This window comes from the organism of the source record quoted next, unplaced genomic scaffold (assembly GCF_019419815.1).
Source record: "Pyrus x bretschneideri cultivar Hongxiangsu unplaced genomic scaffold, Pyrus_bretschneideri_v1 Contig9, whole genome shotgun sequence".
NCBI classification, from domain to species: domain Eukaryota; kingdom Viridiplantae; phylum Streptophyta; class Magnoliopsida; order Rosales; family Rosaceae; genus Pyrus; species Pyrus x bretschneideri.
In genome coordinates this window covers 5,756,149-5,896,846 of record NW_025999831.1, presented here as the reverse complement: position 1 = coordinate 5,896,846, position 140,698 = coordinate 5,756,149, and the positions used below count along the sequence as shown (strand labels likewise).

Below are 140,698 nucleotides of genomic sequence, written 5' to 3'. Positions count from 1 at the left end.
TGAGATTCGCGCAATTAGTTTATAAGAACTCTCAAATAGAATTATCTTTTGTATCATAACATATCACAGCTTTATTTAATTAATTTAGGATATCGTGTTCATAAGTTTATTCAAGTTGGGTAGAATATTATGATCTTCATTTTACAATTATTAGAATAAAAATTAGATAAAGTTAATTTAGATGAATTATGCAGGACTGTTTACTATTAGTACTATGAGGTCATCTTCAACGGAAAAATGCTAATGTGAGATGAAAAAAAAATCATATTTACATCTTATTTTATATTTACGGATAATATTTTGTAAATTTATAATAATATTAGAGGCTACATGCTCTGCCCTATGTATGTCATTTTTCTCTTTCATGATGTTGTCTTCATTTTTCGTAGGCCGGCTAATGGCACTTTTGCAAACTTGCAAAATGTATAGGAACAAAATTGTTTTCCTGGATGATCTTCCTTCAAGGTACAAAGAACCAAATGTTACTCTCTTTGATAAAATGCTTTGATGCTATTGCTTTTATTGATTTATTAAAACTCTCTTTTGATCCGTAGGTAAGATGCCTCTAAACCCAGAACATTGTAAAATGTACCTGAACAATTTAAGAAAAAGGAAATTAAGTTAGTGAATTAGTTAATGATGAGCTAGTATAATTTTACGGCTTAATTTTCATGTATTCCATAATTCTCAATATAAGTACATACAATCCTTGTTACATAAGGAAACAATAAAGAACACAAATATATCCTTCCTAAAACATGACTCTAATATTTACACAATATTTACATTCATTTTCCTTAAATATTGACTCACGCCAATACTTCCCATCAAGTTGGTGCATAGATATCACATATGCCCAACTTGATAAGTGAGTCATTGAAGCTCCTACTACACACAGCATGAGTAAGAATATATGCAAGTTGTTCTTCCGAGCTCATGAACGGTATTGACACCACCTTCTTCTCAAGCTTCTCTTTAATAAAATGTCGATCAACATCAACATGCTTAGTCATATCATGTTGTACTGGATTCTCTGTTATTTCTCTCGCCGACTTATTGTCACAATACAATTTCATCGCCTCTTTTTGCTTAAAGCCGAGACCCCAAAGCAACTTTCGTAGCCAAAGGATCTCACACACTACATGCGCCATGCCTCTGAATTCGATTTCTGTGGAAGACCGTGACACCACTTTTTGTTTCTTACTTCGCCAAGTTACCAAATTACCTCCAACAAATGTAAAATACCCGGACGTAGAATGCCTATTAGTCACATCTCCTGCCCAATTTGCATCAGTAAATCCCTCAATTCTCATATGGCCATGATGTTCATACAAAATTCCTTTCCCCAGAGCAGACTTCAAATATGCCAAAATTCGCATAAATGCAATCATGTGATCCACACTTGGTGAGTGCATAAACTGACTCACCACACTCACTGCATTGGCAATATCCAGATGAGTGTGGGACAAATAAATTAGTCTCCCTACCAGTCTCTGATATCTACCTTTGTCAACAGGTTTTTGATATGGATAAATCCCCAAATAATGTTTCTCAAGAATAGGAGTGTCCATGGGTTTACATCCAAGCATACCTGTCTCCTTCAATAAGTCAGAACATATTTACATTGAGACAAGAAAATACCTTTAGACGAACGAGCCACTTCTACTCCAAGGAAATATTTTAAATCTCCCAAATTTTTCATCTCAAATTTAGTGGCAAGACTCTCTTTCAGTTTTACCATCTTTTCCGAATCATCATATGTTATTATCATGTCATCCACATAGATAATTAAAGCTATCACTTTGCCACTTCTCTGTTTTACAAACAACGTGTGGTCGAAGTGACTCTGGTAATATCCATTTCTTCTCATGACTTGAGTAAATCTACCAAACCATGCACGAGGCGATTGCTTAAGCCCATAAAGCAACTTTCGCAACCTACACACTCCGGTTTTCCCCCTGGCATTATATCCCAGAGGAAAATCCGTATATAGTTCTTCTTCCAAATGCTCATGAAGGAAAGCATTTTTTACATCAAACTGTTTCAATGACCAATTCAAATTTGCAGCTAATGAGATAAGAACACGTACCATATTTATCTTGGCCACTGGGGAAAACGTTTCTTGGTAATCAACACCATACGTTTGAGTATAACCTTTTGCTATTAACCTTGCTTTATACCTGTCTATTGATTTGTCCGTCTTATCTTTAACTGTAAAGACTCATCTACACCCAACTAGTTTTTTTCCTTTCGGTAGTTCCATCACTTCCCATGTATCATTCTTATGTGGTGCCATCATCTCTTCATCCATTGCAGTAGCCCATTCAGGATCCTTCAAGGCTTCTTTAACTCAGGTTGGTACTTGAATTGTTTCCACATTATTCACCCATGCTTGGCATTTAGGTGCAAGGTTCTTGCATGACACATAATTTGCTATTGGATACTTTACTTTTCCTTTGGGAGAAAACCTGTCAGGAGGAACATCACGATTTTACCTTAGTGACAACTTATATGTACTTGCAACATTATTTGAATTAGTTACATGAGTATCTGTAATACTTACCTCATAGATCAGAGAAGACACATTGGATGACACTATTGAGCTAGAGAGAAAAGACGATGTGGGTTCGACATGTAGCACTTCTTCCCCTAATGTACTTGGTTCGACAGGTAGCACTTCCTCCCTTGATGTACTTGGTTCGGTAGCAACTAGCTACTAAACTATTGTAGCTTCCTCGGCAAAACCTTGTTGATGGCCAACACCTGTCACAGCAGGTAGCAGCTGAAGGCCCGTGTCACTCTCTACGATTTCTTGCCAAGAGATTGGTGTCCCATTTTCATCTTTGTCATTAACACATGCTCCCCCTGACCTACATATCATATCCTTTGGTACTTCTAACCACCCAAGATCACTTTGATAACCACTAGTGTTCTCCCTCTAGTGATCTGAGGGCACTTCCACCTAAGGAAGTCTCTCCAGGCCACGGGATTGCCTGACAACCAGCCTAAGCTGGTCTTCAGGCCAGCCTAAAATTAACAGACTTTAGGATCAGGCTATATGACATCATGCTGACGTTAGGGATAGAAGGAGCCACGGAGGGAAAAGGCAAATGGCCTGAAAGTAATGGCTTGAGTTTGTTAGAAAAACTGAAGAAAAAAAAAAAGTTGCACCGACAACATATTTGCATCAACACAAAGGTTTCCAACACAATTTTTATGTTAGAAACCATAAGAATAGGATTGAGAACTTACCAAGGTTAAATGCAAGAGATTTCACCGAGATTGGACCTTGAACTCGTTGGAGTTGTCCGTTTTCCTTTGTCGGAATCACATGCAGGGAATAAGCCCTCGAATTAACCACAAAAATTGCAACACAATAGGATTTAAAGCTCAAGAACACAATACAGTGATAGAAACATCACCTAGGTTAGAGATTGAGAGCTCAAGCTCTCGACTTCAATGGTAGGGCCTCGCACCATACACTGATGCCACATGTAAAGCCATGGTTGGGTTCCTTAAGCTCCAAGGATTACAAAAATAATATTTTGGGTTTGATTTGTTGAAGGTTTTGAAGAGGAAGGAGAAGAAGAGCTCACGGGGAGTGAGCTGGAAAAGAGAGAGAGAGGGAGAGAAAAGAGAGAGAGAACCAGTTAGGGATGTAGAGGGAGAGTACAGAGGGTTCTGGTAGAATCGTGGAGATTCCTGACTTATCTTTTTTTTTATTTATAAATTTTTTTTTTATTTTATAATAAAAAATAATAATATTTTAATAAAATTGACTAGGCTATTTTTTGTTAGGGGTGGAGATGCATGTGGCCTATTACTGTTCATTAGGGTCTATCACTGTTCACTGAGTGGATAAATGCACTGGGTGTTGGCACATTTGTGTTAGGGGTGGAAGTGCTCTGAAGATAAAGGGATCGAAGAATGAAAATATTCCGATTCAGAAAAAGTAACATCCATAGTCACATAGATACATATGTCGAGTTTTAGGGTGATAACACTTATATCCTTTCTTTCGGGGGCAAACCCAACAACAATGCACCGAAGGGCACATGGGTCCAACTTGCTACGATGACTCTTGTGAATATGAACATATGCTACATATCTAAACACACGAGGAGTAAAAGTATTGGTGGATACTGCAGGAACATGTTCCGTTAATGCTTGAAGAGGTGTACAGAATTCTACAACCCGAGATATAATCACATACACGGCATAGGTAACAACTTAAGGCCAAACCATTTTGGCACGAACACACCAATAGACAAGGCATGAGCAATTTCCAAGATATGACGATTTTTTCTCTCAGCAACCCTATTTTGTTACGGAGTATGGGGACAAGTAGTTTCATGGAGAATTACTTGATCCCGAAGAAAACCAGACAATTCAAAACTCATATATTCACCTATATTATCAAAGCAGAGAACTTTAATAACGAAGGAATATTATGGTGTAACCATCTGATAGAAAGATCGAAACACCATGCTAACATCACTTTTATTTTTCATAACATATATCCAAGTCATACAGGTGCAATCATCAACAAAGGTAACAAACCATTTACCTTCGAAAATAGTACTAACAGGAGAGGGACCCTAAACATCAAAGTGCATAAGATCAAACGGAAACAATCTTTTATTCATACCAGGAGGAAACGAAACGCAATGATCTTCGCGAGAATACATACTTCACAACATAAGTCTGATTCTTTTATTTCATGAAATAAACTAGGCAACATACACCTTAAATAACAAAACGAGGCATGTCTTAATCGACGATGCAATATTGGTACGAGATGCTCGAATTGCATTAGCTCTGCCAGGAACAACGTCATTCGCATAATACAACCCATATCTCAATTATCTCCTTGGTCTGAATATCCTGGAGTAAACAAAAGAATGGATACATAAGTACAACACAATCTAATTGCTCAGTAACTTGGGGAATAGATAACAAATTATGAGACAACGATGAAACAAGCAAAGCAATTATGAAGAGAGATGACCGGTGTAAGGTCTACAGTACCGACCCTAATAACCGGTATAGTGGTGCCATTCGCCGTTGCTATACATTTCTGAGGAGTAGTTGTCACACAAGTAAACAAATTTTTATCAAATGTCATATGATCTGTTGCACCAGAGTCCAAAATCCAACCTATGTTGGCCATTATAATCACACACGCAATAATAATACATGGTAATTATAGTACCAAACAAATTACAGAACCACACGTTGCAAGAAACACAGAGAGCAACACTTGAAAACCAAATGACACCCTATTCTTTTTATGTAGCAATTTAGGAAGCAACAAGAAAAACACACTTGCAATTGTGCACGACAATTGCATACCACATGGCATTCCACGCTGATTGCACATCACAAAACAACAAACATAATTGCTGCAATACAGACACACAGCAAGTGCAGGAAAAAACACACCAACATTGGTATAACAAGAGCATGAAATACAACCCTTGCAGATTTTTCCTTTTTTTCCCCTTTCTTTTCCTTAAAAGTAGCAGAATATGTTAGGGTTAGGATACACCAGGTTCTGATGCCAAGTAGAATTATCAAAGAAACGGACCATACGACCTACTTTCAATAACACCGATATTATCCCTAACCTAATAATTACCACTTGCACAATCCGTCAGGTATAAGGTTTTATCACAAAAGGCATCGGTGTTAGTTAAAGTGGGGCTAAGATATTTAAACTCTTATTTTCTCATTGATACGGTCGATGTATGACATTTCAAAACATCCACACATCGACAACCACGTGGAGTTAAGGGGACTCACCTTACACGCAGGGACAAGGGACCTACCATCATCGTACAGGGCCAAGGGGACCCACCCACCATATGGCTGAATAGTACGGGCCCGCTCTCTGACTCAGTACCAAGTAGAATTTTACGGCTTAATTTTCATGTATTCCATAATTCTCAATATAAGTATATACAATTCTTGTTAAATAAGGAAGCAATAAAGGACACAAATATATACTTCCTAAAACATAACTCTAATATTTACACAATATTTACATTCCTTTTCTTTAAATATTGACTCATGCCAAGAGAACTAAACTTTAAAATCAAATGTGTACTAGACTGAACAATTTAGGTGTAATGTGTGAACTTTTAGGGTTTTGATTCCCCTTTATTTACTTTCTCTTTATGATTACAAGTAGTCTGTTGTGTGCAGTAAAAATTTTCAATAGGTTAGTAATTCATGGTTTCAATTTTCATTCTCTTTCAATTTTTGTTCTCTTCCCCTTTTATACTATCTTTTTTAAGTGTTCGGAGTTGTTTACCTTCACTTGATTTTTTTGGGGGTTTAGCAAAGAAGACCAACATCAAGTAACCCAGTCAACCACACAAATTGGTTGGAGATTGAAATTTACATTGGGTGGGCTTAGCAAAGAGGACCAACATCAGGTAACCTAGTAAACCACACAAATTGGTTGGAGATCAAAAATTTTCATTGGGTTAATTTTTTCCTTTAGAATCAATTAATTTTCTGTTGCAACACAACCTTCATTTTGACTTCCCTCATACACACTTTAAAATTCTCTCACTCTAATCCCTTGAGTGGTATACAATTTGTCACATCCTGGCCCGAGGTCCACCACATCCTTGGCCCGCTCCACCACCGTAGCACCATATTGTCCGCTTTGGGCCCCGACCACGCCCTCACGGTTTTGTTTCTGGGAACTTACACAAGAACATCCCAGTGGGTCACCCATCATGGGAGTGCTCTCGCACGCTACTCGCTTAACTTCGGAGTTCCGATGAACTCCGAAACCAGTGAGCTCCCAAAAGGCCTCGTGCTAGGTAGGGATGGGAATATACATATAAGGATCACTCTCCTGGGCGATGTGGATCTTTAGAACAATTCTCAACGATTATTCTGTCGATAACCTTCTTGATTACTCCAACAACGAAGTCAAGTTCCTTAACCTTTGATCATTAGCTTTACACCAAATTCTTCGAGCGTTGACTTCGTTTACATTAAATACTTTTCTTGGCAAACTCCTCGGTAGCAGACAATATTCTCATTAATTTTCCAATGGGAGTTACGATTCTTGTTGTTGTTGTAGTTGGATTTGGATGATGAAGATCCAGTCTTGTTTGGATAAACAGACTTCTTGAACTTATTGTAAGATCCCACATCAGCCAGGGGAGTGATCCTTATATGTATATTCCCATCCCTACTAACACGAGGCTTTTTGAGAGCTCACTGGCTTCAGGTTCCATGGGAACTCTAGAGTTAAGCGAGTAGCATGTGAGAGCACTCCCATGATGGTTGACCCACTGGGAAGTTCTCGTGTAAGTTTTCAGAAACAAAACCGTGAGGGCGTGGTCGAGGCCCAAAGCAGACAATATGGTGCTACGGTGGTGGAGTAGGCCCAGGATGTAGTGGACCCTGGGCCGGGATGTAGTGGACTCTGGGCCGGGATGTGACAATTTGGTATCATAGCCTAACCTTGGCCGTGGTGTGTCGACAAGGACGTCGGGCCCCTAAGGGGGGTGGATTGTAAGATCCCACATCGCCTAAGGGAGTGATCCTTATATATATATATATATATATATATATATATATATATATATATATATATTTATATTCTCATCCCTACCTAGTACGAGACCTTTTGGGAGCTCACTGGCTTCGGGTTCCATGGGAACTCCAAAGTTAAGCGAGTAGAGCGCGAGAGCACTCCCATGATGGGTGACCCACTGGGAAGTTCTCATTTGAGTTCCCATAAACAAAACCATGAGGACGTGGTTGGGGCCCAAAGCGGACAATATCATGCTACGGTGGTAGAGTGAGTCCTGGATATGGTGGACCCCGGGCGGGGATGTGACACAATTCATTGTTTTGCTCCCTTCAATGAAGGTCTTCTTCAATAGCCCCTTTATATAGATATAATAAAGCTCTTCTTCAATATTATTAATCCTAATTGGAATCTAGTTATGAATCCTACTCCAATTAAAAAATTAACTCCAATTGGGAAAACAATTTAATCCTCTATGACTATAATTCCTTATAGACTTAGGAGTTAGGACAACTTATCATAGGCTAGAAAAACCTAACAATCTCCCCATCTAGACCATGAGGAATGTATACCAAAAAAAAAAATAGGATTGCTCCTCTTGACCAAACTCCCATTGATCGAACTTCTCTTGACCAACCTCCCCCTGATAAGAACTACCATCGTCATTGGCAAAGGCAATTATAGACTTCTTTGCCAGAAAACATTGTTTATCTTCATTGTTCCAATCAGCATTAGACATACTTGTTGGCTTGCTTTTAACACCTTTTATAAAGCATGTCCTCCACTTGATTTCCACGTAACCCAATTTAAGCGGGTTGCACCCTTCATTCTAAACAGATATCAGCCAAAACTGGCTTTGATACCAGTTGTTGAGTTAAGAATGGGAAAAATAGAACAAACTCCGAAAAGCGAAAACAAATAACCAAGATAAATAACACCAAGAATTTATGTAGTTCAGCAATATGTGTCTACGTCTATGGGACAGCAACAACAATCTTTCACTATATCAATAACGAGTACAACCAATAATCTTGCCAAATCTCTAGAACTAGGAATTGACGAAAAACCTGAAAGAACAAGAACAAGAAATACATTATCTCTTTTATTTTGTCTCGCACACACTTTACAATATTCTCTCACTCTAATCCTTTAAGTGGTATACAATTTATTGTTTTGCTCCCTTCAATTCAAAACTAGCACAATAGCCCTTTTATATAGACATAATAAGGGTCTTTTTCAATAAGGATTATTAATCCTAATTGAAATCTAGTTATGAATCCTACTCTAATTGGGAAAACAACTCCAATTGGGAAAACAATTTAATCCTCTATGATTATAATTCCTTATAGACTTAGGATAAATTATCATGAGCTGGAAAAACTTAATAGATGAATGGCTTTCTGTTGACCCTAAAAATTACAAAGCTTACGTGGCGCACAGGCCGAGTAACTATTAAGCTAACTACGTCCTTCGGTTGAATGGAGGGCGTGCCAACTCGTTGGCTGAGCTCGGCCGATGAGTAAAAGTTGTTGATGTTGCGTTGAGCATGATGCTGACTTCTTAATATTGTGATTACGGCCGGGGAAGGAACAAATATCGGCCTCGAGCCTGAAGACAAGGCTGCTAGTTCTGCGAAGTTCATGAATCGTCGGCACCGGATTCGATCACAGTGATTATATTCGTAAGAGTATAAGCACGTCGAATTGACACCAAACTATATGGACACAAGTACTCAAAGGAGATGTATGTCTTGATGGTAAATGTGGTTCGGCTGTCAGAATGCCGAACTCTGAAACTCACTTATGAGTATCCAATCATAAAATCACTCGGCGTTCAATGCGCCGAATGTCGTAACTCGTAACACCTTACTTCGCCGAGAAGGATAATAAGATGACCTCTACCAATAAGGATTTGGAAACCCTTCTCGACCGAGACTTGGATAGGTAACCAGTTGGCCTCGATGCAATGTTGTTTATCCAAACTGAAGATGCTCCTCAGTCAACTGATTCTACGGCAACAGTGTTGTTTATCCAAATTGAAGATGTTCGTTGGTTGCCTTCACAGTGCTGTTTATCCAAACTAAAGATGCGTCGGCGGAAAAAGAAAATAAAAAAATCTCAAAGTATTTGAGAGGTTTACGCAGGGCAGTTATGTATTGAATTGGAGGGGCCTTGAATGATGCACTCTGCTCTCTATTTATAGCAACAAATCCTCCTTAAGATCAAGTTGAAACTGTATTCACATTAGGACTTCTTATTTTGTTCCAACTTTATCTCGACCAATCCTACTTCTATTAGGACTTTGAACTCACCCCTCTTTTGAGGCCGTATTCATTGCCGGTCGAGAATCCGTATTGCACTAGGCTTCCTCATCGTATTGGGACTTCTTCGACCTATCTGCTTATCCAAACTACTCATTCTTGTAATAGGACTCAACCATCTTTACTGAACGGCCCGGGACCACCAGGCAACCCATAGTATATTTGGAAAAGCTTTGGGCCGAACCTACGCTTGGCCCAAAAGTAATATTTTGGGTCCAAACACTTTCTCATCATGGTGAACAATTAGCTGCCAACTCACCTAACAAACATTATAAGAAATTACAGTTTGGCTGACAAAATTTTGTTCAACGGAAACTGAAAATTTTATTGGCAAAATTAGGCAAATCGAGCAAAACTATTTAATTAAAAAATAAAAATAATACAATTAAAATAAAAAACAAAACATTACCCGACAAATTCGTTCATTGAGCAAAACTATTTAATTAAAAAATAAAAATAATACAATAAAAATAAAAAACAAAACATTACCCGACAAATTCGTTCATTGAGCAAAACTATTAAATTAAAAATGAATTCTTTTACAGTTAAATTAAAAAACTATTTTTTACCAAAAAATAAAATAAAAAAACTATTAAATAAAAAAAACTAAATTTATACAATTAAATTAAAAAAACTAAACATTAGGCAACGAAATTGTTTGTTAGGGTAGAGCAAGGGTAGAACAACCCTTGCCGCAGCTTTCTAGGGATCCTAAACCATCCAATTCAGGTAAGTTAGGTCCAAATTTGGTTCATTCTAACCCTATTCCACCAAATGTGCCTTTTCCTAGTAGGTTTATGTAATCTAGGCATGAAGAGAATGAAAAAGCCATTCTAGAGACATTTAGGAAAGTGCAAGTCAATATCCTGCTTCTTGATGCAATAAAGCAAATTCCGAAGTATGCTAAGTTTTTGAAGAAGCTTCATACAACAAAGAAACGAATTTGGGAGAAAGAGTTGGTACATGTAAGTGAAAATGTCTCTGCAATGTTGCAAAGGAATCTGCCACCTAAATGCAAAGATCCTGGTAGTTTCACTATCCCCTATGTTATTGGTAATACAAGGTTTGAGCATGCCATGTTAGACCTAGATGCATCCATTAATGTTATGCCTTACTCTATTTATGCATCTACGAACTTAGGAGAGCTGAAAAATGATGGAGTTATTATTCAATTAGCCGATCGGTCTAATGCATATCCGAAAGGAGTTTTGGAAGATGTTTTGGTACAGGTTAATCATTTAATCTTTCTGGCTGATTTCTATGTGCTTGAAATGGAGGATTTAACCCATTCTCCTCCTTTGCTGATCCTACTTGGAAGACCATTAATGAAAACAGCTCAAACCAAGATTGATGTGGCCAATGGAGCATTAACAATGGAGTTTGGTGGTGATATGATTAAAATCAATGTTTTTGAATTTGTTAAGAATCCTAATGATGTTCGTTTTTGTTTTGCCATAGATTTGATTAAAAATTTAGGGCAGGAGCGTTCAACAACACCTATCAAGAATGATGTATTTTGAACCATCATCGAAGAGGGAATTAGAGTGGAGCATAAGGAACATGCCATTACCCTCAAAACACCCAATCTGGCCGAAAGCATCCTTAATGAAGTTGTTGACAGTGCTGCCACTTTTGAGGCTTCGTCTCAGTGTATTGGTGAGCCACTTATTCCAATTCCAATTCCCATAGGTTGTTACATTATTTGGTGCAAGTACCTAATCGAATCCAAGGTGGTGAAAGAGTTTACATTGACTTTAGGACACTCAACGCCACAATCAGAAATGATCATTATCCCTTTTCCATTCATAGAGCCTTACTATGAGTATTTTGAGGAGCATGTTGTGAAGGATGTACCCCTCCATGCCGTGGGCACTAATAGAGCTTAAAATGAGGTATCGTCCGGTTGGAAGACATAAAAGCAAGTGCTTCTTAGGAGGCAACCTATGCATTTAAATAAAGAAGACCTAGGAATCTCCAGCATTCCTAAACAGATTTGCGTTCCTTAACCCTACTCTTTATTGTTTTTTACTTTGCCATAATTGTCATGTTTGTTAGTTGTGTGGTTTGATAGCTTGTGTGTGAGTCTATGTTTGAAATATTGAGGGCAATGTTTGGTTTAAGTGTGGGGGCGTTAAACAAAGTGTGTTTTTCATGAATTTCGTTAGATTTTATCACCTATCACTTCTAAAGTTGTTACTCACTATTTTTAAGTGTTTTTATTCTGTTTTGAAGTGTTTTAATGTGTCTTATAACAGAAAATCCGAAAATTTTGAAAAAAAATCAAAAAAGTTTTGAAAAAACCCAAAAAAGAGTCGTTTTTTTATGTTTGTTTGTGTCTTAGGGTACCTTCCAACACAATGATAAGGATTTGGTTTTTAATTGCATGACTGTTAAAGAAAGTTACAAACATGGATGAAAGTTTGATATGCTCTTTGGTTTATGCTTAGTTGTAGTTGTCGTTTACAAATTCACATATAATCACAAAAGGAAAAAATCAGTTTTGTAACATGCTTGAAGGAAGGAACTCAAACTAACACTACAACCTTGAGAAACTTGAGCCTAAACTTTGTTTGGAGAGTTATTAATCTGTGATATTCTTGTTTTCTAAAGTCGTTGCATGATCTCATTATTTCTTTGCTTGGTTGCTACTTAGAATGTGTTTTCATCATTATAGTTCCAAATACTAGTGTTTTCATCATTATAGTTCCAAATACTAGAACTCATTGATAGGAGCATATTTAGCCGACTTAGCTAGCTTATTCTTGTGCATTTGTACTATTATTTCTTAGTTAATGTCGTATTACAACTCATTTTCGTGTGTTTGTAGGTCCAAAGGGTTAAAGTACCAAGAAAGTGCATTTTGGAGCAGTTTTGGGCACTATTGGATAGCTTGTATATGGGCTAACATGGATGGACGAGTTTGAAGTTCAAGAGGCTAGAAATATGATAAGAAGATGAAGAAATTAAACTCAAGACAAAGTGGATAAGGAATCAGCTCAAAAGAGGAAACATTATCCAAAACCATATCTAACCTTATCCAACCTTATCCTATCTTATCCTAACCTAATCTTGTTCCACCTTAATCCTAGCTGCAAGTGGACCTAAAAATCTAATTCTAGAAGCCTTATCTGACCCTAAAAGGGTGCCACACCCTTCCCCCTTTTATTTCTTCTAGAAAACCCGAAATCAGCCACAAAACACTTAGTTTCTAAAAGGCCCAATTTTGGACGAATTTCCTAAACCTTTTTCCTTTTGGATTCTGAGTTGTTAGGCCTTAATCCTTGTAGATTTGGGTATACAAATCCTTTTATGAAACTAATTGGGCCAAACCCTCTCCTAAGTGGATTTAACTTGCTTGTGCTGAACCCTAGGGCCCTAATCCATAAAATCTGCTAAGTTGTAAACCTAATCTAATTAACCCTAGTACTATATATACATATTTTCAGCCACAAATTCGTACCACCCCTTATGCTATACAAAAAACACCTTGCCACAACACCCTAGCCTCCATTCTCATCCCCCATCCACTCCATACACATCTGCCGCACCCTTCCCACCATAATCAACCATCCTCCATCCCTCTAAACAAGGAAACACCATCCAAAACCCCCAATTCCACCACACACACTTTGTGCCGCAGCAAGAAGGAGGAAGAGAGCCAAGCCGTGCATCAAATCCAACTTGGAATTGCTGAACATTTAGGTGTAATCTTTCTTATGATTTCAATGTTCAATTTCAATACTCTTTGTTTTGCAAGCATGAGGAACTAATCCCCTTTTGGCTAGGGGGAATTTCGAAACCATGGTTATATTTGCATGATGATTTGATTACTTTTAGTTGTGATTTCATGAATGATGAATTCAATTTACTTATCTGTTTTAATTAAAACTTGTTTATGTATATGAATTGAGGGTGCACACTTAATTTACATGCATAAATATGATGCTAGGTTATAAGGAAACTTCACCTAATCGTTGGGAACTTATATTCATGAGTAGTGAAGATTGTTGGTCACAATTATGTTAAGTAAATTCTTGGCATAAGTATCATGCACTTTCATAGTTACAAATGCCTCGTCAACACCTATGATTTCCATAGAACCTAATGATCTTTGATTGTCTTTCTATTATGCTCTTCCATATAGAGAACTTTTAAGGAATAATTTGATTGCAATGCGCTAAATCCATTCAATTCAATGACCTAAGGGAAATCTGAGAGTTAATTTAAGCGTACCTAATTAACTTGGGGTGTTGAGGTTCATAATTCATTGAATAAGCAACTGAAGATTGTGTTGTATGCAAGTATGCCATGTGTGGAGAAAAACCTCCTAGCCATCTCACCATCCACCTAATTCTATCAATTTCGCCTAAATCTGCCTAGTTTACATATTTGTTTTGTTTGTTTGATTTTCGTCCAAAACCAAATCCCCAATTGTTTAGAGTGTCTAATTGGTCCAAATATGTTTTAGATTGTGTTTTTAAGAGTTTTGAGTCAAGTTGGAACCAATTTTCGTCCAAGTTTGTGTTTAGGCTCAAAACTGTCCAGTTTGTGTTTTTAGGCAGTTTTGAGTGTTTTTAGGCTATTTTGAGTCTTGTGAACTTGTTTTGAGTTTATTTTTAAGTGAGGTTAAGTGTTTTAAAGGTTAGTTTTATTTATTTGAGTCAGTTTAAAGTGTTTAGCAATCTCTCCTAATCCCCGGTGTAAGAACGATCCCTACTTATTCATATGCTACAATTGTCAAAAGAGGGTTAATTTGTGTGTTAAGTTAATTTTCGCATCAAATTTTGGCGCCATTGCCGGGGATTAGTAAAATTGCTAATCCCTCTGTTTGTTTATTTTTCTTTTGATATTTGATTTAGTTTTATTTTTTTGATTTCAGGTACTTGAGAAGCAAGACATGGCAATTGCTAATCTTCAAGCTCAAATAGCGATTCTTACTTGTCAGTTATCACAGTATGCCGAAGGGTCCACAAGGCAAAGTGTCCCTACATTTGGTGCTTCTTATAGGCAAGAATATCAAGCAAATAAATGTTCACAAAGAGATTGGAGTGATCATTCAAACTCTATGTGGTGGGAATCTCAACAAGTTGAACACAAATGATATTGACAGCCATATGAGGAGTTCTATTCAACGCCTATGCAGTCACCACAACCTCATATACAATATGCCCAACCAAACTCAAGTTCGTCAATAGATTATAATCAAATTTTTAATGAATTAATCTCTTTGGTGCAGGGCTCACAAAATCAAGTCAATGAGGCTCAACAAAGAGAATATTGGCGGCCGTATGAGGGATTCTACCAAAGGCAGTATGCACCCACACCACCCCAAGCATAACCTAGACAACCCAAATCAGGTTCATCCATAGATAATGATCAAAATTTTCAATTACTAACTTCTATGGCGCAGGAAATGCAAAATGGGGACAAAAAGGTTGATGAATTAGAAAAGCAAGTAGGGCAGATTGCGGAGTTCATGGGCCAATTCAGAGAGCAAGGCAAGTTGCCTAGCTCGACCATCGTCAATCCAAAAGGAGGTTTTGAAACTGCTAAGGCTATCACCTTGAGAAGTGGCAAGGAAGTTGGAACTATCCCTAAACCAACCAAATCAAGTCAAAAAGAGGACGAAAAGCTGCTGCTCAAAGAGGAGAAATTGGACAAAGCCACGGCAAGGGTGGAACAAACTTTGCCGTAGGCCCCTAGTGCACAAAAACCATCCCAAACCACCAAGGTAAGTCCAAATTCGAATTTGTCTAGTTCTATTCCACTAAATGTGCCTTTTCCTAGCAGGTTTATGCAATCTAAGACAGAGGAGGATGAAAAAGACATCCTGGAGACGTTTAGGAAGGCATGTTAATATCCCGCTCCTGATGCAATAAAGCAAATTCCGAAGTACGCTAAGTTTTTGAAGAAGATTTGTACAACAAGGAAACGGATTTGGGAGAAAGAGGTGGTACATGTAAGTGAGAATGTCTCTGCAATGTTAGAAAGAAAGCTGCCACCTAAATGCAAAGATCCAGGTAGTTTCACTATCCCTTGTGTAATTGGTAATACAAGGTTTGAACATGCTATGCTAGATTTAGGTGCATCAATTAATGTCATGCCATATTCTGTTTATGCATCTATGAATCTAGGAGAGCTTAAAAATGATGGTGTTATTATTCAATTAGCTGATCGATCTAATGTATACCCAAGAGGAGTTTTGGAAGATGTTTTGGTGCAGGTAGACCACTTGATTTTTCCTGTAGATTTCTATGTGCTTGACATGGAGGATTCAACCCACTCTCCACCATCGCCACTCTTACTTGGACGACCTTTCATGAAAACAGCCCATACCAAGATTGACGTGGCCAAGGGAGCCTTAACTATGGAATTTGGTGGTGATATGATTAACTTTAAAGTTTCTGAATCCATTGAGAATCCTAATGATGTTCGTTCTTGTTTTGCCATTGGTATAATTAAAAATATAGGGCAGGAACGTTCATCACCAATCAAGAAGGATGCATCTAGAACCATCATCGAGGAAGGAATTGGAATGGAGTACAAGGAGCACGCCACTACCTTCAAAACACCCAATTTGGTCGTGCCTAGTGATAAAATTGGCAAGATAGTGCCTGCCCTAGGGGCATTGCCACAACATCCTAGTAAGTCTCCAATCCCAATTCCAATTCCCATTTCAACTAATAGGTTGTTACCTTCTTTGGTGTAGGTACCCAGTCGATTTCAAGGTGGTGGGAGCATTTACATGGACTTTAGGAACCAAAACACCACAATCAGGGAGGATCACTACCCCTTCCATTCATAGAGCCATACGATGAGTATTTCGAGGAGCATGTTGTGGCTGATGTACCCCTCCATGCCGTGGGTACTAGTGTAGCTTAGCATGGCATATTCGTCTGGCTGGAAGACGTTAAAGCAAGCGCTTCTTGGGAGGCAACCCATGCATTCGACGAGGAGAAGATGGAACTTCCACTCCAAACCCAGATTTGCGTTTCTAAACCCTTCTCTTTGCTGTTTTATTTTATCATGCTTAGTTGTTTGTTATTTGTTTGCTTTTTGTGTGAGTCTTTATGTGAAACATTGAGGACAATGTTTGATTTAAATGTTAGGGGGGTAAACAAGTGTTTTTATGCAAAATTCGTGGGATTCTATCACCTATCACTGCTAATGTTGTTTCTCGCTGTTTTCAAGTGTTTTTAGTGCATTTTGAGCTGTTTTGGTGTGTTTTGAAGTAAAAATCCGAAAATTTGAAAAATTTGAAAAAAGTGTTTTGAAAAAGCCAAAAAAAGAGTTGTTTTTGTGTGTTTGTTTGTGTCTTAGGGTACCTTCCAACACAATGATGAGGATTTGGTTTTTAATGCATGATTGTTAAAGAGAGTTACAAACAATGATGGAAGTTTGATTTGCTCCTTGGTTTATGCTTGGTTGTAGTTATCGTTTACGAATTCGCATGTAATCACAAAGGATAAAATCAGTTTTTGTAACATGCTTGAAGGAAAGAACTCAAACAACGCTACATCCCTAAGAGACTTGAGCCTAAACGTTTATTTGGAGAGTTATTAATCTGTGCATTCTTGTTTTCTAAAAGTTGTTGCATGATCTCATTATTCTTTGCTTGGTTGCTACTTAGAATGCGTTTCATCACTATAGTTCCAAATACTAGAACTCATACTGTTTTATTCAAAGCATGAAATTGATTAACATAATAAATAACAAGATGAAGTTGTGTAGTAGTCACCACCATAGCCAAATAGCCGAATCAACCCTTGTCATTTGTATTGTAAGTTTAAACCCCTTTGAGCCTTATTTAGCCTAATTTCTTTGTTAACCACATCACCCTACCTAGCCTAGAATAGGACTTTCCATACCCTTGTTCTTGAAGTAGAGTGGAGCATAACTTAGAAGGAATTCCTTTTGACTGACATTTGTGCAGAAAACAAGTGTGGAGGAAGGGATTTTGTGAGTGTGTGAGTGCCAAAGTCTTAAATAGGGCACGGGAAAAAGAAAGAAAAAAAGAACGAAAGAAAAAGAAAAAAAAAATCGTGAAAAAGAAGAAAAGAAAGAAAAGGAGTGAAAATAAGTGAGAATGAACTCACAAGTGTTGATTGTTGAAGAAAAGGTCCAAAAAGTTTGAATATGGCCCTAAGTTTTGTGTGATTCCCCTTGGGTGTTCAAAGTTGACTTATGCATTCTAAAGGGAATTCTAAGTGCCTAATTCAATACTTTGCTCACTATTGCTTTAAGAACGTTTGTTTATCCTTTACCTTTCATTGTTATCCAATACCTTAGCCCCATTACAACCCTTAGACTTCTATCTTGATTGTTATGTGTTTCAATATGTGGAGTTTAAAATTGGTTTGAGCATAAGGTATCCCTGGTTCTCGCGTCTAAGTAGTAGCATTCCATTCATGAGATCATATACATGTCATTGTCATAATTCTAGAAAATGTTTTCCTTGTTATAACATATGTGAGTGTTCGTCTACATGTTTACATCAATCTCCTCACATATACCTAGTGTAGGGAGTGTAGTCAGAAAATCTGAGTGAAAACAGAGAGTATATCCGGTGAGGAATTGAGGGAATTCTCTAAGGCATGTTACTACATTCAAAATGTTGTTTTAATTGATGAAATGTGAGCTAGTAAATGGTGACTATGATTAAGTATGCTCGAGGGTAAGGATTGCTTAAATCTATGTGAGTGGTGATCTTTGACATGTTATGGTTCATTGGAAATCCCTGAAGCAAACGTTGGAAGGTTTAGATTGTTTCTTTTGTTTCTTTTGTTTGTTCGTTTTGCTCAAGGACTAGCAAAAGATAAGTGTGGGGGAATTTGATAGGAGCATATTTAGGCGACTTAGCTAGCTTATTCTTGTGCATTTGTACTATTATTTCTTAGTTAATGTCGTATTACAACTCATTTTCATGTGTTTGTAGGTCCAAAGGGTTAAAGTACCAAGAAAGTGCATTTTGGAGCAGTTTTGGGCACTATTGGATAACTTGTATATGGGCTAACATGGATGGATGAGTTTGGAGTTCAAGAGGCTAGAAATATGATAAGAAGATGAAGAAATTAAACTCAAGACAAAGTGGATAAGGAATCAGCTCAAAAGAGGAAACATTATCCAAAACCTTATATAACCTTATCTAACCTTATCCAACCTTATCCTATCTTATCCTAACCTAATCTTGTTCCACCTTAATCCTAGCTGCAAGTGGACCTAAAAACCTAATTTCTAGAAGCTTGATCTGACCCTAAAAGGGTGCCACACCCATCCCCCTTTTATTTATTCTAGAAAACCCAAAATCAGCCACAAAACACTTAGTTTCTAGAAGGCCCAATTTTGGACGAATTTCCTAAAACTTTTTCCTTTTGGATTTTGATTTGTTAGGCCTTAATCCTTGTGGATTTGGGTATACAAATCATTTTATGAAACTAATTGGGGCAAACCCTCTCCTAAGTGGATTTAACTTGCTTGTGTTGAACCCTAGGGCCCTAATCCATAAAATTTGCTAAGTTGTAACCCTAATCTAATTAACCCTAGTACTATATATACATATTTTCAGCCACAGATTCGTACCACCCCTTATGCTATACAAAAAAACACCTTACCACAACACCCTAGCCTCCATTCTCATCCCCCATCCACTCCATACACCTCCATACACATCTGCCGCACCCTTCCCACCATAATCAACCATCCTCCATCCCTCTAAACAAGGAAACACCATCCAAAACCCCCAATTCCACCACACTCACTTTGTGCCGCAGCAGAGAGGAGGAAGAGAGCCAAGCCGTGCATCAAATCCAACTTGGAATTGTTGAACGTTTAGGTGTAATCTTTCTTATGATTTCAATGTTCAATTTCAATACTCTTCGTTTTGCAAGCATGAGGAACTAATCCCTTTTTTGGCTAGGGGAATTTCGAAACTATGGTTATATTTGCATGATGATTTGATTACTTTCAGTTGTGATTTCATGAATGATGAATTCAATTTACTTATCTGTTTTAATTAAAACTTGTTTATGTATATGAATTGAGAGTGCACACTTAATTTGCATGCATAAATATGATGCTAGGGTATAAGGAAACTTCACCTAATCATTGGGAACTTATATTCATGAGTAGTGAAGATTGTTGGTCACAATTATGTTAAGTAAATTCTTGGCATAAGTATCATGCGCTTTCATAGTTACAAATGCCTCGTCAACACCTATGATTTCCATAGAACCTAATGATCTTTGATTGTCTTTCTATTATGTGCTTCCATATAGAGAACTTTTAAGGAATAATTTGATTGCAATGCGCTAAATCCATTCAATTCAATGACCTAAGGGAAATCTGAGAGTTAATTTAAGCGTACCTAATTAACTTGGGGTTTTGAGGTTCATAATTCATTGAATAAGCAACAGAAGATTGTGTTGTATGCAAGTATGCCATGTGTGGAGAAAAACCTCATAGCCATCTCACCATCCACCTAATTCTATCAATTTCGCCTAAATCTGCCTAGTTTACATATTTGTTTTGTTTGTTTGATTTTCGTCCAAAACCAAATCCCCAATTGTTCTAGAGTGTCTAATTGGTCCAAATATGTTTTAGATTGTGTTTTTAAGAGTTTTGAGTCAAGTTGGAACCAATTTTCGTCTAAGTTTGTGTTTAGGCTCAAAACTGTCCAATTTGTGTTTTTAGGCAGTTTTGAGTGTTTTTAGGCTATTTTGAGTCTTGTGAACTTGTTTTGAGTTTTTTTTTGAGTGAGTTAAGTGTTTTAAAGGTTAGTTTTATTTATTTGAGTCAGTTTAAAGTGTTTAGCAATCCTTCCTAATCCCCGGTGTAAGAACAATCCCTACTTATTCATATGCTACAATTGTCAAAAGAGGGTTAATTTGTGTGTTAAGTTAATTTTCGCATCACTCATGCCCGTCTCATTCAAAGCATAAAATTGATTGCATAACATATAATAAGATGAAGTTGTTTAGTTAAACTTGAGCCAAAAGCCTTGTGCCTTTGCATATGTATTGTAGGTTTAACCTTTTGAGCCTTATTTAGCCTATTTTCTTTGTTAACCACATTATCCTTACCTAGCTTAGAATAGGACTATCCATACTCTTGTTTTGAAAGAATAATGGAGCATAACTTTGAGGGGATTCCTTTTGATTTACATTTTGCAGAAAAACAAGTGTGGGGGAAGGTTTTTCTTTGGAAACTCAAAAAATAAAAATAAATAAAAATAAAAATAAAGGAAAGGAAAAGAGTTGAGAAATAAGTGAGAATGAACTCACAAGTGTTGGTTGTTGAAGAAAGAGTCCAAAAGTTTGAATCTGGCCCTAAGTGTTGTGTGAATCTCCCATGGGTGTTTAAAGTTGATTTCTGCATTCCAAAGTGAATTCTAAGTGTTTATTTCATTATTTTGCTTCGTATTGCTTTAAGAACCTTTGTTTATCCGTAACCTTTCTTTGTTAGCCAATACCTTAGCCCCGTTACAACCCTTAGACTTCTATCTTGATTGTTATGTGTTTCAATATGTGGAGTTTGAAATTGGTATGAGCATATGGTATCTCTAGTTCTTGCTTCTAAGGAGATCATATACATGTTATATTAATAATTCCAAAAAAAATGCTTTCTTTGTTATAACATATGTGAGTGTTAGTCTACATGTTTACATCAATCTTCTCACATATACCTAGTGTAGGGAGTGTAGTCAGAAAATCTTTGTGAAAATAGAGAGTATATCTGGTGAGGAATTGAGGGAATTCTCTAAGGCATGTTACTTCTTTCAAAATGTTGTTTTAATTGCTTAAATGCGAGCTAGTGAGTGGTGACTGCAATTAAGTGTTTACTCAAGAGTAAGGATAGTTAAAATCTATGAGAGTGGTGATTTTTAATATGTCATGTTGCATTGAAAATCCCTGAGGCGAATGTTGGAAGGTCTAGATTGTGTTTTGTTTGTTTTGTTTTGCTCAAGGACTTGCAAAAGCTAAGTGTGGAGGAATTTGATAGGAGCATATTTATGCGACTTTGTTAGCTTATTTCCTTGCATTTACTTAGTTAGTTTCTATTTATTATAGTGATTTAAGCTATTTTCGTATGTTTGTAGGTTCAATTGGTTAAAGTGGCAAGAAAAGGTAATTTAGAGCATTTTAGAGCAGTTTTGGGCTTGGAATGGATAACACATGCATGGAGCAAGGTGGATGGACGAAATTGAAGTTCAAGAATGGCTAAGAATATGCTAAAGGCATGGAAGAATTAATTTAAGACAAAGAAGATATGGATCTCAGCAAAGAAAGAAGGAAACAAGAGCCAAACTACCTTATTTTGACTTAATCAATCCTAATCCTTCACTACCTAAGTTCCAGCTGCAAGGAGGATCCCTAATTATATTAGAACACTTAAATATATGTTTCTAGAAGGCCTAATCGTAATTCCTAAAGGGAGCGGCACCTTTCCTTCTAGAACACCTTTTCCTTTGCCGCAAAACCCTTTCCCTTTCCCTCTAGGTCCTGCCGCATATTTCCTTCCCTTTTCCTCTTGGATTCTGACATTTATTTACCCTTTTTCCTTGAGGATTTGGAGAGCAAATCTTTCCCAAAATTAATTAATTAATGCCTTACCTTTTCTCCCTTTAATTATATGTTTTTACTGCACAAAGGAGACCGAACCATTCATCCATTCAGCCATCCTTCACCACAATTCACACCACTCATCGGTAATAACCAAATTTCATACACAAACACCTTGTGCCGCAGCCTTACAAGGAGAAAGGAGAGGAGACTCTTGGAGCCGTGCCTACCATTCAAGTTTGGATTGTTGGAGCGTTTCTAGGTGTATTCAATCTTTTGTTTTCAATGTTGAATTTAAGTTATCTTTGTTTGATTGCGAACATGAGGAACTAATTTCGTTTTGCTAGAGGAGAATTCAAAGCCATGAACATATATGTGATTTGAATTTATTTCATCCAATTATTGTTTCGTAAAACATGAATGTGATTTGCTTAACTGCTTAATTGATAACTTATTCTTGTATGTTGATTGAGGGTGCACACTTAGTTTGCATGCATGAATTTGATGCTAAAATATAAGGGATTTTCACCTAATCATTATGAACTTATTTTTGCAAGTAGTGGATGTCGCTAGTCATGATCGTGTTAAGTAAAATTCCAGGCAAGAGTATCATGCTTTTCATAGTTACGAATGTCATGTCAATGCTTACGATTTCCATAGAACTTAATGATCTTTGATATGTATCTCTATCATGTTGTTCATATAGGGAACTTGATATGAATAATTTGATTGCGTCACTGAGTCCAATTCAATGAAATGAGGGAAATCTGATTGTTAATTTGTGATGTTCACGGTTAACTTGGGGCATTGTCATTCATGGTTTATTGGAATAATTGGAAATCGATTTGTATGCATATGTGTCATGTGTGGAGAAGAACCCTCTAGCTAGCCTATCACCCATTAAAACACCCAATTTCGTTCAAAGTTATTTAGAGTCTTTAAATCTGTTTGTTTAAGTTTTAAATTCGTCAAAACCAATCCCCCCCCCCCTTTAATATTTCGTGTTTACTTAGTTAGAACCTGTTTAAATTTGTTTCCTTTAGTGCTTTGAGTCAAAGTAAAGTCAGAATTTGTCCAAAATCAACCTTAGTTTCTGTTTTGAGTCAATTTGCTTGTTTTGTGCTGTTTTGAGTCATTCTAGTTTGTTTTGAGTCATTAGAGTCTAGTTTTCTGTTTTTGAGTCTAGTTTAGTGTAATTGAGAGTATTTGAGTAGATTAGCATTCCCTTCTAATCCCCGGCCTAGAATGATCCTACTTATCCATACTACAATTGTTAAAAAGAGAGTTTAATTTGTGTGCTATTTTATATCACATCACAAAGTATTAGATTCGTCGGGCAAAGTTACTACATTCCCATCAAATTTTTTCGCCAAATTTGAACTGCACGTTATTTCTATGCAATCTTTGCCTGACGAACTAACTTAGTCTGCGTAGCGAAAAGGTTTGTTAGGCAAAGCTACTACATTCCAACCAATTTTTTTGCCAAAATTTGAACTGCGTGGCATTTCCATGCAAGCTTTGTCCAACGAACCAAATTAGTTTGCCCGACGGATTAGTTTGTCAGGCAAACTGGTTCTGATATTTTGTAAGTACCGAGTCCCTTTCTTCTTCCTCCTTGCGCTGCAACTCTCCTCTCTCTCCCTCTGTAATTTAGATAAATCTTATGTTCTACCACAAAATCTCTTCTTCTTTTTCTTTTGCTCATGTGACATGGTTTGGTGCATCGTAGATTTTTCGAAGTGTATATAACTAAGTCAGAAAACTAAACAGCAAAAGAAGATGAGTTAAAATAAACCCAAAACAAGCCAAAAAAGGCGAGCAAAGGGCTCACACGTGATGCATCAAATGTAAGCACTTCTACTGTGTTGCAGTCGAAGTTTGCAGTTTGATGGCGAGTAAAGGGGCTCGTGATGCACCAAATGAAATATACGTGGTAATGACATTTCCGTCCCGTCCTGCTCGCGGAGCCGTAAGAATAGGGGTTGTAATAACCGAATAAGAGCAGGATAGTAATAGTAGTCCGAAAATCTGGGCACGTTTTTATTTTCATATTATTTATCGTCTCCAAACAAAAAAAACAAGAATTTAAAATCTGAACTCATGTCCAAAAGGATTAGGATTATCAAGAGACGGTATCTTGATCAGAAAGAAAATAGAAAAATCTTATTTTAAAAGTTCCAAACAAAATATCGAAAACCGCGAAACCATAAAACCTCCGAATTGTTCGATAACCGGTACCGAATATATACGGATTATTTGATACGGGGTCAGGATCTCCTCACCGTATATTCAGTAGTACCGAACCGACCATAAATATATATTTTTCTAAACTTTATTGTATAACACATGTATAAATCTAATTAATAATAGCCGTCCGATTTCTCACATAATATGTATAAATCCTGTTCGCCCAGAATTTCAAAAAACAGTGTTCAACAAGAACTATGAATATGTTTAAAATTTTCCTGGTAATACGAACCCTATAATGATATTAATTTCTCAAATGGATTTCCTAGACCCAAGGAGATTAGGAGTTGTCCCTCCTCCAATAAATATTCTATATATAAGATCAGCGGCCTCTCTTCCAAAAAATTAATATAATAAGAATAATAACAACAATCGAACACTAAAAGCGACTTGTGAATTATGGCTAGTACTAGTACTAACCCTACTTACAGTCACAGTGCTCCTCCTGCTGCAGCAGCCTTAGATGGCCAAGAGGGAGGACAACAATATCACGGTCATCAACATGAACATCATCATGGTCGACATGATAAGGAGGACCCGAAGCAGATGATGAGGAATGAGCGTCTTGTGTTGGGGATTCCACCAGGATGGAGGTTTTGTCCTACTGATCAAGAGTTGATTTCTTTTTATTTGACCAGGAAACTCATGAATAACATTTACCACCCCCAACCCGTCAACTGCAGAATCACTGACCTTCATATCTATGACTTCAACCCCAAGAAACTTGCAGGTTTATCTCTCTCTCTCTCTCTCTCTCTCTCTCTCTCTCTCTCTCTCTCTCACACACACACGCACGCACGCACACGCACACGGCACGGGTGCACCACCACCATGACGTGTCGTGTCAATGGTACAACGACATGTATGTGTCTCACTGCATGACAATGTATCGTCAGCAAGGCACAATGGTAGTATATACCATGTCATGCAAGTCTCATGTGAGAAGCAAATTCTAAGGTTAATGTAAAATTAATTGATATAAATCATTTAGCTGGGTTTTTACGAGATTCATTAGGGTATAAATGTTGTTGAGATTAATAAACCCTAAACCTTAATATATTCTTTTAAGTGTGCAAAATTTTCATGCAGACGAAAATATACTTCTGGTTTTGAGATTTTTTTTTTTTTTTCTTTTTTCATTATTTAGTTTTTAGAATTACTAGTAATTCATAATTTCTCCATCTGTGTATCTCCAATTTTGTTTTAATGGTAATTACAGTGTATATAGTTTATACTAACTCATGCACTTCTTGTTTTGTTGTTGCCACGCAGAAAAGTATCAATTACCAGAAGACCCTGAAATGTACTTCTTTACCCCAAGGGACAGAAAGTACCCAAATGGTTGTCGTCCCAGCCGTACAGCTGCTGATGGGTTTTGGAAAGCAACTGGTGGGAATAAAAATATCAGAGAAAGGGGCAAAACTATTGGGTACAAGAACACATTGGTCTTTTTTTTAGGAACACAAAAGAAGGGAACAAAGACGGATTGGATTATGCAAGAATACACGATTAGAAAATACCAGCCATCAGATAGCCCAGCTCCAGGTGATCGTGACACCAAGGTATGTACCCCCATATTTTCATTTCCTCTCATATAATCCTTGGGGTGTTATCCCAATGGTCGTTTGTGTTTTATCAACTCATAAGTCTGGTCTTTTAAATTCATCGATTTAGTCCTTCATCTATTGGCTTGGTTATCAATTTCATCATTGCCGTTAGATTCCCCTAAAAATGTGTGAACTTAAAAGAAAAGGAAAAAATTTCATCCACTCTTAATTGAGAAAACAATTTCATGCTTTTTCATTTCAGTTCAGTTCAAATGGATGTTTATTATCATGGTGAATTTATTAGTAGGAGGAAACAAAACCCACAGGAGCCAATTTCATGTCATTTTTAACTGAATCTAACAATGACAAAATTGATGACTAAGTCAATAGATGAATGACTAAATTAATGCGTTTGAACTTTGAAACATGAATGACCAAATTGATGGGTTGGTAAAATATAAAAACAGTTTTTTATTAAAAAAAAAGAAAGTATAATCCTTCATATTCTAAGTAGAAATTGACTTCAGTTAAATGTACCATCGTTGGGGTAAGAAATTTTGATCCGCCACACAAACATCTACATGTTAAGTTGATGAAAATTGAGTTTTTTTTATTCATATTTCTTAATCAACATATTAGATTCGAAGCTATTAGATAAGTATCATTCCTCAAATTTTATTTTTCGCGACTAATCACCTTTACTGTGAGACCTGTGAGATTATTGAACTTGTGTGTTTCTAACATGGTTTTTTTTTTTTTTTTTTTTTTAATTGTGTGCTTGCAGTTGGATAAGTGGGTTCTATGCAAGATATATGAGCACAAGAAAAGCAAGAAGAACAGAAAAAATGGAAGGGTTTCTGACGATGATGAAGACGAGATAAATTCATCAGCAGCTCTGGTATTGCAAGGTCAAGAAAGTCAAGACCATCCATTGCTTCATAAACCGCTATCGCCACCTAGGAATAACATGAACCATGATGGGCCTTCGACTTCTTATCAAGCGGGACAATACAACATGATCAATAATAATCACAGTGCTTATGCATTGAACAACGGATTAATGTCACCATTGGAGTCAATTTATGGCCATGGAGCTCATCAAGATCAGGTGAGACATTTAGCTCCAATGTTACACTTGCCTGGTCAACAAGTAATGCAGCCAATTCCGTTGGTTCATAGCACGAATGTCAACAATCAAGATGGTCATGCATTCAATGGAATCGCAACGTACTACAATCAGTCCACTCAATATGGTTTTGGAGATCAATCTGTGCCAATGTACAACAATGCGTCACAACTCAACAATAACGGCTATCCATCTAGCATAATTTCAGTTGATACAATGGATCAGTACTGGCTCAATGAGCCGCTTACAGACTTTGATTTCTCATTCGATGCTATCAATGAGCCACTTACAGACTTTGATTTCTCATTCGATGCTATCGGTGAAGGAGTTCCTTTTGGCATGCCAGATGTACTGCCACTCAGCTGGATGCCTCACATTAACCCTGTGTCGCAGAGCACAAAAGCTGATGAGAAAAGTAGTACCACTCCAACTGATAATCATTAGATTGCCTGCTTTTCTCTAATTAATTGTTGTTGTTGTTACGATTTTGTTTATATTCTCAAGATCATGTGGTACTGGTGGATAGATTTGCTCGGAATTATTTTTCTTTAATACTTTCTTTGATAAGAAATTCTTAATTATTTGATACTTTAATTTGAAGTGTCTTTAATTATAATTTGAGTTGATTCTCGAACATCCCCATGCAGATCTGCGAAAGTAAATTTAGCATGGTTGAGTTTGGAACTACCATTAATCTGCATTTCAAATTTTAACACAAGTTACATTTCTCTCTTTCTTAGAATACTACCTTTAATCTGTTGCTTCATAATATTACTCCCTCCAATCACTAATTGAAAATTAGGCAATTGCTAAAGGAAAAAAGATGAATTGTTACAGCAAAAATTGAACAAACACGAAGTACAAACCCCGTTAACTGAGTAAAATAGAATCCCGCCAAGAAATATGGAACCAAGATAAACCAGTTCCCGGCCTCCAATCCCATTAATTTTACAAAACATCCATTGCTCTCTCTTCATCTACATGTTCTCACCAGCCAAATACAAAGCTGATAACTAATTATTTTCTCACCTTCAATTGTACTTTTGTTTTTGCGGGTGCTAGAATGCTAGTTGCTTTCTTTTTCTCGTCAATAATTACCATAGAAGCATTTTGTATATTGAAACATCACCATTATCGTACATTTCCAAAAGGTGACATTGTTTTGAACTAATTTTTCCACCATTGTTTATCTTGTACAACACCATTCTCCACTTCATTCGTCAGCTACCGTTATTTTCTGCCAGCCATTCTGTTATTACCAATGGTACAATGCATATAATAAGACCTTCTCTAACTTTGGGGATCACGTTTGCTTCATGACATGGCGAAAAAAATTATATTCGAAACTTTCACGCGGTTGAGTATTTCCTTTGAAAAAAAAATGAACAGTGGACAGGTGAAGGCAAATTCACAATCAGTGCAACCAATAAACCAGTTCACTTCCTCAACAAGAGAATGGCTGAACTAGGCTTTGAATTGGTTTCTAAACTGATAAATCAGCTAGGCTCTATTGTTTACAATGAGATTTCCTTGGCATGGGGCGTCAAATCGGACCTACAAAAGCTTGAGCACACCATGTTCACCATCAAAGATGTGCTCTTGGATGCTGAAGAGAAACAAGCACATAACAAGAAGATATGCAATTGGGTAAGACAATTTAAAGATGTGTTTCTTGATGCTGAGGATTTGTTGGATGAGTTCGACTGCGAAGCTTTGAGACGTAAAGTCATGGAAACGTCTCACGGAACAAGCAGAAAGGTACGCCATTTCTTTTGATGTTCTAATCCAATTGCATTTCACTTTAGAGTAGGTCTTGAAATTCAGGAGATATGAGAGAGGTTAAATGAGCTTAAAGCTAATAAGGCTTTCTTTGATCTTTGCACTGATCATCATCGTCATCATCAAGGTGATCATACAAGGGATAATATGACCCACCCCGGCCCTTTGTTACTGCTTCAAAGATTATCGGTAGAGAGTCTAAGAAAAAAAGCAATTGCAGATCTTCTTGTGCAATCAGGTGATGATCGAAGTGGGAGTAGGAATGTCTCTGTTATCCCTATAGTGGGAATTGGAGGTTTAAGGAAGACTGCACTTGCGAAGTTGTTGTACAATGATGAAAGGGTCGTAAGCCATTTCCAATTAAGGATGTGGGTGTATGTTTCTGTAAACTTTGATGCCATTCGCATGACAAAAGAAATTCTTAGTTCTTCCTATTGTATAGAGGTCAGCGATAACTTGTCACTGGATCAATTACAAAGAAAACTACGAGATGCTTTAAAGGATAAGAGATTTTTGGAATGATGATCGAATAAAATGGATTGAGTTTAGAGACTTGTTGATAGAAGGGGCTAAATCAGTAAGTAAGATCTTAGTGACGACAAGAAATATCTCAATTGCTTCAATTATGGGCACAGTTCCAATGCACATTAATTTAAGAGGTCTCTCTAATGAGGATTGCATGTCCTTGTTTGTGAAATGTGCATTTGAAGAAGGACAAGAGGAACAACATCCGAACCTCTTCGAAATTGGAAAAGATATCGTCAAGAAATGTGGAGGGGTTCCATTAGCAGTGAGAACTTTAGCGAGTCAACTATACTAAAAAACTGATGAGCAACAATGGAAATTGGTAAGAGATTCTGAGATATGAGAACTAGAGCGAGAGGGTGGTGGGCACATTTTGCCTGCTTTGAGGTTGAGTTATACGCAATTGCCCTCTCATTTGAAACAATGCCTTGCGTACTGTTCAGTCCTTCAGAAGAAATACGTTCAATTTGATAGCAGGGGGTTGATTAATTATTGGATGGCTCATGGAATCCTTTAATCTCATGATCATGGAAGTATGGAGTTGGAAGATGTAGGTGAGCTATATTTTCGAGAGTTATGGATGAGATCTTTCTTTGAAAATGTGAAATGTTACTTTGATATTTCCTGTAAGTTTGATATGCATGATCTTATCCATAACCTTGTACAATCTGATGCACAAGAAGAATGCTCTACAGTAGACTCTGCAGGCACCAAAGCCATTTCTGAAAATGTTAGACACTTATCATTTTCGGAATTTGGCCAGAATGTCTCAACAACCTTGCGGAAGTTTAACACAAGTGCGGACCATATCAGGAGACAAAATAGTTATTGAAGCATCCTTGCTTCACTCCTGCTTTTTGAGATTCAAATATTTGAGGGTGCTTAAGTTATACAAAATAGCGTTAGAAGTGTTGCCAAGGTCCATTGGCAGGTTGAAGCATTTGAGGTATCTGGGATTAACTTGTAATGAAGCAATAAACAAACTCCCCAATGAAATTTGCAAACTACAAAGCTTGCAAACTCTGTTTCTTGGCCAATGCAAGAATCTCGAAGAGTTGCCTAGAGAAATAAACAACTTGATCAGCCTCAGATCACTTGTATTAACCACAAAGCAAACAAGTTTTCAGGAGAACGGATTGGGATGCTTGAAATCACTTCGGTATCTTTTTATTGTTGAGTGTAGTAATCTAACTTCGTTGCCGCGGGAGATGAGTTATCTTGTTGCATTACGCACTCTGGTAATCAATAATTGTAAGCAACTTGATTTGGCGAATGGAAACTATCAAGTAATTCCACTGAGGCTCCAAAAACTGTTTATTGTACTTGTACCAGGAATGGTGGCATTGCCTGAATGGTTTCGAGGAGCTGCTAACACCCTTCAAGTCTTGTGTATTTGGTATTGTGAGAACTTGGATGCATTACCTTGGTAGTTGACAAGTTTCACATCGCTTAAAAAATTTGTGCTCAAAAGTTGTCCGAAATTGTTATCCCTGCCAGAGGAATGCATCATCTTACTGCCTTGAGAGAAGTTCAGATTGCAGATTGTCCTTGCCTAGAGAGGAGATGCCAGCGTGACATTGGTGAAGATTGGGAAAAGATTTCTCATGTTCCACATGTTTCTTTTTCTTTTTCATTTTTCTTCTTTGGTCCAAATCTGGTGGACATGTGTGTATGACTTCAATTCTCAAATGGGAGAAATGCTCGGATGATTTCATCCTCTCTGGTTGGTGACTTTTCTATCAGTGTTGTCTGATCTTATATTTTCCTTGTTTTCCTAGTTTGGACTGTATCATGCTTTGTTTTTGTCACATTATATCATGCTTCAGTTTCGCCTATTTAGTTTGTTGGCATGTGTGGTGATAACACAATATTTATACATTTATACTGCCCATATTTCCTAAGTTTTATGCTATGTTTTCTTGTGAAATTGGTTGTTTGATGTGTTTAGTGCATATTTTGTAGATAATGGACCGTAGCGAAGACCTTGGAGTTTTTTGGTGATTTCAAGACTAAAAAGGATCAAAACTGAGAAGAATTGAAGTCAAGAAGTATTCCAACAATCATCAAATGTTAAATTGTTCAATCCACAATTTAATGGATGCTGTGTGAAAATTTTAACTGGAGCTGGAAGATGCTGTGCAGAATTGTCATTTTCGTTGGGACGTCAAAACTTCATCAGGACGAATTGGGTGTTGTGTCACATATGCATGGAAAGCTCTAGATGTCTTGTTTCAGCAGAATTTTACAAATCATGATTCGGATACTTCTAGAAGAAGTTATACCTGTGTTAGTGCGAGAAGGTCAGTTTGGATCAGGAAACCGAAGTCTGATAACGTTGGGATTCCTGTTTGGGCTGGGCTTCAATAATCGCGGCAAAGCAAAGCCTAAACTAAACCTACCTATATATTCCTTAGATGTTTATTTAAAGGCAAGAGAGCAGCAACGTAGAAGGAGAGACGCACTTCATCAGATTGCACAGAGGATTGACCTAAGGAGGAAGTCTGGCGCCAAGGGGTTCTCTAAGGGTTTTTCAATATCTTTCTTAGACTTTGTACTTATGACTTTCATAATTATGATTTCCTGTAATTTGATGGCTATGAGTAACTAAATTATTTACTAGGGATCCGATGTAGCCTTCATGATAATTCTATGTCTCAGTTGACTTTACTCTTTTATCAATTCAAGGGTTTCCAGTTTCATTCATTATGCTTAAGTCATTCTTTATGTTCATGTTATTGATTAGCTACCTTTAATATGAATTTTGAGATGTATGAGACAAGGTTATAGTAGACGCCATACACTTAGCCTTGAGATAGCTCTCTTGGATGAATGAATTGTTGTTGATGCAGACGACATGCCAAAACACTTTTTAGTTTTCTTTGTTCTTCTTGTACTTAATGGATTTTTTATTATTAACTTAGACTAGATGCCATGGTTAAGTTGATGATTATGAATACTTGGTTACACCCGGACGCTTAACTGATAATCATAATAAAGAGAGAACCCTAGATCCTGAATTGAATTGTTCTTATTAAGTTATCTAATGACGTAGAATTGGATTGATATGGTGAAGTCGGATACCCAATGTTTCAACCATTGTTTTCAAAAATTATTTACTTAAATTCTCTTTAATTTACTGCACTTAAGATTACTTGATCAACTTCTCTTTGGTTAATTATTTGAATTTCATAGTTTAGTTGTTTTCCTTATTTTAATTCTAGTGGGCACTACAAAATTGGATTTAGTTAGGTGACTTTACAAATCCCTGTGGGTACGACACTCCTATTTGCTTGCTATACTATCATATCGATTCGTGCACTTGCGGAAAATATAATTTGTTCATCATGTGGCTTCAATGCTACTAATTAATTCTGTAGGTGTTTTAACCATTTAATTTAGTTTTCACAACTGTTTAAATCTTCTATTTTTAATCTCAAATATTTATTTTCGTAACATTCACAACTGCAACATAGTATTTAAGAAATTTCTCTTTACTAATTCTTCTAACAACTAAAAAAAATAATATTAACTATATTATTATTAGTTCATGTCACACATCTACAGCATACAAATACTTTCCTCGACAACTCTCATGCTGTGTTGTAATTTGTGCTGGCATTCCTCGTGCCAAATCCTGCCTTCTTCCCATACATTTCGTAGAATTCTTCAACTTTCTCAATGGAGTCGAACTCCATGTTAATCTTTGGGACATACCTGTTATCCACCACCGGAATCACAAGAAGGGGTTGGTTGTGTGTTGTTATCCACCTCACCATTATTATCCTCCTCACCGCCACGCCACCATTTTGGTCTGTCTGTTGATCGTTGTTATCCACCCCTACGTCTTCGCCGGTGTGTCGAACGGTGTTATTCAGTTCTACGTTTTCATATGCGTCGTCCATATTTAACTAAATTCACATTAGTTAGAATCATATTGATAGTTAAACTATTGAGTTCCGTGTCTACATGAAATAGTTAATCGAAGTGTCACAAAACCCTTAGATAGGCTTCCCATAAGAAACTCGCTCATGAATTATATAAGAGCCTGACTGTAACTTTCACAAAACCCTTAGAAAACGTAAAAACGAAGCTTCAAATAAAATTGCATTTCTAAGATAATAAGAATGCATATGGTAGTTTAACCGAGAACGACTTTCGAAACTGAAATTTGCGAAATAGGTTTGCAAAAGGTTAGTTTACGATGCCTTTTAATTTGGACAAAATTTTTATAATGTAATCACAACCGTATAACATATTTTGACAACGTAATAAAATGTTCACAACGAGAACGGTAACTTTGTTACCCTAATGGCAATATCCGGACGATGTGTTATTAACTATAATCAAAGGTAGAGCCATAAATTTATATAAGGGTGAGATAATTTTCTTTCTCGTAATATGAAGTGAAATTTAAGTGTCTGAATAGGCTAAATTTCTAGTAGGCAAAATAAAAGTTCACAATGAAAATTAATAGTGGTTTGCAGTTTAGGCCGAAAACATTTTTCTTTAAACAACCTATATACATGAAACGTACAATGAGATTCATCTGATTATAAACAGGTGAAATTCTTGGGTCGAAAACACATTTGTGCATGGATTGGAAATTAGCTAGGTTACAAAGAACATGAGTGACAAGAGAGAGACTGAAAAACACATGAATGCAAGACAGGCGGGGGGGGAGAGAGAGAGAGAGAGAGAGAGGAGAGAGAGAGAGAGGGAAAAGTACATTTGTGCCCAAAAGAGGTGAGACAATCCATGATACAAGGGTCATGATGCATGTCTGGTAAAGAGAGATCCCAATCTCAAAGTCTCGATCAATAGAGATTCTACAGTGAAATACCATTTGCTTTTTCAGTCTTTTTTTTCTCTTTCTAAAGGTCATACTCATACGGATGACAATCACACTAAAGTGGTTTGCCCACGCCATCACTCATGCACATGCCATTGGAAGAAGGTGGGGAAGTGGAGTCATTTCCTTTGAAAGTGAAAAAAAAGGTGATTAGGGCAAGGTGGGATGGCCGGCCTCTATCTTACTCTTCATTTCTTTGCCTCTATTTTAGTTGTTTCCCAACATCCATAGTACCACAAATAGGGTTTTTTTAAGCAACTACGATTTCGTTTTGATTGTGCTTCGATTTAAGGACCCCTTCAAATAAAAGACACTGAGTATTGCTAAAGAATACAAAAAATAATATGAAATTTATGTGAGAGTTTTAGTTCTAATATCACCAAGTTTTTTTTTGTAATAAACTTAACCCCTAGCAATAGATGGTTAAGTTAAGACAATATTGGTGATATTGGTAGTGAATCACGCTGGGTCCAAAAGGTTTATCAAATATATGTAGAGACTAGTTGGTCAAGACATTATACTCGATATATTATATATTTTGCTCTTTGTACTTTGTTGACCTTTGCCCTGGAATACTATTTTTAGTTTACCAAAAAAAAAAAAAAAACTTTATTAATAAAGAGGTTTATTACTTTAATCATTAGTTTCAAAAGAGTCCCTTCATATAAGGAGCATTTTTGCTTTAGTGTAATATTAAGTACCATTTACTTACCAAAACAAAAGGCAATGGTAATATAAATGCAATTTGGAATGTAATCCAAGTTTCATGCCCAAAGGCATTTCCATGAGGTGGTGGGTGCGCTACTCATGATGTTATCATTATCACTCTTTTGATTTTGGATGAGCTATACCCAATTACTACATCCATAGGTGCTATCGATATCTTAGCCTAATGCTAATCTTTCTATTTTGAAAAATGATAAACATACATTTTTTTTTAGTCTCTCACACGCTTTTACTTAATTATGTCTGTTATTTCAGTTGATTTATTCATTACGGAATTCCTTAATGAAAAAAACGTCACCTATCATATGGTCTCACCTATGGGATACCAAAATGTGGTATACTTTGGAATCTAGATAGGGTTAACAACATAATATGAAATTTTAATTTGAGTAATATTCTGATTTAACATAAATAACATGGAAGAAGATTTTATTTTGAGTATACATGACATAGCAGATTACTTTAACCAACTCAAGATGCTTAGGTCTGCAAATAGGTATGTAATTAATTTGAGTAAGACAGTACATGTCATTTACTTACTTAGTCCAAACTTTTAGTTTCTGAATAGTTAGATTTTTGACCAATCATCAAAAGATTAAACACTTTGTTGAAATACCTATAGTGTTTGAACTTTATGCTGATCTTCTTTTGTAAATAAATAAATAAATAAGCACGTACCCAAATATTTAGTAGGGTAGTGTTATGCAACAAAGTTCAGTGAAAGCGAGAACCTTTTTTTTTTTTTCTCTTACAAGCAAGAAGATAATTATATTAAGTTATTCTAAATTAAGAAGAGAGAGATTCAAACTTAAATATAACTAAACCAATATTTGTATTCAAAGCAAGAAACCAACCACGGTATGCTTGTATTTTAAATCTTAGTATGTAGTCCTTTAATACCTGCAGAATTCTTATTTGATTTAAGGACGAGTTATTTCTCTTCCTTATTGGTTGTGGTTTGTCATCGTTTATGCACACAACATAAGAGAAACAAATAAAGAAGAAAAACAATACATAAAGCACAATTTTATATCCTGTTGATGAGTGGTGTAATGATACTTGAAACTATTTACCCGATTAGTATACACCAAATTCCCACCAGAGCAGGTGTTCATGCCGCTTTAAAGAGTGAAGGTGTTTAGTCTTAATACAGACTACAGTATAGTACATAAAATGCTTTAAAATTATGATAAAAACTATTATTGACACCGATAAAGTGATTATATCTCATTTTATAAAAGAAAGTTGTAGATTTTGATTCTTAATTTAAAGATCGAAATGATATTGTAAAATTTTTCTTCATAATGTTGAAAAACATTTCAAGCTCGATGAACCCTTCTACCAATGATCAAAGAATTAAAGGGCTCACAAAATATATAATTAACATGTTATTAGCTTGTAGAAAACGGAATCAACTAAAAAACAATGTAAACTTTATGCCAAAAATTCAACGTAATTAGCGCCCCCGTCTCATAAGTGTTCATCATGAGATGGGATGATTGTTGCTTTATTTTTTTTCCCTAATTTTCTGGTAGTAGTTGTAATTAAATGAATAAAAAACCAAAAGAAAGTACTTAATGTTAGAAGAAATGTTTTCCAATGCGACTTTTCTGACCTTTCCATCTAGCTTATCGCCTTCATATGATATAATATGTAGTTGTTGTGTTCAGACAATAGTCCTAAAGACATGCTACGTACGTCCCTACTTGTCACCATGAGTGAGTCCCCTAGCAATTAGTGGGGCGGTCCCATTCACCATAAGACATTATTCACGTTGGCCACCTACTTGTTTTTGTCTTTGCAGAACGATTGAATTTGGACAAGAGGAGGATGCAACTTATTGTCCAAGAGGTTGAATAAAAGTTACAAATTCAATAATTCTTAGATCGCACAAATTTTTAAGGCTGAGAAAAAGTGATGCTGCAGATATGATTTCATTATCGTAACGGGAAAACACATTTAGCCTCTTCCATACTCTTTTTTAATCTTGTCTGATGTTTCTGTTCGATTGACGACATTATTCAAGTTGGCCCCGTCGTAGTTTTTGTTTTGTGCAGAACGATGGAATTTGGACAAGAAGGATGCAACTTATTGTCAGAGAGTTCGAAAGAAAGTGTTATAAATTCAATAATTCGATGAGAAAAAGGGATGTTGCAGATATAACTTCACAATTGTAACCAATCTTTAGCATTATAAAGCCATTCACTGAGGACTTCACTGTATTGAATTAAAATATAATCTTATATATTACATTTTAGGTTGTGGGATGGTTAGAATTGAATTTGAGAACTCTTTCAACAAGTATTGTTGTATCAGCAGGTTTTACCCAATTTCATTATCGATTCCTATTGATGTCACAAGTTTCATCATAACGTATTTTATCTTAAATGACCTTATAACATATTGGACATGATGTTAAAATGAGAGAGATGACATGGTATCACTTTTCAAAAACCCGATGTTTGCACTCACTTTTAATTTACTCCTGGCAGAAATTTATAATTTGCTTACACTCAAAGTAGACTCTATGTATGTTCTCCAAAAAAAAGAAAAAAGAAACAAAGGCACTCTATATAAAATTATAACACCCCACTTTATATAATTTATTTTGTGTGTGACCTTTATGTATTTATATATATACACACACACACACTAAAAGAATGCCATTTACAAATAGAGTAAATTGTAGTAATGGTCTCTCAATTTTAATCAAATTGGAGTAATGATCCTTCAACTAAAAATTCATTACCATTGGTCGCTCAACTCATCAAAATGTGTAGTTATGGTCATTTTCGTCAACTTCGTCAAAATTTTGTCAAAACGAGTTATGTTGGAAGGACTATTGCTACAATTGGGTTAAAGTTGAGGGACCATTGCTTCAATTGTGTTAAAGTTGATAAACCATTTCTCCAGTTGAATTAAAGTTGATGGACTAATAGTAATGAATTTTTAGTTGATGAACCATAGTTGTACGTTGTAATGAGTTGAGGGACCAATGGTAATGGATTTTTAGTTGAAGGATCATTGTTCCAATTGAGTTAAAGTAAGAAACCACTACTAAAATTTACTCTTAAAAATACTGTCATAGACTACCTAGTGTGTTAAACGCATACTCGTTTGATCCCACAAATATTGAAAACAGTCTAAATATACTAAGAAAAACGTGTACTTTTTACACCAATAAACTTTTGATATTTTGAGTACTCATTCTTATATTTATCCGACTTAACGATGCATTATGCATGTGTTATTATTGTTTGATTTTGTTGTGGATCCCATTAGATGTAAACAATTAGGCAAAAAGAGTCTACTAATCATGTTCGGCGGGTTTGGATCCTCTCATAAGCAAGAGAGACGGATCCTCCTGACCCAAACATACGAGTCATTGAATTTTGATCTAATAATTACAAATAAGGAACCTTTTTAAAAGTTATAATAATTGTAGTTGTTGGATCAAAATCTAATGTCCCGTGTATTTGGATCAGGAGGCGCCGTCTCTTTGATCAGGAGAGGATCCAAATCCATGTTCGGCGAGTTCCCTCAAAACTTTTTGCTAGCCACTTTGGCTCAAACTATAAATAAAAAATAAAAAAACACGACTAACCATCTTTCATTTGATAGCCAAATGAATCGAATCCTAATCAATAAAATTTCCAGCGACATTTCCCTCCATTGCTTTAGAACTTTTGATGCAAAAGGAAATATAACATAATTAGGACCCATATTATGTTAAATTAGATAATGTGAGTGAGGAATGATGATACTAATAAAAAAGAAGAACTTACATGAAACGTGTTTATTATTACTTTGACATTCTAATTCAATAATATAAGGTCATTTGTAAATTTTTTTTCACATAGCGATGCATTATTAAATTGAATGTCTCATGATAATAAATTCATTTCATACAATTGCTTTCCTAAAACAAGCATAATTAGAAACAATTAAAAGGTCAAACCGTGCTTTCCAAAGTGGGGTTTGGAAATGATAACAGATGAGATTTAAAATAACCGAGCATTTACAGGGTAATTACGAATTAGGATAAATTATGTTTTGCACTATTAAGTTTGAATGTAATAGCAATTTTATATATTATTTTTAAAACGTTGAAATTTCATACCTAAATTTGTGTTTTAGTTTGAATTTCTTACATTTGTTAGTTAGTTCATAAATTTGATTGTTGAATGATGATGTGGAAGCTACATGTGTCAATATTTTATTAATAGAAAACTTCATTTTAATCCTTAAAAAAGATGAGTTTTAGACTATAACCTTGTTTAATATTAAAATCCAATTTTAGTCCCCCAAGACATTTAATCATCTCATTTATTAGTTATATTTTAATGTTTTATTTATCTTTTTATGTATTAATTACATTTAAATTTAATTTTTATTTCATTCATCATAATATGTTTTCATGTCTACATTTAGGCAACTAATTTTTTTTATAATATATATTCCGATAACAATTTTGTATGTTCTTTACGTAGGTATATTAATACATTTGAATACTTCGGTATATTCATCGATACAAACATATAGGTACATTAATTCATATAATGCATTTCGGCACATACATTTTGGCACACACTTTTGAGTATTGACTTTTATGTACATTAATTCAATATATTATATTTCGGTACATACATTTCGGTACGTACATTTTGGTACGTACATTTTGGTACATACATTTTGGTACGTACATTTTGGTAGATTAATTCAATATAATACATTTCAGTACATACATTTAGGTTCATTCTAATATTTTTCAATACAATCATGTAGGTACAAATATTTAGGTGCAAAAAAAGTCAATTTTATATATTTCAACATAGTCATTTATACACTTGTGTATTTATATATTTTTGTATCACAAATTTCTTTTAATATTTTTCTCATTTATGTTCATTTATAATTAAAGAACTAAATATGCGCATATTAATAAAATTAAAATTTAATGTGGAGAGATTAATTAAAATACACATTAAATAACACAAAATTGAATATAAATTTTGATAATAGTACACCTCAATAGATTAAATTGAATATGTAATCTAGCACCGAGTTTTTTTAAAATTTTAATCTTTTGCAAGACTTAATGTTCAAAAACCCCATTTACTAATGTGAAAACTATGTATGAAATTATAATTAAAATATAAGTTTGTATATGACATTCTAATATTTAAAAAAATAATATATAAGATTGTAATTACGCTCCTTAAGGGGCAAAAGTAGTGCCCTACTAATTAACAACACTTATTTCTGTAAGATTTAGAGTGCACTAACTGCAACAAGCTGCAAGACCTAGGAGCTTGCCTTCATCAGTCGTAGTCCTTCATGTTGTCCCATCTTCTTTTGGACGGCTTTGTCACTATGACACGTTACTTGATACATCATTTATCCCATATGACATAACAGACCATGCATCTGAGTTCCCTCTCCACTCCCACTCTCCCTTCGAGAGATTGTCTTTTACCAAAAGGTACTTTTGTAGCCCATTTCCATACGGAAGGGCCATTGAATTGTCATTGGAAATATGCCTAAAATTAAAAATAAATAATGTTTTTCACACACAAATTCTTACCTTATACACATTCTTCTATTTTGGTAATTGTAAGCTTGAACAATTAAAATAAATTGACAATTAAAATTAATAAGAAGTGTGTAAAGCGTGAAAAAATAGTGTATTGAATTACGCTTTGAAATAATATATTAATCTACACACACACTTAGATGTGAATAAACACACAAATTTAAGTTGTTGAAACTTGAGAGTTTTATGTAGACATATTTAGTATCGCTTTCAACATTACATAACATATGTTACGTGATGAGAGATATATTAATGTTTTCTTTCATTATACACAAGAATTCTTCAATTTTCTTTTGGACAAAATCAAGAATTCTTCATTAGGAAAACATAAATTGTGAGAGTAATGGTTTCGAAATTATGCTAAGTCAAAAATTGAATTTCTTCAGTTACTACAAAGAACGGCTAGAATTAAGATATTAAGCTAATAGATTATCAATTTGGTCTCTTAATACCATCTTAGTTTGTTATAAAAAAAAATTAACGGATTAAAAATTTCAGAATATTCGATACTCCGGGACACTATAATTCTGCTTGTCATATATGTAATATCCCACATCACCCAGGGGAGTGATCCTTAAATGCATATTCTCATCCCTACCTAGCACGAGACCTTTTGGGAGCTCACTGGCTTCGGGTTTCGTAGGAACTCCGAAGTTAAGCGAGAAGGGGGCTAGAGCAATCCCATGATGGGTGACCCACTGGGAAGTTGCTCGTGAGTTCCCAAAAACAAAACCGTGAGGGAATGGTAAGCCCAAAGAGGACAATATCGTGCTACGGTGGTGGAACGGGGTCGGGAAGTGATTCGTCCCGGGCTGGGATATGACAATTTGGTATCAGAGCCTAACCCTGGCCATGGTGTGCCGACGAGGGCATCGGGCCCCTAAGGGGGGTGGATTGTAATATCCCACATCATCCAGGGGAGTGATCCTTAAATGTATATTCCCATCCCTACCTAGCACGAGGCCTTGTGGGAGCTCACTGGCTTCGGGTTTCGTAGGAACTCCGAAGTTAAGCGAGAAGGGGCTAGAGCAATCCCATGATGGGTGACCCACTGGGAAGTTGCTCGTGAGTTCCCAAAAACAAAACCGTGAGGGAATGGTAAGCCCAAAGCGGACAATATCGTGCTACGGTGGTGGAGCGAGCCCGGGAAGTGATCCACCCCGGACGGGGATGTGACAATATACTTGATGAAAATCGGTGACGTAAAATTCATGCTATCTCAAAGAACATCAACTTAACTAGATTGTTGCTACCCAAAAATTAAAAAAAAAAAGATGATTAGGTCTTGAACCCTACTTAATTTCAGAAGAAAAACATTCCCTAAAATGCTGCTTAATCATCCTTTTATGTCCATTGCGACCATTTGATTAGTGTAGGGTCATCTTGATCCCATAATTTCTGCAGAAAAACACTCCCTAAATGCTTCTTAATCACCCTAATCATCTTGTTTAGACCAAATTAGTTTGGAGGTTTCTAAAGAGAGTGGGAAAATTTAGTGATGGATCGACCATTGGGTACGGTCAAAAGTTGAAACTCATAGATATTGAAACGTCTATTTGAAGTGATACACATCATGTGAAACATATATAACCCACATTGAAGGAATCCTAGGTTTACTTGTGTGGGTTATTCTTGGACATGTTTCCTTCTAAAATCAACATATTACATTATTTTTATTTTCTGGTTAAGTGATTTCCGTATTTTCTTTCTTTATTTTGTTTGTTGGATTTTCTCTAAAATATTCAATAAAATAGCTTTTGAAAAGCAAAGAGCGATGAGATGAAAATAGAAGTGCAAAAATCACACTCTGATTTTTTTTTTTTCCTTCTTTCTAAAAGGGGACAATTAGTGGTAAGCTACGGTTATATACCCCTTTTGGGTCTAGAGAGACTATGGAAAATTCTATCATGCTCTTGACCACACTCAAACAAACTCATTAGCTCAGAACATCGAACTCAAGACCTTCCACATTTATTTTATTTTATTGAAGAGCCCAGTCCGCTCCCCTACTCTGGCAGTTACAACTATTTATTTTGCAATTTTTCTGACCGAATTGACCACAATTTTGTATGTCATTTTTCTTTTAACAATTGAAAAGTGTTTAGAATGCAATCGCATGAAATTAATAGCCGAAAGGAAACTGTACAAAAGAGTCAAGACAATGAGTGATGCCTGCCACTGCCAAGTGTAGTAGTAAGATGTTTTCTCAAACTAAAGTTCGAAAGTTTAGTGTGTTCTCAAAAGCACAGGTACCGACCTGAATTTATGTATTTGGCTAACAAAGAATATGGTCGGGCAGTTGGCCCTACATGCTTTGAGTACTGAATTAAGTTAATTAATCATTCTAAATACACATGCTGCTCCGTCAGATAAACACATATAATCTCCTTTTCCTATCATATACAACACATATAAGACCAATTTGACTTATGCTTGGTTATAAATTGATGCTTTGACAAAAACGAAATTATAAATTGATGCACCTTTAGGTTAATATATAGTATTAGAGATTTTGCTAGACTGTTATATGTTTTTACACATTTTATAATCAAAAGATAAATAAAAAATGGATACAAATTATGTAGAAAAACAAAACATGTGAGTGCACATAGTAGTATTTTTTTCTGTAACCAAAATTTCTTATTTACAAAAAGAAAAAAACAAGAGTCTAATTCTAGCTCGTAATATTTTTCAATTGAAAATAATAATCCTCACTTTAATATGCATAATATTTAGAAGATATTAATCTTCTTCATATTAATAATTTAATATGCTACAAGGCGTGTATATGTATATGTGTATATATATGTATGACTATATGTATGTATATAAGTTCTTCATTAATATGGTATGGTATGGTATGGTACGCCATGTCATGCGCAGTAGGGGCCAGGTAAGCCTTATGCAGGCAGTTCATTCACTCATCACTGCCCATTTCTCGTGAAAGCCTACGTGACAAAGAATTTCATCCCTCTCTCTTCCTTCCTTCCCTATTCCTCTACTCCCTTCAGTTCAGAGTCTCAGACACACAAACCCCTCTCTCTCTCTCTCTCTCTCTCTCTCTACTCTCTACTCTCTACTCTTTCTCCCATTTTCTTGTTTGGTTGTGCAATCATGGCTTCTCTTTCTGCAAGTAAAATGATATGATATGGGCATTTTCCATGTACAAAATCACAACCCATGTTCCATATATAATTCAATCATCTTCATACCTCTGTTGTTTGCTTCCTCTTGTTTTTCTCTCTGCACTCTACTGTAGCAGTAGCTCTTCCTTTCATTTGGGTATTCAATCAGTTCCAACCCTGAAAAAAAAAACCCCTTGATTGGTGTGCTTTTCTTTTTACTTGTTCCTCTTAAACTTGAGGGATACCCCTACAAATTAAGGGATTGGGTTTGCTCTCTGATGCAATGCTGAAATGGGTTTTCTCAAAAAAGTTGACAGCTGATTTGGGGTCATGGTTTTTCATGCGAGTACCTTCAATGGTGGGTTTGATTCTCTGAGCAAGAAGAAAAACTGACATTTGGTTGCAAGTTCAGAAGCTGAATACTAAATCATTGAAGAAAAAAAAAGTTGGGTTTTGGAGGTTGAAGGGTTTTATGTATGCCCTTGTCACTGTTTTGGAGTTTGGAGAAGAAAGTTGAGTTCTTTTCCACAGGGAAGTGTTCCAGACAACCCAAATATGGTGGTTTTGTGCTTGTTCTGTGTTCTTCTTGTTGGGTTTCTATCCGAGTCCCATCTTGTGGCTGCTCAGCTTTATGATCAAGCTACATTGCTCGCCATTACCGAAGAGCTCGGAGTACTCGGATGGGGTGGCAACAGCTCAGATTACTGCTCTTGGCCTGGCGTTGGATGCGGTTTGAACCATTCTATGGTCGAAAAGCTTGATCTTTCGCACCACAGCCTCCGAGGTAATGTGACTCTTGTTTCTGAGCTCAAAGCTCTGAAGAGGCTTGACCTCTCTTACAATGATTTCCATGGATCAATTCCTTCAGCTTTTGGAAATTTGTCACAGCTTGAATTTCTTGATTTGTCTTTGAATAAGTTCGGAGGTTCAATTCCGCCGGAGCTGGGTAAACTCAGAAACCTTAGATCATTGAACCTCTCCAATAACTTTCTTGTAGGAAAAATACCCGATGAAATTCAGGGCCTAGAAAAGTTGGAGAATTTTCAAATTTCAAGTAATAAGTTGAGTGGTGTTATCCCTATGTGGGTGGGGAATTTCACCAACTTGAGAGTTTTTACTGCCTATGAGAATGCATTGGAGGGTAAAATCCCAGATAATCTAGGGTTGCTTTCTGAGCTCGAATCATTGAATCTGCATTCTAACCAGCTAGAAGGCCCAATTCCCAAAAGCATTTTTGCTTCAGGGAAGCTGGAGTTTTTGGTTCTGACCCAGAACAGACTAGGTGGAGATATTCCTGAAGAAATTGGAAACTGCAGTAGCCTTTCGAGTATTCGAATTGGTAACAATGATCTTGTAGGTAGCATTCCTCATGCAATTGGGAATGTTAGTAGCCTTACATACTTTGAGGCTGACAATAACAATCTTTCTGGTGAGATTGCTCCAGAGTTTTCTAAGTGTTCTAATCTCACCCTCTTAAATTTAGCCTCAAATGGATTTACCGGGAGAATTCCTCCGGAGCTTGGCCAGCTCGTGAATCTGCAGGAATTAATTCTCTCCGACAACAGTCTGTTTGGAGATATTCCAAAATCAATTCTCGATTGCAAGAATCTTAACAAGCTTGATCTGACCAATAATAGAATCAATGGTACCATACCAAGTGATATCTGCAACATGTCGAGATTGCAATACTTGCTGTTGGGTCAGAATTCGATACGGGGTGAAATACCTCATGAGATTGGAAACTGTGTTAAACTGCTTGAGTTGCAGATGGGAAGAAACTATTTCACTGGCAGTATCCCTCCGGAAATTGGTCATATCAAAAACTTGCAGATTGCCTTAAACTTAAGCTTCAATCATCTCCATGGACCTATTCCTGCAGATTTAGGGAAACTTGATAAGCTGGTTTCTCTTGATGTCTCCAACAATCAGCTGTCTGATGTCATTCCAACTGCACTCAAGGGCATGTTAAGCTTGATAGAGGTTAATTTCTCAAACAATCTGTTCACTGGCCCGATACCAACATTTGTGCCATTCCAGAAGAGTCCGAATGCAAGTTTTCTTGGGAATAAAGGGCTTTGTGGAGAACCACTGAGCTCCTTATGTGCAAATTCTAATGGTAGTGACCGTGCAAGTTACCATCACAGGGTTTCTTACAGGATTGTACTGGCAGTTATCGGTTCTGGTTTGGCAGTTTTTATATCGGTAACCATTGTTGTCCTGCTGTTTATGATCAGAGAGAGACAGGAGAAGGCAGAAAAAGCTGCGGGGACTGAAGACGAGGTGGCCAACAACCTACCGGAGATAGCAGCTGGCAATGTCTTTGTTGAGAATCTCAAACAAGCAATAGATCTTGATTGTGCTGTTAAAGCAACCATGAAGGATTCAAACAAGATCAGTACCGGGACTTTTAGCACAGTTTACAAGGCTGTTATGCCGTCGGGGCTGATTATATCAGTGAAGAGACTGAAATCTATGGACAGGACAATCATTCATCATCAGAACAAGATGATTCGAGAGCTCGAAAGGTTGAGCAAACTCTGTCATGACAACCTAGTGCGTCCTATCGGATTTGTTATTTACGAGGATGTTGCTCTTTTGCTGCATCATTACTTGCCCTATGGGACATTATCTCAGCTTCTTCATGAATCCACCAAGCTGCCCGAATATGAACCTGACTGGCCCAAAAGACTCTCTATTGCCATTGGAGTAGCAGAAGGATTGGCTTTCCTTCATCATGTGGCGATTATCCACCTGGATATTTCTACTGGTAATGTTCTTTTGGATGCTAACTTCAAGCCTTTGGTTGGAGAGATTGAGATCTCGAAGCTCTTGGATCCAACCAGAGGCACAGCCAGTATCAGTGCAGTTGCAGGCTCCTTTGGCTACATTCCTCCGGGTATATTTTTTGATACAGTTCATTCTTCATTCCTTTACTTGGTAGTTTTATTAGTGTTCTAATCTAGCTTAGTGTTTTTCCTCTCTTCTGTCATCAGAATATGCATATACAATGCAAGTTACAGCGCCCGGGAACGTCTATAGCTACGGTGTTGTTTTGCTTGAGATCCTTACAACCAAATTACCAGTAGATGAAGCCTTTGATGAGGGGGTAGATTTGGTGAAGTGGGTGCATAATGCTCCGGCAAGAGGCGAAACCCCAGAGCAGATTCTCGATGCAAGGCTGAGCACAGTGTCCTTCGGTTGGAGGAAAGAAATGCTTGCAGCACTGAAGATTGCATTGCTCTGCACTGACAGCATACCCGCCAAACGTCCGAAAATGAAGAAGGTTGTGGAAATGCTGCAAGAAATAAAGAAACACTGATGGATAGTGAGTCATTGAGTCTTCTATGCCCTGAACCCATCAATCAGATCATCCATATTCTTGCTCGGTGTCCGAGAAATGAAGCGAAAAGGCGGTAGTAATCGATTTGAGTTGAAACTGGAAGAGGGGGTGGATGAATGCAGGGAAAGTCCTCCCATTGGAAAGGATTGGTCTAAGTTTCTGTTACATATTAGATCCAAATCATAATGCTGTAGTTCTTGGTTTTTGAGATTTAAATGTGAAGGTGCATGTCTATGGCTTCTTTAATCAAGTTCACACCTTTTTGCAAGGAAAATTGAGGGTGTAGTCAATTTGAATTTCAAAGGATTTTAAAAGGCTTTTTTAAGTAGCAGATTTCAAATGATTTTAATAGATTTTACAATTCTATATGGATTTTGACAGATTTGTGCGGATTTTCATTATAGATTTGTATGGACTTTTTTCATGGATTTTTTTAGGATATCTTAGGATTTCAAAAGATTAACCTACAATGTTTGTACCTGAAACTCTTGCCAACTGTTGTTGCAGTCACCTTCTTTGTCTCTCCACATATCCACAGTAATAAATGAAAACTAATGAAAAGAGCTTGAAAACTTAGGGTTTTAATGATAAGGACAAAATAAAAGGTAAAATGAATAGTATCAGAATTAATTTTTTAGTGTAAAAATATGAATTTTTGTTAAAATAAATAATACGGTGAACTTTTCGTTAAAATTTCCTAGTAATAATCCTGGCCTTCATATAATAGTTGGAGACTAGTTTTCTAAAACACGTCCTATTGTACAGGTCTCCATACATTTTGTTACATGAACTTGGAGCAATTTGCACACATTTGCATAGCCTGTTTCTTTATTTGGGGTTCAAGTAATCCATTATTTGGGGTTAATTTGTCTTATTTTACTATAATTCGCTGCTCTATACAAATCAAAATTACCAAATCACAGTACCAAATCAAAATTATCTATTAAGAAATAAGAATCTAATTCTCTAACAGGAAAATGGGTAACTTCCAAAAGAGCCAAATTCACCTTAGCAGCCAAGCGAAACTCCAAATTCCACCGGTTAGTTATTAAATCCATCAAAATCTTCGTTCGTTAAAATCCTAGCAAATCTTTGATATTCTCACTACTTAGATTTGGTGGACTTTTTAAAAATGTAATTGACTATCCATGGATTTGATTGTATTCTTTAAAATCCTCTTAAATCCTAATTTAACCACACCATGATTTCAAACTCCTTTAAAATCCTCTTTCAAAATCTTAATTGACTATATCCTGATTTTAAAATCTATTAAAATCCCATCAAATCCTAATTTGATTACACCCTCCTAATCCAGATGTGATTCAATTAGTAAATTGTGAATGCATCAGATCCAAGCTCTGGTATGTGGGAGTTCTTCATCCACTTAAGCTTGTTGAGGGCATCGAGGCCATCTGTTTCTAGTTTAAGGGATAAATAATCGGAAATTGACAGCAATGAGGATTTTACAAGCCGTAATCACTCAAGGGCTAGTTTGGTACTGCTGATTTTTTTTAAAAGCAACTTTTTTTTTTTGAAGAGTTCAGGGGCTAAAATTGTGCTTGGTCAAAATAAAAAAATAAAAATAAAAACCTTTTCTCAAAATTATGGGTCAAAAGCAACAGAAGAAAAAGCAACTCTTACCTTTTTTTTTTTCACATCACAGCAACCCCAAATTAGCATGACATATTGAGGTTTTTCAGATGTTTTCCGATGACCATCCACCAAAAAGGAACCCTGGGTTCGAACTTCGAACCTTCAATTGAAATAAGGAAACGATTTCCAAAAACTCATTTTCACTTTTTGCACACCCGTATTAATTCATGTTCTTTAATTTGGTCAATCTAAAGGCTATAAATGAGGAGTGATGCACAGGTGAAGAAAAGGGGGTGTGCAAATCATTTCCTTTCAAATATAATACTCGATACATAATCGACGGACATGTTACTAACGTTTAGGGTTCCGGTATCTCAATGCCGCTAAGGGCTGCGTTTATTACACACCTTGCCCGATTGGGCTATTTCGAGTTAGGACAGTACAAGTTGTATAAAGCATGGCGCTATTTAACAAGCGCCATCTATCATTCACGTCATCTGCAGCCATGCTGAGAGCCCCGCCTGGGTTCTTCAGCGCGCCTCGTACTGAACAACTGCAGAAACAACCATTAGTCATTATCAATCTTTGAACATCGTCATAGAGAGAGATAGATGATTAACCTAACCAGCAAAGACAAAAATACACGCACACAAGACCAGCAGAAGGAACTTTGGACTGACAAGTCATACACCATCGTAAGGCTAGCAAGAACACATTCAACAATGCTACATGCTTCCAATTCCAATCCAAAAAGTTTTGGAAATACATACTTACATGTATGTAATAGAGTTATGCACGTTTCAGAATTATAGGATTCAGAATATTAAATACGTTCCAATTCCTATCCAATTTTTTCATATTTTTCTGGATTTCGGTTTCGGAATTGAAAAAAGTGGTTGCAACTGTTTACCAAAATTTGGTCTGGCATTCTCACTGATTAAGTTCAGTGATTGAGTCAAAAAGTAGTATTGGTGCATCTTGGTGTAGGCTAATCACAATCTGTTAAGTGCACATTAAACTAAATCCTCAGAGCCATAACCCAAAAAACTAATCGAAAGCTTATTTCACTCCGGTCAACATCACCATTTGGCATCAATATAACTATTTCCTACAGTGCCGGTGCCGCCTATCCCTCTACTTACAAGTAATTTCTGTTGCTATGGTGTAATAAGTCTTTTGGTTAGTACTACAAAGATAACAGCTACTAATTAGTAAAGATGAAGAACGCATTTCTACATCCTATACTAAAAGCTTGGCAACCGAACGAACAAAGAGTGGACCCCAATTTTAAGTTCTAATAAGCACCTACTGAAATCCTATGAACTGAGAACATAACAAAAGGATAGGACATACAGACCCCATTGACCCCTTCTTAAGGATGGTAAGGATTCAGTTCAGCTATAAAACTTGACTTATGGATTTGCTCAACTGCCAAACATTCCGTCACATAATCTTAATCGATACAAACTAAATAATGACAGTGCAAAAACTCAAATTCCCTACCCAAAACCAAGTCCTCCTTTTGCAGCAAACTAGTCACACTCCGAATTCCGAAATTCGAAAATTCGACTCCTTCTACCGTATCCACAATTGTCAATCCGAAATCGATTACTGTGAATTGTTTATCCAGTCCCCAAATAAATTCAAAGAATCACCTTTTGGAGAAATCAATGAATATTGCAAATATTAAAGCACATACGGATATAGGGACTTACTGCGGCGAGTACGCTTCTTGTATAAGATACGGTAACCGCACTCACGGCACTGAATCACGTCATTGGACTTCAACTGAACCTCCATCCCACAATCTACAACAACATAAAAACCCTAATTTAATCTTAAAAATTGAAATTCTTCTGTATGTAATTCCTCAAGAAGAAGAAGAACGAAGAAATGGTAAACCAATACCTCCACAGATGTAGTAGACGGCCTCTGGCGGCGGCGGATCCATGGGAGCAGCTCGAATAGGGCTGTTAATTTCAAGGGTTTTGCTGTTTCAATTTCAGGGAAATAATCGCGGGGATTCGTCCTTTTAAATATATATCCTTTTATTTGGAAGTGTAAACGGTGGGCTGAAATGGATTCGGGTTTTAAGCCCAAGGTCCATGGGTTCCCCATAGGTTTCAACAATAACCCCCATTTTCTAGTCAAACCCTAGTAATACTCCACATTTGAATAGAAAATAAGATACTAAATAAATTATTAACGTAACATCATTTCAGAGAACTTAGATTTGATATGCATCGTAATATGTGTTTTTTGAACTTGAACCTTCTCTATTGAATACTCATCGGATTTACTAAATGAAGCAGTGAATTTTAATATCTTGAACTAATCATTCTTAGTAGTAATTTGAGCAATAAGTATCACACATATCACATCTTGACACACTTCAAATTCATATGGTTGTGTTCATTTAGGTCATGAACAAATCTTGATTTCATGAGACCTTTGGAGAAGTGTAGCCACAACAATTCTCAAAAATACAACCCCACATCATTCTCATACAGGAATATCCTGTTATATTTATCTTAACTAGAAGATATTAACATCAATAAGAATAATTATTCACCCTCATACTGTTTTTCTCCAACTTGTTTGCCTATTGAACCTAGACCATAGGATCTTCAATTAGCTATGTTAGGTTTCCCTCAGGTGTTAACTCATTGAATTGGCTTCAAACCCATTCCCTTTGATGTAAATGTTACTTGATCCTCTGGTAGGCGTTTAGTCCAATGATTGGCAATGTTCTCTTTTGATTTAATATAGTAAATTAATGGAAATAGTTTCATTTCTTATTAACTATCTAATAGTTATGTGTCATCGCCTTATATGTCTCAACTTGTTATTGTATTCAACATTTTTGGCTCGACCTTGTGCAGCCATGCTGTCACAATGTATTCATACTTCAATTACAGGCTTAGGCCATATTTCATCTTCCAAAAAATGTTTAAGTCATTATGCTTCGTTTGCAGTTGTATCTAAGGTTATAAATTCAAATTGCATTGTTGAAGATGTTATAAATGTTTGCTTAGATGATTTCCATGACGCAGCTCCTCCACCAAGCACTACTACAATATATGCTATCACCGGCGGAGGAAAAACGACGAGAAATCAAATTTCTGTCGAAAATTTGGCACAAATCCGACATTAAACAATGTAATGTCGCATTTCAATAGCGACACTATTGCTAGCGTCGCGAAAGGGCTTCAGTGTCGCTTTTTGAGCTTAATCCACCACTAAACAGCGTCGGTTTAAAGCGACACTAACCTTAACGTCGGTTTAAAGCGACGCTACTTACACGTGCATCAACTATTTAATTATAAAGTATGCAATCTACTGTTGCTTTTAATCGACATTATATTAAAATTAAATAAATAAAATATCCCTTAAACCGACGTTAGATAACAATTAAATAAATAAAATATAAAATCTAGTAACGGTCTTAACCGACACTATATTTGTTAATAATAATAAAAATATATGGACAACTGCATGCAATTTCAATTAATTCCAACTAAAATAAATTATATAATCAAAATAATAAATTTTAAGATCTAAATAAACATTAATGAAAATAAATAACAAAAACAATAGTGCCAAACTGTACATCTAACATTTCACATAAAATCCAAAAAGTCGTCCGTCGTAACAAACATTAAATCCGACATTACAAACATAACATAAAAAAACAAAAAGATAGAACAATTATAGTGTCATATTTAACCAACAAGAAAAAGAACCAATTAAACTACCCAATCGAATTTGCGCCTGAACGTCGTCCAGATCCTTCTGCTTGAGAACCTTCTCCTTGAGATCCTCCTCCTTGAGATCCTCCATCTGATCCAAAAATCCTCGACAAGTCCACATCAAATCCAACACCTGCAAGCATTCCAGAAAACCCCCCAGCTGGAACTTCAGGAAAAAATCCACTAGGAGCAGCCATCTCAGGTCGATATACTGGCACTTGATAAGGTGGCTGCTGCATGTATGGCATGGGCGGCTGCTGCATGTATGGCATGGGCTGCGCAGGCATCGGATGCACAGGATATGGAGGTTGCTGATTATGGCCAGCATACGGATATGCAGGGGGAGGCTGACTTTGGCCCGACTGTTGAGGAGGTTGACTCTGGCCTGATTGTTGGGTTCCCGGGCTATACGGTGGTTGTGGTTAAAATCTTTGAAAAAACCATGCAAACAACTGATTTTGCTTGTTCTCTAGGTTCGAAATCCATTTATTATTATTTTCGTCCCTCATTTTCAACTCATTATTTTGAGTCATCAGCAACGCCATTAAACTCTTAGATGATCTCCTGGAGGAAATTGATGTAGAAGATGAAGAAGATGCATAAGACACCATATCAGGAGTCACACTATGACCGTATCCTCTGACTCTATTATGCCTCTCAGGACCCATAGTATCAACATAAACTTGGGTCCTAAGATCTTCACTATCCTCCTGGCCCGACTCAATCAATGTTTGTAGATTGCTCTCCATTGTTGACTTGCATTACAATTTTTAAAAACAAAAATTCAATCGTAAAACAGAAAAATAAGCTATAGATAATAAATACTAATAAAATCAAATACTAACACGAAAAAATCTATTACCCCTGTACGCTCCGATGTTTCATCAATCCATGTTTTATCTTTTCGTGTATGACATTCACGAAAAAAGGTTACAGGATCTGCTTCTTTCCCATGCTTCTTCCGCTTTATCAAAAATAAAATTTCATACAAACAACTTAAGCAAACCTCATACTAAAAATAAATATAATTATTTAAAATTAATCATTTCTTCAAAATGTACAATCCATACATATTCTTCCCGCACTCTTGCAAAGGATTTTGTACCAGTGGTATGGTTCATTGATTTCAATCCCCGATTAATCTTATTTTTTTCAGCAACCTCCTGAAAAAAAAAACGAAAGAAAAAAAAAGATTATATTAGGCAACTTTAAAGTTATAACGAAATAAATCATGTAAGGTTTGCCTTTGTTTTGTCTCTATTCCAATATGCCAACAAATCATCCCACTGGGCAGGAATCACATCAGGAGGAGGCTCGCTGCGCACCTCTTCTGCTCTTTTTGTATAATACTTTTTTTTTAACTTATTTCTAAACTCTTTGTGCGCATGCTCCGCAATCTTAAGTGTCATATGACGGATCAAAGGCATTTTTACTATATCTGCATCTTCAAAAAAAATATTTCCCTACATACATAAAAACAAAAAACAAAAAAAATCACGCTAGTCAATTAGTATTACAATCATTGACTTATTCTTCTATTTTCAACTAAAAATAAAAACACCTATACCTTTATTCTATTCTAGAAAGCTTCCTTATCTTCTTCCGTAACCTTACGCCAATCTTTCTCCAACGGCAAATTTCTATAGTCCCTAACCTCCATTGCTACATGTTTTGAAAAAGCACTAGCATTATCACTTATGCATTTTCCGGACGAATCAAACGAACAAAGCTGTTTCGTCCATTTAGGAATTGAGGGTCCACGCCTCCGTTGAGATGTACCTTGTTAATACAAACACACAATTAAAAACCAGGAAACAAATGTATATTTTCAGTTTAGCAATAATAATAGTTCAAACACACACACAAAAAAATAAAAATAAAAACTGAGATTAATAACAATTCAAAAAAGAACCAGCATCACCCTCGTCCTCTTCCAAATGACGTTCTTCAGAATGTTGATCTTCACGAGAACTATCCATAGCAAAATTTAATGGAAGAAGAAGGAATATGGCTGAAATGGGGGAAAGAGTAGGCCAGAAATGGGGGATAGAGACGAGAGACAGAAGTGGAATCACGAAAGAGATAGGAAATAAAGAAGATTAAATATGGATAATTGCATAGCGTCGAAATATGAACACTTTGCGTCGGTTAAAACCGACACAAGGTCTGACTCGACCTAACATACTTTTGACAGAAAGCCTACACACGTAACCTGACATACTTTAGGCAGAAAGCCTGACATACTTTTCAGTGGAAGACCATTGCGTCGGTTAAAACCGAGGTTATGTGGCATAGTGTTGAAATAAGGACCCATTGCGTCGGTTAAAACCGACGTTAGTTTGCATAGCGTCGAAATAAGGACCCATTGTGTCGCTTAAAACCGACACTATGTCTGACTCAACCATCATTATAGCTTTTGACTGAAAGCCTGACAGTACCGTCTGACTCAACCATCATTATAGCTTGACATACTATGTCAGTACCGTCGAAATTAGGCCACATTGCGTCAGTTAAAACCGACGTTAGACTGACAGATTTTTATAACGTCGAAATAAGAACAAGTTTGTGTCGAAATAAGATAAAATTTGCGTCGAAATAAGAACAAATTTGTGTAGTGTCTCTGACAGAAAATCCATTGTAGCAGATAGTCTCGAAAGTGTATAATTTTGCATCGGTTAAAGCCAATATAAGCATAATTTGATATGATAATGATTGACAAAGTCTTCCAACCCATTCCCCCGTGCAAAGAAAGGGGGAAAATTCCCGCCCAACATAAAAAAAAAGTTTTAACTTACAAAAAAAAGAGAACAAGGATAAAAATAGAAACAAAAAAAATAAAAAAATTTAATCCAAAATTAAAAAGTAATCAGTTATGTTATCTCATATAATATTTTAATAAATAAATTTATTAAGTTGAATCAATTTTTTTTGCACTGTAATTGTTATTTTAATTTGTTTTTATTTTGATAATTTTTTGTTGTTATTTACTAGAATGGATTAGATGAACATAATTTGAGTTGTTTTGAGAAAATGGAATGAATAATATTTATAAGCATTTATGTTAAATTAACAATATTAAATATAACATAAACTTATAATATTTAGTAATATAAGTATATATTATGGATTAGATGAGCATTTCTCAAAAGTTTAACTTTGATAACATTTGGTTGTTATTTACTATAATGGATTAGATGACTTTGATAACATTTAATTTGTTGTTATTTTGATAACTTTGATAACATTTGGTTGTTATTTACTATAATGGATTAGATGAGCATTTCTCAAAAGTTTAACTTTGATAACATTTGGTTGTTATTTACTATAATGGATTAGATGACTTTGATAACATTTAATTTGTTGTTATTTTGATAACTTTGATAACATTTGGTTGTTATTTACTATAATGGATTAGATGAGCATTTCTCAAAAGTTTAAACCTTGCCAATGTAACTCAAAGCTTGCATTTTATTCTTTTTACAAAATCATCAATTTTCATTGATCATCATCCATTGTATTCATATAGGTTCAAGGAGTCTAGCTGTAAAAAATCATCAAAATCGGGCTTACAATAACCGTTAAATCGTCATTTTTAGTTGATAACCGTCGAAATTTTTTGTCCCGTTACTTTATCCCAGAATTTTTGTTTTTTGCGATTTTTTTCGTATACGATCTCGAATTATATACAAACATGTTTAACGGTTAGATCGTTGAAATTAGTTTCGTAGAATGCGTATCCCATCAAAACGATAGATTCACTAAGACTTAAGAGTTTATTCACACTTTCATTAAGTATAACGTAAGATTTTGTGGTATCCACTAGTATAAATATTTTAATTTGAAGATCGAATTCATTCATTGTATTCATATAGGTTCAAGGAGTGTAGCTGTAAAAAATCATCAAAATCGGACTTAAAATAACCGTTAAATCGTCATTTTTCGTTGATAACCGTCGAAATTTTTTGTCCCGTTACTTCATCCCAGAATGTTTGTTTTTTGCGATTTTTTTCGTATACGATCTCGAATTATATACAAACATGTTTGACGGTTGGATCGTTGAAATTAGTTTCGTAGAATGCGTATCCCATCAAAACGATAGATTCACTAAGACTTAAGAGTTTATTCACACTTTCATTAAGTATAACGTAAGATTTTGTGGTATCCACTAGTATAAATATTTTAATTTGAAGATCAAATTCATTCATTGTATTCATATAGGTTCAAGGAGTGTAGCTGTAAAAAATCATCAAAATCGGACTTAAAATAACCGTTAAATCGTCATTTTTCGTTGATAACCGTCGAAATTTTTTGTCCCGTTACTTCATCCCAGAATGTTTGTTTTTTGCGATTTTTTTCGTATACAATCTCGAATTATATACAAACATGTTTGACGGTTGGATCGTTGAAATTAGTTTCGTAGAATGCGTATCTCATCAAAACGATAGATTCACTAAGACTTAAGAGTTTATTCATACTTTCATTAAGTATAACTTAAGATTTTGTGGTATCCACTAGTATAAATATTTTAATTTGAAGATCGAATTCATTCATTGTATTCATATAGGTTCAAGGAGTGTAGCTGTAAATAATCATCAAAATCGGACTTAAAATAACCGTTAAATCGTCATTTTTCGTTGATAACCGTCGAAATTTTTTGTCCCGTTACTTCATCCCAGAATGTTTGTTTTTTGCAATTTTTTTCGTATACGATCTCGAATTATATACAAACATGTTTGACGGTTGGATCGTTGAAATTAGTTTCGTAGAATGCGTATCCCATCAAAACAATAGATTCACTAAGACTTAAGAGTTTATTCATACTTTCATTAAGTATAACTTAAGATTTTGTGGTATCCACTAGTATAAATATTTTAATTTGAAGATCGAATTCATTCATTGTATTCATATAGGTTCAAGGAGTGTAGCTGTAAAAACTCATCAAAATCGGGCTTAAAATAACCGTTAAATCGTCATTTTTCGTTGATAACCGTCGAAATTTTTTGTCCCGTTACTTCATCCCAGAATGTTTGTTTTTTGCGATTTTTTTCGTATACGATCTTGAATTATATACAAACATGTTTGACGGTTGGATCGTTGAAATTAGTTTCGTAGAATTCGTATAATAATTATATATATAATTATTATAGTTTTTAGGGGTATAAAACTGTTAAATTAATATATAATTATATATAATTATTATAGTTTTTAAATTAATATATATAATTATATATAATAATAATTATTATAGTCTTTAGGGGTGTAAAACTGTTAAATTAATATATAATTATTATAGTTTTTAAGTTAATATATATAATTATTATAGTTTTTAAAACTGTTAAATTATATATAATTATTACATATGATTCACAACATTGCGTCGAAATATGATAATAATGCGTCGCATAAAACCGACGTAAGGTTAACATTGCGTCGGAATAGGGTAAGGTTGCGTCGGTTAAAACCGACGTAAGGTTAACATTGCGTCGGAATAGGCTAAGGTTGCGTCGGTTAAAACCGACGCTAAGTCTGACACACATGACATATGCCGTCGGTTAAAAGCGACAGGAAACAAGAAAAAAAAAAAAAACAGAAATATAATTTTATGATAGGATATCATAGCATATAAAATGAAACAAAGTCTAATTAATACAAAAAATAATTAATATATTTATTCCCTGTCATCATCTGTTAACTCATCGTCGGTATTGGCATGATTAACGAACCCAGTAGGCAACGCTAATGATTCAAGAAAGGGAGTCTCTTCCACGCCAACCCTTGTATGGAAATTTTCATTATCAAGAATTCGATCATCCAAGTTCGGCATGGCATAATCATCAATAGCATCACTATCCTCTAACACGTCAAATAAATCTCTTGGCTGAGTTCGAACAACTACGTGCCAATCTTTTTCAATCGTGTCCTCCACGTAAAATGCCTGTAATGCTTGTGATGCTAGTATGAAAGGATCCTCTTTAAATCCCAATTGATTGAAATTCACCATAGTAAATCCATATTGATCAGTTTTCATTCCTCGTGGACTTTCACTATTAACCCATTCGCACTTAAATAACATCACAGCTCGACCCCTATCTCCTGCTTCAGTAGGACCACAATATTTGACCTCGAACATATCTACAACTCTGCCATAACAATTCACTTGCCCAATTGCTCCAGGAACATTTGCAGGTACAAAGACACCACAATTTTGATTCTTATGCTTATCATCCACAGATTTTATACGAAATCTAAATCCATGAACAATGTGACTTTTGTATCTACTCACAACCCTACTAGGATAATTAGCTAGCCAATGCAAGTCTTGAGATATCAATGTGTCATTAGCATCATATCTTGAATTCATCTGTAATAAGTATGAAGATAAAAATTGACAGAATAACTATAAACATGTTATAATTAAAATGCAAAACAATAAATAAATAATATGATTGTTATATCAACTCACATGTTGCTTGAACCATTCTGGAAATTCTTTCTTGCTTAGCTCCTTAATTTGTCGCATAGTTAACCTTTCTCGACGATGTTTAGTTTTCAAGAATTCTTCATGTTGCCTACACAATTATGTCCAATTTAGATAATTACTTTTTCAAAGTGAAGAAAACCAATAAAACATTAAGACGTATGATTAAACGTTCTTACCTTCTAAATGGGCTAACCTCATCACAATTATTTAGAATGTATCTATGGCACTGATCAAGAACATTTAGATCGAGCTCCACATTTTCTCCTGAACCCATATAACATCCTTTCGAGTCAAAAATTGATAACCCACCAGATACTCCACGTCCAATACCATCTTCATTTCGGCCTCTACGGGTACGACGAGACTCAACGTCTCTAAGATACATGGAACAAAATGACAAGCACTCAAATATGCTTCAGCAATGAAACCTTCAGGACGACCCTTATTACGAACATAGCGCTTAAGTGTTTGCAAATACCTACAATTATAAAACGAAATACAAATTATTATAATTATTAATTAAAGTTATGACTACAATTGTAAAAAAATTATAAAAATTTATTCATTACCGTTCAATTAGATACATCCATCTATATTGAACAGGCCATGCAAGAGCTGCTTCATCTGCCAAGTGAACTGGGAGGTGCACCATTATATCAAAAAATGCAGGAGGGAATATTTTCTCAAGTTGACATAATGTCAGGGCAATTCTTGAATTCAGTTGCTTAAATCCTTCCTCAGACTCCTTCTTACTACATAACTGTCTGAAAATTGCACTCAACTCTAATAAAACCATAGTAACAGCTTTAGGCAAAACCAGGCGTATTGCAAGCGGGAGTAACTGCTACATTAAAACATGGCAATCATGACTTTTCAACCCATGTATTTTTCGTTCATTCACGTGCACACATCGCGACAGATTTGATGAATATCCATCTGGGACCCGAATAGTAGACAATACTTTACAAAACGCAGTTTTTTCTTCTCTTTTCAATTTGAACAATGCTGGAGGTCGAAATGTTCTATTTCCTTCTCTACGTGGGTGTTGACTATGTCTTATGTTCAAGAATTCAAGATCTGCATGTGCCGCTAATCCATCTTTAGACTTTTCTATATCTAGCAATGTTCCCACCACACTGTCACATATATTCTTCTCGATATGCATAACATCAAGATTGTGTCTAATCAATAGATGCCTCCAATAAGGTAGTTCATAAAAAATTGATTTCTTCTTCCACTGACTGTTACTACTTGTACTGCTCGAAGCTCTTCTTCTGCGTTGCCCAACTGAAGCATCCTTGTTGGTTTTCCAAAAGTAAATCTCAATGTAGAAAGTTCTTCGAGACATTGTAAACCAGTCCACTGCCTTGGTGCACTACGATGCTCTCGACAACCATTAAAAGTGATGGTTTGCCTTCGAAACCTATGATTATCTTCAAGAAAACGTCGATGCCCCATATAACAAATCTTGCGACTCGCTGGCAAGTAAATAGATTCTTTATCATGCATGCAATGTGGACAAGCTTTATAGCCATGTGTACTCGATCCTGACAACATTCCATAAGCCGGAAAATCACTTATAGTCCATAACACGGCAGCCTTCATCGTAAAACTTTGGTTGGAATACGCATCATAAGTGGGAATGCCCACCTCCCACAACTCATTCAACTCGTCAATCAATGGACGCATGTATACATCAATCTCTTTACCAGGACTGCGCGGTCCTGGTATTAACAAAGACAATAACAAATTTGGTTGCTTCATGCACATCCAAGGTGGCAAATTATAAACAGAAAGCACCACAGGCCATGTGTTATGATCATTCCTCATTTTCCCAAAAGGATTAAATCCATCACTGGCTAACCCTAATCGGACATTTCGAATTTTTGACGCAAAATCCGGATATAAATTATCCAAATGCTTCCATGCGGGAGAATCTGAAGGATGTCTCATAAACTCATCCTTAGGACATTCAGTTGCATGCCATCTCATATGTTCAGCCATATGCTTCGACATAAAAAATTGTTGCAATCGTGGTTTTAAAGGAAAATACCACATAACCTTAGTTGCGACCTTTTTCCTCGAGCTATCCTCTGCATTGGTAATTTTATATCTTGATTACTACAAACTGAGCACACGGTCAAATCTGACGTATCTTTCCAATAGATCATGCAATCATTGGGACATGCATCAATTTTCACATACGACAGCCCCAAGTCATTTATAAGTTTTTTTGCCTTATAACAGGATTCAGGCAAACAATCCCCTTCAGGCAACATTCTTTTAATTAACTCCAGTAAAGTGGTGAAGATCTCGTCAGGCATTCCCGCTAAACACTTGATCTGATACAATCTTACAACTGCTTCCAATTTCTTAAACTCCTTACAACCTGGCCACAAATCTTGATCTGCCTCTTCAAGCAACTTAAAAAAAGTCTGCACCTCTTCTGGACGCCCTTCCCCAATAGGGGGTTGTGACAACCCGTTCCAAATTTTACATTTTTAATTTATTTTAAAAGCGTGAGTTTACGAAATTGCCCTAGAGGCAAGGACTTTGACTTCTGTTGACCATTGACTTGAGAGATGTGGGACTTATTCTTTTAGCATATCCTCGTAGTACTCATTGGTACGAACGTATAGGCGAAAACCGTTTGCGAGTTCGAATTATAACGGTATACTTATGGACGTTTGAAATTGGTTATTTAAATATTTGAATTCCCACCTTGTGGGATTAGTTGACCAATTAAATTAAAGGGACAAGGAACCAATTAGAACATTTAAAGTGAAGCTTGCAGCCAATCAGAAAGGAAGAAGAAAAGAAAAGAAAAAAAAAAAAAAAGGGAAAAAGGCTTCCCGTGCACCCATACCCGCACCACTGCGAGGCCATCTTCCAAGGCCGATTCCGGCCAACTCCGGTGGACTTTTTCGATGCCACCACCACCATTTTGAAGCTCTCATTCCCCTCTACAAAACCCACCCAAGAACCACCTTGATTAACCATGGTATGAGGCGGTTTGAGGCCACGAAAGTTGACGAAAATCAATGGTGCTCCGGCCACCCTTTTCGATTTTCCGGCAAATCGGCAAAGCAATGGCCGATGCCACCACTTGGGCTTTGTAGCCCATCATCCTAGGAGCAAAACCCAACCAACCTTGACCCCGTTGGACCACTGTAGACGACGAATCGACGTCGGGAAGTTTTAGGCACCTGCCGGCTTCGTGGGCAAAATTGACCATCTTCCGTCCACTTTTGGACTTCGTGGCAGGTATGAAAGTTGCTCCACTCACTGAGATCTTCATTTCTGTGAAGTTTGAGATTTTTTGAAAATAGTTGGATTTTCCGGCGAGTCGGGGCGGCCGACCGCCACCCGCGGCGGCGCGTGCGGCGGCGCGTGGCCAGTGGGCCGCCAATTCTATTTTTAGGCTATGTCGAATGTTTTGAATTCAGTTTTGTCATTTGAATGACGTAGGTTGATCGTTGGAACCTAAATTCGTTATGATACGTTACTTGATAAAAATGTGAATCGATGATCCGACCGTTGGATCGTCACCAAAATTGGATATATTATAATACGTAATATTTAAAGATCATAGGAATTTACGGATCGGGAATCCGACTTACGGATCTTCCTGAATTGGATTTGTAAGTTAGTAAAATAAATGTTCACGGCCACTTGTTTTAGACAATTGGCGGAGATCTGACCGTTGGATCGTAATGAAATTTTAATATGTTATTCTAGAAACATATTTTGGATCGTTGGAAGTTGCAGATTGGAAATCTGATATGCGGATCTTCCGGGTCAGGTTATACAGGGTTGTAAACCCTACCGTCGATCTTTGATCGACGATTGACTTGTGGTTAATGGGTCTCAAACTATTTTAGAATGTCGTTGAAGTTGTGTTTTATGTGAATTAGATATTCTACGGATAAGAGTTCTGAGATGTGATTTGATAATTGGTTACAGGGACCAATCATTCAGGACGTCTCGATACGTGCGCTAGAGAATCATAGCGTGGACTCCAGGTAAGTGCATCTTTTCCTTTTTTATCGTACATATTATTGAGAGTTCTATCGACACCTTTAAATTGATTAGGCATATTACTTTCATATATAATTATTGTGAATGCTTGAAGTACTATGTGAACTACGAATGGCTTGATCCCTGTTTAGGGTACGTAGGCAGTCTAACGAGACGTTAGATGCAGCCATAAAATATTTGAGACAAAAGCCTTGCTTGGGAAATTGAGTAATGCGAAGGAAATTGGTTAAGGCAAGTTTTTAGTTTTACGAATTAGTTAGTTAAATTAGTGTTAATTGGGTTGTCATGAATAATTATCCTTGAAAATAAGTAGTTTGGGAGTAGAGCGTTATTGATTGTACACTTCACCTTATATTGTTTATAATTGAAAATGCTACGGCATGGTTGAGTAGTAGATTGCATCATGGTATATCCATATGTATATTACTTGCATATAATTATTGAGAATGCTTTCAAGTGCAAAGGTGAACGCAGGACACCCAGGTAAGTTCAGGTGAGTTATGATATTGGTTGAATCGATTGCGTTATAGCATGACTATAGTTATGTGTTAGGTAACTTCGATATTGTCGTACAGGTCACTATAGGTGACTCCGACTTACATGCTAGCCAGTATTGACGAGATATGGATAAGTCGTATAGGTCACTATAGGTGACTCCGACTTACATGCTAGCCAGTATTGACGAGATATGGATAAGTCGTATAGGTCACTATAGGTGACTCCGACTTAAATGCTAGCCAGTATTGACGAGATGTGGATAAGTCGTACAGGTCACTATAGGTGACTCCGACTTACATGCTAGCCAGGATTGACGAGATCTGGATAAGTCGTACAGGTTACTATAGGTGACTCCGACTTATATGCTAGCCAGGATTGACGAGATGTGGATAAGTCGTACAGGTCATTATAGGTGACTCCGACTTATATGCTAGTCAGGATTGACGAGATGTGGATAAGTCGTACATGTCACTATAGGTGACTCCGACTTATATACTAGCCATGATTGACGAGATACGGTTAAGTTGTACATGTCATTTTAGATGACTCTGACTGATATATCACTTTGTATTGATTTAGTACATTTGGCCTACTTATTAATGTATGGTGGATTTGATGGCAAACCGTGGTTTTGGTCATTTCCGAGTATGGTTTGGATATATGTATATATGTTGTACTGTCTTACGGAAAACGATACGGGTTTTACATTTAGGGGCATTACTTTTAGAGAGGTAGTAACTTTGGGAAGCTTGGTTTTATTGCTTACTCACACCTTCTGTTTGGTGCCCTCCAGGTTTTAGCTGCTGAGTTTGTATCGACAAAAATCTGTGGCGAATCTTAGTATTGATGGATATTTTTGAGGGTATGATTCTTACTCACATTACTGTACCTTACTTATGCTCTGACATCGCGCGTGAAATGGGTTCGCTCCCACTCGTAGCGCACTCTGGTATTTAGACACTTTTGGAATCGAATTCATTCACTTTTTATACACTATCACATTTTATGGCTTCGTCACCTTCCAGGTGTCGGCCAACACAGCTCGATTTAGGGTCCAAGTGGACTTTCTGGGTCGGGGTGTGTCAGGGTTCAGTAGATGGCCCAACACCTTCTTCTGTTAATGGTTGGACAAATACATCATTAAGAAAATCATGCATGCCAATCACCTCATCTCCTGTTTCTTCTTCTCCAATTCCCACATTTTGCTCTCCAATGTTTTGCTCGCCATGATGTCGCCAACAAGCGTTTTTATAATCTTTATCCATATCATACAATATGAGATGTTCAACAATGGTGTTCCTAACAAAAGTATATCGATTACAACATCTTTTGCAAGGACATCTAAACTTATCAGGACCAACACCATTTGCAACTGCTTGATCCAAAAACAAATTAATTCCAGTTGTATACGCTTCAAAATTTCAGGGTATTGTCAACCAACTCTTGTCCATATTTTACCACTTTACGAAGGTAAAATATTACGTTGACACTAAGATGCCTACAATCTTTCAATCCCTATCATGTAGGCATAACTATCAAAATTTTCAATTTCTATCTTTCACCCCTCGAACTCTATCACGATTGCAATATTTTAATTTTCAACACCTATTATAGTAAAAACAAATTAAAATAACAACAAAAAGTTATCAAAATTATGCTCATCTAATCCATTCTAATAAATAACAACCAAAAGTTATCAAACTTATCAAAATAACAACAAATTCAAATAACAATTAGAGTGCAAAAAAATTAATTAATATATTCTTATATTCCTAAATATTATAAGTTTAGGTTATATTCTTATATGAAAGGTTATATTCTTATATGAAAGGATATTCTTATATTATAAGTTTAGGTTATATTCTTATGAAAGGTTATATTCTTATATTCTTATATTCCTAAAAAAAAAAAAAAACATAATATATTCTTATATTACTCAATATTATAAGTTTATGTTATATTTAATATTGTTAATTTAACATAAATGCTTATAAATATTATTCATTCCATTTTCTCATAACAATTCAAATTATGTTCATCTAATCCATTCTAGTAAATAACAACAAAAAATTATCAAAATAACAACAAATTAAAATAACAATTAGAGTGCAAAAAAAAAAAAAAACATAATATATTCTTATATTACTCAATATTATAAGTTTATGTTATATTTAATATTGTTAATTTAACATAAATGCTTATAAATATTATTCATTCCATTTTCTCATAACAATTCAAATTATGTTTATCTAATCCATTCTAGTAAATAACAACAAAAAATTATCAAAATAACAACAAATTAAAATAACAATTAGAGTGCAAAAAAAAAAATTAACATAATATATTCTTATATTACTCAATTTTATAAGTTTATGTTATATTTAATATTGTTAATTTAACATAAATGCTTATAAATATTATTCATTCCATTTTCTCATAACAATTCAAATTATGTTCATCTAATCCATTCTAGTAAATAACAACAAAAAATTATCAAAATAACAACAAATTAAAATAACAATTAGAGTGACAAAATTAATTAATTCGACTAAATTTTTATTAATTTAACAAAAATAGTAGAATTTTATCTAAGTGCTTAAATTATAATTTTTAAATAAATAAACTTGTGTATTATACAATTTAAAAATTAAAGAAGTTAGTGATACAAACCTGATTTGTTGAAGAATTTTGACGTCAACAATTCTTTATGTACTCAACCAACTCAAATAAATTTCCTACAAAAATAAATTGTAACTAAAAATTAAACATAAGAGGAGAAAATAAAAATATTATAAGCAAGAAAAACTTACTGTTGTGAAGAGGAACAAATGAAGTTTGAAAACCAAAGGAGAAAGCTGAAAGAGAGAGAACATGGGAGACTTTGTAAAAATTGGAAGAACGAATAAGAAAAGTGCAAGAGAAGAAAAAGAAAACACGGGGGAGAGGATATAAAGACCATCAATGTGTCGCTTACAACCGACACTGGTTTTCAAAATATATGTCGCTCAAAACCGACGCAGGATTTAAAATATTAAAAACAAGAATTAGTGTCGCCTAGAAGCGACACCCATAGTTTATGTCGCTTAAAAGCGACACTATTTTATTTAAAGCGACGCCAGTACTTAAAAATATTAAAATATATGTCGGTTATAAGCGACACTAAATTTTTACGTCGGTTTAAAAGCGACATAGAAATTTTATGACGCTTATAAGCGATAGTAAATACGACGTCATCTTCAGTGAGTGTCGCAAATCTCTTTTTCGCCACTATATAATATTAAACTGACGCAACAACTGACACTATTAGGTCCTTTTGTAGTAGTGAAGTGTAAATACATATCCACTTGTGGACTTACTATCTGTGCTCACTAAATTCCAATTTGCAACACTATATCCTTCTAATCTAGTAAGATATCTTAATACTCTTATTAAAGCATTCCAATGATCTCTTACCGAATTACTTGAATACTTGTGAAAGTTCTAGGATGGTATCAATCCAACCTGGAAAAGAGAGAACAGAGAAGAGGGGGGGGTTGAATAGGCTCTAACTTAAAAATCCAACTCAAATTCAATTTAATCTTCACTTCCACATCTCATACCAAATGTGCACAAAGGATGTAGGATTTGATGAGGCAAAACCCACAATCCTCCCAAGTCAGGACAAACATTGAGGGCTCGTTTGCTGGACTGGATGAGATTGGGTCTTAGGGATAGGATTAGTTTGGAAATGATTGGTTGGGCTTTGAGTCTGAGTCCATTGTTTGGTGAAACATTGAGCTGAATTGGAATTAAATCCAATCTATTGCTTGGTACAAGACTGGTTTGGACTTAAAATATTTATTAATATTTTTAAATTTCCATTTATGCAACACTGCATATTCCAGCTTTCTCACCCTCTCTCCCATTTTTCTTCCCTTTCTTCAGTTTCTCCCTTTGATTGCCGTTTTGAGAGTCGGAGGTCTGGGTTTTCTCCTTTTATTTTTTGCTTTCTTTCGTCACCTTTTTCCCTGTTTTGCAGCCCCTCTCCCTCAAACCCAGCCCTTCCATATTTCCATCACCACCCCACACATCAATCCTTGTCAACCATGCTCTTCCCCACCATCTTCCCTATCCCTTAACCAAAAATTAGATCTTAAAGTTTCGGACCCGATCTAGAATTTCAATTGATGCACTTTAAGATTTGATTTTTGCTTTGGGTTTGCTTGCCATATTTGGTTTGATTTGGCTATGGGTTGCTCCTTCTTAATGGGGATTAAGGTTTTATCGGCTGTTTTTATTTTTGGACTATCTGCTTTTGATGCCTTTTTGTATCCGTTGGCCGTTGGTGCTCCTCTCAGTCCTTCCTACAGTTGTGAATTTCATGTCTGCGGTGGTGGGTCGGATAGTTTGAGAGTCATGTGTGACTCATCCTCTGATCGCTTGAAGATGGCGCCTGTTGCTAGCTCCGGGTGGGTGCTACAATACCATCTTCTACAGATCACATGTCGAGGCTTCGGTCTTAAAATTCTTAAAAATCCAACTAGAGATTATAACAGTCCTAAAAATGCAACTTCAACAATTATTTACATGATGGGAAGAATGTGTAGAAAAATACAAACTTACTCTTTTATAGATACTGAACCATACATCCTCAACCTTCCACGAGTGCGAAGCAACTCACACAATATACCGAAGGTTCTTCTATACATTCAGAGCTCGTTCACACACGTCATATCACTATGATTTATAAATCAATCTATCACTCTCAGACGAGTATCTATCTAGAAAGAGTACGATTTTTAAGATAACTTTTCACAGTACTAGGTCGTGATAGCATATATGACAGCTAACAATATCATTGACGCACAGAAATGTCGTTTCTTTCTAACTCTATTGCAATTAGAGTTATCACAATCTTCCACTTTCTCTTCCGATCCATGTCTAAAAGGAATATAAACAAGAACAATCAATATGTATCATGACGAACACAAGTGAAAACCGGTAGAGGGCCAGTCCATCAATATGATTATGCGAGTTTGTACATATATAGTCGTCTCTGCTATTTGTAGTTTTAAGTCTGTTTATAGTTGATGGTTTAAACAAGCATGTTACCATTTTAACTTTCCATCCCCAACCTCACAACTCCCCCAACCGTCGAGGATGCAGCAAGGTGTAGCGTGCTTCACATCTTGAGTTTACGTCTGATACCAAACTCCAGTGTTCATAGTGGAGCTACTAATAATATTCTGCAGTTTTTCAGTGACCCTATAAGGTTTCGGCTGAATGCCACCGAGTACATTTGTTTGGTGAGGGCCAACAAAATTGAATTCGGAAAATGATTTTCACAAGCCCATTTTCATCTTTTGTACACTACTGTCGATTCTACTTTGAATTATTCAACCTAAAGATTAGAAAAGAAGAATGTATAGGGGGAGAAAATGGGGGCGTAAAAAAATGAATTAGAAACCAAAATTGAGAATCTTTGAAAGAAATTGAATATTTATCAAACCATATCTCAGTTAAATGCTCCAAAGAGACGTCTCGATGTTCAAATCGTTGTCAAACGTTATATTTACCCATCAATATGTGCGCTTGTTATGCCACTAAGGTTGCGTTTGTTAAACCAGATTACACCGCCGGAGTAAAGTCTCGTTATTGAAAGAAGGGGGCCTAATTAAGCGACATCTTCGTTTCACGTCATCTGCTGCCATGCCGAGAGCTCCGCGTGCGTTTCTTCAGCGCGCCTCAAGCTGAATAACTACAGAAACAACCATGATTCGTTATCAATCTCTGAATATTGCCATATAGAGAACAATAGATGATTGGGCAACCATAACCACCAATTTTATGTTTCCATTTAATACAAACAACAGCTTATCTTTATATGCCAAGATTCAAAGGTTTCTTAACATGTCATTTGGCTTGTTCTTCCTTGTAGGGTTCGAGGAGAATGAAAAGAGAGAAGAAGGATAAGAGGGAGAAGGAGAAGAGGGAGAAGGAGAAGTCATCATAGAAAATTGAGGCAAAAAAGTTTAGCACAATAAAGGCATAATTCTTATCATTTTGTTTAGCTTAAAATATTAAAAATAAATTAAATTATTTTGCAACCACTGGATTCAAATAGAAGGTTACGATCCAAAGATTAGGTAAGATTAAGAAAGAAGGCAAACGGCATACACACAAGCACACACAACACCAACAGTAGGAACGTTGGACTCACAAGTTACATGCTATCAAAAGGCTAGCGAGAACAGCAGATAGTTCAACAAAATTCAAATCATGTGCAACGCTTTACCGGACTTTGATTTGGTATTCTCGCTGATTAAGTTCGGTGATCAGATAGTAATATTGGTTCATCTTGGTGTGGGCTAACCACCATCGGTTAAGTGCACATAAACCCATATTAAGCCAGAACTCGAAAAACTAACTGAAAGCTTATTTTACCATGGTCAATATCACCATCTGGCACCAGTATAACTATTTCCTACAGTGCCGCCTATCGCTTAACTTACAAGTAATTTCCGTTCCTGTGGTGTAATAGGCCTTGTGATTATTACTGCAAAGATAATAGCTACTAATTACTAAAGATAAAGGACGTATGAAACTTAAAGCATTTCACCATCCTATAATGAAAGGATAGCAGCAGACGAACACAGAGTGAATTGGACCAAGTTTTTAAGTTTTAATAAAAACCTAGTGAAAATTGAGAAAATAACAATAAGACAATGACACCTGATTGAACCTAAATTGGGCGTATTGGATCAAAGTAGTCAAGCACATAACTGGAAGGATTCACCAATAAAGCTACTCGAGTTTGAGTATTTATCAATAGTGACTAAAATTGAACACCCAATTTCATAAATGTCACATTTTATAAAAACTTTCAAATATAGCAAAAAATTCATGTGAATAGACCTAAATACCCATGAAATCCAAAACACTTGAATAGAGCTACTCTAGACCATTGTAAAAAGTGCGAGGTGGTGAGGGAAGTTGGTAAATATCGTGGAGCAGTTGCGGGTGTTGTTCAATAGTCAACTAATTGAGTACATACTTGAAAATTTGCCGCTCATGGCTGAAATTCAATTGCTACCGTTGATGCAATATCGTCTCAGTGGAATATGCTTTGTACAATCATCTTAGCAAACATGATATTAGTTGAGGTTTCTAACTCATTGAAATCAAATTTCAATTTAATTATGCTTACGAATTTCTCTTAAATTTGCTGGAGAAAAGAGATAAAACAATAACAGTTTTCACAAGAGGATCGTTCCAATTTAATTCTTGCTTCGATTACCCACAAATCTAATTAATCTATAATTCCGATTAGCAAGTTCTGAATTATTCCAAACCTCACAAACCAATCAAAACTAAACAATAGGGTGAGTGCGAAAATGCTGCTCTCAACAATGGGAGTGATGGTTTTGCCACCTATATTTATTTGGTTTTCATTTTGAGGATATTTACGTCTATTTAAGTGAGTTTTTTGATATATTTGAAAGATTTTATAAAAAAATGACATTTATGAAATTAGGTGTTAAATTTTAGCAATTATTGATAAATACTCCTTGAGTTCTAACGTTCGATCACAGAGTAAGTTTGACTAAATGCTGACAGTGAACAAACACGGATTGCGGACGCAAAACCATGTCCACTTTTTGCAACAAACTAGAATTAATGTCATACTACGAAGACGCAAACCCTAATAAAAATAAGTTACTGGGAAATCAAATATTATAACAATTAGTGGATGGGATTTGGTAAAATATGTAGAGAACAAGTATAGGGACTTACTACGACGAGCACGCTTCTTGTATAAGATATGGTAACCGCAGTCGCGGCACTGCATCGAGTCGTTGGGCTTCAACTGAACCTCCAACCCACATTCTGCAACAACAACATAGTCAATAACTCAATATCGGAAATTCTTTTGTATTTCCTCATGAAGAAGAAGAAGAAGAAGAAGAAGAAGAAGAAGAAGAAGAAGAAGAAGAAGAAAGAAAAAGGAAAATCAATACTTCCACAAATGTAGTAGACTGGCTTTGGCTGAGAATCCATGAAAGCAATCCAATAGGCTTCTACCTCCTAGGGTTTTGCTGTTTCTGTTTAAGCGGAATAAGTCTCGGGGATACTTCATTTTTAAATATATACTAGCCTATTGCCATGCAATTTGCTCTTTGATTTTTTTTTTTAAATTTAAAATATGTGATTAAAAAAAATTCAGAAGAAAAGGTCAGCAAAACTACTTCCATACGTGGAGAAAAAAAACGTGGGATGGGGCATTTTTACTATTTTCTCTTCTTATTAAATTATTATTTTCAAGAGTTGAAGGGAGGGGGATTATTGGTATATGAAAGTTTCGCCATTTTAGGGTGGCGACTTTTTATATCTAGTAGCCTCTTGCTACATGCAATTGGCCTATTAATATGAAAATATATATGCAGATGATCACAATGACAGAAAGCAATCATTGTGGTGTAAGTTTCATTATCACCGATTATCTAGTTATTTAACCCACTAATAATATCTTTGTACTAAATAAATAAAATTACAAAATAAATACAATACCATTCTTTCCTTACTTCACTAAGCATCAACCTTCGGCTCGTCAACGCATATCCTCTCCACAATCTGGTGTAATGTGGCTCTTAACGTGTCCATGTGTGTCGCTCTCGCTAGATAAGGAATTAACTTACAGTGCCAACAACGGGATAAAAATCCCTACAATTGTGGCCTGTGGATAAAAATCCCTACAATCATGGCTCGGTTATAGGTCATGAAATTTGACGCGATTAAGAAGTCTCCTTAATCGAGACTCTTAATAGGTGCCTTTCACGTTTTCTGAAGTCAAACGACTAAATGATTTAATGGGAGTGATAACAAGTCATAAACAAGTTAATTATAGGACGCCACAAGTGGCCTAATGGATCACCTTCAAGTTTAGACTTGCCACTATATAGATATGGCCCTCCTCAACCATGAAAAGCTAATTTGTCCTCCAAAAACACTAGAGCTTTCATATTCATTCTGTCCACTAGTCTAATTTAGGCACCAGAGAGCTTTTCACTCACACTTTCAACCATACAAGGTCTAACATGTATATTCATTTCTTGGTTGCAAGAATACCTCGTTAATTCTATGATTGTGTGGAATTCGTTTCTGGCAAGAACATTTTTTTATCCAAATGATCAAATTGATATTTTTGGTTTTTGAAATAAATATAAAGGTTCATCACATAGTTCTGAAAATAATTTATATTTGAATCGATGCAATTCATCTCTACTTCCAAACATAGAATAGTATTATAAAATATTATCCAAGCCCCTTGGTCTTGATACACTCCAAATATAGGATATGATTAAGTCCAAGACAAGCCTATCCAGCTCAATCCCTAGAATTAGTCCAATTCAAGCCAATCTCATACAATTTAGTAAGAAAATTGGAAATGTTCCAAATAAAACCAAGTGAAACTTGCAATTCACATGAAGCTATACAGTAACAAATAATTTTTAACTTTTATACATAAAAAACATTGAATTAGTGTAATTGGAAAAGGAAAAGAATGAAAAAATTGGAAATGAAAAACTTAGCCGATATTTGATGACAGCAATCTCTTCCTCAAGTTACAAAGCCTAAATGAAAAAGTTAAAAGCTAAAAGTGAAAAATAAAACAATATGGTTAAAGCTGGTAGCCCTTGAGCTTTTTAAATTCGCTGGATTACCAATAATTTTCTTTCATCACTAGTATAGAATCAGCAACCTGCAGCTTTTAGGAAGTTATCATACGGACTCGACGCTGGTAGTCTGAAGAGTGCGGATGATGCTGGTATTCGGTTACACACATCATCGGGGCATGGCCTGCGCGAGGGGATGGTTTGTATGAATTCGCAGTGTCGTCAACAAATGGATTTCCGCTCTGCATTGTCATTCAAATTCACAATTTTAGATTGAAGATGCCAGCCAGAGCATGTGCACGGTATGCGTAAATTACTATGTACACTGAATTAAGTATGATTAATTTAGGTTATAGCCAGAAAGCAGTACCCTATGTGAGCCGAAGCCAACATGGAAGTCGGATGTCATCCATTTGGCATCATCACTGTGATTTTGGAAAGACTGATTCATCAAATATTCCTGCTTTGGTTGGGAACTCATCAAATTTGACATCTTTTGCTGCTTTCCGAACAGGAGTGCCTCACAGTGGCCGGCCATTTCCTTGTATGGCACGTCAGGTGCATTTGAGACCGATACTCTTCCAACTTGATGTGCTGTCTCCAGGACCTGGGCGCATGAAAAAACCTTGTAGTGGTGAACACCTATCTCTCTCTGAATCTTGCTAGTGAACAAACAGAAGGCTTTTTCTTTAAATGCCATAAAACTAAATGTACAACATGTAGTGACTAACGTACTGATTCAATAAGTTGACTGACACTCAAAAGATTGTGAGACTCTGCAGAAAAATCCAAGTTGTTCTTTTGGCTATCAAATGAACCTTGAAAAGAATCATCGTCCAATGAAAATATTGGAGCATCCTGCATTACAAGAATAAAATCATGAGGCCTAAGCATTAAGAGAAAACTTGATGTTGGCCACCCCAAAGTATGGTGTGATAATAAGTACCCTCGTTTCATCCCTCCCAACGCTTATGTTTTAGGTGCCACACCCTCGCAGAGACATAGGATCTAGTAACCAAAAAAACAAAAACAAAAGTGACAGCTATGAAGGGTAATTACCTCTTTCATAGATTTACTGTCTCTTGAATCAACCTGATACAACTTTTGCGGGGCATCCATACACAACTGGGCTCCCAGTGGACACACATCATCAGGTAAGAATTCACTGAGCAGCTCCTCCCTTATAGTAGACATTTCAGCCTGCATAAATAGCTCGCTATTCATTATCCATGGTATAGCACAAATGATTTCTCTTCCTTTTACTATGAATCCAAAATGCTTAAAATTAGTATAAAAGCTTACATCTAACAATCTTTCCAAGCTCTTCACAACTTCAGAAGCAAAAAATTCCTTGGTTTGCTCTTCAGTAATATTTATCTCTGATAGAGATTTTAATGCCATATTATCATCTTCTTCAGATCCATAAAGATGTCTGGGATGGTCCGGTCCAGTCTTGACAGCCTGTAACTTGCGATCTTCAACCAAATGCAGGAACGGATCAACCTGATTAAGAATATAAAGGTGTCAAAGCTATTTTAGGTTTGACTAGAGACGTTTGATTATGGAAATCTCACATAAAAATATGCCAGTACATGGTTCACTTTCTTCGTGTCATTCATGTCCTTAAAATTGATAAGTTTAAGCAAGAAGTCGCATGCATAAGTAAGTAGTTATTAAAGAGAATCTGGAGCTTATGAGACCACTGGAAATCAAAAAGAGGCAACCTACGTGAATAAACTTCACCTGAAAAAAAGAAACTTACTATTTTATCCACAAGTACCGCCTTGGCTCTACGAACAAGAGAAACAATATTGTATGCTTTTGATAGAAAGAGAATCATTGAAGTTGCAAGGGTAAAAAGGGACCTGCGACGGGATGGTGGGAGCGGCCCTGAAAAGAAAGGGGGAAAGTGCTTGATATGACATCCTAACAAATAAATTATTGATTATCCAGTCTATTACTTAACCAAGATTTTACTTCGTTTATACATCTATCTCTTTAGTGTGAAGGTTTTAATTTAGATAAATTTTCTCGTGTTTTCTTCTCTATCTAATTTATATTTAATATTAGCAAATGAAATAATGGACAATTATATCACAAATGAAAACGCATGCATAGAGCATATGCTCATTAGTTTGGACAGACTGCCTGGTTCACCTCCTTCATTAAGAGAGATGTTCCGCAAGGAAAATGCCAGTTGAAAACTTCGAACAAGAACCTCAATTCTGGAATTCTACAACAAACAATAAACAATAATAAGAAAAGAGAAAATGGGACCATAAAAGCAACAAAGACAAAGGAATGAAACAATAAATAGTGCCACTATGTGGGTACACAACTGGCAAAAGTTCTCCAAGTCATCCCTTCAAAATTCTGAATTCTCCATATATTTTAGAGTCACAGTTTGCCCATGGTGACATTACCCTCAAATTACATAACACAACGACCTAGAAGGTGGGAAGTGAACTGAGAAGCTTATAAAGCAGTTAGCAGCAGTTACAAAAGATTAATACAATGTCTTGATCTTCAAACCAGCAAGGAACTAGGATGACGATTGAGGGACATAGAAATTAAGTGATCATTTCCATTTTCAACCTAGTTAAATTACATAATAACCAAAGCTACTCCAACGGTCCCAGGTCCAACTCATACGGTTTGAAGTCATAGGGAAGATAAATCAACCTTCACTAGTGCCTAAGCAAGTTCGGGAGGAAATAATGTATTGGCAAAGTTAACGAATCCATTGGCTCTCTGAAGAAGTAAAAAAGGCTCTTAATATTAGAAGACTGAACTAAGTAATTGCTAACATGTTAATTACAGTTCTAGCTAAAAGTGGCTTCAGATAGGACATAGGATGCTTAGTCATCATCAAGTTCCCCCGCTTGAAAGAAATTAATTTCAAAAACTTCTTAAGCACTAAGAAGATATGGGGTAAACATGCTATCAATATGGGATACCATCAAAATGAAAGTCCTATCCCAAAAGAAAAGAAACTATATAAAACATCACCAGCATATATAATAGAAAAGACTAATCAAGTAACATCAACCCAACAATTACCTTGGCCTGAGAAAACAGTACTACAAGGCTAAGCGTATGAGCAATTGCTTCATAGTTTTCCGGCATGTTCCCAGGAGAGATGGATTGCGCCCAAATTGATAAAAGCAATAGAGTTATCTGGTGGCTGCTCAATCTGAGGGAATTAGCTTCCTAAGGTTTAACAAATGGAATCAGTCATTCATAACCAAATCAATGTTGTTAGACAACTACTGAACTCCATAAGTCTAAATTATTATGGAATATGCCAACAATGTAAATAAAACTAACAACCTCCGGGAGGGAGGAAAACATATGGAGGCAGAAAGAACAATATGGCTGAAGATCCATGCTACATCTTGCAAATAAACATAGAAGTGAGGAATGAGTAGTGGAGGTTTCAAACTGAAAACCCTTTGGAACTAGAAACTTGGTAGCATTTTAGGCAATTGTCGAATCTCATGTTTTAGTTTCAAACTGAAAATCCTCTGAAAACCCAATGGGTCTACAAAGTATTTCAAAGAAAAAATTATAAACCAAATCTTAACTAGTTTTCAGAAATTCATTGTGCTGAACGTTTGGAGACCTTTCATCTAGTGAAAAAAGGCGATGCACTATGAACAAAGCCGGATTTGATACCCACGAGAAATTACACGCTGAAGCTTGGACCCTAGTCCAGCTAAAATCCAGGCATTCAACTAATCAAGTCCCATGCAGTCAAACCACAACAAATAAAAATATATTTGTGGCAAGTGATTTGGAAGCTGAACCTTACCCAACCAAAACCAAGGAATTCAACTATTGCTTAGTCAAGTACATAACTAAATAGAGACGAAAGTGAAACCACTAACATAATTAGTATATAGACAAAACTTATACCAAGTGACTGCCCTGTATTTCGATTTAAAGTATAATTTATGCCCCACCTAATATAGAGGACTCATTACCAAAACAAGCAAATGGGTAAGCGATTATAGGTCTGTGAATGGATGCATCAATGAGGCAAGCACTAAAAAAGAAATCACCAACGATAAACTAGACAAGCATATTGGAGATGTAATGAATTTCATAATTATTCCAGAAAAAGAATAAAGAAACAATTTTAAAAACTCACAGGTTCCTTAGTCGAACTGTTGACAGAATTTTCTTTTGTTGCTGAAGGTGCAGGAGAACTTTTTATGCTATATGACCGACTATAAGAAGACCTCAATCTGCTCAGAATCCCATTATTGGTATCTCTTTGTTCCCCCTCATTACCTGTATTTTCATTGTCCTCTTCACAAATACTTTCTCGTGAAGAAATTTTCTCTCTCCTCAGCTTCTCAAAGAGGGCAGCTGAAGAAGAAAAGACAGATACAGTTCTTGAGAGTGTCCTGGGAAAATTCAATGCCTTTTTTGACTCGGTATTAGGTGAGGATCGACTAGGACAAACTGAAGATGGCACAAGAACAACAGAGAAGATGCGATGTGCTCCAACACGTGTTTCATGGTCTGGATGGACCATAGCTGGCAGTAATTGATGAAACAATGCCTCAGGGAAAGCCTATCAAAAGAGCACAAAACAAATAATTAAAAACTCTTTATAAGAAAAAACTCTTTATAAGACAGAAAGAATCACATATTTTACAAGAACAAAGTTATACTACTTGCCTTGTTTTGATAGGACAAATTTGGTAAGGAAGCTACAATTTGAGCGGTACGATAAACAGCAGAGATTGTATTTCTGGCTATAACTGTAATAGTCGAGATATTTTCCAACATAACAGCCATAGCATCAAGGATTGGTCCTGGTTCTCCAACCTGTTCAACAATGACAGCTTAGTTGTTGTACATTTGATTAAGTCTTGGATAACAAGTGAAATCTGAACCTATAAAAACTTGTAGACTCACTAAACTATTTTCCATGATAAGAACTAACACTACAAGTAGCAATCTAACTCAAGAAAATTCGTGATAGTGGATTTGTAGGCGCAAAGTTCATTCAGTAACTGTAGTAAATGAGTAGCACCTTATAACATAACTGTACAAGGCACTTATCCACCGCTTCTCTAAAGCTTCTGTTCCATTTTGTTACATCTGTTCCCAGATTAGCATCATCAAGCGAGCAGTGAATGCTCTTCCTCAAATGCCTCATGGCATCACTTACTGCACCAATTATTGCCACAGAGGGCTCAACCTTGGCAAGTTGAGAAAGAGTGGTGGTAACCTCCGCTATTTCGAGCTGCATGTTGGGTTGTTTGAGGACATTTTTGTGATCCAAATGCTTGATTAGAATGGAAAGCAAAATATGTGTACTTTGCCCTGCAACAAGCAAAGATCAAAAGGCTGGATAAGTCATCAATAGAAGAGCCTTTGTGGTTGAAACATCTGACAGGACCAAAGATGATGTAAACCGAAGGTAAAGTTAAATACCACAATCATCCATTAAAACTTGTATATCCTTTAGGACTGGGATAGCAAGACCATATTTGGGAGACCATAAGTTCCCTGTGTCGAAGTAACGGAACAGAGATTCCAAGACACGTCTGATTGTTGTAGCCTCCTTGGCTAGCTTGGCCATGTTGTGCAGGCAAACCCTAGACCAAAAGCAGGGGTTCTTGGCATCTTCCCTATAGCATAAGAAAACAAACATTACTAATTGAAATGAACTGACATGTTGACAAACATGTAAAGCCATCAACAAAATCTTGTGCCAACAGAGACATACACTGTCACATTTAGTTCGCCTTTGTCATCCACAAGGGTGCTCCAAGATGTAAGCCTGATGGTGACATTTGGGGAAGAAGAACCATGACCCTCGTTACTTTGCACTTCCTGCACCCACCGATTCTTTGAGCCTTCAAGGTTCTCCTGTAGTTTTATTTGAGCCTCCATAATTTTCTAAGACAACTGCAACAATCTGTATATTAATAGGGAAAAAGAACAATGTCAAGAGGATTTAAGGTAGCATTTGTTCTAGCTGCTTCATAAGAATGACTTTGAGGAGTAAATGAGTGAAGAGTAACACAATCTTAAAACCGAAAAACCAATGCAGCACTTACACATAATTGTAGCTTTCAATAAAGTTAATTAAAAGAAAGAAGGAAAAGTTAGTCACTTTCCACTAAAGATGGAGGAATATTAAAATAACCACACTAGTTTAAAATCTATACTCTCTGAGATCAATTTTTTGTCCTATTTTAATTGGATTTGCTCTCTCTCCGTAGTTTATTTGCATACTCTCTGCTAATTGTAACCAGAGGAACACAGTTCAGCAAATAATCATTTTCTGATGTGATCTTAATTAATAATCTAAAGCATTTTCAGATTGGATATGCAAAATTTAGACAACAGTAAAAAGGTTAGAAGACTGAGTCGCATCATATCCATCAGCACTTTGTGAAAAACAACTGTAGAGAACAACCACATACAAGAGTTTTAATCCAGCTATCTTTCTTTGATCTATAAGGATTCCAAGATTTTTAGCGTACTTGTTAGGGTTACTCGTTACTGCATCAGCAAGACTTTTCAGATCTATATGAATTATTAGACTGAATGCAATATTAGCATTTTAATATCATTCGTTATAGTGAATGTTCGAAATATGTATTTAATTTATTTTTGCAGTACATGTTTTTTTTTTTTCACATTGCTGTCATATATTCAATCACTTGGAGCTAACGGAAGACTTGGCGCAAAATCGAGTGCAGTGGCTTTCTAGGATTCATACAGCCAACCCCACTTAGTGGGATAAGGCTTTGTTGTTGTTGTTGTTATTGTTGTTGTATTGTATATTTATTCAATTCAACCTTTAACATTAACTGAAATGGGTAGTGAAAGTTGACAATCCCTCATATTTGAAATTGGCAATCAAAATGGAGCCCTAGGCTAGTCATGGCTCATAAGTTCATAATTATAAAATGATACTCTAGCAGGTAAAAGATTTTAACCGTCTGAAAGACTGAAAAGAAAATGGGAACAACTTAAGGCCCGTCCGGTAACCATTTCATTTTTAGTTTTAATTTTCTCTTTGTGTGCATGAGATATAGGAAAAGTATATGGGGATAAGGTGGGATGCAGAAGTGGAGGAAGGATGGTGGGAGAGATGTATAAGGGAAGGTACACAAAGTGAAACCTAAAAACCAAAACCAAAAACTATTTTAAGTTGTTCTCCGTACAAGATTTTATTTTCATTCATTGTACTTTATTTCTTACCCACCCTTCTCCATCCCTCCTTTCTCCCCACAACTTTCCTCATATCACAAGCACAAAAGATGAAAGCTAACAACTAAAAATGAAATGATTATCGAAAGGTCCAGCAGGTGTTAATAGTTGATAGTTAATGCAAAATTTTAAAGCATAGATTTCAATTTATTATTGAGGGTGATCCAAAAAATTATCTTCACATAATCAACTAGAACTATACAAAGATTACTTGAAAGTTTGGAACAAGATTTAAGAAACTTCGAATGTACTTACGCTATCGAACTCAACTGATATATGAGAGTTCTCACCCATAAACCAAACCTACAAAATAAAATTTAGAAAACTCAGTTTGCATTAGAGATATAGGTTCTGAGCATTGAGCAAACATGTTGTGAATGGCATAAATTTCCAACAGAGATATCATATTATTTCATTTTTAAGAGCTTCATCAGGCACAGAATATAGAAAAGTATATCAGTCATGGTAAAGGGGACAGAAAAAAAAAAAAAAAAGAAAAGAAAGAAAGATCCAACCAAAGTGTAATAAGCATCTCCCATAGCATGTTTCATTTTAAATTTTGGATTTCACATATTGCTAAGGTGTAGAGTTAAATTTATAACAGAAACAATATGAAAAGGGTACCATTGAAGAAAGGCCTTGGAGTGCAGCTGAACGTAGATTACTTGCCCTTTCATCTTCCCCCGGCTCTTGAGCTATCTGACAGAGTTTTGGAATAAAGCCTTCTAAGTTGAACGTGTAAGTTCCATCTGTCTGCAAAATACAGAGAGACTGATTAGATTTCAAATTTTCTCTAGCCAACCTGGCTGGTGACAAATTAAAAGTGAAGAAGTCTATAAACCACAAATTCACAAACCTGATTATTTACAAAGATGAAAAGAGTCTGACATCCTATAATTTGCATTTCATCTTGCCGTGTTTGATCCAGAAGTGTATGCATAATGCTGAGCAAGCTACTTGCAAAAAGAGGCCTAGGAAAATGTCACTGACATAAATTAACCATGTAATCGCACACACAAATATATGCATTTACATATTTTACACATATAGACCCACAAGCACAAATAAACAGAGAGCTTAAGCGTGTGTGTGTAGAGAGAGAGAGAGAGAGAGAGGTTATTGTTGGTAGATTTCTGCAATGTTATACGTTGCCAGAATGTGGATCACTACCTCATATTCAAACATATCATTCCAACTGAATAGTCTGAATTCACAGAATCAGATACTAGGGTCTGAAGTGTTGCTTAAAGTTTGGACCTTAAAGCTCAACTCTAAGCCCTAAATGAGACCATCTTAAAAGCAAATTTTCACTCTGTTTGAATGGTCAATACTGCAATTTGAAAAGTGTGGGGTCTCATTCAAGAATCACACTCTGTGTGTGTGTGTGTGTGTGTAGAGAGAGAGAGAGAGAGAGAGATAATGGAACAAAAAAATTAGAGAAGGAAGAACTCACATTTGCTCCTTACAAGAAATCAGCAATTTGTTGTAAATGCACATTACAATTTTTGCGGATCGAAAGTTCTCGTTCCTCAATTCTTTGTAGCACCTTTGCTCAAGATAAGTTGTAATCTGCTCCCCAAATATTCAAATTTGGTTGGAAAAGAGAGAATATTTAACATTGTCTGTATTTCACAAAAATCTTTAAGATGCAACTCCTGAAAAATACTGTAATACGAAAGATGTTTCACTTCGTAGAAAAAGGAAGCAAGGAAGGCTGAATATTTATTGACAAATAATCACATAGTGAAGCATGTCACATATTCGTGGTGCAAGGAAAAGGTTTGATTCCATTGGTAACTCCCATCAGAAAAATTAGGAAAACTATAAGAAGATTGAATCATTGAACCATAGCTGAAATTCAACATCAGAAATTGATTTGAGAAACCTATTAGAAGGGTCAGAAATTCACATCATCATTTCACACATTGTATGACTTACTAATAACTACATCCATTCTTTTCTCTCAACTCTTTTGGTCAACTTATTTCCCAATGTTTTCTTCCCTCTCCTTTAAACAATTATCAATTAATTTATGATATAATCGTTTTTTGTTTTTATTATGAATTATGTTACATATGATGAGAATATATGGAGGAAGCTTCTTGAGGGATCCTTAAACTTATTTGGGGGAAAACTTGTAGGGCCCGCTCCCCTTGTATTTTGATGATCCGACCCTCTTGTTTTAGGTCTTCACTCAAAGATTGTCCTTGCATAAATCACTCAAATTTGAAACCACTAACCACTCAATTAGTGTCTTCTTGGAATACCATGTTGGTCTATTTTCTTTGAGACAAATAGATGTCTTTAGTGGTAGCTGTTTTGTATAATTTTTTTGCATGGATGACCTTTGAATGAAGAACTAAAAGATAGGGTTCAAATCATCGATTAAAAATCCAGAGTGTGCTGCACAAGGTATCCCTCAGATAAGGTTATGTTGGGATCCCTCAAATAAGGTTATAAAATTATATATATTGGTGAAACATGTGATTGTAAAAATGGACCTAGCTTAAGACACATTATAATTGATACCTTTGGGATTCGCAAAGGATTTTTGGCAACATATTCGCACAACTTCCCAATCTTCCGATCATTGGGTCCCTCTTCCTGTCAAAATGTAAAGATTATGTCCTGAATCTTGATATCGCATACACACAATTTAGGGGGAAGGGAATGAAAGGAAAACGAGCACATCACTCACTAGGAAAGTGATTGCATTGATGTTAAAACTTCATAATCAACGTTAATTAAACCACATTTTAATATTTTACATGAATATTGAGGTATAGCACGCTTAACTAATGAAACAATATTTCATTGAAGAGCCAGAAAATCAGGCATAGTTCGGAATGCAGGGAAAATTAATTTGATAGTTTCTAACATGATTTTTCAATCAGAGAAACATGTGTTCTGACCAGGGAAAAAACCCAAAAAGAAGTAACAAAAACACACATTTTTGCATACTGTTCTGACAGGATGCTCCCTTGGGTGAGTAGAATAAAAACTATACGAATGAGAAAGAAAAGGTTTGATCAACTAGTATTTATCAACCAAAGAAAGAACAAATTCTTCTTAACTGAGTCTGAAAGGCATGAAGTAAGGGAAAGGCTTTAAGTTATTAGAAAATAAAACATAAGAATTCATCTACAAGGCATTGGTTGCATCAGCAAATGCTGGCTACAAATTTTTTCTTGTATACTCCACCTGAACCTCATTGTATGAGAATTAAACTATCAAGAAAAATAAATACAAACAGGACACCACCGACACATCATGCATAAGGCCTTCAGCTAATAATGACATGGCACACAACAATCACAATGCTTTGTTTTCAATTAGAGCCGTAAACAACTTCCTACACTGATATACATAATCGTGTTATGAAGTAAAGAATCTATTAAATAAGTAGTTCTTTTCAGGCCACATTTCAGCCTCGAATGGCAGGCAACAATACTAGAAACTAGGTTTGAAATCAGTTATGAGAGTCATAATCGGTTTTAACATTTGTTTACATGTATGTTCTAAAGTCATGAAATACTAATTTTACTAGACAAAGATGCATATCGCATAATTCTAAGTTCAGTCTCACATGGCACGCAACACTAGCAGATACCTAGTTTTCAATTACCTGTCAGAGCCATAACGAACTTCAATATCTGTCTACATCTGAAGTTACATAATAAAAGTTTTACTTGGCAAAAGGTCCATTTTTCCAGGCACATCAATCAATCAAGGACCTAAGATCACTAAACCCTGTTTTTCCATGTAGTATTAAATAGAAATGTAGTTGTATAAACAAAATGAATTGCCTGAGTATCTTTCAATTAATTCAAGTACCACTTATATGTTTTAGTCTAGGGGAAGGATAGTATTTGAGAAGGTTCAAGAACTTAGATTGTCAAAACCCAAAAAATTCAGACGGTTCTTAATAGTCAATATACTCAATTAGACTATGTAATGATTGGTAGCAAGTTACGGAATGCTCCTCTAAATTTCAGCTCACTTAGGAAAAATCATTACTTTGATAGTCATGTCAAATGGTTGCATTTTCACAGCAGAAGTCCATCATCCAGCAATGGACTACATATCTACTATAACATCCACACTTTTCCAAACCCACAAAAAGGCATATAGAGGGCTATATTATCATCCAGAGTCCCAGACAAGTCTCTTCACAAAAGGTAAAATTATCTTAGGAAACAAGTAACGAATCAAATGCAAGCAACAACCCATCTAGATAAAATACGAGAGCAGAACAAACCTCGTTCCGAGGGAAAATATCAGCAATGAGCTTCTTGTACCTCTTAACCGGCTGTCTAGACCTGGCTCGCAATGCCGGGCAGAAGAAGCAAAGGCTGCCACAGGCAGGCAAAACTTGGCGCGAAATCACCCCCGAAACAGCGCTCATTTTCGAGTACAAGATGCATACAATTTGACACAAGGAAAAATGGGAACCTCAGAAATTGGCCTTTCTTTCCCTTCCAAATATATGAGAAAAAGCTCACAATTTGGATGCAGAGAAGGGAAAGAAAGGCTCAAAACTAAGATGTGTAGCTCTCAAACAAACCAGCCTGTGTCCAATTAGCAAAATCTCAAAAGTCCAACCAAAGCCTCAAAATTCAAGAACAATTCAACGTCCAATACAAGTTCCCAATGTGGGTTTTCGAAATCAATCAAGAGGGTATTCCAAAATCCCAAAAACGCATCAAAATTCGACGATTTTTGTATCAAAATCGTGGCGACAAAATTTACCCCCGATGAACGCCTGCAACGAGCAGGGGGAGACCCGAGGCTGGAAAATCCACCTTATGCTGCCACGCTGAAAATGTACCGGAATTCCAGCATATTCCACCTCGATTTCTTATGTGTTCTTCCCTTTTCTTTTCTTTTCTTTTCTCTTTTTTATTTTTATTTTTTATTTATTTTTTCGAATTTATACTCTAAATTGTATCCGTCCAGCCTGCAGTGCTGTGCCAATACTCAGAAAACGTCTACACGTTTTAAACGGTTCAATCTGTGGGTCCCAGGAGTTTGGTAGATTTTTGGGGTCCATGCTGACGTGGATGCATTATATTGAGGCTCTGTGATCATAGACGTGCTCTCTGCTCTCTCGACAGTTAATGTTTTCCGTTTTTTTGTCAACCGAAATTTTGACAGTTAATTTACCTAATTTCTTCATCATCTCTTTTTTGGTAAAAATCTTACCTTCATAGAAGAAGGAAAAAAACAAAAGGTTGGTGTAGTATGGTTTTTCCATTCCTTGGTATTATGTGACTAACTGTTATATACTCTCAAATTTAGTGTAAGTAAGTTGAGTAGAATATTGCTCGAATAAATTTTTTTCATAAATTCATATATTTTTCATGTTTGTGTTATAGATTTTGCTTTGGGTTATTTCTAATGGACCAGAAAATCGAGAGTCAAAAAACATAATTGACTCTAAATTTGATTCGATCGCTTTCGAGCGCACTGGAAAATTTGAAGTTGTATATGACTTTAGAATCAAGTGTTAAGTCATACTTAATTAAGGTTAAACTCTAAAATTAAAAGGGGTTTTCCGTATGTTTATTATCATAAAATTCTTGCTTAAAAGGGGGTTCCTTATTCAATGGTATATACCATAAAAATTCTTGCTTAAACGACTATTATTTCAAATAGTTGCTGCCATTTTTTCCTTCAAACATTTGCATCGAGCATGTATTAAATTGTCATAATCTATATCTTGTTGAAAATTAGTAACTACTATTTCTAAAATCTCCTATAAATGCATACATATTTCTTTTTATTCAAAGTACATTCACCCCATTCAGCTTCATCATAATATAAAAATCATTCATACTCGAGCTAGGAAATACAAAATGTTGATTTGTAACGAGAACCGATAACAATGAGGGAACTTATCGCTCGCCATGTGATGATTTAGATGCAGTGAATGTTACAATATGCTTAAAAATGATCCTATTGAGCACTTGTGGAATCAACAAGGAGAACAAGAAGTAAGCGGATTATGGATTTTTATGTTATGAAATAAAATGTATGTGTTATGACAGTGTATGATTCGAAATAAAAATAAACCAAAAATTTAGTTTGAGCTTAACCGTCTCCAATGCACAAGAGTTAAAAGTCAATTGCTAAAAGCCAAAACGTGCATGAGAAGTGATGTAACTTTCAAAGTCAAACTTGTAGTCAAATATGACTTTATAACTTTTAATTTTAAGCCGGAACAATGAAGATAGCGTTAGTAGTTTATAGACTATAGTTGCTGAGGTTGGATGAGGAATATTGTTAGAGAAGAGAAAGGACAATTATGAGGTTGATAATTTTCTATTCCTCAAAGCAAGGTAGAGAAATGATCCAATCTGAGACATGAAGCATAAAACAAAATCATCAAGGGATGGATTAAATTAAGTTGTTCATAAAGGGATGGATTAAATTAAGTTGTTGGATTATTATCCACCTTCTTTCCAAATGGAAGCACTCAAGCGCCCGTTCCCTTTCATAATTAAACCGCCTGGCACGCACTAAAATGTAATCAGGGGGTCATGGTACTTGACTTGGCTTGAAGATAAAAGTCAACTTGTCAACCGATCTAGTGGTATTCATATTTAGTTAAAAGTGAATGGTCTAAAATTTAACTTATTTTAATAACGAGTTTGTAGTCATATTATTAAATTTGGTCCATCGTAGTGACTTAAAAAAAACGAGGGGGAAAAGATTGATGTTCTATAAGCATGGTTCAAATTTGACATAGAAAACTCTTCAACCGATCTAATGGTATTCATGTTCAATAAAGTGAAGGGTTTAAAATTTGACTTTTATAAATAACGAGTTTGTAACCATATTACTAAAGTTGGTCCATCGTACTAGCTTAGAAATTCATTTTAAGTACCGCTCAAGTCATGAAACTATATTGCAGAAGGAAATAATTACTACAAAAATCTCAAGTTAATGTTCTCGTTAATTAGCCTTTGGTCTGACAGTAATTGTCTTTTATTTGCTTAGAGAATGTCTCAAGTTTGACACGGATCAATACGAGGATATTTGGTTATATTGACGCCTTATTGTGGCTAACCCATTCTGGTAGCGTAACTTTAATAAGAATGAGCAATGCTGTTATAAAGGTAGCTTACTAAGTATTCTATCATTTGTCAAAACGAAATATGAGAAATTATTTTGGCACGCTCAATTTTTCCTTCTACTAACCCAAACCCAAGTTTACTTACGTCATTTCATTCCCTTTGATTTCTTCAATACAAAAGCCAAACCCTATTTCATACAATACCATTGTAGAAAATGGGCATGGATGTGTATAAGCAAATTTAGAAACATTGGTTCTGTTCCTAAATAGTCTGCTTCTAGAGAATAGGTATAACACAATCTCATTGGACTGTTAATAGGTACTCGGTGTTCTCAAACAATTTTGTCCTTTAATTTTACAGCTTAAAACACGAACAGTGCGTCTGAATGCTTAAAAACTATATGCATTTGCAATTTGTCAATGTGAACCATGAAATTTATATCCAAAAGAAAATACAAATACTTTCACCAAAAATGATACCTATGCTCTTGAAGTACCACCGTGATCTCTCTCAACGTGCTCTACAAGTGCTACTGGATCACGAAATCCTTTGCTACATTTTGGGCAGGCATCAATTGTTACTTTCTTCACCCCAGCAGCTCGGTTGCCACCTTTCTCATGGACCTTTTTTACATGGTCTACTAGTGTGGTGACTGAGGGAAACTTAGCACCGCACTGAGGACACACCTCAACCTGCCCGCTTCTACTCCCACTGCTGCTGCTGCTTGGCCCCGTTCCATCCTTTGCCATCTCCCACTTTTGGCTAAGTTCGCTACTCAGTTTTGCAACGCTTGCTTCAGCTGAGGCTCGAAAAGATGAAGCTGCAGTAAGAAAGCTACCCCACTTCGAGGATGATGCGGCAGGAGCATGACTTGGTTTTGACACTTCTTTCCTACTCCTACTTAAGTAGCCCATAAAGGGAAATCCTGCTTCTGGTTTCTTGGGTCCAGGACACTTGTGATCAGGTCCAAATCGGTGCTTCAAACAGTGGTCTACCGTGCAATCCCTGCACTTGATTGTGTTGGAGAATGTTAAGACCTCCTTGCAGCCAGGGACAGGACATTTTTTCTTCTTTGTGGCTTTCTCGTAATTAGAAGGGTCGCAATCAGTGTTAACATGTCTCTCCCAAGTAATGTTTGGATCTTCATCGGGAATCAGGTGAACTCCTTTGGCACAGAGGGGACAGATGACAACAGTAACATTGTTTCTGTCACCGTTCGGACAATTATGCTTAATGTAGCTTCTATGCTCCAAACAAAATACCTACATAATGTCAGCCTTGTGTTAGTATGAAGAATCTAATATTCAAGAAGCAGAAATATTGCAGGTAAACTATAAATCCACAATTTGGGAAGATGGAAGATGGAAAAAAGATGGAAGACTAAGCTATTGTATAAACCCGAGTAATTAAGGCTTTTTTGGGCCCAAAAAAAATTGAAATAAAGACTTTAGGAAAACATTCCAACCCCTAACTACCTTTGGTTGCCATACATCAATTGCATTTTGAAATTGGTGAAAAACTGCAATGTATATGTGACGCATCACACCACCATTCGGGAAGGTGTAAAACATTTCACTACATTTGACCATCAGTTTCTTATGTTAAAACATTTCCACCATTTATTCTCCAATACATACCACTCCTTTGAGCCAAATCTATATACATGAGCTACGACATCAATTTATTCCCACTACACAAACACTAGCACCTTGATATTTAACATCACATAAGTAAACATTCAGTAACTTATTTGCAATTCAATTAATTCCAAAGATCATGCACCGCAATTTAACACAAGTTCGAAACAAACATTTATATCAAAAGAAAATACAGTGCAGGAATGAAATACCACCCTATAAAGTTAAAAAGTTTCAACACAAGCAAACGCCAAGATCGGAAATTTATTGCCAGTTTCAGGACAATGTAGACAAAAATTGTCAACCTCTCTAGTTTTAATAAGATAAATTTATTCCGGCATTTCACCCTTTTCTTTTTCCAAGAGATACAAATTCATAATCCAATCTAATGTGCATCCACACCCATTTTGCATTTTCTCCAAGCTTTACCTCCCAAGAATAATCAAAATTTGAAAATTTCCCTTTTTTCTACTTTTCTCAGCAACCAAACAGAGTGGAATCATCTCCCCCAAAGAATCAACAAAATTTGAAATTTTCCTTCTTTTTTTTTATCTGGGTAATTCTACTTCTCATCAACCAACCAAACAGAGCATAATCCCGATCCCAATAACCAAAATCTAAATTTCCAAAACACAAAACACATTCGATATTCATATAAGCTGAGGAGGTAAGAAATTTACAGATAATATATATATCTATAGAGAGAGAGAGAGAGAGAGAGAGAGAGAGAGAGAGAGAGGACCTGATGGCAGCTATCGCAGGTGAAGGGCAAGAAATCTATCTGCTGGCACTCCGCGACGTAGCAATGCCTACCGAGATCTGGGAATTCCGGAGTTCCCATCCGAATTTTGCACGCAGGACAGTAGAAGCTCGCCGCCAATCAACGAAATGAGTTGAAATGTAAAGAATTGACCGGATTATTTAGTCCCGAGATTTATTGGGAGACCCCGGAATCGAAATTGGAATTGGATTGTCCGAGGTTTGGATTGTATTTTGGCTTCCGCGGATACAGAGACGGACACCGAATCCGCCGAATCCCAAGTCCACGCCTGCCCTAGTTTTCTTTTCTCCTCAAGAGAAAAGAAAAGACAGAGTCGCTGCAAGCCGCCCCCGAGAAATTTCTTGAGAAACCAAAAAGACAAAGAAAAAAAAAATTGTAGTTTTTTGGGCGTTGATGATTATGATTAAATTATTATTTAAATATTATATTATCGTATTATGTTTTAAGAATTTATTATTAGAATTTTAAAATTTTTATTTTACACTTTTAATTTTTCATATTTAGAAAGAAAAATACATTTGTGAAAAGTGTAGAATGAGATTTTTGAAGTATCAATAACATTTCTCATATTTTATTGGTAATATATTATTTGGTTTGATAATTTAGTTTAAAATTTTAATCTCTTTACCATCATCTTCTATAAAAACCAAAATATGTGGAACGGAGTTTTTGCGGAACTAAGAAAAAAATGTGTTTGAATGTGTCTTAAAAGAACTGAAAGCGTTTTTTATAAAAATGCTTTTGAAATCAATCATTAATAAAAATACACTTAAATCCTAAAAAAACACTTGCACTTTATTTGTAGGAGAAAATTTAAGATTAATAAAGAATTTTAAAATCACAGATTTTATTATCTAGAAATTGTGAATTTTCTTATTTGATTAACATAAAAGAACAATAGGATTTGTACGGAATTTACTATTTTTAAACTCCCACCCATAGAAATTGGGAAATGACATATATTTATAATTTAAACTTGAGAGTTGGAGGTCTCAAATTCTAAGTTTTTTTCCTGTAGAAATTAGAAATTTCTATGTTTATAAATTCGAACAAAGGAATTAGTGCATGTTAATTTATAAATTCTAATTTTTGTCAAAATTTCAAATTTATTTCTATCCTCCAAATATGGTGTTAGTTATTTCTGCAAAAAAAAAAATACATTATTGATACTTCTTCCCAAATATATGTGAAACGGTTGATGACTTATTTATAGGGACTTATATTAAGAGTAATGCTATCCAAACATTATTTTTTAAGTAAATTGTAGCAATGATCTCTTAACTTTAACTTAATTGGAGTAATGGTCCATCAACTAAAAATCCATTACTATTGATCCCTCAACTCATCAAAACGTACAGCTATGATCCATTAACTAAAAATTCATTACCATTGGTTCCTCAACACTGGAGAAATGGTCCCTTAACCTTAACTCAATTGTAGCAATGGTCCTTCCAACATAACTCATTTTAACAAAATTATGAAGAAGTTGACGAAAATGACCGTAATTACACGTTTTGATAATTTGAGGGACCTCAATTGTAGCAATGGTCCTTCCAACATAACTTATTTTGATAAAATTCTGACAAAATTAACAAAAAGGATCGTAGCTACACATTTTGATGAGTTGAGGGACCAATGGTAATGGATTTTTAGTTAAGGACCATTGCTCCAATTTAATTAAAGTTGAGGGACCATCACTGCAGTTTACTCTTATTTCTTTTTTATCTATCATAGACTCTATGTTAATTTTTGTCTTTTCATGTTTTTCAATTCATGTGATCCAACAACTGAAAATTGAAAAGAGTGTGTAAAATGTTAAAAGAGATGTGTGAATAATATCATTCTATATTAACAACACTATTTTTTACTACGCTTATTTGTTTGAATTCTGACGTGGGATGGAATAGTTCAAACTTGAGTGCATGAAAGACAATACTTGTGTCATCTTCTTACCCACTTATTTGTGACTCATGGGACATTATTTGTAATTCCTTCTCTTAAACATTTTGTGGTCAATTATTTTAACTTAGCCTGAATTCCTTAATACAAGTAAATCTTTCATGACAGAGGCAATCATAAATGGAATCACTTATAACTAGAATGATTAAGGTTGGTGCTACATACACTAGATTTAGACACCAAATGAAGTGGCTTTTACACTATATAATGTTTTAATCAAATTTCAACTTGTATTAAAGCACAAATTTAATTAGTACCACATCATTTAGTGCACAAATTTGGTACATAAATTTAGTGTGTCTTGTATTATTTTTGTGTTAATGACTTAATTATCTGTTAATATAAACACTTCCTTTCAAATTTAATGAAAAAAAACAAAAGTAACCACCTACCACAGTGGTAGAGAACATTACCTTTGTACTATAATGTAAATTCGAGTCTCGTCGACTACTTAATCTAACAAATCTATTGTTTAACAAAATTAATGAAAAAAAAAAACACCACTTACCTTCCTAGTATGGATTGTCAACATCATCACTGACGTAAGAAAATAGGGCCGTAGTGACAAATTAACCCTTGAAACGGTTGGATATTGGAAAATTTGCAGTTAAAAAGATGTTTTGGAACTTTAGCATGCATGCTTATATCAGCTTTTGAAAAGCAACGGTCAGATGGTGTGAAATTAAATCCTGCACTATCATTTTCTGTAAAATATTTGAAGAATTCTTCATTTTTAAACCGTTTAAGGACGTTGTAAAAGCATTTGGTTACTGAAAAGGTGGTAAAGAGATCCATGCCTGTGGCTAAAGGAACCAACCATGATCAGGTAGTGCTGAAAGCTATGATATCTTATCATAAAAGTAACCTATTCGTCAAAAATGGTTTAGGGTTTGAGGGCGGGGAGGGCGAAAATCACATTACAACGGAAGCTCACTTTATGGGGTCGGGGAGGACGAAAATCACATTACAATTGAAGTTCACACAAAAATGACATACGTATTAAAATATTCTCTAATAAAAGTGGATTTTACAATGGTATATGAAGGTCCCTTGTATTGAAGAGTGTAAGTCTTATAAATCTCAAGTAGTTTTACTCTAAAAATTAGATTAATAAAAGAAGACAATAAATTGAACAACAATGGTATGGAACTAGAGGAATGAAAGTAAATGTTTAATTGAAAAGCAAAGTAATATCATTACACATTTGTTTTTAATTTATTATTATTACGGAGGAAAAAGTGGTTCGAAACTATTACAATAATTTAGTAGGCAAGGAAGTTTCAACCTTGTGACGCATGGGTAAAAACTCAATACCCTCTCTACTAAATTTGTAGTACAGCTCCTACTCTTACGTACAATAAAACTATGTTACCCTCATCAAGCACATATAGTGAATGGTAATAAGCCCATATATATTCCCTATGATTAACGATTAACAAATGAGCATGGGATTACACCTCACCTTTAAATTTAGTTTCTTGTAGTAGTTCTGCTGCCTCTTATAATTATATAAATATATATAATTTATGGTGTGATCCATATAATTTCACTTCTTTGCTTCTTCCGTTGTTGCAGCTGGCTTGGATTGTGGTGCTGCAGGGGAAGGTTCCAGTGGAACTCCACCATCAATACAACTCCTGCACTTGCTCTCAACCCATCCTTCAATATCATGCTCAGCACCAAGATGCCTTCCACCACATAACCGAGCTACAATCCCTGCAATCACACCTACTATTGTGATCACTGCTAAAACCACCACCAGTGTCTCGATTGATGTATGCGTGTAGCGGCTGCTACTGCTTGCGTCCACCACTATTGCGGGCGGTGTCCAAATTTGTGGTGGTGGAAGCTGATTGTCTAGCAGCCTTGCCTTTGGAATCCCCATGAACATCAACATGAACATGAACAATGGGACCATGAAATTAACAGGTGCTAAAGGCTTAGACTGAGAAAATGGGACTATAAACGAAGGTATGAAAATGGTAAAAATGAAAAAAACCAAGTGATGCAATGGAGTAATGAGAGAGAGAGAGAGAGAGAGAGAGAGAGGTAGCACTCTTTCTTTTGGTACTTTGGATCTTCGTTCTGTTATTATTTCACTTCTCATCGTTTGCTTACTTTTCTTAGCTTTTGATTTTCTTTTAGGAGGTGTGATATCCACACACTATTTTTTACTTCTCACACACTTTTTTAACTTTCGGGCATTGGATCGGATGAAGTGAAGAAGATCAATATTGATAATACTTGTATTCTTCTTTAGCGGGATGAACTTATTCTTCCACTTGTAAATAATATATTTTCACAATAAAAATTTCATAATCGGAACATTCAATCTCTTAATCTTCATTTGAAGATCATTCTTACAAAAATTATTTGAATCCTATATTGTTTAGTCATCCAAATGTAATAAATAAATTGATGGTGTACATAGATACTAAATAGCATATTCATGGTGAACCGTTGATTTAATTTATAAATTTAGATGACTAAACAGTATTCGATTCAAATGATTTTTTGTAGTCTTCTATTTTTATAAATTTAGATTACTAAACGATATTCGATTCGAACGATTTTTTTGTAGAAATAATCTTCAAATACATATTAGAAGATTGAACCCTTCCAATTATGAAAGTTTTTTTATTTTTTTATTTTTTATGAAGATACATTATAAGTAAGTAGGGAAAGAATTTCATCCCTAAAAGAAGAATTCAAGAATTATCCTTGTCGTTTTATCCCTTTAACACAACATAAATCATTGAAAGATTTTTTATTTTTTTGTAAAACATGGATGAGGGCTGAACTGTCTTGAAACTTGACATATGTGAACATTGAGGATTTTCACATGTCAGTGGTGCGTTTTGTTTGCTCTGTGATCCTGAAGCTGAAAAGAGATAATATGAGTTCTCTTCCCAATTTGTCCTTAGTGGTATCACATGTTAATGTCCCATATGCGACCCCGAGAACCAAGAACCAATAAACCATTTTTCTTTGTTGCCAAAGCATATTTCTCTTATATATGCTGAGGACTCTATCTCTCTCTCTCTCTCTCTCTCTCTCTCTCAAATAGAATAACTAGTTGGGTTCTAATGTGGTGTCACCTAAGAAAGTTTGACAACCATATAATAATTAGGACACTTGTTTAGTTCTTTACATATGAGAATTATTCTCTTATAAGACAATCTAACATTATTTAATTGTACAAGTATCATAATCGAAATCGCTCATTCTCTTTATATATTATCTTTAGAAAACTTTGTTCGATTTAGAGATTATTTAATAATCTATATGAATAAAACCAGGAATGGAGCCAACGATTTTTTCTCGGGTGGACTATAATTCTAAGCTACGTAACTTGTTATAAGAGCCTCCTAGTATTGTTTCCCACATCCTCGCTAAAATACATATACATATAAAAACATACTGGGCATAAGTGAAATCATGGTGAACAAAACTCGATGATATGAGTACATTTTGAAAATAAGTAACAAATATGCACCTATTAAGGGGGAAATAATGAACATTGTCCATCAAAATACATACAAAACATACAACAAAAGCAAGAAACAAACATGCAATGCAAATATATACAACAAAAATCACTTAAGTTCAATCTTAATATAATGAAAATACCTATATATAAACACTTTAACAATTAGCAACAAAAGCTCAACATATATGAAGAACCTACACTAAATCACAAATCCCAATTTAAGTGAAACACGTGAGGCACAAAATTTCTTAACAATTACTCGGACGGTCTGAGTTAGACTAACTATTACAACTCTCTTACTAATTCTTTCCTTTATTTGACATTTAGTCATTAATATATTACTTGTTACTATAACTTTTTATAAGTTCTATACCTATAGTGGACGTTCTCAAATTAAATGGAAACTTTTCGAAATGATTTAAATAATGATAGAGTATGAATGATTCATACTATGATGTTAGTACAATAAAATGATGTTACGCAAGAGAAAAACTTGATGAGTTAATGGAAATGAGAAAAACATACACATAACAAATCATGTATGTACTCGTATTGAATGGGAGAAAAAGTTGTATGTGACCGTTGCACTAGGCCACTGTTAGCAGATGTAGTGACCCAGTCCACTTTTATAATCATTCCATCAGTAGTAAATATTCTGCCAGCATGAAATCCATTTCATTCAAAATATGGAAACATTTTATTCCGACCGTTTCATAAAGCAAGTCATGACCAGCATAATGCCATGCCTGCCGTATACAATCCTCGAAACAAACAGCATTCTAAATTATAATTGCCACAATATTTTTATTTGTTTATCCTCTTGCAGAACAGGGAAGCTCTTGCTGCAATTGAATTTTATAGAGCTTTAGTTGTTTTCTTTCCTTCTTATTCAAGGTTAATATCCGCAACACAATTCCCAGACAAGGGAAGCTCTTGCTGCAATCGAATTTTATAGAGCTTTAGTTGTTTTCCTTCCTTCTTATTCAAGGTTAATATCCGCAACACAATTCCCAGACAAGGGAAGCTCTTGCTGCAGTTGAATTTTATAGCAACATCTAAGGGCTTATTTGGTATCCTATTTGAAATTTTTTATCATTTTTCAAAACATTTCTTGAAAACAATTTTCTTTAAGACTCAAAAACTTGATTGGTTTGCGATTTAAAATTTTTAAATCTTACGACTTAAACTAGACAAAGAGATCTAAAAAAAGCGGGTCACATAAGAGGGAGAAAGAGGAGAGAAGAGGAAAGAAAGTAAAAGATGATTGAAGGAAAGAGAAAGGAGGGAGAGGATCGGACGAGATAGAGAGAAAGAAGAGTGAGAGAATGAATCGGATTGGAGGAGAGATGAAAAATGTGAATAAAAAAAAAAAAAAAAAGGAAAGAGAAAGAAGCAAAGAGAGAGAGAGAGAGAGAGAGATATAGATTTGGAGTAAGAGGGGAGGAGTGAGAGAAAAGAAAGGAGTGAGTTTTAAGTTTAAAAACTCTAGTAACTCACTTTTTATGTTTTTAGAGAATATACTATATTTTTAAGTTAGTCTTGAGTTCAATTTTTAAAAATAATCCCCTACCAAACAAGTTTTTAAGGCCTACAACTTAAAAATTGTTTCTGAGTTTAAAAAGTTGGATTCAAGTAGAGTACCAAACATGCTCTAAATAACTTGTGCTACTCGGTTAAAAAAAACATGTTTTTGTACACCACATTTTTCACTTGACTGCTCATCTCTTTGCACAGTTTCTCTTTGTCACATCAATATTGGTCTATATTTATAACTATGGGGTTGTACATTATGCATTTCTATGTTCTCAAATCTGATGTTGCTTGCACTTCCTGACCATCCCTGCATATATCACCTTGTTGGTTTTTGTTTGTACTTTGAACTCAAAGCTCAATATTGTACATCTAATGAATTGAAGTGTTTTTGAAACACTACCTGCCACACTTTGATCCGGACTGCATTTGTAGTTACATAAAGTTTTGTTCCTTTCTTAAACCAAAGAGTACTGTAGACTAACCCTACTGTTATTGTTATCTTCTTGTTACAACTATATATAATCATTTGTATGTAATTAATTACCTTTGTGTCATCAGTTTCTCCATCACCCTCAGCTCCAAAGTCATTAACACTGACGGCCTCAACCGAAGATCAAGTGCTGCTATCCATTTTATTGAAGCTCATTGAGCTTAGGACATCTGCACTTTCCTTGATCAAAGTTATAGAAGAATTATAGTGGTTTGCTGGAGACTTACGATTTGGTGTGCTACTATTGTGGCCCACGTGCTCTTGTTCATGTGTAAGGCTTAAATGACCCCACAAGTAAACCATGTATTGAGCCCAACGGTTCATGTACGCTCACATATATGTTAGTGATATCATCACGTACATCTTATAATCTTGCGTCCAAAGTAGTGATATCAAGAGAGTGATGAATTGATTTTGAAACCTCGAGTACAAAGAATGCTTAACCAAGCTACAACCGCATCGTCTCTAATAAAACATAAAGCAGGATGCACGATACAGAGTAGAAAAGATAGGCACGTTTATTATAGAGAAACCATAACACTATTGTGGAGCAAAAAATAATCAAAAAAATTATGGAGGTGATACGTGGATTTTTGGATTAAAGAAAAAATTACCCACAAGGCATACTGGGATTCCCATGTGCATGCAACAGACAATAACCGTTCAATCAAGGAAGAGACAAACGTGATCAAAATGATAGTCATTCTAATCTCTCTCATCATTCCTCATCAAATCTATATTCAAAAGGTAACTCCCAAATTTCCTATTTAAATTATGATTAATTGCCATGTTAATTGCAAGATATTGTTTCACATAATATCTTGCAATTATTCATCCAATTACACCATATATGGCCGGCCACTATTCTCCAAATATGGCCAGCCACTCTGTAAACACGAGAAATTCCTGAAACAAGCGACAAGAATACGTGTACAAAATAATATTTTGTATTAATGATTTTGGGGTTACAATCTCTTTGTAATTTGGTCCTCTGATTCTATCTTCGTAGGGTGTGGGTTTGTGGATGAGTTGTTGATCCAAAGGGCCGTCGGGGCTTGATCTAAGGATGCACAGCTGATGAATGGATCTTCAAGGGGCGTTGGGCTTGATCTTGAAGGTTGATGGATGAACGGATCTTCAAGGGCTTTTGGGCTTAATCTTGAAGGATGAACGGATGTGTGGATTTGTTGAGGTTGTTGATCCAAAGGGGCCGTTGGGGCTTGATCTTAGGATGAACGGATCTTCAAGGGCTTCTGGGCTTAATCTTGAAGGATGAACGAATGTGTGGATTTGTTGAGGTTGTTGATCCAAAGGGGCCGTTGGGGCTTGATCTTAGGATGAACGGATCTTCAAGGGCTTCTGGGCTTAATCTTGAAGGATGAACGGATGTGTGGATTTGTTGAGGTTGTTGATCCAAAGGGGCCGTTGGGGCTTGATCTTAGGATGAACGGATGATGAGCGATGAACACTTTCTTCAAGGGCCGTCGGGGCTTGATCTTGAGTTGGTGGAAGTTCTTCAAGGGCCGTCGGGGCTTGATCTTGAATTGAACGGATGATGAACGATGAACACTTTCCTCAAGGGCCGTCGGGGCTTGATCTTGAGTTGGTGGAAGTTCTTCAAGGGCCGTCGGGGCTTGATCTTGAAGGTGGATTTGACGAAGAACGAAGATTGCTTTCTTGATCCTTCGGGATTTGCTTGAGAGCTTTAGAGTTTCAAGGCTTCTTTCTTTCTTCCTCCCTTCCTTCCTTCCTTCCTTCCTCCTTTCTCCCTCCTTCTTTTCTTCCTTTCCCCCAAATGAATGCCTTTGGCCTCATATTTATAGAATTCCAAAACTTGATTTTTGGATTTAAATAATCAGATGAAATAAATCGTTTCTGCCAGGTATTGACACGTGTCATATTTGATGACTTTTCCAATTTATTTCGATTTTTTGTTGAATCACACGCTACATGTAAAATTTATGTGACACGTGAACGTTGAAATTTTAATTATTGATCAACATTCATTTCACCGAAATTTTGATGTCTACAAATGCCCCCACTTCAAGGCGCGTCGTAGGCATGTGCTTGTCACGTGTAGAAGATGCGTTTTGAAGTCCCTTAATGTAGATGTCAACCCAAGGGCCGTTGGGGCTTGATCTTGAGTTGGTCTGAAAATTTCTTCAAGGGCCATCGAGGCTTGATCTTGAGCTTGACTGGAAGATTTTCTGGTTTCCTCCAATCGTTGATTTTCCACAGGCTTAATCTTGAACTGGGCTGGAGGATTCTTTTGGTCTCTTCCGAAGGTCTGAACTTACTCCTTTTATCTGGAGTTGAATTTGATTCAAGGGTGGTGAACACTTGATTTTGAATCGGACTTGTGATTTCTTCAAGGGCCATCGAGGCTTGATCTTGAACTGGGCTGGAGGATTCTTTTGGTCTCCCCCTACCGTTGATTTTCCTTTGTGCTACTCTTGAATTGGGTAGCAGGATTCAGACACATGGCAGGCAAGCACGAGGTGGAAGTGATGACCTGTTTCTTTGTTCAATCTTTCCCCAATTCGTATTGAAGAGGGTAGATCGGAAAACTGACTCCAAGTGCCGTCTGATTGCTCTTTTCACTTTGCCATGCGAGTAATAACAAGGACAAAGGAAAGGACATGGAGAAAGCATGATATAAGATACCTTTGCTTTTGAAGAAGCAGCGAATGAATCAGCACATATATTTGTTGTGCTTGTCTCCACATGCTTTGATGTATCATTTTCACTTGTCTTACTTGCTCCCTTTGCAGAAGTGGTATTTCCTTATGCAGGTTTGGCATCTTCTCGTGTAGTATTCGTCCTCTGATGCAGGAGTTGAATGCAACCTTTGCATTTAAATGGTGCTTCAAAACATTACTTCTCAGCGACGATGAGTACTCGAGAGCAATGCAAGGTAAGCAACCAGGCAAAGGTTCCAGGCAATCAGTTCCAGGTCGGAAGTTTGATTTCAGGTTCCGACTGATAACTCTATTTCCCCTTTTCCTGCATGTAAGAGCAAGGACAAAGAAAAGGACAGGGAAAAAGCATGATATGAGATACCTTTGCTTTCGCCCTTGATGATATGAGATACTTTTGCTTTTGAAGAAGCGGTGAATGAATCAGCACATGCTTCCATCTACCGTTTCCTCCTGGGTCATCTGTACTCCAGGCATCTGGTATCATCTTTGGGGAAGAGGAAAAAATTGAGTATTTTGAGATGTTTTGCTGGGAGTGTACTCTCGGAGGTGAGGAAGAGTTGGGCCTTTTTTTTCTTGTTTGCAGGTTTGCCTTGCCATAAAAGATGAAGGTCGACATATATAGGGATTTCCCAATAGCAAGTGGTGGTACTGTTCTTTTACCCTTGTCGACAAAGGTTTTGATCCCGCAAATCCGGCTTTTTGAAATAGTGACGACTCTTCGATCTTTGAATACGCCTCTTTGATTTCTGAACGACGCCTCTTCGATTTCTGAACGAGTGCCTCTTTTGACAAAGCTGCACGCGTTTTCTGAAAAGCAGAGAAAGCGTTGCCGAACTTTGCGCTTGTCAGCTAAAGATGTGTAGCTGCGATGATGACCTCCACGTGATCTTTTGACAAAGTGGCACCCGTGCTCTGAAAAGCCGAGAAAGCGTCGCCAGCCTCCACGTGTTTTCAACTTTGTCGGAGATCTTTTGACAAAGTTGAACGCGTTTTCTGGAAAGCCGAGAAAGCGTCGCCTAACTTACGCCGAAAAATCCAGCTTTTGAGATTTGCAGAGCGGTGTCTCTTCACTTTTGAACAAGCGGCCCTTCGATTTCTGAGCAAGCGCCTCTTCGTTTTTATAGAGGTATTGATCACCTCTAACATGCACACTTCGAAGGTTGCTCATTCCTGAAAATCATCTCCGGCCTTTTGAGTTTTAACTTCATCCACCCATCTCTTTTAACACCTTTGAAAAAATGGCTAATCCATCGAACCTTAGCTTAGAATTGAGTCTCAGCAGTGATCCGGTTGCGCCGCTTCAAGGTAATGTATGGTGTCCTTCTTTCTTATCTTCTAACGGTCCTCTTACAGGTGAAGACTCCGTGATGCAGGACGCCACAACAGCTACAATAGTAGCTAGGAACCTCCTTACTCCAAAAGATAGTAGGCTGCTGTCAGGACGGTCCGATGAGTTGGCCGTTCAAGAGTCCCTCGCTCTTAGTGTTCAGTGTGCGGGCTCTGTGTCCAACATGGGCCAACGCCTGCTTGCTCGGTCCCGTCAGGTGGAATCATTGATGGCAGAGGTGGAAGAACTTAAGCAGGAGATTAAACAGCTTAAGTACGAGAATAGAAGTTTGCATGTGCTTGCAAATAACTATTCGTCGGGCATGAAGAGGAAGCTTGATGAGATGCAAGAATCTCAAGGTCGCATTCAAAGTGACCGTCAAAGGCTTGCGTCTTTCTTCCAGAGGCACATTTTTCCGGCATCATCAAGCGTTCCACCAAGTATTGGAGACTCGAATGATCTATCTTCGGTGCCTCCCGCTCCTAGAGTTTGGCCAAGTAGTGGGGCTTCACGTGAACGACCTTTGTGAAGGCTTCATCTTCCTCTTTCTTTGTTAGATACATTTTTTTTTTTTTTTTCGCACTTGTAATTGCTCTCGGTGTGCCTGGCACCGTGTGAGTTTCAAACTTTACAAAATTACAACTTGTATATAACAAATATGTCCACACATGAATGATGACCTTCATTACTTTCTTTACTTTTAATTCCAAAACTTGTACACACACACGCATATAGGCCACTGCATGGCCACTGCATTTTGCTCACTGCCTTGCATCTTCCAATTTTGCTAATTTAAACAATTGGCAGCTGATGCTGCCTTTGAAAGATGCTTCCCAATATCATCATTGCTATCTTTTTTTTTTTCTTTTGCCTTCACGCCTGAAGCCTTTATAATTATATATATATATATATATATATATATATATTTCAGATGGTGCCAGCATCATCATTGTTTTTTTTTTTTTATTATTCTTTTGAATGATGCTGGGAATTATTGCTGCTTTTTTTTATTTTTTTATTATTCTTTTGAAAGATGCTTCCCGGCATAATCATTTTTTTTTTTTTTTTTTTTTCCTTTATATGGCCATCTGCAAGACTGAGTTCGTGGGTGAAAACCCAGGCGAGTCCGAGAGAAGACGGAGGAGATCTTTGGGTGTGAGTTGACAAACTTTGATTTTGTCAATCACATTCAAAGGCAGCAGCAGAGGCAAGCAGACGGATGAGATCTTTGAGTGTGAGTTGACAAACTTTGATTTTGTTGATCACATTCAAAGGCAGCAGCCATGGCGGAGGTGCAGAAACAGAGGCAAGAAGACGGATGAGATCTTGAGGCAGAGTGTAAGGCGTCGAGTTTGAAGTGGAGGAATTACAGCGGCGCTAGGTGATGAGCAGAGGGCAGATCACAGTCACTGAGCACAGTCAATAAACTCCCCCTTGTGAATTCTTACCGAGCCCATGCCAACGTTATGCATGCCATTCCTCCGACAGCTTCAACGCATTCAGCAATTCAAACGAGTCACACAAGCTCAGACAACTTCAACCTCTTGTCGAACTCGTTGACTCGGACTACAGTTTCAGTCATCACACAGATCTGGTCTTCATCCACCGTCGTCTTAGGTTGACAGCTCTTCCGAAGCTTCTTCGCTGCCGTCAACAGCACCCATCTTCGAAACCAGGACCCTCGAACTGAGCGGAGGCAAGTAGGTGTGGTGATTGTTTGATTTTTATTTTTTTATTTTTTTTTTTGAGTGAAAGCAAGGCAGGGACAACCTCAACGGTGGAGGAGATGGTAACTTGGGCTACACATGTTCGTGGGGAAAAAAAAAAAAAAACGGGGATGATGAGCAAGACCCGAGCTTCAGCAACCTTAACCTTCGAAGTTCAAGAATGGTGCTACCCTCTGCGTCACTTACGTAGCGTCTAACTGGATGTCACAGAGACGGCGGAGGATCGGTCGAAGAGAAGGCAAGTGGTGAAGTTGTCGTTGTTCACCAGGTGTTTAATGGACTCCAGCACCCTCTTTTTTTTTTTAACAGCGAGCTCTGGACCAGTTGGGGCTCTGACATCGTTTCCGGATCGTGGTGCAGCAACAGTAGGGGCGAACGAGCTGGAAGGTCCAGATTCGGATGAGGAACGAGTCATGGAGTTTTGTTGTCCTCCTTGACCTCCGCTTTAGTTTCGAGGCTGTCTTCATCGAGCGACATCATGACAGTCGATGGAGAGGGCTTGCAGAGCAGGCGGGGGAAGATTCCGCGGAAAAGGCGGCGATGGCGTTCTCGAGAAGAGGAGTAGCAGAAGATGAGGTGCAGAAACGGAAGCGATGTCGAAGCTGTGCCTGGGCCCGGATTTGGGTTTCAACGAAGGTCTGCACCGTCCATTTTGTCTCGGGCCTTGAGGTCCATCTGCTAGGTCTGGGGGCTGCTACTGTACAGTCTCAAGCTCGGACTGCCACGCTTGGTCTCTTTCCTGTGAAACCTTGTGGAGCTTAATAACACGAGCTTCCTCAGAAATAGAAAGCTCAGGAAGCAGCAGCTGGGATTCTTCAAGCTTTGAGGACAAGGCCAGTACTTGCTTCTTGGACTCCTCAGCATCTTGCTGAGCTTGCTTCTTGCATGATGCACAAGATTGCAGCTCGTTCTTTGCTTTCTTCAGATCCTCAATTCTCACTGAAAGTGAATGCAGAAGAACCCATAACCCACAGCTAAAGCCAATGGTATCATTTTTTTGCTGCCACGGCAAAACATCCAATATCCACGAGGAACATCTTTACCACAAATCTGAAATTTCTGCAAGGCCGCGTGTACATCTTGGTCTCCCTGCCTGTCAGCTGCCAAGATATCTAGCGGGTACAAGTCATCAAAATTCACAAGCACCTCCACACTTCCGTTTCGGCACCTCCTGGAGGGATGATGAGCGACCAAAAGTTGAAGAAATTTTACTAGCGAAGCCCGTGTTTTTGATTTGATCATCTTGTGCTCTAAGATGATTTCAAAAGCAGTTGATGTTGCTTCCTCAACATCATACACAGCCCGAGCAATCTGTTCGGGGTCAGACGCATTTGACGAAATATGCTCATTTTCAAATTTCTGATCATCCAAGCGGAATGAGCTGCCCAATTGCTTGTGGATCCAACTAAGCAACCGATCAGCTTCGATGCACAGTCCACCCTGGTCATCAATACCATCCCTGGATGCACAGCATCAGGTCCATTGAAAAGCCTAGCAACCTTTTCGTAATGGGGCTTGTAATTTCTGCAAGCCGGACACCAGTGAGCGAAGAATTCGACTACGGCAAAGGTGGCAGGGGTGTCGCTGAGAGAGTCCATCTTCCTGAGCACAACCCATGAATTCTTCAAGCTGCTCAAGCTTCTGAGCAACCTCCGCCATGTCCGAAGACCAAACCTTGTACCCCAACACCGCCAGAAGCTCGTCCATCCCGTCGTCGATTTGGTGGGATTCGTCTTCCCACATCTTGGCCTTGCCGAAGCCCAGGACTTCGTGATGGCTGCTGTTGCAGATCTGCAAATATCGAAGAAGACGACATTTTTTTTATTTTTTATTTTTTTTTATTTATTTTTTTTTTTTTTGAGGGGAATCTTTCTTCTCCTGAAGCTGGTTAAAAGATCCAAGTTTTCTGGGTCTGGTGAGCCGGCTGTAGCGAGGACTGGCCAAGGCGGCGAGTCAGGCCGGCGAGGAAGTCCTCCTAGTCGCTGCTGCTGCTGTCTATGTTGTTGTGGAGCACGACGTCGTCCGTGATGAAGTGGGATGTGAAGAGAGAGACTGATGCAGAGCTAAGGTCGAGCACCTGGAGTGCGCCCAGTCTTTGGCCGAACCAGTCGGGTATGGACTTTGTACGAGAGTGAGGAAATGGGTCAGGTCGAATTGAGATTCGGGAACCACTGGCACTCGTATCTGGGGTTGGAGTAGACGTGGAGAGGCTTCGAGGCCAGGCCCACAATGGCGAAAGTATTCATGCCGCCTCTGTAAGCTCCCATGGTGATGAAGCTGTAGGCGGTGGAACCGTACGGGTTGAAGGCACGCTTGAGGACGCCATTTTCCAGTACCTTGTCGAGCTCAACAGATGGCGGCGGAGGCAGCTTCTTGCACGGTAGTCCGATCGTCCATCTTGGAGAAGCCAACTAGATCTATAGCCATCGGAGCTGGCTTTTGCTTTGAGAAATACAGAGAGATTTGGGAGGGAGGATTGATGGAGTTGGTGTAGACGAGGAACGTGGGCTGGAAGAATGGGCCGTGACCTGTGTTATGGAGAACTGCAAATTGAAGGGACGGATGAAGGAGCACACGCAGATTGGGCTTTGAGAGCCGGGCCCATGCCTGGCGGGAGAAGAAGCAGAGCTCCTTGCATAGCAAGCTCAAAACAATTGTGTGTTTGAGAAAAGATGGGCCTGGCATTTGGATTCCTCTTTTTGTGGGTCTCAATTTCTGTTTTCTTTTGATTTGGCACAAGTCTTAAGTGTAGAAAGACTCCCTCTAACATGTATAATTTTTTTTTTTTTTTTTTATTATTATTATTATTATTTATTTATTTATTATTACTTTTTTTTTTTTTTTTTTTTTTTTTTTTTTTTTGAGTAGAGAATATATAAATATTTCTAATACATAGTAACATATGTATTTTTTTCTTTTCTTTTGTAATAAAATTGACTTTCTTTAATGAAACATTTATTTATTTATTTTGATGTGACTGTACTTGAAGTTTTGAAGTTTCAAGTTGCCTACGTACTCTTCCAAAGAAGAGATCAAGTCATAACGTAGTTCAAATGAGTGATGTTTTTTTTTTTTTTTTTTTTTTTTTTTTTTTGATGATTTTGCCGTACACAGTTTATGCTCTTGCGGGCCAGGAGCGTTTGTTGTCGCCTTTTATGCTCGTGCGGACAAGGAGCTTTGGTTGTCGCCTTTTAGGCTCGTGCGAACGAGGAGCTTTGGTTGTCACCTTTTAGGCTCGTGCGACGAGGAGCATTTTTTGAATTTGTCAAACGATCTTAGAGAAGCATTCCTTGCAATCTTTATAGCAAGGAGTCTTGACTGAGTGATTGAAGAAGTCTTTGGAGCTGCTTTGCCCCCTTTCCGATTGGTGAACTTGTGGAGGAGACCTATGTTTCTTGTGCATTTTCTTTGGAGTGACATAAGTCCATTCTTCAACTTCACTTGACTTGACTGGCATGGTTTTGGAGCATGCCCCCAGCGGTTGAGGTGAAGATTTTGAGTTCAAAGAGCCAGAAGTGACGGTGGTATAGTTTGACTTCACCACATCATTAAGATCTAGCTCGATGATCCCTTTCTGAGCCAACTTCATGATGAGATCTTTTAGTACAAAGCACTTTTCCGTCGGATGACTAATGAAGCGGTGGAATTTGCAGTACCTTGGACTGTCAGTACGGTTCATATCTTCTGGCCGTTTGCACTCAGGTAGGTTGATCACCTTTTTGTCAAGCAAGTCTTTCAACATGGCAACCACGTCAGAGTCGGGGAATGGATAAGTCTTCTCCTCAAGCTCCTTCAAAGTGCGTCTACGTGTCTCTTGATCACGAAAAGCTTCGGTTTGAATCGCCTTGCTTCGTGTAGGGATTTTGACTGGAGTTGTGTTGACCGTCATTGCTTCCTTGGTGGGTTTCCACGTAGCCTTATCCACCTTTGGCCCCAAAACTTTGTCATTCTTGTAGTCGGCGGTCTGTTCTTTCTTCCCATGACGGTTGATGCTTAACTCCATATCATGGGCGCGGGTGGCTAACTCCTCAAATGTTCGTGGTTTGATGCCTTGAAGGATGTAATGTAGTCCCCACTGCATGCCTTGAACGCACATCTCAATGGAAGAGGTTTCAGAAAGCCGATCTTTGCAATCCAGACTTAAAGAACGCCATCTATTTATGTAGTCGACGACAGGTTCATCTTTCCACTGTTTCGTGCTGGTCAGCTCTAACATGCTTACAGTACGACGAGTGCTGTAGAAACGGTTGAGGAATTCCCTTTCTAGCTGGTCCCAACTGTTGATAGACTCAGGTTCGAGGTCAGTGTACCAGTCAAAAGCGTTACTTTTCAGTGAACGCACGAACTGTTTAACGAGGTAGTCTCCCTCTGTCCCAGCATTGTTGCAAGTTTCAATGAAATGGGCGACATGTTGCTTCGGGTTGCCTTTTCCATCGAACTGCATGAATTTTGGGGGCTGATAACCCCTTGGCATCTTCAAAGCATCAATCCTCTTGGAGTAAGGCTTTGAGTACAGTATGGAGTCATGCGAGCTTCCTTCGTACTGTGTCTTGATAGTGCTTGCAATCATCTCCTGTAGTTGCTGGATAGAGAGAGATCCCATGGACGCCGTTGCTTGGTCTAGCTTCGGCTTCTCTTCATCTTCCTCCTCTGATGGCTCCTCTTCTTCTTTCTTTAATGGGCCAACATTTGGGTCGACTTTCACGTCGAGCTGCGCATCTAGTTGGTTGACGAGTGCGGCAATCTGCAAGTCCTTCTCTTCCACAGTCCGTGTGAGCTTTGCAATTGCTTCATTCATCTGAGCTAGCTGCTCCTCGATTGAAGTTGCTCCAGTGGTCATGACTTGCATGGTTGTACTGCCGCTTGAATCAGCGTCGGAGAGTAGGGACTCTGAGTATTTCCTTGGGCTCTCCCCTTTTGATGCCCTTAGCGAGGCTAGGGTGATCACAGGCTCGTGCCTCAGGTGCTCTTGTTCCTTTGACAGAGTTAATGCAGGGGCGGAAGCTGCGGCAAAAAGATCTCTTGCCTTACTTCGGGTTATGATGCCCGAAATATCACCACTTGCGGCGATGATGTTCTTGTTCTTTGCTTTGTTTGCAGGAACAGCTTGATCCTTTCTTGATGCCATTTGCGTTTTTCGATGATTTGAGGATAGAGATGAGAGGTCGAGATGGTCCCACTGGGCGTGCCAAATTTGTAAACACGAGAAATTCCTGAAACAAGCGACAAGAATACGTGTACAAAATAATATTTTGTATTAATGATTTTGGGGTTACAATCTCTTTGTAATTTGGTCCTCTGATTCTATCTTCGTAGGGTGTGGGTTTGTGGATGAGTTGTTGATCCAAAGGGCCGTCGGGGCTTGATCTAAGGATGCACAGCTGATGAATGGATCTTCAAGGGGCGTTGGGCTTGATCTTGAAGGTTGATGGATGAACGGATCTTCAAGGGCTTTTGGGCTTAATCTTGAAGGATGAACGGATGTGTGGATTTGTTGAGGTTGTTGATCCAAAGGGGCCGTTGGGGCTTGATCTTAGGATGAACGGATCTTCAAGGGCTTCTGGGCTTAATCTTGAAGGATGAACGAATGTGTGGATTTGTTGAGGTTGTTGATCCAAAGGGGCCGTTGGGGCTTGATCTTAGGATGAACGGATCTTCAAGGGCTTCTGGGCTTAATCTTGAAGGATGAACGGATGTGTGGATTTGTTGAGGTTGTTGATCCAAAGGGGCCGTTGGGGCTTGATCTTAGGATGAACGGATGATGAGCGATGAACACTTTCTTCAAGGGCCGTCGGGGCTTGATCTTGAGTTGGTGGAAGTTCTTCAAGGGCCGTCGGGGCTTGATCTTGAATTGAACGGATGATGAACGATGAACACTTTCCTCAAGGGCCGTCGGGGCTTGATCTTGAGTTGGTGGAAGTTCTTCAAGGGCCGTCGGGGCTTGATCTTGAAGGTGGATTTGACGAAGAACGAAGATTGCTTTCTTGATCCTTCGGGATTTGCTTGAGAGCTTTAGAGTTTCAAGGCTTCTTTCTTTCTTCCTCCCTTCCTTCCTTCCTTCCTTCCTCCTTTCTCCCTCCTTCTTTTCTTCCTTTCCCCCAAATGAATGCCTTTGGCCTCATATTTATAGAATTCCAAAACTTGATTTTTGGATTTAAATAATCAGATGAAATAAATCGTTTCTGCCAGGTATTGACACGTGTCATATTTGATGACTTTTCCAATTTATTTCGATTTTTTGTTGAATCACACGCTACATGTAAAATTTATGTGACACGTGAACGTTGAAATTTTAATTATTGATCAACATTCATTTCACCGAAATTTTGATGTCTACACACTCCCCTATAAATAGCTCTATTTTTCCACTAAAAAGCTAAGTCATTTGCTACCCACAAACTCCTAAGCACATTCTTTTCATAATTCTAACTTTGGCATTAGAGATTCTTTGGCCAAAGCCAAACCCTATTAATCGTGGGTGCATGAGGCTTCGACCTTAATCTTAGGTGTTATTATTTTGCAAGTGCATTTTCATCAAAGGAGAAGATGACAGAAATTTTGCATCCACAAATTGGTGTTTTTATTGAGAGCTTGATTCACACGCTCAAAGAAGACTATCCCATTCAAATTTTCTCATTTCTCGTTCATTTGTAGATTTTTCGTACTTTCTTATTCCTAGAATTTTTTTGGAAACCACAACAAATGAAACTTCCTACGTTCAAGGATATGGACCAAGTGAAGGAGATCGAGGCGCACCCCCACTATGACGATCCACGAGGCTTAACGCAAGAGGACCAGCACTACCCCCACGGAGCACCACCGTAGCAGCCCATGGTGAGCCCACTGCCCATGGCGAGCAGGCCACCTTGCAGTAGCAGACTCAGGCCCGTGCTACAAGGTAGCCATCCCAGCGTGAAGTAACCCACACCCAGCAGGGCCACGACGTTGCAATGACAGCTGAAGGCCAGCTAGCTGTAGTAAGTGAAGTAGCCTAGCACTCGTAGGCCCAAGGCCAACTTGAGCCCAGCAGGCTCCAAAGTTGAGCCCAAGACCTACAGGCTTAAGGCGTAACGCAGACTCGAGGCGCACCAAGAGAAGCCTAGCGCCTACGCTTTCAGCGACCCAACCCTCACCGGCGGTCCGACCCGTGTAGGTTATCCAACCTATTCTTGCGATCCAACCCACAGTCCAACTTGTTTCTGTGGCCCATTTGGTGATCCCAACAGGTACAAAACCTGTTCAACCATCCGGGCTTCAGATTTCTCAACTGACGCTTGAACCGGGGGTATTTTCAACCTATTTCTCCATAAATTTGACATATCCCAACTCAAATCTCAGGCCCGGAGTCCATTACATTTCCACCACTTAAGAAGACGTATGCTGTCCAAGTTCTTCCAACCCAAAAGGTGAACAACACCTGTCCCGACAAGTCATAGAGTTAACAAGCGCCCTCGCACAACAGATAACCTTGGTGATCAGCTTTTTTTAGCGTACTGAGGTGCAGCAAGCCTCAAACGAGGTGTCCTGAAGTAGGATAAGGACAGACGACGAGCCTCTCCAACAGCGTCTTGGCAAGCAACCACTTAACCAGCCACGAACCGAGCGTACTGGCAGTGTACACTTCCTACTGGGCCCCCGAAAGCGTATACTCTCGTCTTAGTGAATGAAAATTTGTGCACTCTCGATTAGGCCCATGAGGCGAGCATACAGTCATGGTTAGGGCTACACGTCGATAATGATAAGAAGCAACCTTCCAGACGAAGTGTTCATTTGCGGTTAGGCTCACAAGGAGCATCCTCTACGTCACATCGGAGTAGGAAGTACTACGGATGGAGATAAGCAGTCACTCAATCTGGCTTAAGTTTAACTAGCAACCTATGAGTAATTCGCTTGCCTGATAGGAATGTACCACATGCATCGCAGCCACGACATAGACGAGTCGAGCACATGGAAGAGCAGCCTAGACTAGCAAGTCACGACCGGAGGTAGCCAAGAGCTCCACTACCCCTAACAAAGGCAAATTCAGGAAGAAGTAAAAAGGCTTTTGATCGAATGATTGTGCGACTTCCAGTAAATGATGTCATTGACGAGGCAATCTGAAAAGACATAACCAGCATAAGCAGGTCATCTTTCATGGACTAGATCGAGCAAGCAAAGCCTCAACACAAGTCAACATGCCACATTTCACACAATCTTCAATGGATATGAAGACCCGAAGAGGCACTTAAAGCACTATCGCAGTGCAATGATCCTTTATCAGAACAATGACGCCCTCATGTGCAAGATATTTACCACACTCTACAAGGCAAGAAACGAGATTGGTTCCACACCCTACCGCCAGAATCTATCCAGAGTTTTGATAAGCTTTCTTTGGTTTTCACCAAATAATATTCATCTTATTGCTCGATTAAGAAAAAAGTTTGACCACTTGTTCAATGTCAAGAAGAACGCAAAGGAGTCGCTCCGTGACTATGTGAAGAGGTTCAAAATAGAAAATGCGAAGATAGTCAGTTACAATGACTTGATAGCTAATGCAACCTTCCAAAAATGACTTTCAGCAGACCACCCGTTATTCAGAGAATTGATTATGAAAGAAGATCTAACTCTGGCAAACTTATTCACTCTGGCAGAGAAGTATGCACTTTGGGACAAGGCTTGGTGAGCAGATAAGGCATCTGGGCAGCCTTGAAAAGAATCTGCAGTAGCTCAAAAGAAGGAGGATGAGAAGCAATACGACAACAAAATAAGGCAAGAAACCAAACGTAGAGATCGATCCCCGACTAAAGGAGGTTTAGCGCCCAAGAACTACTCTAAGTTCTCAATCTCGATCTACCATATCCTATGCGACATCAAGAGTGAACTGTGGTTCAAGCTGCCGAAACAAGCAAAATGAGATACCTCTAAGTTAGACCACACCAAGTAATGTGCATTCCATCGACTCCTGGCCACATAACCGATGACTGCTACACTTGGAGGAACTATTTATAGAAGCTAGTGAAAGAAGGCAAGGTCGACAGATACTTGGACAAGCCAGTTGCGTAGCCTAGAAGGAATACAGAAGCCGACAAAGACCCGCCAACAAAGACAATTGGAATCAAGGAAATCTTTGCCAAATTCGAACACTTGGGGGCCACCAACAACTCTAAGAAGTGAAAGATCCAGCATGCTCTATTAGCCTCTCAAGTCCAGGCTTTCAACACCCAACTTGGACCCATTGTTTGCTTCACCGAACAAGATGCCGAAGGTGTTGACTTCCCACACAACAACGCACTAATGATATCTATCCAACTAGCCCACATTATAGTCGACATAATGATGATTAACAACTGAAGTGTGGTTAATCTACTTCAACTCTCAGTAATTCAGAAAATGGGCCTGGAAATCACAATCATATGCCTAGCAGAGGTACTCACTGGATTCAACGAATACACCTCAACTTCTATCGGCAACATTACACTTGACGTGATAACACCGCAGTTGTCTCAAAGCAGATGTTCACGATGGTAAACAACCCATGTCCCTACAATGGGATTCTAGGGCAACTTGGTTTATAAAGCTGGATGCCGTAAGCTTCGTCAAGTATAAAAAAAAAAAAAATCTGATTCTGCATCCTGGAAGGAGGAGTCAAAGAAATCAAGTATGACCAGGCTACATCTCGATGATGCACTGTTCAAGTATTGAATGAGTAAAAAAAGAAAACCTTTACCCTCGTAGAGACTACCGAGGTCCAAAGGGACGACGAAGCTACCAAATAGCAATTACAATAGACATATCAAGAAGATGATGTCTAAATCAACATGTTAGCAGAATAGACGGGACGAAAAACCAAAGAAGACACCGAACACATCATTCTTAATCCCCAGTAATCGGAGAAAACTACTAGAATTGGCTCACGTTTGAGCCCGAATGAAAAAGAAGAGCTCACAACTTTCCTTAGGGAAACTCGTGATATTTTTGCACGGTCACATTCCGACATGCTCAGTATTAACCCCAAGATAGCTTGCCACAAGCTGCACGTTGACCCTGCTGCCAAACCAACGATCCAAAAGAGGAGACATTTCACACCCGAAAGAATAATAATCATTGAAGTGAAAATCAACAAGCAACTAAAGGTCAGGTTCATAGATGGGGTATCACACATAACATGGCTTGCCGATGTCGTGCTAGTAATGAAGAAAGCGAATGGAAAATGGAGGGTTTACATAGACTACACTGACTTGAACAAAGCATGCCTGAAGGATCCTTATCCAGTTCCCCAAATGATCTACTAGTAGATCCCACTTATGGGAACCAACTGCTCAATTTCTTAAACGCATACTCCGGCTACAACCAAATGGCCATGCACGAGCCCGACAATGAGAGAACCACGTTTGTGATTGAACGAAGCACTTGCTGTTACAAAGTCATGCCTTTTGGCATCAAGAATGTAGGAGCCACTTACCAACGACTGATAAATATGATGTTTAAGAAGCAAATTAAAGTAACCATGAAGGTCTACGTCGATGACATCATAGTGAAGGGCAGACAGCGATCATACCACATCGGTAACTTGGTGAAAACTTTTGATATCCTTAGAAAGTACAAGATAAAGCTCAATCCCGCCAAATGCACATTCAGAGTATATTCAAGCAGATTCTTAGGTTACCTAGTAACCCAAAGAGGAATCGAAGCACATCCCAAGCAAATCTGGGCAACCTTAGAGATGAAGTATCTAACTACCTTGAAGAAGATCCAAAGCTTGACTGGACGAGTAGTCGTGCTTAACCACTTCCTCTCGCGATCCACCGATCAATGCAAGCCTTTTTTTCAAAGCAATGAAGACGGTATATCGAGACAAATAAGATGATGAGTACGAAATAGCTTTCCAAGACCTAAATAAGTATCTCATATCACCTCCTTTACTATCCAAGCCGGAAGCAATGAAAGACTTATACATTTACTTGGTAGTCTCAAAAGTAACAGTGAACTCTGTCTTCACACGAGAAGAGTTGGAGGCCCAACTATCGGTATTCTACACTTCTACAGCTTTTCTCGATGCAAAAACCAGATATTTGAAGATCGAGAAATTAATTTTGGTGCTAGTTGTTGCAGCTTGGAAGCTTAGACCATATTTTTAAGCCCATACAGTCATTGTCATAAGTCAGTATCTTCGAGGATCAATTCTACATGGTCCTGACGCTTCTTAACGAGTAATGAAATGGGCCTTGGAACTTGGCTAACATAGCTTAGTTTACCGACCTCACACAACGATAAAGGCCCAAGCCTTGGTGGACTTCATAGCAGAATTCAGGCCTAGTCTAGGCCATGTAACAGAGTGGCCCAACGACTCCCCAGAGGCAACCGAGCAAGCCCTAGCAATGCCTACCTCACTCGATGGAGACTTCTGGCATTTTCATGTCGACAACACGTCTAACTACAAGGGTTCGGGGGCATGTGTGGTTCTTGTCAACCCAAACGGTTTGATGCTCAAGCAAGCGATCACTCTAGGCTTCAAAGCATCCAACAATGAAACAGAGTACGAAGCCCTACTAGGAGGACTTCGAATGGCAAAAGACTTGGCAGTGAAAAAGTTTGCAATTCATTTTGATTCCCATCTAATCGCCAGCCAAACTACTAGGGCTACTAGGGAGTATTCAGCAAAGCATCTGAAGATGGTGTAATACCTAAAGAAGGTATGAAAACAGCTTGAGGCGTTTTAGATTTACACCCTTACTCAATTTCCGCAAGCAGACAACACCCACATGGACACACTAGCCGGCTTAGTCTCCGCCTTCGACAATCAACTCAAACACTATATTTCAATGAAGTATCTAGACAAACCAAGCATAGGGGCGGACCCAGCAGCCAAATTGTGATAGGTTAGTATAACTCCAAACTGACAAGATTCCATTATAGACTACTTGGTCAATGACACACTCCTTATGGAGAGATTGGAGTATAGAAAACTCCAAACGAAGGCAGCACACTACTACATGTGGAACGAGATTATCGTTCGAAGATCCTACGCTGGGCCATATCTCCGCTGCCTAGCGCTTCTCGATGACCTAAAGGTTCTCAGTTCAATCCACGAAGGCGTTTATGGAAATCACTCCGGAGGTCAATCCTTAGCACAAAAGGCTTTTAACGCATGCTATTACTAGCCTACTATGCATTAAGACGCTAAAAAGTTAGTATAAAAGTGCAACCTCTGCCAACGGCATCAGCACTGCCTGCCAATGACTTGCACTCCGCAGACGAGTCATTGGGCATTCATGTAGTGGACAATTAACCTGGTAAAGCTAATGTTGTCCACTACTAGGGGTAGAGACATAATGATCATGGCAATTGACTACTTCACTAAATGGGTGGAAGCAGAGCCCATGATAACCACAACTTAGACGGACATATAACACTTCATATGGATAAACATCATATGCCGATTTAGCATCCTTTAGTCCATTGTCACAGGCGACGGCTCGTAATTTGTAGGCAAATATTTAACGAAGTTCTTCCAGAAATATGGCATCAACCAGCACATGTCCACGCTGAGGTATCCTTAAGGCAATGGGCAGGCCAAAGCATCCAACAAGATGATTCTCAACTGCCTCAAGAAATCCCTTTTTCTAAAAGAAGGGAAAATGGCCATACAAACTTCCCAGATATTTATGGGCCTATTGCACAACCAAACAACGAGCAATCAGTGAGACTCATTTCTTCTTGGTATTTGGTTTAGAAGCAATCATTCATCCCAATGTCATCGTGCCAAGTATCAGCACTTTACTGCCAATCATAAAGCAGAATAGAAAAAATATGGTCGTAAATTTAGATCTAGCAGAGGAGGAACGCGAAAGGTCATTACCTGCATCGCAGCCTACCAGCAGTAGCTCATCTCAAGCTATAACAAAAGGGCAAAGATGTGATAGTTCCAACCCAGAAATCTAGTCCTAAGAAAAACCTTCATCACTGCCTGCAGAGAAGACTCCAAAAAGATGAATCTCATCTAGGAAAGTTTGTACAAGATCATCAGAGTAGGCAGCAAGGGTAGTTATACCCTCACCACCATGAATGACAAAAGGATCGAAAAGCAGTAGAATGCCTACAATCTAAGGAAGTACCATACGTGACCTCTCGCTACATCAAAGCCTGAATACTCAAACAGCTCGATGGGCACCACTTGCAAGCCGAGGACTATCCATTTGTTATATGATTCTTACCTTACAGCTACGTTTTCGTTCGTTTCACTCATTTTTCAATGAGAAATTCAGAAGTTATTCACAATTTGGCTTGGCTGCATGCTTATAACAACCGATCCTTCATGCACTTTAAATGAAGATCGCGTTCTTTTTGGGACTTATTACAATAATTGTACCCCTTGGGGACCAACCATGCTCTCTAGTGCGAGAGGGTAAACCAATTCCCCGACACCCAAATGGGTCTGCTGTCACGCCCCGATCCTAACATACGTCCAGGATTGACACGTGACGTTACCAAATACTCGTATATCTCACATATCCTGTCTCCGAGATATGGCAAATCACAATTCGAGAATCAAATTGCAAAGAAATTTTTTCGTTTACCTTATGGCTACATCTAACCTCTTCGTTAGATTGCCTAAGTACCCTCAATAGGGATTAAGCCATTCGTAGTTCACTATCACAAAATCAGACGTTTATTCCACTAAGTTCAAGCAGAAAAGCATAGTATTCCTCAATCATTCAATAGTACCTGACAACATGTAATTCTTGGACTCAAGCTACATAACAAATCCCCATGAAAATATGATTTCTTTCCCATCCAACATATAAATCATTATGTCTCATCATGATATCGCAATTCACAACACACATCATAATTAAGAGCCGACGAAACACAAAACCATTCTCTACCCGCATTAATTAATTAATTTGATCAAAGTAATAACAATCATTCCCATATCTTCTACAGTCATACCTTATGAAATCATAATCGAATCATAGAAAATCCCGAATGAGTCACTCAAACGTCCAACATCTTTTTTAACTCAATTCACAAGACTCTCGAAATCATTGACACAATTATATATATAACTAAGGCTAGAGTGACACAGTTAGGCCAATCCTCATTCTCCAAACAATGGGATTTTAGGCCACTCCACGAAATTCAACAACCTCGGGTTCCGAATCACTCAACGGAACCAAACCAATATGATCGCCCAAAAATGTACCATGTACAACTAATCATCATCACCTCTAGAATGCGTATAGTCCCCCATCGCGGATATACCAAGCAGGACCATAGGCATAAACTCATCGTGTAGGCAATGATCACCCATCGCGGGTATACCAAACATGATCACCTTTGAATACATATGGTCCCCCAATCACAGATATACCAAGCAGGACCATCCATGTACCACAACTACGTGGTGTAATCTCATCATCACACATTACACATAATTATACGCATACATGCTATCGATTCCATATATCAACCAACATCAAGTCAGATGGAGCACAACACAAGGAATTCCCTTCATTACTATTTCTACTAAAAATCTAATAAAGTAACTAACTCATCTCTTGCCTTCCATCTCCATTTCATGCTAGGTAGAATGCCAAGTTCAATTAGATATACAATTGGTAATCATATCCAAATTATTATCAAACAATATTTAAATCTCATAATTGTCATAACATGCATCATAATTATCAATCACATTATTAAAAAGATAATTAAACACATATATGTCCCAAACATCATCAGTGCACAAGCCAAATCCTATTTAATAAGCATAGGTCTATGGCTAAATATATAAAAATCACATTTTAATAGAAATCATATTCATAAGACCAATTCTTAATCACAATTGATACCAATATAAGAAATTAAGATAATAATCATGTCTCATATATTCAAGTCGCTATCAAACCAATATAGGCCCACTAGATTTTCACTAATAATACCCTAAGGTCCGTAAACCATATCTACAATAGCATACTAAAATTTGGTGTCAATTCAATGGTAAGATCGTCAATTGTTAGAATATTCAAGTGGCAGACCTTATCGAAAATATACTCAACCAACAGCATTCATAAATCAAATGTTACATATCGAAAAATTTGACTTTTTCCAAAAATTCTCAAATTTCACAAGAATGAAGATCTCAACAAGTAGAGTAAACTTTATACCTGCGGCCAAGGCCAATTTGGCCGGAAAACACCCCAAACTGGCCACGAACCGCCGGAACCCTAAGGTAGGTGTTCTTCAATTCGACTTCATCGGTGTTCTTACACCCTAACCACCAGTTGGGTCTTGTTCCTGGGTCCAAGGAAAGTTGATTAAGGGTGATGGTGCATGGTGATACTCACCGGAATGACGAATCGCCGTCGAGAACCCCTGGGTTCTCCGGTAGAGTTCTAGCTGAATTAGACCTTAAAAACCCTTGATTTTTGGTGGAGATGGAAGGAGGAAGATAACTGAGTAGGTTGCAAGTGATGAATGGGTGCAAAACGCCTGAAAAATGAAGGATTTTGGCCTGAAATTGGCTAGGTCGAAAACCCTTTTTTTTTGTGGGTGCATGGGTTGACAAATTAAGAGGGAGAACTTTCTCTCTCTTTTCCTCATTCCTTCTTTTCTAATCCCCTTAGCTGGTTCCCTTAACCCAATTATATATTTGGACCTTTTACCCTTTAGTGGAAATTAAATAATTCCCACAATCTATAGTTTCACAACTTCAAACGTCCGTAACTATACCGTTATAATTTGGACTCGCAAACGGCTTTCGCCTATGCACTCGTGGCTTCGAGACCTATTCGAAAACATTACTTGTGACCTCAAAAGGTCAACAAGTAAATAATAATTTTCTAAACTTCACTCTTCGTAACTAGTTTAATTGAAATCTAATTTCAAATAAATTAATATAAATTCTCAAAAAATAATATAAAATCTCAATAATACAAATACGTAGATTATAACAGTGAAATCCGGAAATGGGATTTCACATCTGCTTTCCAATACGAGAGGATAAACTATACAATCCGAATATCCAAACGTGGATGAATCAAGCTGTGCTAGTGTAACTATGTGCACGATGGCTTGCGCCGGGATTTCTAGAATTAGCCATAATAGTCTTTTTCAAGGCTTATCTAACTGAAGGATTTTTGGTCTTTGGCCTAATCCACGGGAAACCAGGCCTCAGAGACGAATGAGGCACATTACGCAGTACACCCTATGGATGACTGCCCTATAACTCTAAAGCTGCTACCGAGTACACTGAGGTACCTACGGTTTTTAGAAGACTGCCTACGACTTGCCCTTCGAGCAATAAGTCGCATTAAACTTATACAACCGCATATTATTGTGAAAGGTTCAATAGTTAGCGTGCATATATGAAGCTCTATCCATTGCCGACATGCTACGCAGTTGATAAGCTTCATCTTTGCCAAGGACGGAATGATCGTTTAGATCTATACTAATTCCTAAAGTGTTGTGATACTTGTTATGCAACCCACAAAATTGGTTACATAAAGAGCAAAGACTTCTCTTGGGCCTTTGCTTATGAAATTCAATACAACAGCGTACTTTTGATATGAAAGGTTAGCAAATTTCATGCCCTAGAAATCTTTAGTATGTTGTGATGCAGGCCACACAACTGAAAGGATTGAAGAAAGCCAAAGTTAACAGCCAAGTGTTCATGTGAACTCGTGTACTTCTGTAAGTAAGGGTCCGACTGTCGACCGTATGGCTAACAACTTTGCAAAAGTTATACACCAAAATCTACAGCTACATAGGCTACATGGGTATGTTTGCTTATAAAAAAGTAGCACGTCTGCCGCTAGTCTAAGAGTCAAAGGTTAGGCGTAAACAAAAGAAATGAAGATGAAGAAAAGCGAAGGGAACAAGTTATTAAATTTTTTAACAAAATTGATAAACAAATAGCAAAGGCCAACAGAGTTCAGGCAAAGTAAAAAAACAACAAGGAAAACAAAGAAAATCCTAAAGGTTACCTAGAAGACTACTCTTTAGGAACTTGGACATCCCACGACTACTAGGTCACCACACCTTCAGGAGCCGCCATACTCTCAGCAGCAGCATCATCCAACGTTTCACCTCGGGCTACCCCAACTTGGGCACCAACTTCTCAGACTACTTCACCAATGGAAGCTTAAAAAATAAAGGCAAGCAAGTATTTCAGAGAAATAGAGAAGGTCTCGAAGTCTTTCCCAGCAAACTCAAAGTCAAACGGCATACCAAAGAGATGATCTACATAACCCAACTTGTAGAAATCGGCCTAACTCTAAACAAACTAAGCCTTGAGTCCAACCTTCTTACCTTTCAACTACTCGTTCTCTTCAAGCAGACCAACATGGATACGCTGCAGCTCATCCATTTCATTTTTCAGATTTTCATTGATCTTCAGCACACCTTAGAGTTCCAAAACTTGGGGTTCAACCCTATCGAAGATTTTCTTAAAGTGGATCACTTGACTATAAGTAGTAATCAACTCTTTATCCTTTCCGTAAGCAGCAGAACGAAGCTCAGAAGCAGCACACTCAAGATCTTGAATCTGAGGTATATAACAACCAATCTTCTTCTCTTCACTTTTATACTTAACTTGGATCTTGTCAAGCCTAGTCTTCAAGTCAACGATCTCCTAGCGAGTGGCCTCCAGCTGCAAAAAAATGGGGGCAAAAATATCGAACCCCATCAAAGCGATGAGCTCAGCCTCTAACTTTTTGATCTTTCAGGTAAAAGAATAAGCCTCAGCTGCCATAGTCATCACCATATCCTTGGCAGCCTTGGTACCCTTTTAGTTAAGGAGCAAAGACTCGACTGTCATAATCACCGTTTTCTACATCATGGCAAGTAGAGCAATCCTTCTATATTGGGTTGTATGCTTTACAAATGAACTTGGGCAAACAACCCTTTTAACGCCATCAACAAGCTTGGCACACGCATCCATGTCTTCAAGCAGATTTGGCTTCAAAAGCATGCAAGTCTCAGCAAGCTTGGTGGATTTCTCACAATTTCCCATGCAAGCATTTTCCTCTTTAGTAACTGGCAAACCAGTCTTAGTAGCAAGAAGAATAAGCTTTGGCACCATTTTAGCAGTAAAGTCTACCTATCGCTCTTCATAGTAGCAAGCTTCTCCAAAGGTGAACCAGACTTAGCTCCCAACTGATGTTTTAGTACAGACTTCGGCACTAGGGGCACGACGGAACCTCTATGATGAGCAATCCTGTCAGCAATCGTACTAGCCATCTTCAGCATATCAGGCGTAATAGGCTCAAGTCTAGCAGCTTCATTTTTCTTCCCCTTAGAACAAGTTAAGTCAATCACAAGCCTCTCGGTGACAGGTAGACCTTCACGAGCAACGAATGAAGTCTTCTGTTTTTTCTCAATCGATATCTCTTGAGCAAGCAATGAAGATCTTTTATTTCCACCTTCATTCGTAGTAATTGGATGAGCCAATACCTCTTCCTTGATCCGCTTTATCTCATTTCTCAGGGATAACCCATCTTTCTCCCAGCAAAAAGAACTAAACAACCAATGCCATTCATAGTACTCAACAGGGATAGCTAAAACAATGTGCAACTTCTTTATATTTGGAAAAGTCTTAAGAGTTGAGCAAAATTCTGAATCTACATATACAGAGGAGGTAATCAACAAATTAGATAGCAGCTCAGCGAGCATAGAGCAGCCTAAAGATTAACCTTGACTACCCACGTGACAGGCCCTACGACTTATCTTTCTCGACTCAACTAGACAACAAGGAAGCTCAACCCATGTTAGCTTTTCCCTTATTCTTCTCTCTTCCATTAGCAGGCAGGAGGCTTGCATGCGTAGCATTCCAAAAGCCTAGGAGGCCCACGACCTCCTCATTTCTCTCAATCACCAGCCTGGCCCGTGTTAGGTCCAAGAACCCATAACGCTTGAGCCATGCGACTTGCCCAAGAATATGCCCCAGAGCCTCAAGCTGTGGCCCTAATAGTACAACTGCCCTTGGCTTTAGCCAAGCCGAGTAGCCCAAACCATAATCCCTGCCACACCACCTCTTAGGCCCATGCCGAGCCGACTTTTGGCCTTTGCCAGCCGACATGCTGCACCACCCCAACGACTGCTCGCAACAACACCATCCAAGAAGAAGACAAGGAAAATTAATTTTTTCTAACCATGGTATAGCGCGAAGAAGACAAAGAAATCAATGGAAGCTGGTTCTTTGCACGGGCAAGCGAAGAAGAATGCTAGGGGAGGGGGAACAAATATCCTCTAGCATTTTCTTTTTCTTGTAGGGATAAATAATTGCCCTCTAAAGTTGCTTTAATCTCTTGCTTAAGGTAGGCTTAAATAAGCTTTGGTGGCGATTTACTTTCATTTCCTAGAAGAATCTAATTCCAAGTCAAAATGGGAATCTACATCAAATTAGGAAACAATCTTATGTTTCCTAAAGTAAGGGAAGATCTCTACACCTGTTGTCTTTTCATGCAAGCAACCCAACAGGTGTGAGGGCATTTGTAGAGCTAAAAATAATCAAGAAAATTATGGAGGTGACATGTTGACTTTTTGGTAAAAATGACAAAATTACATTCGAGGTAGACCAGGATTCCTCATGCATGCAACGAACAATAACGGCTCAATTAAGGAAGAGTCAAAGGTGATCAAAATGGTATTTATTCAAATCCCTCTTATCACTCATCATCAAATCCTTATTCAAAAGGTGACTCCTAAATTTCCTATCTAAATTAGGATTAGTTGCCATGTTAATTGCAAGATATTACGTGAAGTTAATTGGAAGATATTATTTCACATAATATCTTGCAATTATTCACTCAATTACACCATATATGGCCGGCCACTCCCCTATAAATAGCCCTATTATCCCACTAAAAAACTAAGCCATTTGCTACTCACAAACTCTTAAACACATTTTTTTCAAAATTCTAACTTTGGCATCGGAGATTCTTCAGCCAAAGCCCCCCATTCATCGTGGGCACGTGAGGCTTTTGGCTTTAATCTTAGATGTTATTATTTTGCAAGTGCATTTTCGTCAAAGGAGAAGACGATGGAAATTTACATCCACAACTACAACATTGGCCACTCTTTCTTGGCAACATAACTTATGAAATTGGAACACAACAACATTATTGGCTACACTTCAGATGCAAGATAACGTCATAATAGCTAAACTCTTCGTATCATATCAGACCACTTACACTTGGATCTCTACTGACCATCTGTACATCTTTTTTTATGGGACCGGGATGGTAATCATCATTAATCCAGATGCAAAGTCGTATTCGAAACCTAAAAGTCTCGAGAAAGAAAAACAGAAATAAAATATTGAATGTAGTGCACCAGAGAGTTTTCATGTGTTTCTAACTCTATGCTCGAATCCAAATATGAGGTATTCATAATTTCATATAAGAGAGACATAGACAAAGAAAGAGCTGGACAATGATCATACTTGTGTGAAGCTTCCAAGTTCAGAGAGTTCGGGCTTTGGAAATAGGGGTAAGCGGTCATTTGACCCCTTAAATTATTACTTCAATTGAAATCGATCTCTGAACTTTTTTTTTTTGGCAAAATAATCCTCTGAAATTATTTGAAATCAGCCAATTGAACATTTGTTGATAGATTCCATCCACTATTTCGTCAAATTCAAAGGAAAACAAGTCTTTCCTTCATCAATTCTTACTTATCAACTATAACCACCATTTAGATTATGACATATGAAAACAAAATAATGTGTAATGACAATGTAAGATGCTCTGTTATGCAAACGTTTGGTTTGTTTTATATTTTCTCATTATGATGTATGTTTCTAAATTATTTTGTGTCCATGTATCAAAATTTTATTGGTGGTTATAGTTGATAAGTAATAATTGATGATGAAATTACTAATTTGCCCTTGAATTTGAAGGAATTAATTCCACAATCTAACGGCAAGGGATTAATTGACTGATTTTAAATATTTTAGGGGGTTAATTTACCAAAAAAATTGTTTAGATGTTAATTTCAACTGGGACGAAAAGTTCAAAGGATCAAATCACAATTTACCTCGAGAGAGAATGATGAAGCGGGTCATATAAATGGTTTAGGTTTTATATGATCATATTCGTTTGAGCTTCGGGCTTATACACCCGTCATGACCTGTTATCTTTGTTTTTTATGTTTCCAAGCTACAAGTCGGGTAAGAGTGTCTATATATGTGTATATATACACTATCATATACCCACACACACTGTCATGACCCGTTATCTTTGTTGCCTTTTGGGTTTCCAAGCTAAAAGTCGGGTAAGAGTGCCGCTATCTATATATACTAGTATATACCCACACACAAAGTGCATGTGAATATTTTTTTATTTTTTATGTTTTAATTAGAGATATATTAGAATCACATGTAGGTGAGGTTAAAAAAAAAACCCAAAACAAAATTTTGTTTGTGTGAAATTACATTAATGTCCATATTTTTATTTAGGGTAAATTATACAGAACTACCTCAACCATTGATCAATTTCATACCTCGTCTTTAAAAAGTTTCAATGTCATACTGTATCTTCAAATTTGTTGCCATGTCATACCTTTCGTCAGTTGTCTGTCAATTCCTCTATTAAATGCTGACGTGACACACTTTCTATTAAAAAAAATTATTAAAAAAAAAAATATTTAATATTTTAAAAATATTAACATAATAATTAATTAAGGAAAAGTTATTTATAAAAAATAAAAAATAAAAAAAAACCCCAAGTTCGTCTTCCCCCCTCCCAAAACACCCCCTGCAACCCAGAAAGAAAGAAGAAAGAAAAAAACCATCTTCAAATTCTCCGAACCCCCTTTCCCTGCAACCCACCCCTTTCTTCCCTCTCCCGTCTTCCACTTCCCTCCTCCTCCACACCCACCCTCCTCCCTCCTCTACACCCAACACCCCCCCCCCCCAAACAAACACTCCTTAAATCCACACCCATTCCCCCATTTTCTCCGTGCCCAATTTCTCCACCCTCAAAATCTACGGAAGACGGGATCTGGGTTATAGGGAAAGGAGGGTTGGGGAAGATGAAGATGGTTTATTTTTTTTTTTGGGTTGCAAGTAATGGGTGTGAGGGTGGGTGTGGAGGAGGAGGGAAGGGGAAGACGGGAAGAGGAAGAAAGGGGTGGGTTGCAGGGAAGAGGGGGTCGGGGAAGATGAATATGAGTTTTTTTTTTTTTTTTTTTTCTTCTTCTTCTTCTTCTTCTTCTTCTCCTTTTTTTCTGGGTTGCAGGGGGTTGGGGGGGGGCAAAGACGAACTTGGGTTTTTATTTATTTATTATTTTATTTTATAAATAACTTTTCTTTAATTAATTATTATTTTAATATTTAAAAAATATTAAATGATTTTTTTTTTAGTTTTTAATAATATTTTATTAGTTTTTTAATAGAAAGTGTGCCACGTCACAAGCCACGTCAGCATTAACAGAGGAATTGACAGACAACTAACGGAATGTATGACATTGCAACAAATTCGAAGATACGGTATGACATTGAAACTTTTGAAAGACGAGGTATGAAACTGTTAATGATGCAATAGTTGAGGTAGTTTTGTGTAATTTACCATTTTATTTATGTTCAGTTTTGATCAGAGGATTAGAATGGTAATTTTATGAGGTTTTGGTTGACAATGAGGGTTCTACTAACATGTAGTTTAAATATTTAAGGTGATGTTATTACCCATCTTAGTTTTCAGCATCAGATCATACAATTGAAGAAAATCAAATAATAGAAATTAACAAGGACTGTGTGAGAGGTAGAAATGAGTGTGCATATAGTACCACCATATATATAAAGACATAAGACAAAATTGATGAATCATTTATAATCTAAAAAATACCCATCCTTAATCAAGACTCTAAAATAAAACAATTTTTTTTTTTTTAAATCCTAACAAACACAATAAAACATTGAAACTACCCACATACTAGTGGGCATTTTTTTCTTTAACTTTTTTTAAATAAAAAAAATAAAAAGTATTTAAAACAAAAGCAAAAAGAATAAAATTATAAGTAAAGAATAATATGTAAATGCCACACCTATAAGCGTGTGGCAAGACACTATTGTCTAATAATGACTCTCATTAACCTTTGAGTGAAAAATTGACTCTTTTTAATATACTCTCGAGCTTTAAACTTAATCTCACTTTTTTCTATAATAAAATATTATCACTTTGCCTCTTAAAATTGAATATTTTCTCAACATTATCGAGATTCCGTCTATTCCGTCAAAATGTCAAGAAACACGCTGATGTGGCATGAATTAAAGCTTCAGAAAGAAGGTTATTTTTGTAAATTTATCATATCTTCTTTCTTCTCTTTGATTACTTCCATTGCCAGTCCAACTCAACAAAAATTGAGCCCTAAATCTATGGATGTTGATGCTTGCGACTTCACACTAGAGTTCAAAAGTTAGTTTTAAATTTTATTCCAACTATTAATTTTATAAAATCCAATGCTCAAATATAATTTAGCAATTTTAAGGGGAAAAAAAAAAAATCTAACAGCTCAAATTTAAATCTGAATGTCAAAATAATATTATTAATTAATCATAATCAGATCCAACACTAAAACACTATAAATACCCATTGATTTGTTCACTAATCCATACAAAATTCAAAGTTCTCAAAATATTCGTAATTTGAATTTTTTTTTACATCAAAATGCACGAAAAACTAAAACAAGATAAATTATACAAAAATTAATTCCAAAAATCTTAGACAAAAAAAAAAAATCAACAAAATACAAAATTTAAAAAAATTATAAAGTTGGGGGTGACAATTATGGGTCCACTACTATTGGAGGAAAAAATTTATCTAACCTCATATGTATAGATGAACATTTGAAATTGCAAGGTTAAAATTTGGGATTTCTGACCTTTGGGTTGGAGATAGCTTAAGCGAAAAGGGAAATCTTTCTACATTTTTTTTTTATCATAACCGTTGGATTAAATAAATCAAAAGACACACAAAGGGTAGAGTGCAGAAGGTAAAAACAGTAATAACACACCCCCATGCTGCCCGTCACCCGAAGGTGACATAACCAAAAGTGTAAGTGATGTAAAAATGTGGATAAATTAAAACTGAAACTAGAACTTATTTAAACTAATAAAGTGAGTGCGCAATAGTGGGGTAGAACCCATAAAATACAAATGTTCAGAGCATAGATAACATAAAGGTAATGTAGTCGAAACTAGAAAAAGTACTTATTATACAACCAGGAAAAGTTCCTACGTTAATTAGAGATATGTCATAATCATCGGGTAATCCTCGTATGCCACAGAGTAGGTCAGCTAACTAGGACCTAGAGGGGCAAAAAACAGAATGGTGAGTGGGCAAAAAGAAAAGTTCATAAAATCCATTTATTTTCTGAACATACTAACCCCTTGTTGTAAAATATGTATAGTTTCCAGAAAATCATAATACGTATAGGTATAAATGAAATGCATGTCAACAGTAAATCTAGAAGTATGCCACAGCACGATATCTCAATAGTAATATAAGTAGAATCAGGTGCTCAACAACCTATGTTAGCACACAAGTCGGAGTCGTCTAATGCGACCTGTACTACTGAATTGATACTCATCAATCTATGCTAATATATGAGTCGGAGTCGCCTAATGCGACCTGTACAACAGAACTGGGTGTAATCATAATATACGCTCTAGTGCTACAATCATGTGAAGACCAGCGCTATTTGCGGTCACCTACAAGTCGGAGTTGCCTAATGCAACCTGTACGACAAGATTGGCACCTACTTGGACCCAAGGCGAGTGTGCAATGCGGAGGTGAACATACACCATGGCCCTAGGCGAGCACTAACACCGGGGTGCAGCAATGATGAGCAGACTACATAAACATAAGCATGCCATAACAATTCAATAATTCTAGTCAACATAATAAACTTACATGCGCATCTCGTAGAATTATTTTTGCATCTCACAACAGTGCAACAATTATTATAACATTATTTAATCATGGCTTGATATGCATAAATCAATTCAAAAGCATTTGTGGAACCTATAAAGTTTATATATATATATATATATATATGAAAACAAATGCCCACTCACTAATACATCGATGGATCGTAACCCCCTAGCCTTGCTTGTCCTCGTATGTCATGGGGATAATTTTCTCCTATATGTGAAATAACTAAAATAATTAGTTAATTAACACATACATTAAAAGCTAGGAAACCCCCCCATAGTTTGCTCAAACAGAATGTTTGAATATACAAAAACGTTCTACACGAAGTCACAGACCCGTATGTGTCAACCACTCGCCAGTCGGAGGCCAGACGCACCTTCACGCGCCACATAGCCCACGGCCACACGCACGGCCATGCGCAGGCACGTGCCTAGCAGAGATTGACAGAAGACAGGAATATTTCGTCAGACTTGACGGCATATTCCGTTAAACAGTTAACAGAACTTAATGGCGTTACTTGACGTCGTTAGCATATTCTATCAACTTTGACAAAATATTCTTCATCTTCTCCGATAGAACACCGTTGTCTGGTTTCGCCAGAAACTAGAAAACTTCACTGGTTTCTAGGCAAAATTCCAATCTTCATATCTTCTTCATTTTTCAACCATTTTCGATGAACTTTATATGGAAATGAAGTTTAGGAAGAGTAGAACAGGATTGTACCTTTCAAAAGTCCAAAAAGTGGACGGAAGTGGCCTGAAAAAAGCGTCGAAAGGTTTGGCCTATTTTTTGACTCCTCGAAAACATGTGTTCTCGCGTCAACTCCACTCCAAACTTAGTCTAGGGAATCTAGGGAGTTGACTAGGTGCTTCCGCAACCTTAAAAAACTTGTAACTCGGCCGGGATCACTTCGGAGCAAACTCATTCGAGTCGAAGCTTCCAAGTTGGTGAGTCAAAACTTGTCCATTTGAGAATCGATTGGTACGACTGGGTTCGTGGGTTCGAGATGAGTGTGATTGTGGTGTTTTTAAGCTTGATCTGCAAGCTTTGATGAGTGTTCTTGGTGGTTGCAGAGAAGAGAGAGTTACGGTGAGGAAAAGAGAAGAAGAAGATGAGAGAGAGGGAGAAAACTTTTTGATTGACTGAAAGGGAGAAAATTTTGATTGGGTGAAATAGTGTGGGAAAAGAAATGATTAGTGGTGAGGGATTTAAGGGCACGAGTCCAATTTTTAAAGAAGATAAAAGATAAGGTTTGTACAAGTGAAATCCGACGAAATCTAACATACCTATATCAAAAATAGTAATTTCCTACACTGATAAATTAGCACATATGTGTGTACAATTTCACCCGTTGTTAACGCACTTTAACTAGACGTAACTTTTTCGTTACAAGTTTGATTCGAGTCTAACTCGCCCTCACGCGATTGTAACAACAAGTACTATTTAATTACGGCAACAAGAAAAATAATTAAAAGCCGAATAACCACGTCCACCTTACTTTGCCAACAAGGGCATAATGTCAATTTACACACTTGGAGAGAAAATTACATAGAAAATTAGGGACGGGTCGTCACAACCTACCCCACTTAAGAAAATTTCATCCCTAAAATTTTAACATTTCTAAAGATCATAATTAAAGAATAGATGTGGATAGAGATCCCTCATATGCTCATCTGTCTCCTAGGTAGCTTCCTCAACAAAGTGGTTCCTCTATAAAACTTTCACCATACGAACGGTCTTGTTCTTGAGAACTTTGTCTTTCCAGTCAAAGATCGTCATTAGAACTTTATCATAAGTCAAATCTCGGTTAATCTCTAATGGCTGAGGAGGAATCACATGTGACGGATCGCAGACATATCTCCGGAGCATCAATATGTGGAACACATTATGCACCCTTGACAACTATGAAGGTAGATCAAGTTGGTAAGCAACTTCACCAACTTGCTCAATGATTTGGTATGGTCCAATGTAACAAAGGCTTACCTTCCATTTCTTCCCGAATCGTACAACGCCTTTCCACGGTGACAGCTCTAAGAATACCCAATCTCCAACCTTATATGCTCTGTCGGGTCGAATGTCTGTCTGCTATACTCTTTTGTTGATCCTGGGCTGCTTTCAGGTTAGCTTTTATCACCTGGATATTTTGTGTCATCTCATCCACGATTTCAGGACCAACCAAAACTCTTTTGCCTACCTTGGACCAACACAACGGAGTACGACATGATTTTCCATAAAGCGCCTCAAATGGTGACATACCAATGCTGGAGTGAAAATTGTTGTTGTATGCGAATTTTATCAAAGGTAAGCGCTTGTTCCATATGTCTCCGAATTGCAAAACTAAAGATCTCAACATATCTTTTAACTTCTAAATAGCTCTCCCTGATTGCCCATCAGTTTGAAGATGATATGCAGTGCTATAAAGTAACTTCGATCCTAAAACTTCTTGAAAAGCTACCCAAAATTTTGAAGTAAATCTGAGGTCCTGATTAGAAATGATACTAACTGGAACACCATGATACTTGACAATTTCAGAGACGAAAAGTTCTGCCAAACCACTCAGCAAGTAGTTTTCAAGAATAGGTAGGAAGTGGGCTGACTTGGTAAGCCGATCTACAATCACCTAGATACTATCATAGCCATTTTGAGTACGAAGTAGCTTGTACACGAAATGCATTATGATATTTTCCCATTTCCACTGAGGTATAGGAATTGGCTGTAGGAACCCGAATGGTTTCTTTCTTTCTACCTTGACCTGCTAACAGACCGAACAATGACTCACATACTCCGTAAGTTCTCTCTTCATTCCTAGCCAGTAGTAGAAAGGTTAGATGGTATGGTACATTTTAGTACTTCTGGGATGCATCGCATAAGCTAAAATATATGCTTCATTGAGAATTTTTTTTCTTCAATTCTTCTACATTTGGCACATACATCCCATCACCTTGCATCAGCATACTATCAGGTATTCGAATCCTGAGATCTCCTCTATTACCATTTAATAGTGCCTGTTTTAACTCCTAGGATTCTATATCGTTCATCTGGGCCTTGAGAACACGATCCAATAAAACTGGTCTAACTTGGAAGTTGGCAAGTAGAGCTCCCTGGTGATCCACGACATGCATAAAAAACATTAAGTCGGCCATGAGATTTCCTGCTGAGAGCATCTGTTACAGAATTTGCATGACCAAGGTAATACTCGATAGTGCAGTCATAATCGATGATCAATTCCATCCATCTACACTGCCGGATATTAAGTTCTTTCTGAGTAAAAATATACTTGAGGCTTTTATGGTCAGTGAAAATTCAACACGTTTCCCCATAAAGATAATGCCGCCAAATTTTCAAAGCGAAAACAATAGCTGCCAATTCAAGATCATGAGTAGGATAGTTCATCTCATGAGGCTTTAATTGTCGTGAAACATACGCGATTACCTTTCCATGCTGCATTATCTCATGAGGTTTTAATTGTCGCGAAGCATACGCGATCACCTTTCCATGCTGCATTAGCATGCAGCCCAGACTATTCATAGAGGCGTCATTATAGATCTCGAAATTCCCACTGTCATCGGGAAGTGCCAAAACAAGCACATGAATGAGATAGTACCTCAACTGTTGGAAACGCCGTTCGGAATTATCACTCCATTCAAAATTAACTTTTTTCCTAGTCAACCTTGTCAGAGGCAAAGCTATGGCTGAGAAATCTTTCACGAAACGTCGATAGTAGCTCGCAAAACCCAGAAAACTTCGTACTTCAATGATAGTCTGAGGTTGCTCCTAGTTTTCCATTGCTGCTACTTTCTGGGGATCCACGAAAACACCTTGAGCTAATATCACGTGTCCCAAGAAAGACACCTGATCTAGCTAGAACTGGCACTTATTGAATTTAACATACAATTGATTCTCCCTTAGCTTGTTCAAAACCAAACGTAAATGTCTAGCATGGTCAGCCTCATTCTTAGAATATACCAGGATGTCATTGATGAAGATGATTACGAACCTGTCAAGGTACGGATGGAATACCCGATTCATTAGGTCCATAAAAGCTGCGGAAGCATTAGTTAACCCGAATGGTATCACCAAAAACTCATAACCATATTGAGTTCAAAAGGCTGTTTTCTGAACATCATCACTTCTGATCTTTAGCTAGTAATAACCAAACCTTAGATCGATTTTCGAGAAAACACAAGCACCATGAAGTTGATCGAAAAGATCATTGATCCGAGGTAATGGATAATGACTTTTAATTATCACTTGATTTAACTGTCTATAATCGAATGTCTTCCACACGAGCAGGATTATCTTCAGTCATCACTACATAAGCCAAGCAGCCTTGACAACCCTTTCTCAACAACTGCTTCACCTTCATGGCAAAGATAACTCCATGTTTCAGACCACTACGTTCACCAACAAACGTCACCATAAGCATGCTCGGTCGATGAAAAGTAACAATCTTCTGGCGGTAATTCAACATGGCACGATTGTAATTTAACCAATCCACGCCCAAGATAACATCGAAATCAACAATGTCCAAGGGAACAAGATTAGCTGGCATTACGACATCCTCGATGAGAACGAGACATCCTCGATACTCCCAACTAACAAAGTAAACTTCACCCCTAGGCATCGAGAACTCCAACTCATAACCGAGGGGAGTGGGGTAAGGTTGAGTTTTTTGAGCAAACATATAGGAAATAACTGAATGAGTAGCACCCGAGTCAATTAATATTCTAGCAAAATGACCAAGAACATTCAACGTACCCATAATCAAGTCGAGGTTACCCTGAGCATCCTGTAAGGTGATGTGATTGACACAACTCTGTGCCTGCTGTCGGCCTTTCCAACCCATGTTTTCTTAGTTACCGAGTCCCTGATAGCCTCGACCTTGATTGGTCTGATTAGTCTGCCTAGTCGAACTGCCACTACTAAAGGCTATATCGGACTGTCCTCCAATGTACCATTGTGTTCCGCGACCCTAATATGGCGTATAACCCCCTGGTACTGTGGATAGTCGCCATGATGATAAGGAACCTCAGGCAAGTACTAATATGCTCATCCCTGGTACTAGGGTATGTCACCCTGATAATGAAAAACACCCCCATAACCTGTCAACGTGTAGGTGCCAGGTCCTTGAATCTGTTGGAGAGGAACTGCAGGTGGTAGTGTAGGAGGCTGATTTTGCTGACTCTGCAGACACTGATTAGCTCTGTGCCCCATCTGAATGCAAGTATAGCACCCACTACTTCCCCTTTTACACTCACCGAAATGATGGTTATTGCATCTACGACAGAGTGGAGCACCAGAATTACTAGGGTTCCTCTGATTCTGAAAGCAGAAACTTCCTATGGACTTGCCGCCTCTTCGTGGTGTATTGGAACTTGAACCACCGCTAGATGATCCAGAACTATTACCACTCTACTTGAAATTATGAGTTTTTCGAGGGCCAAAAGATGGCTGCCCCCTGTTATTATTCCTCTAAGCATTATTTTTATTATGCTCCTCGTCATCGTCATCATCAAGAACATTCTCAGAATCTTCAACACCAAGCAGAACCTCAAAGAATTCTTGGTAGGTAGAGCATGGAGTAGAAGTCGCTAAAGAACGCAGTCGCTTACGAGTCCCCTTCTTAAAATAACGGAGCATTTCTCTAGGATTCTCAGCGATCTTGGGATAATAATGGGATAAGTCAGTGACCTTTCGATGGTTCTCTATGACTGACCTTTTTCCTTGCTTCAGCTCTATTAATTCCTTTCTCTTTCGATCTTTGTACTCCGGATGTGTGAATCTAGCCTCAAATAGGCGACTGAAAACATTCCAAGTCATGGCATCTTGAGTAGACAACAGGCGTGACTCCTGAGCCCACCATGATCCAGCTCCCAGACTGAAAAACCAATTCGATGTCTCAACCCATCTCTCTTTTTAAAGATTCCCCTATCGCTGCATAACTTGGAAAGTCTTCTCAACATGGTCGATCCAAACCTTGGATTTCTCAGGTCCCTCATTGCCCAAGAAATTATTAATCTGAAGATGGGATACTGTTTCCAAGGTAGTCATTTGGGGAGGACAAAGTGTGGACTAAATAACGTTGGCGATAGCCTCACCAGTGGCCCAAATTTGAGAAAATTAGTCTCAGAAGAGACAGGTGGTGCTCTACGGGGTGACATGATTCTAACATAAGAGATCAAAAATTATTAGGACATATAGCACATACGAAGAATGCAAGACTACCAAAACCTATCCTCTGATAATAAACTAACACACCCCGATCGGAGTCTAGGCATGTTGGCCGTCACTTGAAGATGACGTTGCCAAAAGTGTAAGTGATGTAAAAATGTGGATAAATTAAAATCGAAACTAGAACTTATTTAAACTAATAAAGTGAGTGCACAGTAGTGGGTAGAACCCATAAAATACAAATGTTCAGAGTATAGATAACATAAAGGTAATGCAGTCGAAACTAGAAAAGTATTTATTACACAACCGGGAAAAGTTCCTACATTAATTAGACATATGTTAGAATTACTGGGTAATCCTCGTATGCCACATAGTAGGTTAGTTAACTAGGACCTAGAGGGGCGAAAAACTGAAGGGTGAGTGGGCAAAAACAAAAGTTTATAAAATCCATTTATTTTCTGAACATATTAACCCCTCATTGTAAAACATGTATAGTTTCTAGAAAATCATACTACGTATACGTATGAAATGAAATGTATGTCAACAGTAAATCCAGAAGTATGCCACAACACAATATCTCAATAGTAATATAAGTAAAATCAGGTGCTCAACAACCTATGCTAACACACAAGTCGGAGTCGCCTAATGCGACCTGTATGACTGAACTGATGCTCATCAATCTATGCTAACACACGAGTTGGAGTCACCTAATGCAACCTGCATAACATGACTAGGTGTAATCATAATATATGCTCTAGTGCTACAATCACGTGAAGACTAGCACTATTTACGGTCATCTACGAGTCGGAGTTGCCTAATGCAGCCTGTACGACAAGACTAGAACCTACTTAGATCCAAGGCGAGCGTGCGATATGGAGGTGAACATACACGTGAAGGATTGGCCCGAGCCCTGGGCGAGCACTAACACCGGGGTGCAGCAATGATGAGCAGACTACATAAATATAAGCATGCCATAACAGTTCAATAATTCTAGTCAACATAATAAACTTACATGCGCATCCTGCAGGATTATTTTGGCATCTCACAACAATGCAACAATTCTTATAACACTATTTAATCATGCATGATATGCATAAATCAATTCAAAAGCATTTGTGGAAACTATAAAGTTTATATATATACACGAAAACAAATGCCCACTCACTGATACGTTGATGGACCATAGCCCCCTAGCCTTGCTTGTCCTCGTACATCTCTCCTATATGTGAAATAACTAAAATAATTAGTTAATTAACACATACATTGAAAGCTAGCAAACACCCCTCCATAGTTTGCTCAAACGGAAGGTTTGAATATACGAAAACATTTTACACGAAGTCACGGACCTATATGTGTCAACCATTTGCCGGCCGGAGGCTGAACGCGCCCTCACGTGCCCCCTAGCCAATAGCCACACGCACGGCCACATGCAGGCACAGGCCTGGCAAAGACTGACAGAAGACAAGAATATTTCGTCAGACTTGACGGAATATTTTGTTAAATAGTTAATAGAACTTAACGGCGTTACCTGACGCCGTTTGAATATTCCTTCAACTTTGACGAAACATTCTTCATATTCTCCGGCAGAACGCCGCCGTCTAGTTTCGCCGGAAACTGGAAAACTTCGCAGGTTTCTGGGGAAAAATTCAAATCTTTATATCTTCTTCATTTCTCAACCATTTTCGATGAACTTTATATGGAAATGAAGCTTAGGAAGAGTAGAACAGGATTGTACCTTTCAAAAGTCCAAAAAGTGGACGGAAGTGGCTTGAACAAGCCTCAAAAAGTTCAGCCTATTTTTCGACTCCTCGAAATCTTGTGTTTTCGAATCAACTCCACTCCAAACTTTGCTTAGGGACTCCAGGAAGTTGACTAGGTGTTTCCACAACCTTCAAAAACTTGTAACTTGGTCGGGATAACATCGGAGCAAACTTATCTAAGTCGGAGCTTCTGAGTTGGCGAGTCAAAACTCGTCCATTTGAGAATTGGTTGGTACGACTGGGTTCGTGGTTCGAGATGAGTGTGATGGTGGTGTTTTTAAGCTCAATCTGCAAGCTTTGATGCGTGTTCTTGGTGGTTGTAGAGAAGAGAGAGTTACGGTGAGGAAGAGAGAATGAGAAGATGAACGAGATGGAGAAAGTTTTCTGATTGGTTGAGAAGGAGAAAAATCTGATTAGGTGAAATAGTGTGGGAAAAGAAATGATTGGTGGTGAGGGATTTAAGGGCACAGGTTCAATTTTTAAAGAAGATAAAAGATAAGGTTTGTATAAGTGAAATTCGATGAAATTTAACATACCCATATCAAAAACAGTAATTTCCAACATTGATAAATTAGCACACACGCGTGTACAATTTCACATGTTGTTAACGCACTTTAACTAGACGTAACTTTTTCGTTGCAAGTCTGATTCGAGTCTAACTCACGCTCACACGATCGTAGCAACGAGTACTATTTAGTTACAACAACGAGAAAAATAATTAAAAGCCGAATACCCACGTCCTCTTTACTTTTCCAACAAGGGCATAAATGTCAATTTACACACTCGGGGAGAAAATTATATAGAAAATTAGGGACAGGTCGTCATAAGTAATGCAAAATCATTTTCCAAAAGAAAAATAAATGACTGTGCTAGTATGAATGAACCTTTGTTTTTATTGTCAGTTTTTCTTTAGTCGAGTGTATTGTCCAGCCAAACACCCATAGTAGGAAAATTCTTCATCTAAGATGACTAGACCATGTGACTAACATAAGCCACATAGGTGGACGAGGCCAAAATACTAGTAGGAAGTAGCTCAATCGGAATGAACTAATCTCAAATGCGATGCAGTGAGTAACTCAGTGGCAGCCAGAAAAAGAACTCCTCCAACTGATTTTTGTCAAGCTTTTGAGTGAAAATTGCATTAGCCATATCAACTCATGTTCCTGTCAATGCATCCATAGAACGGATCTCAAAGTAATCATTCAGGTTATGTACAATCAAACGAAAGTAAAAAGACCTCTAGTTCATAGTTCAATTGGACATGTAGGTTGCACATGTTTATGAAATCCACTACAAATAATTACCAAACAAGGATTCAGTTTTCAAACAAAAAAAAGGAAAACTAAAAACAAACAATAAAAAACTAAAAACTAAAACTGAAATGGTTATCAAATAGTCCTAAGTAAACATTTCATTGCATAAATGTTGTACCTCATAGGAGAAGTATGTTATAGGCTAGCTATGAAAATGAAGGTTTAGAATCCAAAGACACACTCTTTTAACACATATTTTTGTGAGGTTCGCTTCGTAATGCATTTCAACGATCCAACAATCTTATCTTTTATGTTTTACCTTGATAGGATTAAAAGCACACCACATAGTACCACACAAATGTCCTATTCATTTTTCTAATTAACACTAGGATTTGTCAATTGTAGCATATGAAAATAATGGTCTTTCCCGCAGAAGATTGTCATGTCTAACTACTTAAAATATCACAAAAACTTGGCTATTGTTCCTACTGACCAGCCACATAAAAATAATTATTAGACTAACTTACACTTATATAAATTCAATGAAATTTTGTATGCAGATACTAGACACACAGAGGTACACTTCCACAAAGTTTTGGGATTTTTGGAGCTGATTTGCTATTTTAATTCAATCGAACAAAAAAAGGGATAGAAATGGACTTTAAATAATAAAAACAAATTGTAGTTCAAAAATTAAGAAAACAAGTTAGGGGAATTGCTATCCACCACCAAATAATCATGCAAACATGTTATGTTTCATTCAAATTTCTTTTATTTCCGGATGAAGATGCTCATGTCGGTTCAATGTTAGAATGTAACATATTACTCTTTTTTACGTAATATGTTAAGAGAATGGCATTTTCAACTTAACTTAGTCTCTGGCATGCAATCTAGAATGAAGTGTTCATATATTTAACAAATAGAAATCATTAATAACGAAAAGAGTTTGAGTCATCAGAAGGCATCGTAAGTACTGGCATTGACTTACTTATCCTAGAAATTGGTTCACATGTTAATCATAATTAACAAGTACTACTCTAGAACATATGTAGGTCCTTATTCAACAAAGGCAAGCACACACATATTCATAGCATTAAATCCTAGATATACTTACTAAATATGCATCCATAGAAAACATATAAAGAATTCATCACTGACCTAAGTAGTGAACCAATTTTCTTCTTGCATAAAAGAAATTCAAATAAAATGTCATAACAAACTTGCAATCATATTCACTACAAGAAAATAAGGAATATGTGATGGAATTTATGGTGGTACCCAGAAATTCGTCATATATAATGAGAATAAGCGAGGAGATTTTAGAAAGCGTCACACAAAAACTTTCGCGGGACCAGCATGATTTTTTAGATTGTATGCATCACATATAACTTTCAAATTCACCACATATAAATGGACGTGAAATTTTACCGCCCAAATGAAAGTTTATTGGTGATGAATTGTAGAATGCGTCACATAATGTTAAATAATATGACATACTCATATGTGAGGCTAAAGATGCCTCACTAATTATGTATAAAAAAATTATTCATAAAAGCCAAATATGAAAACTTAAAATAAAATAATTGAAGAATAAAATAATTGAAGTTCTTCCAAAGAGTCCACCTTCATATTCCTTTGGTTTTCTAAACAGAGAGTACCCACTCTCACTTTTGTCCCTTTTCACCCCACCCCTTCATCTCCCTGTTTTGCGCTCCAGTGGTTGCCATCATCGGCGACCGCCCATCTCCCCTTCATCTCCCACAGATCGCACCCTTTTTTTCCCATTGCACTCTGATTTGCCTCACTCTCCTCAACACCCAGATACTTGCATCTAACTTGGTGGTTGTAAGTGGGTGACGTCTTAGCTCATCTTAATTTTGTTTTAGGTTATGCACATAAACTTTTGTTTGAATGAACTATGGCAATTTATAGAAGCTAAACAGTATCTTGACGGAAATCTTAATCCATTTGGTTTTATGCACTACATATTTGTGTTGGCCGTTTTCATACGAAAGCTGAAAGTGCTATGTGATATCAGTTGATCTACCAGCTGATTCATTTTAAAAAGAAAATTTATTTTGACATAATACCCTTGATAAGTTTATGACCTATCCCCAGTTTTCCCTTACATTTTCTATAGCTATTTTCTTGTCTATCCATTGTGTTGCTTTTAATTTTATATAATAGTTTATCTGTCATGGATTTGTGAGCTTCCAAGTTAGTTATCAACCTACATACATTTATGCTATATATGATTTCAATGATAAATGAAGTAAAGCATGTATTTAGTGCTGGAAATGATTATATGTGAGCTTCCATGTTCTTTACATGTTTTACATGTGCTCACTAAAGCCATTGCATTCACAATCTCTTGATCATCCTTTTGTAATGCTTGTGATAAATGATACGTGATTCCTAATATAGATTTCATCAACAATATGAGAAACACAAACTCAAAAGATCGTATGTCTTTCAATAACCTATTTGCTTCAGCCACACTATCATTGGTATTATCATCAACAATCATTTCAAGCACATTGTGCAGCATCACTGGTGCATCATCACTTATGCAACATCACTGGTGCAACATCGCTTGTACAACATCATTGTTGCAGCATCACTTGTGCAGCATCAGAATCACTGGTACAGCATCACTTGTACAACATCACTTGTGCGGCATCAGCATCACTGGTGCAACATCACTTGTGCAGCATCACTGGTGCAGCATCACTTGTACAACATCACTTGTACAATATCACTTGTGCAGCATCAGCATCACTTGTGCAGCATCACTAACATGGGTGGTCCTTAAAGATCCTCACAGCAATTTTTTCGAGCTTCGGGTGGTCCCGAGACTACCCTGGTACCTTAATAGATTCACCCCTGTGCATAATGCACTGACCTTGCTTGCTAGAATTCTCTAGCAAAATCCCATGCATGATTCTCCTAGAACACCAAGACTTCTATAATGAGATGGACCTTATTCTTTAGGTTCTTTAGGCTGGTGTTGTATTTTTTTAACAAATGCTTGCATAAAAAATCATTTATTTTCCCTACATCTTTGTCACAAATGAACTTGATTCTCAATTGTATTGACAATTTGATGTGAGAAATTCTTGCATGCATTCAGTCATTGTGGAAGGCTTTGGCGAAGTATGCATCAATTACTATGACTGAGAGGGCAAAGTTCTTATTGCAATAACGTCCTCCAACTATATTTCTTGCTAACGAAAACCCAGCTCAAAAGAATTGTAATACAATTTTAGAACTCTACTAAATTTAGGGTTGGCAGATCCACTTAAATTGAAATACTCTGAGTTTTGTTAAAGTTTCCAATGTGCAGT

General features: G+C 37.2%; 6 protein-coding genes and 1 pseudogene across 6 annotated transcripts; 2 read left to right on the top strand and 5 right to left on the bottom strand.

Moving 5' to 3' along the window:
- Nucleotides 1-28,807: 28,807 nt before the first annotated feature.
- On the top strand, nucleotides 28,808-30,173 carry LOC108867181 (annotated as a pseudogene).
- Nucleotides 30,174-43,754: 13,581 nt separating this feature from the next.
- On the top strand, nucleotides 43,755-47,563 carry LOC103946509 (leucine-rich repeat receptor-like tyrosine-protein kinase PXC3). The gene is made up of 2 exons (XM_009357224.3): nucleotides 43,755-46,845; nucleotides 46,943-47,563. Exons 1-2 carry the CDS (start codon nucleotides 44,505-44,507, stop codon nucleotides 47,266-47,268), a joined length of 2,667 nt encoding a protein of 888 aa, XP_009355499.1. The 5' UTR covers nucleotides 43,755-44,504; the 3' UTR covers nucleotides 47,269-47,563.
- A 1,613-nt stretch (nucleotides 47,564-49,176) lies between these two features.
- LOC103946511 (DNA-directed RNA polymerases II, IV and V subunit 12) lies at nucleotides 49,177-50,952 on the bottom strand. The gene is made up of 3 exons (XM_018647293.2): nucleotides 50,791-50,952; nucleotides 50,598-50,690; nucleotides 49,177-49,435 (listed from the first exon to the last, which is right to left on the bottom strand). Exons 1-3 carry the CDS (start codon nucleotides 50,831-50,833, stop codon nucleotides 49,413-49,415), a joined length of 159 nt encoding a protein of 52 aa, XP_018502809.1. The 5' UTR covers nucleotides 50,834-50,952; the 3' UTR covers nucleotides 49,177-49,412.
- A 7,347-nt stretch (nucleotides 50,953-58,299) lies between these two features.
- Nucleotides 58,300-61,116, bottom strand: LOC125473516. The gene is made up of 6 exons (XM_048576426.1): nucleotides 60,355-61,116; nucleotides 59,682-59,953; nucleotides 59,418-59,590; nucleotides 59,289-59,376; nucleotides 59,095-59,200; nucleotides 58,300-58,992 (listed from the first exon to the last, which is right to left on the bottom strand). Exons 1-6 carry the CDS (start codon nucleotides 61,114-61,116, stop codon nucleotides 58,300-58,302), a joined length of 2,094 nt encoding a protein of 697 aa, XP_048432383.1.
- Nucleotides 61,117-73,118: 12,002 nt separating this feature from the next.
- On the bottom strand, nucleotides 73,119-85,530 carry LOC103946512 (protein SEMI-ROLLED LEAF 2). Its single transcript, XM_048576449.1, is given in 20 exon segments — nucleotides 73,119-73,543; nucleotides 73,672-73,908; nucleotides 74,037-74,159; nucleotides 74,361-74,501; nucleotides 74,604-74,804; nucleotides 75,064-75,191; nucleotides 75,459-75,534; nucleotides 76,362-76,511; nucleotides 77,452-77,880; nucleotides 77,988-78,137; nucleotides 78,346-78,638; nucleotides 78,750-78,946; nucleotides 79,045-79,205; nucleotides 79,207-79,236; nucleotides 80,796-80,843; nucleotides 81,165-81,293; nucleotides 81,397-81,511; nucleotides 81,994-82,109; nucleotides 83,070-83,144; nucleotides 84,799-85,530. Coding segments are annotated over 20 exon segments (3,093 nt in total). The 5' UTR covers nucleotides 84,946-85,530; the 3' UTR covers nucleotides 73,119-73,396.
- Nucleotides 85,531-87,900: 2,370 nt separating this feature from the next.
- On the bottom strand, nucleotides 87,901-90,402 carry LOC103946513 (zinc finger AN1 and C2H2 domain-containing stress-associated protein 11). Its single transcript, XM_009357227.3, has 2 exons — nucleotides 89,996-90,402; nucleotides 87,901-88,878 (listed from the first exon to the last, which is right to left on the bottom strand). The coding sequence occupies exons 1-2, from the start codon at nucleotides 90,092-90,094 to the stop codon at nucleotides 88,096-88,098; spliced, it is 882 nt and encodes a 293-aa protein (XP_009355502.2). The 5' UTR covers nucleotides 90,095-90,402; the 3' UTR covers nucleotides 87,901-88,095.
- A 2,828-nt stretch (nucleotides 90,403-93,230) lies between these two features.
- On the bottom strand, nucleotides 93,231-94,142 carry LOC125473611. The gene has a single exon (XM_048576706.1). It carries the CDS (start codon nucleotides 94,098-94,100, stop codon nucleotides 93,540-93,542), a length of 561 nt encoding a protein of 186 aa, XP_048432663.1. The 5' UTR covers nucleotides 94,101-94,142; the 3' UTR covers nucleotides 93,231-93,539.
- Nucleotides 94,143-140,698: the final 46,556 nt, after the last annotated feature.

Coding starts and splice junctions, on each gene's coding strand:
- LOC103946509 (XM_009357224.3), top strand. CDS start 44,505: ATGGTGGTTTTGTGCTTGTTCTGTGTTCTTCTTGTTGGGTTTCTATCC. Junction 46,846..46,942: donor CTTTGGCTACATTCCTCCGG/GTATATTTTTTG, acceptor TTCTGTCATCAG/AATATGCATATACAATGCAA.
- LOC103946511 (XM_018647293.2), bottom strand. CDS start 50,833: ATGGATCCGCCGCCGCCAGAGGCCGTCTACTACATCTGTGGAG. Junction 50,691..50,790: donor CGTCTACTACATCTGTGGAG/GTATTGGTTTAC, acceptor ATGTTGTTGTAG/ATTGTGGGATGGAGGTTCAG. Junction 49,436..50,597: donor CAAGAAGCGTACTCGCCGCA/GTAAGTCCCTAT, acceptor TTGTTTCTGCAG/TTGTTCAGTACGAGGCGCGC.
- LOC125473516 (XM_048576426.1), bottom strand. CDS start 61,116: ATGGCTGAACATATGAGATGGCATGCAACTGAATGTCCTAAGGATGAG. Junction 59,954..60,354: donor GAGCAGTACAAGTAGTAACA/GTCAGTGGAAGA, acceptor TTAATGTAGCAG/TTACTCCCGCTTGCAATACG. Junction 59,591..59,681: donor TGGATGTATCTAATTGAACG/GTAATGAATAAA, acceptor TTATAATTGTAG/GTATTTGCAAACACTTAAGC.
- LOC103946513 (XM_009357227.3), bottom strand. CDS start 90,094: ATGGGAACTCCGGAATTCCCAGATCTCGGTAGGCATTGCTACGTCGCG. Junction 88,879..89,995: donor CCTGCGATAGCTGCCATCAG/GTCCTCTCTCTC, acceptor GACATTATGTAG/GTATTTTGTTTGGAGCATAG.
- LOC125473611 (XM_048576706.1), bottom strand. CDS start 94,100: ATGAGAAGTGAAATAATAACAGAACGAAGATCCAAAGTACCAAAAGAA.